Here is a 137,947-nt window from a genome sequence, read left to right as displayed (position 1 = left end):
CTGTAGCACCCCCACTACCAAAACCTTGCCATGCAAACCAAATCTTCGGTGATTTAAAGAAATCCTTCATTCAACATTTCCTTGAAGATCTTTGAAGCCACCCATCTGCTGACCTGCACCAAACAGATATAAGCAAACTTCTCTTAGATGCCCCTTTCCAACAGACACCTCATCACCAAAGACTGTCTTTTGCTTCTGATCTTACTCCTCAGCTTCAGTAACTTACACAAGCATCCTTCCAAGTACAGCAGTGGAAGCAAAGGGCATTTTTATTTATGAAAACACTCACCAATCCCTCTTGTCATTTTTTGTATTCCAGTTGCTCCAGGAGTTTGAATCTGGCTTGAACCATTTTGAGAGTTATGCAACATGGGAATTGCAATCAAAACCGCAAACCAAACACGATGACAATATTTAGTTATTTTAGAGCCATAATATGATGTAAGGAACTACTGGGAAAATTTAAAATGATTACAGTTCCTTTGCTAAACTTTGCCAGAATCTTGGCCATCACTGCTAAAACAAAAAAATACAGGAGGTTGTTTGAGAAGCAAATAGGACCATAAGGAAAATGTATGAATTTCAGCCCAAGACTGATTAATTCCAGTCACCAATTACCAGCTATGGTCAATCTATTTTCCCTCATCAGACTGTCTCTTGTTCTTAGGGAATGTGATCAAAAAATACTTAGAGAAATATATCTTGAAAATGTTTTGCCCACAGCGATCTGCGTAAGTTGCATATTTGCTATATGCAACTGGATTTTCTTGGCATGTATGTTCCTTTAGGTGTGACTGTACATTGTTTGCTCTCCTTATTGCTTTATAAGGGTAGCAGAGCCTTAACTGCATGTCAGCAGGGTTGGTTGATCGGTTGTTTTGTTTTTAACAACACTCAGACTTTTTTTAGACTTCAGAGTTTTTAATCTGTATTTCTTCAGCTAATTGGGATGGCAGGGAGTAGGGTAGCTGACAGAACAATCATTGCAACTATACACAAATTTACTTTAGAAGGTTCATACATGTTGCAGCATAAATGAACTTTATTCCCCAAACAATTGCCCATAAACTCTCATCTGTGGCATTCAAAAGTAATCTATGTTGAGCTTCAGACAGAAAAGTGCTATTTGAAGACTGAGGAAAGCAGACTACTGATCCCTTCTACAATTCTGCATCAAGGCATAAAAAACTGATGCACGAACCTAACTCTAAACAGCAACACCCAAAAAACCCCAAGGAACTGCTAAAAGTTCCCAGGGAAGCAGCATAGACTGTCTGAGCCTCAGAGGAACAGGACTTCAACATGTTCCTCGTTATTTGATAGCTAGTCTTAATATAGTTAGAAGAGTCTGAAATAGATGAAGGCTGAATTTATTAAGACAGGATTGCTAAAACCTAAAACTTTTATGAAGCAGGCACAAAGACATGGAGGGTATGAAAAAGTTCTAGGAAACAATTAAAACAATTCATTTTTCTCTACATTGAACCACAAATATCCTTCCATACAGTGTGAAATTTAGCATAGTTCAGAATAAAACATGGGCTTTGAGGAGAAAAACAAAATAAATCATTTGGTTACACTGAAAGTCTAAAATCACCTCTTACAGAAACTCAAGAACATACTTAAATCTTATTGCAACATAGGATACAAGGTACTTTCCACAAGATCCTTTCCATATGATCTCTTCCAGTTGAAGCAATAGCCATACAGAAGGCTATATTGATTTACAATTCCCAGTACCGAGCAGATGTTTTCTCATTGTGGGTCCAATGATACAACAGACAAGTGAGGCTCCACTCAGGTGGAGCTGTGGCTTCCCAGAGGGTAGCCATGGGAAGCACAGGGTGGTGCACTGCCAAAGCATCCAGAAAGGACATGGACAGCAGGGACTCTGTCCTATACCTACACTGAATAGAACAGGAAAAACTCCACCACACCAGGCTGAATGGAAGACAAGATGCTGTTGAGGGAACATTTCCTTCAGATGCTTTGAGGGACAGAGAGAGCTAGAAATGCTAAAAAGGGATTTGGAGCCAGAACAGCCGATGAAAGCAAGAACGGGACCGTTAAGGAGGTGACCAGACCTGAGGGCAAGGCAGTCATAACATTCTTTCTAGTCTGGAACATGAAATACTCAAAAGTGGTTTGGAGGAGGGGAAGATGATGTCATTGATCCTACTTACCTTTAGTTCTTCAGCTACAGAAGTGAAGAGGGTACCCACAGGGCAGGTGGTGGCAGCATTACACCCTACATCTGTAGGACTCACACACCCCAAACTACATCAGCACATAGACTAACACAAGAAATTTCATATTTCCAGGATGAAGTGTGTCTTATTATATTATATACGTTATATTTATTAAGTTCTCTGCATATTTTTTACTTATTTCATATTTTCCAAGAGCATCACAACACACTCTTGAGTCACAAGACTTTCCACATCACCTTGAAGCCACACGTAAACTGGAATCTCAGGAAGATGCAAGGAACGGGGTGGTATTATCTTTCAAATATACACCTCGACAACAAACCACTCTTGAGTTTCAGGAACAAAACAGAGAGCAAATAAAATACTTCAGCAACTGAGTGATTTACCACATATTTACAACCTATAGCAAAATGGACAACTGGGACATCTGAGAGGAGCAAGTAGAGGATAAATTCCTCTTTATTGATGCCTTAAAAAAAAAAAAGAAGTCAAGGCTACATTTAACTCACTTTAGATCAGTTAAGAAAAAAAGATACTTCAAAGGAGATACAGTGCTAGAATAACTTTTGAACCAGATGATGAAACTGTAGGCTAAGTTTTACTTGGTATCACTAAATTCATGGCAAGTTCTGAGGAGTGTGGCTTCTTTCCAAAACAAAGCAAAGGGTGAGGTTTCTAAGAGAACCAACATAAGTAATTTAATGGTCATTTAGAACATTTTGAGGAAGTCACATATATAGCTCATCATCTTTATACATAATCAAAAGGCAGGAAAAAAAACCCCAAATCTGACAGCACTTAATAGTGTGAAAAGCTAGTAGGAAAAGAGCAGGAGATAATCCTGAATAGTAACACCTCCACATTAGCAATTCTCTTTAGGGAATTTTATCAGTCCAACAGCTCTGCCAAGGCAAACAGGGATGATGGTACAACCTAACACAGCTACAGGTATCTAGTTTTGCTCCTGGGCACACACGAGCCCTGTGGCTGTAGCTTACATCCCTTCACAGGTCATATGCTCCATCTGATGTCACAGACTGACCCCAGGCTGGCCAGGAGGTGGTAAAACCTCCCAAATCGGTGTTCTGTTGTGCATCAGTCAGCACAAGAGCCAGAAGAGCCACAGGGAAGAGAGGGAGGCTGCTGCTCCCACTTCTGCCGCTGAGGGCTTGGCCCGTGGCCGCTGCTTGCCCTCGGTGGAAAGTTAAAACAACAGAGTGGGAAGAAACAGGAAGGTTTTGCATTATGCTGTTATTTGCTGTGCCAGCAACAGCCAAAACAGATTAGTCGGTGTCCAAATTCACGAGCATGTCCTTCAGAGCCAGCTTCCCAGTTGTTCACCATTTATCTACTCCTCATCTACTCCTAAGAGAGCGTTAACTGTTTCAAACCTTAAGTAAGTCACCCTCAAATTATTTCTCTCAGTTTCAGTTCAAGTGAGTATTCCTGGTATGGTCGGTTTCCCAAAGAGCACAACAAAATTTTTGTGTAAATATCCACCTGTCTCCACAACCAAGCTAAACAAACACTTGTAAAGAAATGGAATTTAGAGCAGCCATTAAAGACAATATCCCATAATGACCAATTTTTGGAGAAGGTACAGATACTACTACAGTTTCACTCCAATGAATTGCAATAATAATTTATTATCCTGGAGAGAGTACACAATCTCCTCTATATGAGGAGATGGGGCTCTGAGAAAAGTCGCTTTAATGCTTTTTTTGAAATTTCTGGAGCATGTTTCCCACAATGAACAGGACACTAGTACTGAAAATTATTTTAAAAAAACTTAATGCAAATTCACTGAATTCTGTACATATTATTAGAATATTATCAGACTGTGTCTTTAATTACATACAACCACAGAAGGATATCTTTGAGTTTGGAGTACTAAAAAGACAAGCTGAGGAAGAAAATGGTATCAATGAGGAAAAAAAGAGAAGAAATAGGTAGGAAACTGGTGAAATAGGAAAAAACCTTTTTCTTTCAATCTTACATACAAAAGCTTCTTCTAAATTGAATTTATAGTCCAACAAAAGGCATTTCTAATTAAAGTACATTAAAGTAGAGAGTGCTACAGGGGAAAGAAGCTGTAAATGCAGAGATTAAAAAGAACACTCAAACAGTTGTGAGTAACAAAAAGAAAGAGCAAGAGACAGTGAGAAAGTTATGAATGAGTACAAGAAAAGAACACATTCCTCCTTTTCAGAGGGAGAGGATGCAAGAAGCAGGATGCAAGGAAGGAAAGGAGAGAATTTACTGGAGAAGAATAAAGCGTGATAGCTTTGAGGGGGGAAAGCACAAACAGCGGAGACTATCTGCTGAAAGAAGAGAAAATCAGAAATAAAAATAGTTCAAAATACAGACAAATTTAATACATTGGATTTTGACATTAATTTCTGAAAAATTCAATTTGATACTTAACTAACGGAAAACAGATGCCTAAAAAGTTACATCACTGTGTCAGGCAAGGAGAAAATATGCAGACAAGAAGAGCTAGAAAGATCACAGATGCACAAAATTACGGGGTATGCATCTCTACAATATCTAGCTATTAATCATCTTCCATTTAAATAAAGTCTTTACTGCTTTATTCTATCAGATTACCTATTTACACAGAAACTAATTAAAAGTAACAGGTTTCCTTCTGCAATACAATTACAAATTAAACGTACTTCTAAACTGCATTGGTACTGGTAACTGTAAATGATCATAAGAGAAATGCTTCAGAGCCCAGCTGCATTTTATGCAGATATTTACTATCAAGCATTGCAATTAAAAATGAGCATTCTTAAAGGTTACAGTACTAAAACTATATAAGTGGTTTATTTAAATTCTAAATGGTAAAGCGTTTTTAAGTAAGAATATGTCTGAATTGATCATGGAATGAGAAATTTTCTCTCACCTAAGTTAAAATCCACTAAAGCCACACTAAGCAGAATTATATAGGTATAACTCATATGAACATCTGGCTATGTAGGTGGTGTAGGCTTCTTTATAAGCAATAAACAGTAGAGCACATCGAGTTAAATTTGGTGTCAAATATTTAAATTTATTCCAGCTTCCATCACAGATCAGAGAGAAAGATATCTTATGTTTGTAATAGTGTAGTTTTTCACTGGCACACAATGGAAGACCCTGCAAGGACATTTTAAGCTTCAGGCTTTCAAAATTCCTGTATTAGACATATATTAGGTATTAGACATATATTTTTTCTTTAATGTAAAAAAGTTTTTTTCAGTTTGTTTATCGATTATTTTTACTTTTTTAATTTCGCTCAGAAGCACCAGAAAATGACTGGCTGATACAGGGCTCAGGATGCTTGGAGATCTGCACTGACTCAGAAGGTAACACAAAGAATCCCCTCAAGGAGCTCAGTGCATCACACTCACCTGCACAGGGTCATACATTGATTTTTCCCATCTGGGACTGGAAATACACTTCCTGTGCTAGGGACAAGTCACCTTCAAAATCTTCAACTTCCCCTGCAGCACAACGAACAGCTCACCTTAATTAGTGAGGACATTATGGCACAGATCAACAGTGATCTTTTGTTTCTACCTGTAGCTTCTTTGCTGATGTTCTAGGAGAGAAATATCTGACATAAGCAACTGTTTAGGCTCGACACTAATACCATGTGAAATGCTATGGCCTGTCATACACAACAGACCAGACTAAGTGACCTCATGAAATAAGAGTTTAGCTCATTCAGACTAGTGTCTGTACAAAGATTTCCTACGTAGTACAGTCAGGCTTAGCATGAAACACTCCAAGAGTGAAGAGATTTAATGTTAAATTAAACAGAAAGATGTTCCCCAGCACAGCTTTATCCTGTTTACATTGAAGATACACGACAAGTAGACCCCATATTTAGAGAAGACTGTATTTGAAGTCTCCATATATTTGGCACATTCAGATATTCCCTACTATTTTGTTAAACACTGAGTACTAACTACATGTCTGTCTCCTTATAGGCAACATTTCAATTTATACACAATGACTCTACTTAAAACTAGGATGTAATACCTTAGTAAAAATTACAGTGTCTTTATAATAAAAAGCTTCTCCAGTACAAAAAGGGGTAGAAAAAAAGTAACTTTTAAAACATGAGTTTTTAGATGCTGCTCTTAAGGCTACAACAGAATCCCTAAGCAGAAGGAACGTTATATATTCAATTTGTACTTCAACTGAGGCAAAAATCGCATTAGCCTTATTATATAGCTCATATTCTTCCTACTTTGTAATGAACCCTTTAGAAAACCTTCCTATATTTTTAGCTTGATCTGTTACTCCTTCAGTCTAAAAAAATCCTGGGAAGAACTTCAACAAGGAATGAGAACAGTTGTTGAGACTGTCTCATTCCAGGTCTGTTGCACGCAGTTCACACGCATTCAGGGCTCAGATTAACCCAGTTCATTTTAAACAGCAGATAATTAAAAAAAAAAAAATTAAGCGTCATAAATTACATTTCATCCAAAAGGCTCTTAAAATGCTCTATGGACTCCATCCACTCCATCAGTCACCGAAAGCAAGTACCTCTGGGATGAAATGCAACAACTGTTCCACGGGGCACGGCATAGGAGAGGAAGTGAGGAATACCAGCACATCAAATTGCAATTGCAGGGGGAATTTAGGTAGGAAGAATGTAATTACCCCATTTGGAGCCTGGCCAGACCACGGGGGTTAACATGTTATAAAGAGCCCTCTGAGAATTTTAACAACCCCTGGTGCTCAGGACCTTTAATTTATATTAGCCCTGAGGAGCAAGGCTAACTGCTCCACTCAACTGGCCTGTACGCTGCTGCGGGAAGAGGGGAAAAATCAGCTTCTGGTTGTTCCCTGCTTCCACCCAGCTACTAAGCAGATTAATAATATTTAGTCTGCAACTTCTGATGAAAACGTGGCACAAGGCAACATGATTGAAAGTTGCACAGAGTCAGAGCAATTCTTACTGATCTTTCAAAAGCCACAGAGGAAGAAAATGTTTCCTGCTCCAGTGAGTAGGAAAGTCCTCACACAAAAGCGCTCAAGATCATCTCAGCCAGTCTAACAATAAATACTATAAGGATACACAGACAGGAAGACATCAGAAATACCTATTGCTTCTCCAGCATCAGGCTCGGAGAAAGAGCAGGAAACTACAGCACTTGTTTCATTCATGAAGTGAGCAGTTGTCACCAATTACTCTTACTAATATATCTTATGATAGTATATAAATATATATGCATGTGCATTTTAATTCTTTTGGCTTAAGTAAAACCAAATTGAAGGTAACAATGAATATAAGAAAGATGAGCAGGAAGAAGAAATATAAGCATGCAGCTCATCTTACTTTTTTTTTCCACTGTTAGCTTTAAGCAGCTTAAAAAAAAGAGTAGACTTGGAAACAAGTCTCCTTCCTCCAAAATAAAATACCAAGTGAGGCCATGGTGGAGCACAGCTTTTCACTCCCATTGAACCAAAAGCATTTGGAGCAAATTCCAGGAGGTTGCCAAATACTCTTTGAAATTGTTTACATTATCTATCCATACCCCACAAAATTGTCTTATTTCTTCAATCAGGTTACACACAATTTAGAGTCATTTAGGTTCCTTATTATAGTCTAATGTAATGCACCAGAGATATTGTTACTTCATTGTTTTTAAACTTCTGAATGTCCGAAGGGATGCATTTAATTTGCCTTTGACATGCATTATAGTAAAAGTACCATGGTATTGTACATAAAGCCCCTTGTTTCTTTCATCTTATAATCAGAAACTGAAAGAAGAAACAAGGAAAGGCTTCGCCAATTGAAGCAAAGCATTATCTTTTGGCTGTAAATACTCCTTGGCCACAGCAGAGGTGCTGTATATCACGTGGACAACACTCCTGCTGCAGGAGCTCTGTGATTTATGCTAATGAGAAAAGCCACCTTGACGAACAGAAAACAAAGGACAGAATAGTTCAGTGCTGATGCAGATTTTGAACATTAGGTTTAAGTTTCACAGGAAATACCGAAGACCAGTGGTTACAGGAATCTCACAATGCTGGTACATATCTGGGAGTCCTCGCTGGAGAGACGTCAGTCAGAGGCACAAATCATGAGTGATTTGTATCATGTAGTTTTATTCCAGGACTTATCAGCTCTTCCATGTGCTCTGGGGAAGAGTGGACAGTCTCTGCTTTTTAAAGAGGATTCACAGACCAGGACTTTAACTGCAAAAACACCCTTGAAAAAGCACATAATTCAGTCTTTCATGCAAGACCGTCACACAAGACTGATCCACAGTACTGCAGTTATAGGGGAGAACTTGCTTTGTTAAACGTTCACGTTTAATCAGGTCCCAGTACTGGATTGGCATGTTCCTCACCTCCTCCCCAAACAGTTCTGGCACATTTTTCAAGGCTTAAGCAATGAGTGGTTTTGAGTCTCTAAGAACTAGATTCTTAAAAGCATTTAGGCACATGCAAAGTTTTCACATGTGCTCCTCCCTGACTTCTGAGCATTTAGGAAAACCCCAGCATTGGTTGAGAATATGTGTGCCCTTCCTTTGTTCAAAGATGATCAAATCCAATAGTGCAGGCTTTGAACAGCCACAAAAGGCAGAAATTCATACTTCAAAAACTTAGAATGTGTTACAGAAGACAGACCTGCTCTGAGGCTTGAATTCATTCCATGGACATAGAAACTGATCCCCAGATGTAGGTTACTTTTAGGGATAACCTGTGTCATTTTGACCATATAAAGAATTAGTCTAAGTTAAAAACTAACTCCTTTTCCATATCTACCATGTGGAGATCATGTCAGTTTGTTGGCAAAGTAGAGCCAACACCAGTGACTTGAGACATGTATTTATTCCTCTATAACACTGACACTGTGCAAATTATGTCCATAACTTACTGCCACGTTTTTGCTTTTTACTTGATTAAACAACTGACACAGGCTATGGAGCAAATTTTATCCTCGTGATTACTAGAAATGCTCTCCCACTCCAGCACCTCTAAGGAGGAGACCTGTGTTCATACATATTGCTTTCAAGCTATTCATTCCTCACCTTGAATACAAAAAACACTACACAAGTAAAGAAAGTGCTTCACAGATAAAGACAAAACGCAGAACACTCTATGCTGACAACTCTGCTTTGGTTTTAGGAGGAGTTCCCATGCAGAAGGCAGCTAGTAAGTGTTCCTATGAACATGAAATGGAACATTAAAATAAAATCAATAAGAAAAAGCAGCAAAACTCACTCTGGCCAAAGAGTGAGAACTGCAGAAATATCTATGCTATCGAAACAGAAGTAAAATCTTTTTCAAACAACAACATTAAAAAAAAGAGCAGTTACGTGATTTGCAGGGTCAGCCCTGTTAATTTATAGCCAGGCCATGGTGCACTGAGTATCCTTTTTGTATTTCTCTAAATACATACTATCATACAGATGCAACGTCCTGTGTCACATATGTCCAATAATTAAACAACATGGACAACTTGACGTAGTTGTTTGCTATGACCTATTAAAAAAATAACAAAACCCAGCAGTTTTTATGCTTCATACAAGGTGGGGAAAAACAAGGGCTGTATTTTCCCCTTTGGTTAAGGCGAACAAAAGTGGCCATGTATCTTAACACCTGGGAAAAGTCAGGGCATGCACAGCTGGCCGCGAGCTGGTCACACATTCCTGAGGTTACAATTACGGCCAGTGTTCTCAAACCAGGCTCACTGACAAGCAGTTGCAGATGGCCAAAAAGCTTATGTATGGAAATAGCTTTACTCAGCAAAATCTTAGAAAAATAACGTATCAATAGGAACACTTGTATCTGTAGATGTAGCACTTTCTCAGAGATGTTTTCTTCAGTTAGCCCACAGGTCATGTCATATAAAACGAAAACAGGAAAACTTTTGTGTTGCACATCATATGCATCATTTGGTACCAGCATATCATTTTCTCCACAAGTAGAGTCCCGGTGCAGTTAAAGTGGGGAAACTCTATCAGCATGTTCGGTTCTGCTCCCAGATTTGCCAAAAGCCAGCCACATGGTCAGCCCTCTTTTCAACACTCCAGTTTGATGAGGGGACAAAGGGGCATCACAGGACTCATTTGTGTATAAAACTTCATGCTTCATGCACTTGGATGAACAGGTACCAACACTGTAAAGTATGATTTTATAATCTCTGTAAGTAATGAGGAAAAAAAATGTGCTCATGTTTTCCCTTTTCACTATTGACATTTTAAAAAAACATACCTACATGGAATTTTCTCTTAGGCTCACTGAAACAATCAGAATTCAAACATGGTAAAAACTGAATAATGATCTGGTTAGACATGAAAAGAGAAAACAAAGGTTTTAGTCATTTGCAAAACAATCTTTGCAAGATACTTCTTTAAGGGTAGTGGTGTGATCACATGATTGGGTGACTTTTTTGTGATGCTGAAAGCATGGACACTTAATATAAAAGAAATTACAACAGTTAAATTACAGGAGGAAAAATATATTTAAGTGCAACATCTACTATGGTTTTATTTAGTAGATTTCAAACTCCTGAGTGTTTGGGAAAATCTATACCAGATATCATATAACAAAAACTATTAGACTTCACACCAAACATGGCCAGAGCCAGCGATCAGGGCCACAAAACCAACTGAAACTTGAACTAGGGCACTGATGTCTATTTGTACCACTAAGTAAAACCTTTTTTGTAAGAAAAGAACTTTTATCTTTTCCAAAACAGAATATGCAAAAATTGCACTAAGGTGTGATTACAAACATTTTAATTGCAGATATTTTTCAATAAAAAGACAGAGCAGAAGAACAAATGTACAAGAGTTTGTGCCTGCTATTCCCTGAGCAAGAGCCCTCTTACTGTGATTAGTACAGGTCAACAGATGAACATCTTCATGATGTTACACATGATCAGTAAGACTAAAAGGTTGCTATGGTTTTCATTTACTATTTGCTATAAAACTCATAACTTAAACTGACTTTGTGCATGTTTCTCAGATATCACACATACCTTGAAGTCAACAAATCAGAGATTAGATTACAAATCACTCAATGTAAACTTCTACTGATGTTTTGTCCCAAACCAGCTGAAAGTAGAGAAGACCTCTCCAGAGCTTCTGGTTGTCCATTTCATTGGGCCTCATATTGCACTCCTTGAGTCAGTGAAATCTCCCCCTACGAAGATGACGGAATTTTGCCAGAGTAAAGAGAGCAGGAACAGACCTATTGTACAGCAGTAACCACAGAGTTCTCTTAAACCTATTAACATTTGCACACAACACAAACTCATTATTAAAAAGATTTGTAAATTAAATAATAAATGTGATACCAAATATTGTAGGTTCCTATTTCTGAAAATGCCTAAGTCTCTTAAAAGAGCATTAGTTGTGAGGTAAAACTGAACCTGTATATTCCCTTCTGTATATTGATCTTTTCAAAGATTATTTTATTTAGCTTGCAACTACCAGCACAAATGCTGATTCTAAATATATCTGCTGAACTCTAAATGACTTCTGTTTATAGAAATAGGACATAACAAGCTATTAAATCTTCCTTACAACAAACTGCTATGCCAAAATACTTGCTCCAGATTTTTCAGCGAAAAAGACTCAGACGGGCAACCAGAAGAAGACTGGCAAGACCATTATTGCAACATATTTTATCATTTAAGCCTTTCCTTAGACGGACTTGATTTTGGTCTTGTTAGTTCTGCATCCACACAGGTTTAAAAAAACCACAACAAAAAAATCCAGTTGTGCTTGAAACACTCATTACTTTCTCTGACTAAAGAATTCAACACAACAGTTTGTTGCTACATGGTACCTAAATAAACTCAGAAGAAGCAGGACACAACAATAATGAAAAGTTGCATAACTGCTGATGATTTGGAGTAACACAGTCAGAAACTATATAGGCCTGAGGACTCCACAAGAAGTTCACAATTAGACAAGAATGAACTGCACACGACCATTAACCATTATATTCATGCTCATCACGGTAAAAATACAACAGTGTAAGCTGAATTGCAGAATTGGGGTTTTTCCCCCCTGTAAACTCTGCATCCAGTTTAAGGCTGATTGAGCTGTTTCTTCAGTTTCTATAATCTACAAGTGGCTGGTGCACTTTCAGGTGGTGTGTTTTCAGGTTCTACAGTGAAGCTCACTAAGAGTATAAAATACAATTATTCTAAAAGGTCAGTATCCATTTTATTGCTGTTATAATTGATGCATAATCACATTTACTTATCTGCAGACATAGATCAAAACTGAAGTTTCAAAGCCACACTTCCTAAAGGAGTTGGCAGTATTTTCAGTTGTTCAAAGGTCATTGTAAATAAAGCATAGAGGTATGGCTCTCCTAAATGGCAATGGGATCTGGGACAAGCCACTTTGGAAAAGGGCATTTTGAAGCTGAATGTGAAGATTTATGAAAAGGTTCTGCAACAGAGAAGGCTACCTTGTGGGAGAAGCAACTATATGAATTTCTCTGATGTGGGAACAGTTTTCTGCAGTTTCATTTGTCTTAGTAATTATTAACAGGTTTCTAAATTATGCACACCTAAGGTGTCAGGGAATGCCAGGAATGTTAACCCACTAAATAGTCGAACTCTGCCTGCTTAGGTGAAGAACAGAAATCCATCGGCATATTCCTTTGAAATAATCAATTTACCACTAGTCTGTTTTGCCCAACTCTAACAGGAATCACACCTCAATTCCCTCCTCACAGCTGGAACTATCTGCCTTTCAAAAACCATTTTATATGAAAAATTCAAATTATATCAAAAATTATTCCCCTTCTCTTGAAATGAGATGACGGGACTCTCGTAACGCTACTTAATGAATATGAGCAGGTTTCTCCCTCTCCTCCTTTTTAATAAACTCTCTTACCTTTCATTGTGAACATCTTTCATTTATCTAACATAAGAAGTACCAGGCTAACAAGAACAAAAAAAAGACATAACCTCTTTATTATTTTATATCATCTTAGATGGTTTTACCTGACTAAGCATCTTTAAAATCCTGCACAAACAGGCTGCCTGACATTAGAATTAAGACAGGATCTTAGTTCTACCAGTGCAGTTTTATTACTGCATTGACCTGACAAGTGAACACTCATATATAAATACTTTATAAAGCATTCCTCTGTCAAAATGCTTGCTCCTTGTGAATATTGTAATTTATCAGGCATTTCAAGAGCTGAAGCAAAGAATATCGGTGATCTAAAATATCTAAAAAATGTAATGATTCAATTAATGCTGAGTTACTCCATGCATGAATGACCAATTTAACCTGGGCTTGAATACAGTATTTTAATAATGCAGCTGCCATATTTACTGGTCTCTACATTTCCTGAAAACTAATCTGCCAAACCAGTTATACAGTATTAATCTTCTGCGCTTCCGTTCCTGGAGTGTGAGTCAGTAATGCTCCAGAATCGCACGTCACCTCACTGAAATGCTACATGTTTTATAACATTTACAAATACTCTAACTGTAAAATGAAGGCAGATATATTTTTCAGTTGAAAAACTACCTCCAAGCATCTGAATGGCAGGTATAGGTTTCTAGAAAACTTCATGTCTGTTTAGGCAGTAATTCTTAAATATCTTGAAATACTAGTTTGGGTTTTTTTTCCTAAGTACACATGGTATTGTATCTGCAGTTTTGAGACTTTTTTTCCACAAGGCTGTCAGACTCATAGCTGTTCTTTATTTCAAAGCCTTGGTAGCACAACACATTTCTCATAAGAAAATAAGTGAACTAAAACTACTTTCTCACAAAAAGATTCTGTGCACTAAAGAAGAACCTCTTCTATACCACCTGATTGGCACTATCCCAATTACCATGCTTGACCTAACTGAGCATGTTCTGGCAAAGTTTCACCTGTAATCAACTTCATATGGAGTTCATCTAAAATGCACATTATCCTGGGCCCTCAAGAGCAATTTTTTTCTCCTTTTAAAAACATAGCTTGTTTCATTTCGGGGTGAAATTATAAATACAAGAATGACCTTTGGGCAAAACCAAAGTTGGGGGTTGCTTTGCTGAGTAATTCAGCCCAATGAAATCATCAATAAAATTACTGATGTGCAAAAAGACTTAGCCCGGGTTGATGAAAGATTACAATAACTTGGGACAAACATTTATGACTTCAGATAAAAATGTGATTAAAATAATAAGTAAATAATCTTTAACTGCATATGACAGCAGCATTACAGTTAATCATGATATTGGGAAATGTTAGGTAGTGGAAGACAGGATTAACATATTGCTTTAAAACATTCCATTACTTTCTGCATCTGTTTACTGATAATAAAAGAAACAGCTGTTCTAAATGTAACATTAACAGGTGTAAACCGTTCATTTGAGATTTTAAAACAATAATTCTCCTCCGTTTCCTCCTTAGCTATTCTGAAATGACATTGCAAACACCCCTCCTATTAGCTTACACAATTAACTCATAATTGTTCAACCTCTCTGCATGTCCACAAAACGTATACATGTGGAGTTAGCTTCCTTCTCACTCTGGGCAAAAGGCTCTGTTCTCCTGCACTGCACATCCTGAACTAATGCACCAGATGTGTCCCATAAAACGGTTGGTCACACTATTCAGCAGCTTTCCTTTAGCAACTGTTCTATATCAAATTTACTGTAAAAAAGCATCATAATTACGAAGCAACACTGTATCAAATTCACAGACCTAATATCTCACTATGTTCAGTTAAACTATGAATGATAATTGAGCTTGAAATTGTATATTTACTTTAAATAAGTCCTCCAAATCATCTGCAACAATGTGTGCTTAATTCGAAGCCATTAACAAAAGATTTAACATTTCCACATTTATACTCTCCATAATTTCAGATATGATACTCCATACTTATGGAGGGGGGGGAATAAAAGCAACTTCTGGTAGCTTTCCATTTGCAAAATTAAATGAATCTATCTTAGGTTTTTTGGAATTGCTAACCCAGCCTGTTAAAATGCTGGGTACAAAACAAACAAAACTCAAGAATCCTTCCATATTGCTATTGCAGCCAAATAATTGAATCAGAACTAGAAGTTCATTTAACAAAAGAAACCAAACTCCACTACAAAATAAAAACCTGACCTGCTTTACAGAAGATAAAACAAACGCTGAAGACCAAATATTATAACCCTTTCAAAAACCTAAAAACTTGCTTGTTGATACTTATTTTCACAAAAGTAATACCAGAATGTTTGTAGGAAAAAAAAAAAAAAGCAGTGATCCCTTCAGATCAAGGAACATGTGCTTTTATAACTAAAGAGAGTTTTGCTTATAAGTATTGATGCTATTGCTAGATATTTTATATAGCCCATACCAGAATATAGAAATAGAGAAGAAGAATCTATTTTAACAAATTAAAAATTACATCATATAGATTTTAGTGTTGCCAATGACTGCTAAGTGCTCCTGAAATAAGTTAAGTGTTTCTCTGGTTTTATTATTATTTTCTGAACTGCTACTATTCATACTAAAGGGAAAAAAACAAACAAACAAATACTCCAAATCCCTTTACACACACCACTTCTTAACTGAAACAGAAACTTTATTATTTAGATTCCTACTACACTCAGAAAAGAAACATAAGAGGTGCTACCTCTTACATATTTGTACTTGAAGGAAAATATTTTTTTCAATGAGAATTTCTGGTATTTTTAAACAAAACTGATATTCAATGGTTTCCCATTAAAATAACATGCAGCTTTTCAGACTCTGGGCGAGGCAGACACCAGAGTTGCAAACACACCACCAGAACTGAACCTGCCATACAATCAACCCTCTGAAAAATGCAAAGCTACATACAACCAAAAGGTGTTGTAAGTTTTATTATGAGATCGTGCTTTAGTAGGAAAGCTCCCGATTCTCCCCTAGGGAACACGGCTACCTGCAGTAGGCATAGCTTAGGAAAGCGAACATGCTTCCATGAGAAGCATTGTGAACAATAACACTTTGGCCTGCTGGTGACCCAAAGGGAGGAAAGAAGGATGCTCATCTACGGTCAGACTCAGACCTGTCTACCCTCATTTTAGTCAAAATCGTACAAAACTGAAATGCCAGCAGAGGGCAGCGCAAATACGAGAAGTCCCTGAAATGCCCCGGCCCGGCCCCTCGTGGGGAAGCAGCTGTGTGGGTGCACAGCCTGGGGGACAACGAGGTGGCTGCCGCTCGCTCATCGCTGGGACACGCACCCACCACGTCCTACCCTGCTGCTCCTTCCTCTAAGGAAAAAGGTCAACTATAACAATAATCCAGTCCACTGAGCATTGAACATTTCAGGTTTTCCTCTTCCTTTCAGACAGCCCATGGAGCTGGGGACAGATTGACTCTCTGTCTGCAGGGACAGGCAGCCTCTGTGTGCTCCCCCGGGAGCCTCGTGGGGTTCACCACCTAATGACAATCCCAGTAGCACCCCGTGCTGATTCAGTGGCAGGAAGCTGATGTGCCTTTCTTTTGAGAAATGTTACAGCAGGTGCACCACTTGACTTAAACTTGTAAACCTAGAACTGGGGTACTTCTATTGTTTAAACAAAGAACGTAAAAGGGATGCATCAGTAGAGGGATCAGTGAGAGCACCTCTGGAAACAGAAAGTAACATTTTTTTTTGTCCACACTGGATAAAGTGAGGAGAGACCCATCATCTCTAAAGCCATCTCCCATCAGCAGAGTACCTGTTTAACTCACAATTTCAGCTTGCACTCCCAACCACAGGAACCGTGGTGGGGAAGACACCCCAACCTACCACTCCCAAGCCATGTTACAGCACTCACTGCTGGTACCCAGCCACACAACAATCCAGCAGACCCCACAGAGACAGAAACAAACTGTATGTACACCTACCTAAGGGAGAAATCCACAGCAACTCTCTTGAGGTAAAGGACAGCAAACACACCCAGAAAAGAAGGAAGTTAGGAAAGACCCACCTCCCAATTGCCTAACCTGGCACACCTGTACCTACTGAAAATCCTGATGCTAATTTGATTTCATAGCAACTAAACCCACCGTGGCACCTGTGAATACTCATTTCCCAATCACTTTGTCCTCAATCTATGGCCTGAAAACCTGTTAAAACAACTTGTCCTTTGTGATGCTACTCTTATATGAAGGCACTTGATGTAGACTCGAATGTTATCAAAGATACCAGCATTTGCTTCAGTATAATTAGGATACATCTATCCTACCTATCTTTTGGAAAAGAACCAGCAATTATTATTCTCATTAAAAACCACATGTTATATTCCCAACTGACTAGAATTGGTGCACATATTAATTTAAGTTCCAGCAAAATTAGACTAGAGATAAATTTCACTTCTCCAGCTTGCCTTTGGCTTTTCTCACTGTAATGGCTACTCTCTAAACAGTTTATATTCCAACAAGAATAAAAATAAACAAACTATAACCTTCTGTATCCACTGCACGGCTGGGATCCTGTTTCCCCACCGGAGCCAAGAGTCACGTCCTCCTTCCTCTGTCTCCATCCACCTTCTCACTTCGATTCTAAAAATTCACATCTTCTGCACTGAGTGACATTTACAGCCAACAAGTGTTCAGTTTGTCAGTGACATTCTCATCTTGTGCCTTGCTCACTGTTGAGCTTGGAAAGATATCTTGCTTGTGCCCTTGCTCTTTATGAAAATGATAAACCTACTTTAATGGCATAAAGACATAATCATAGAATCACAGAATAGTTTGAATTGGACCTTTCAAAGGTCACCTAATCCAACCCCCGGCAGTGAGCAGGAACATCTTCAACTAGATCAGGTTGCTCAGAGCCCCATCCAACCTGACCTTGAATATTTCCAGGGATGAGGCATCCACCACCTCTCTGGGCAATCTCTTCCAGTGTTTCACCACCATAATTGAAAAAACTACTTTCTTATATCTATATATCTATATCTAATCTATATCGACTCTCCTTCCGTTTAATACCATTACCCCTTGTCCTATTGCAACAGGCCCTGCTAAAAAGACAATCATTACCTTTCAGATTAGAATTTTTATGTTGTCATGCATTGCTGTGATGTGATTCCTTAGTTCACCAGTTCAGCACTCTTTGATAAAGGGCAATACTTCAGTGACTTACATTTTCAGACTGTACATTTGCTTGTCTGGTCCCATACTCCTGTCCACCAAGCAGCTTGCACTCAGGCCTTTCAGCAACCATCAACCACTTACCCAGCAGCCACAGAAACACCACATTTTCACAGTGCCAAGATATGCTAATGACTGAAAAGCTGGGGATGGACAGGACTTTTCAGGTGAGCTTTCCTGAAACTTTTGAAACCTACTCTTCCAGAGACACTGCATCTGCTATACGCAGAAGGCCTAACAGGGCAGCTTTATGGAAGTAGGCTCCTACTTAAAATAGAGAAGTAAATACTGTGTTCTGAACCAGTTTCCCACAATCAGTCTCTCTCTCTCTAGCAGACTATGCCCTGGTTATGCCACATTCTCCCCAAGTGAGGACAGTTTATGTTTCCCACCCCCAAGCAGTTTGTGTGGTGTATATCACTGAACCAACACACATCCATGGGCATCTGATTTCAGTGCTAACCTGGGCTCCTGTGACTCTGATCCTTTCAGGTCACTGGCCAGTTTTTGTTGATCTAAAGTTTTTAAAGAGTACTATACTGTTAAGAACCATTTTTTATGTGTATAATTTTTGGAGTTTGGACTCTAGGACTTCAATACTTATTTACAAGAGCTAAGAATTTCCAAATAGAAATACAACACCATAGATGTCTAACTATAATAACTGCATATTCCAATGCCATATTTAAATACTTACAGCTATCCGGAATTCCTCTGAAAATTAACATCTGATGCCCTTAGTACAGCAAACTTTGCCATGCTCTGTTGAAAGCAACTTCTAACCACTTCACATCTAAAAAAATTTGACATACTGGTATTTTCTAAACCTGCAGCAATAAGAAAAGGATGAAACCAGTTGAGAACATTTCTTTAATAAATTCTTTTTAAAAACAGTGATAAGTAGTTTCTCTACAGTATTTATTTCCAATTTACAAGTAGCACTTAAATAAAAAAAGTCTCTAGGAGGTGAACATATGACAATGAAAAGTCATTATAACAAAAGCTTTGCACAAAACATACTGAAATCACAGAGTAATGATAAAAATTAAGCAAGAGAAGTATGACCCCAAACAAAATGTTCCATTTACTAAGTAATTTCCATGGAGTTGTGCTTGTCAACTTCTGGAATATCTGTTAAGTGATGAAAAAAAGGACGACCATGAACACAGCCTTTATTTTCCTTTCCAAGCTGTTGCTTCATCCTGTAAATTGTGTTTTGTACATCTTCTTTTGACAAATGTAAGGGCAGCTGCCGAGCTAAACGTACTGCTTCTCCCTGTGGAAAGGAAAAACAAAAACAAAACCCCAAGAGTTTTAAAGTACCACTTTTTAGCACATTAGCCTGGGGCTACCAGAAAGCAGGCATTAAGCACTCACTGTTTAAAGGTCATTCTTTTCTGCTGATAAATACTCTGAATCCCAAAAACCTAAATGTAACTCTAAACATACCTTACTTGTCAGTTCATGACATTTCTACAATGGAGCCATGCACAGTCAGTCTCCTGGTCATATTTGCAATCTTTTGCTTTTGGAGTCCACTTTTGCAAGATGCTTTGTGTTTCTAAAGATTTGATTTCCTGTTGGCATCATTCACTTTCAGCATCAAAGATGTTTACCAGTTCACAAGACATGTCCTACACCACAACTTGAGAACTAACATAAATTCAGTCAGCCAGCTAAACAAATTTTGAAAAATACTACAGTGAAACCTTAGATTAATGTTGTATTTACTATTGCATCCAGTTATCTCACTATACTGTAAAGCAGAAGTGACTGCTAAAGCACACACCCTCGAATAACTAAGCAACTTCAAAAAGAAGTTGTCAGGTTTTTTGTTTCCTCCTTCAAGATGGGCCTTCCTGCCATTGCCTTCTCTTCTGTACTTAAGTCACGTTGCTTAGACAAAATGGATGTGGCATAAAATCTCCCCTCATATTGTACAAGACTGAGCAGCATTCATAGTGATTTAATCTGAATCTTCCCATTTTGTTTGTCTGAAATTTTCCCCTCCTCTTCCAAGTGGGAAAAAGATCACTGTGGAATATTCTGTACCCTGGAAGGCTGATTCTTTAATCATTACCCTGTTCTTTCTTCTGCATTGAACAGTGTGGACGTACAAGACTGTTGGTTGTCAGTATGTGTCTCTGTTAACCACAGAAGTTACTGGTGTTAACTAAATACAAGCATTTGCAGAGGCATATGGGGTTCACTGCATGTGGGACTTCATTTTTTGTTTCAATGTCTTAATTCCAGTGACAGCTTGTTTTTCTGGCAAAAGTAATATCCACTTATGTATCTCTGCCCTTTCTCTGAATGAATCATAGGAATTTTTCTTCTTTAAGTGGAAAAGGTGCACTTTCCAATTTTCACAGTATATGTCCCATTGAGGTTTACATGAAAATTAAGCTTCAATTAACACCTACTTTTCATAAACTATTACCTTAAATCATTTTATAACTACTTCATAGATTTATTTACATAAGAGATAAATTTGGATGACTGTTCTGGATTCAACTGCCTTCTAGACTTTGTAAAGCAATTCTGTGGCAGCTTTGTATTCTAACACAGAGAAATGCATTTCTAGTCTGAAAACTGCCTGTGTAGAAGAATCACTTTGTGAACATCAGCTTTCAGCATGTATTACATCACACTGGATATGTCTAATGGAAGTATTTTGGTAAGCAATGCACAACCCATAAACCTCAGAGAGGATATGACATCCTCCTTTTCAAAAGTAACTTCTGTTTAGAACACAATGACATTAATTAAAACAGAAAGCTGGAGAAAGATTTTCAACCTGTTGAAGAAATTATAAGTATAGCTGGCTAATACTTCAAAGCAAGTTTCTGTCTTACCTCCAAGTAATTTACCACTTTGAGAGGCCTACATTCATATACTTCCTTTGCATTTCCATTAACTACTGCACTCAGAATTTCTTTCAAATCAGAAATACCGTAATATGGCAGACAATTTGCCATCCCTTCTATTTCCAGATGACTTTCTGCACCTGAAACACCTGAAAATACAAAAACAAAGCAGTAATTCATGCACTGCTTAAACTTCTATTCTGGAGCAATTCATAGAAAATTAAACTGATGTAAAACCACTTAGTAAATTAGTCTCACAAATTCAATACAATTAGAAAACTTTGTTTGCTCCTCCCTTGGAATGAAAAGTATTTATTTGTACAGTGTTTCATTATGATGATCTGTGCTTATTCACATCACAAATGTCTCAGCTCACACTAATTCAAATCCTAGCTGGCATTGCTTAATGCTTAAAACATTTTGCAGCATTCCCAGTCTTGAGCACAGCTTTAATTAAAGCTTCTGTGACTTTAATTAAACATACATGAAATTAAAGTAGAAGCCAGCAATAAAACACAATTTAGTTTGAAAAAAATTGAAACAGAATGTTGGCACTATTTCCTATGTAATTGGTTTAAACATCTGTAGAGTTCAAATGTTATCATAACACATTCAGCTTCTACTGAAATGAAAAGCATTTTTTTCTCCTACCACAGCTGAGGAAAAACCTAAAGGCTCTGTGACTGACTTCATATCATTATTTATATCGTATCACTGCTGCAGCAGGTACCACTGTGAGTAGGAATGATGAATAAAACATTTAAACAGCCTTCCTAACAAAGTATCTATTCAAGCTTTGAAGATTAAGTGATTTCACTTCACTTTCTTTTTCACATGACTTGCAAAAAAAATTGAATGAAGTGCTCCTGTACAGCTGAATTTTCTCCCACTCCCAATCAGGAGCAAGTTCTCTGGTGGTTGAGCTCACATATTCTCATGCAGTCCTTCAGACCCCTCCTTTTATTCACACTGGGTGCACAGAAATCTCAACCCTGCACAGCCACCTTCCCTTTCCCACCACTTCAAGTCTAACAAGTAAAGAATTTCACAAGGAGAGCATGGAAAAAGACAATTCGTAATGAAAATAAATCCACCCTTGTGTAACAGCCCCAGGTAGGATAAATTACATTCAGCACAAGTCACAAATGCTTTTTGTAAAGTCAGAAGAGCTGGAGACAAATAGATTGATCCAAGGTGGATTAAACTAACAAACTGTGATAAGGGATAATTCCTGTTCCTAATCCAAACAACAATGTGAAATATTTCAGAAGTGAAAGTATACATGTCACCACGACATGTATACTACCTACTTTATTAGATAGTAGAACAAGGCTGTTATCCATGCCCAGGTACTGTTTTTTTGACAGTCATTAAATAAGAGCAGAGATGAACAGGAAGACTGTGCAGATTGAAACTATTCCTTAATATGGGTGTGTCACCGGTAAATAATGCTGTTGGGCCTTTTTAACCTTCATGGCACGAGATACTTTCACCAGAATGGGAATTCAATATAGTGAACAGCACCCCAACCCTCCAAAAAATCACAGAACTTTCTTACAGCTACATATTTAATACTGCTTTACACCTGAAGCTTTTTTTTTGTTTCTCACCCAGCCTTGTCTTCCTTCTCTTTCCCAAGCTGCCTCTTCCTAACCACGACCAGCAAGCACAGACATATTTTTATGTACTGCTGTAAACTTGTGATCAGATTCAGCTTAAAGCAAAATGTTAAATTATCTGAAAGTTCACCAGTTATTAGAGGTGAGATAAGATGATGTACTACGCCAGTATTTCCCCATGAGAAAGCCTGCCAGCAAGAGACAGGAGGAAAAGATGAAGTCTCTTTAATTTCCTTCAGCTCTTTTCTCTCATTTTTGTCCCATTTTTGCTTTAGTGAAAGTTTAGATTTGAGTTATTGTTCCAGCCTGTTTATGTTACTTTCTCTCTAAAATTAGAACTCAATCTACTTGACAACCTTTCAATAATTACCTCTCTATATGCTACCAAACACAAGACACAAAATTTTGTGTGGTTTCAAGTGTTCAGATTTTCAGTTTAAAACCTTTTATTTCCAGTGCTTCCTTTTAAAATTTTATGACAGTGAAGTTCTGGATTTGCAAAACATTTCCTATACATACTCTTCAGTTTCACCAACAGCCATCGTTCCATCTGCAAATTTTGACAGCCAGATTTGACTTCACCATTCTGCTCATTAATCTGAAAGGCAACGGGGGCTTTAAAGAGTTTAACATAAGAACAAACAGTACAAATCCCAGCTAAGGGAAGTTGTCTTCTTGGGTATTTCTGTTTGTGTGCCATTCTCCTTTTCTGCTTACAGTCTTTAAACTGCAAAGTAGCCCACTGCATGCTGATTAGCAACTATTTATCTGCAAGCCTTTGCAGGAACTCTCATATTGGCAACATCTGATGATATAAGCAGATGTCCAAGCCTCAATGTACTTGTAAATTTTTGACAAAATATACATGAAGATTTTTGAGCATTCAAACAGCAGTCTTCAAGCAGTTTCCATGGCAGTTTCTATTAAATACTTTGCAACTTCCAAAGCACATATTTCCATGAACAAATAAACTAGCTTTCACATGACTAAAAATGTGGATTTCTCATTGCTACAAATTTCCCCTTTCTCTTTTCAAACAAAGCATTTACAATCATCTTTGGATAATTCCTTCTAGATGGCCAGGAAAAACTGTTCCCTTCCAGCTGCCACCTAGATTAGGTGACACTATAACACTGTCTATCTTCCAGTCTATGGTCAAAATCAAAGTACAATTAAGTAGCAGCATGATTTTCCACTGGTGGGTTACAAGAGCTGAGGCAGCTGTTATTACCAAGAATGATTGGTTATTTACCTCTTATTGCTCTTTGAAGGCTCATAAGCACATTCTTTGCATATGGATATGCTGGCTACTCATACTCAGGCAGACAATTCTACCCTAAAAGCCTGCCCCAGAGCATGGCCCAAGGCCCATCATTGTTACAAAAGCAGGTAAGGTGTTCCTTGCTCTCAGTTCCTCTCCAGCCAAGAATTCACAGCTCCAGGACTTTCACAAGGCCAGATGGACAGATATACAGTGAAGGTACATATGACAAACACATCTTAAGAAGAACTGGACAGAAAGTAATCCTTCTTACTTCTTGAAATGCTTCTCTGCACGTCGATGTCACTGTGAGCAAATAAATGCCTGGTAGATCCCAGAACACTGAGTATTAAGTAATTTGCTTCATTAAGTAAAAGCAAACAGATTGCTCTCCCAAAGGTAGCATCACTTGGAGGCTCAGTAAGGCCAGAACATGAGGGGGTGGGAGGGCAGTGGAAGGCAGACTGGAGCTCAGCATCACAGCTTTGCAAATTACAACAACTGGCACATTCCACAAAGAAATCATTGATTTTGCCTAACTGACATACTGACAAGCAAGAAGCATTTTCTGGGCTATTTCACAACATGTTTTTCACTGTCAGCTTTCCAGAGAAAAATCTAGTTGAAAACTCCTTAGACTGCTGAGCAATTAATACAAAGAGAAATGGGGAGACAATACAAAAGATCTTAGTCTACCAAAACCATGAAGAAGATAGGGCACTTCCAAAATCTAGGATACTTGGAACAACTTTGGCTGCAGTCATAGACAGTCTCTCAACAATGTGGAGTAAATGTAAATTACCTTTCTGTCTTATAACAAGAACACATTGAAAGGGCAGACTTATTGTCAAATAAAACAATAGGCAAGGAAGGCCTGGAACGCCACACTCTTGTAAAAATAAATATCCAAAGGTGCATTTGTGAAAAAGGAAAACATTTGTGAAAAAGGAAAACATTGCTGGAAGTGCAAACAGTTTTCCCACCAAAATGACAGCACAAGAACAAAACCCCATGTGCAAATGAGTTCTTGCTAGAAAGAAAACACCTAATTAGACCTTTCAAAAACCCACTAGGAGTAGTGCATCTGGTGCCATGTGGTGCTGTGGGGTTCAGAGCAAGGCATGTCCATGGTAGGCCTTTGAGGAAGGCTCCTGGAAAGTTACTGGAGTAACTAACTAACCTCAGAACAACCCCACTAGCTAAAAGGTCTTGGCCATTAAAGTGTATAGTTGGATTTCTATGAATGAAAAGCCCTGTGAGGGAATAAGATTCAATTTTTGACTATTAATCCCAAGACCTGACAAATTTAGTGCAAGACTAATGAATTACAATTCTTTTATCCTATGACTGATGTTGCCCCTTACAGACAAGTCATCCAAATAAGGAAAAGCCAATATTATGTGGGTGGGGGTTTTTTCAAGCAAGCAACTGTCAGAATCAAAATCCTTATAAAAAGCCCCTCTGTGCTGAGAGTTGCCAAAAAGTAGGAATTTAAACTGCAAAGAATTATCTTTAACAAAGATCAGTGGAGATGCACACCCAATCCATCATGGGAATTACCAAAGTCACCTTCCAAATTAAGGCAGCTGCTCAGATTTTCTTGCTATTAAATAAACAGTTCTGTAAAACACCCCAAAACTGAAAGGAAATAAGGAATGAATAAATGGTCCTATATTTAAGTAATTATTTTAATCTAGGAAACTGTCCTATGAGGTGCACAATACCAAAGCAAGGGGTCCAGCATTCCAAATTAGTATGTTAGTATTATGAATAACTTAATATATGGCAATGGGCAGCAACTGTCTGGGTCCTTCTCTTCTTTGGCAGAATATGTGTGGAAATTTAAACAAATAATCAGGGCAACCTACTAGACTAATAGTCCTCTTCAGAGACCACCAGGGGTCAAGGAAAACCTCTTCTGTGATTAAAACTGCCAAACACCAAACTGGAGGAGCTAAGTTTCTTTTGTTCTTGCTTTGGAAGGTATTTTAGAGCTACCAATGGCATCCAGATTTATTCACATGGAACAACAGAAAGGCTTTTTATTTAGCAAGAGGAAATTATCAGAAGTACCACTTTCCCATTCAGATTCAAAGGTAAAGAACAGATCCTTTGTTTGTGACATAAAAATGATCTCTCTCAGAAAAAGGAAACTTTCCACCACAGAAAATAAAACTCTTTGCCCAGGATGAAAAAGGGAGCCATGCACTAGTGGCTATTAATAAAAAAATTAACCAGCAGTCAGAGAGGAACATTAATGTGACTATGTCAGGGTTAAAGGCCTAAAGGAAAGTACTGACCTTCAAACATACTACAGTGGACCCTGATAGCAAGAAAGAGCTGATAGTTCAGTTGAGAAACAGCAAATACTAGGGCTGATCCAATTAATAAAAAAAGTTGGGGAAAACTGGGGAAAACTGAGTTACAAAGCTATGTGCACAGAGAAAGGGGTTCCAGTGTGCTCCTGTGAATGCTGCCAAGGTGAAACTCTCCAGCTGTCATGGGTTAAGTGCACATTTTTACTCTGGACACCTCTCCACAGCAAGCTGTGACTTAATCATTCACCATGCAAAGCAGAACCTCTAGCCCCAAAAATTAACAATATATCCTGAAGAAAAAAAATCTTTCTGAAGCAACTTCTAGTTCAACAACATTTGAATTCCCTGCTTTCAGGATGTGTCTGAATTTCAAAAAACCCACAAAAATAAACACTGAATTCAGACAGTGAAAAAAATAATGCTTCTATAAGGATAGTGAAGAAGGTTTTGTGAGACAAACTTGTTCTTTCAGAGCTGAGAAATCCTATAGAATACTCAGGTCTAAGTGGGACAAATCACTCCTGGTCTGCACGTCACTTTCTGTAAAGATTATACAACAAGAATCTATGAACTAAAGAACCCAAATGCATAGTGGAATTCCCTGAGAAGGATATATAAGGAATGTTAATAATTAATACCTGTGTTTCTAAAAATCAGCTTTAATAAGTATTTGTAGAAGATAGTGTATTTCAGGGACAAGATTAAATAAAAAAAAGAAAAAGGAGGGACTGATGAAGTATTAATAAAAATCCTTAGGTCAGCTGGAAAAAAAGCTGGGAGAAATTCCATTTGTTTGCTGGTATTTCTACCTTCATCTGCAGTGGTATGCTCTTTTAATATAAGAGGCTGTAACTGCTATAATGTCATCAGCAGGAGCTTATAAACATGACTGACAAGACTCAGATGTTATTAACATTTCACTTGAGTAGTTAAAATAGAAGACTGGGACAAAGAACTGAATTAGATTCCCATTCTTCACTGGGCTATCCGCATGGTACCAATCAAGTCCATGACCATGGTTCATCAACCTGCACAGTGCCCACAAAGCATTTTTACTTTCATTAACTGTAAACCAAACAAGAGCAGTTTCCTCACAAGAGTTTCTTAAATCTACATCTTAGGAACACTGGAGTGGAAGACAGTTACTACTTCCCAGTTACTGTGTTGAGTTCCTTGCTATTATAGTGTACAATTCCGCTTTAAACTAATCAAGCTGTCTTAAAAGTAGTTTCCCATTTGTGCTGGTTTTGGCCAAGATAGTCAATTTTGTTCACAGTAGCCAGTGTGGGGCTGTGCTTTGGATTTGTGCTGGAAACAGTGTTGGTAAAACAGGGATATTTTTGTTATTGCTGAGGACGGCTTGGAGTCAAACCCTTTTTTGCTCCTCACCCCACACCACCAGCAAAAGGGCTGGGTGTGCACAAGGATTTGAGAGAGGACACAGCCAGACTGCTGACCCCAACTGACTACAGGGACATTCCACACCATGTGGCATCGTGCTCAGCACAGAAGGTTGGGGGAAGAAGAAGGACGAGGGGGACATTCAGTGTGATGCTGTTTGTCTTTGCAAATCACTGCTCCCTGTGATGGAGCTCAGCTTCCCCGCTGAGGGCTCAACACCCGCCTGCCCGTGGGAGGCAGGGAATTAATTCCTCGGTTTGTTTCGCTTCTGTACACAACTTTGCTTTGCCTGTTACAGCTCAACCCATGGGTTTTCTCACTTTTACCCTTCCAATTCTCTCCCCCACCCCACTGTGGGGGTAGAGAGTGAGTGGCTGTGTGGGGCTGAGCTGCAGGCTGGGGTTACACCATGACACATCTCCAGTACCACAAGAGCGGTCAACAACCCTCTTCTGCTGTTGCCTACAAACTGTCTTCAAATCTTCACATTCAATTTATTCACATCCAGTTTACATTAATTAGATTTTGAGCAAATTTACAATATCAGGAAGTAGGAAAAAAAAAAAAGTATGTGAGAAGTGCTAAGCCACAATCCCTCTCTCCCATGTGTCTAGGAACATATCACAGACCTCCTCAGCTTTAATTTGCTAGACTGAATAAACCTTGTAAGAGCTGCCTCTTACAGTACACACTTCATTCCCCTAATCATTCACTCTAGGATTATTACCATGAACACCTCTTCCACAAAGGTTTTGCTATTTATGTAGAGATTTAGTCAGTCAGAAAGAAGTTTCCTTGGTTTTGCTGTGCATGATTCAGTAAGGAAAACAGCTTAGGCTCTGTTCTTCCCAAGAGCCAGCCTCTGAGTGAAGAAGTTGGTCTACATCCCTTTTTTGTACCTACCCTTAAAAGATCCCATATGTTACAGTACATCTGTCATCACTGTACATATGTGGGGATCTGTAACACATGAAGCTATAGCATTTCTAACAGCTCTTATGGTGAATCTTTTCTGTGAGCTGTCAGCTAGGTACTACCCCCAAAGACGCTCCCTTTTCTTGGAATTCTGCTGGAGAATTTGTGATCTGCAGAACCAACACTGGGATGGTTGCCCCTGGGTTTCCAACAGCATCCCTATAAATTGTTCTTCAGGAAAATGCATAAATATTTGAGCTCTCTTGCTAAGGTTAAAGGATCTTATATGAAACACATTTATTCTGTGACCAACATAGAGGTATTGAAAAGCATGCTCCCTAAAAAACAAGTCCAGATCAAACTCCATGGAACAGTCTGGTGATCCTGTGACCACCTCTCTTTGCTGGCCCCTTTGGGCTCTGTGTCACAACTGTGATAGGAAAGTACATCATTAACCAGATCCAGCTCCTCACTGGACCTCCTCAACTGCTCAACAGCAGAGGAATGGTCAGCTAAAGCAGAAGCTTCTGCAAGTAACACCATGGAAGAAGATGCCAGCACTAGGGAATTCTCATCACTTTAAATTGTCAGAATGGCAATTAAGGATACGGGCATCAAGCATTTTGAGAAAAGAATTAAAAGTGAGGAAACCATGGATTTAAAAGCATTCTTTGAAATTCTATTAAAGCTTTCAGTTCAGTTATCCACTACTCAATGTTCTGTGTAGAAGATTGCATTCTTTGCCAAGGAATAAAATCTCAATGTTAAGGAAAGCAGGATGCTAGTGCTTTAAAAGACAAAGTGATGTAGAATAACATGATCTAAATTAACAATAACTTAAATCATTATATCATAAGAAACAAGCTCAAATACGACTAAAAGATTTTAAAACCATCATACCTTCTATCACTTTTATCTGGAATCCATTTGCTACAAGCCTTGGATCTGATAAATAACCTGATCCATGGAAACTCTGGTAATTCTTCTGCATTTTATAAAGAGCAGCCATGTACTGAGATCCACCAATAAGACTGCAAAAAAAATCCCCAGTGTTAAAATCAAAATCCTTAATGTGAAAATTAAAATTGTGCAAAAAAACCACAGAAAAATGTAGCAATTGATAAGGAATGATCAAGACTTTTAAAAGTATTTGAAAAAGCAATTTGTTTATAGAAACAAAATCAGAACTATTCACATATCTTAGTGAGTGACCAAGCTTAGGCATATAGTAATAATTATATCAGCCATTCCCTAATCCATGGGTGAAAGTCAGCTACAGTGACATTGTGAAAACGTGGAGCATCTAATTGTCTTCACGGGGAATGACATTTGTCTTTGCTGCACTACCAATGAAACTGTTCAAAAATCATACTTATTTCAACTGGAACAAGACCAAGTGTGCTCATTACTTCAAGGTAAAAGTATAAAACCCAAAAATCTGTTCCTACAGATAAATGAATGCACAAATAATCATAGAATTAGCAAAGAGGGCCTTGCCAGAATTTACTGTGAATAATTATCAAATGATACTTCAAATAACATACCAATTTTTGCTCAATATATATTTGTACAATACCTGTCCGTTAACATAATCGGCTCGTCCAGTTTCTCTACTGGCAGCTTATGGTTCATCAGTAACCTTTTACATAGCAGGGCTTCTTCCAATCTATATGGATTCAGCAACTTCAGCTTTTTTTCAGTAGCAAATATCCAGACATCAGGACAACTCTGGCGACGGATCAGGAAAAGCTCTTGTTCGTCTGAAACATTTTTCTCCTGTCTCTGAAGGTGACGTCTACAGGAACTCAGAGAAAAAGGCACTGTCACAATTTTCACGGGCTGTTCAAGTCTCCCCTTCTTTTCAATCTGATCATGGAATATCTTGTCAAGCTTCTGCTGGTCAGATGCAGAACTCTTTAGCTTGGGTTTCTGTTTTCCTGTCTCCTTTGCTGGCCGGTGCACTGTCTGGGCACTAACTTTCTTGACCTCTCTGTTGTACCGTTCCAGGTCCTTGGCGGCTTTTATTTCATAACTTAAAAGAGAAAACAAACAGTAACAGAATCAGATAAAAAGCCCCAAACCCCAACTAACTCCTAACATCTTGAACCAGAAGGCAAGGTAAGCAGGAACAACGTCCGTGGTTCCTTCAAGCACCCACACCAATATGCTTTCCACCCTGACAGGGATGGTAGGACATCAGGGCCTGTGCCTGTATTACATTACACTTTGAAGACAAGTTGCAAATTTTCCTTCATCATGACAGCCAGCAAAATGTGAATTACTGAAGGGGGAGGTGTTGACTTCATCATATAAAGATCTACATACAGCAAGTTGCTCTTCACCTCAGTCCCCTGTTGCAATCAAATATATAGTTTTGGAAGGAGTTTTGTGTCAAGGCACATCCAGTTCAATTCACAGTCACTTAGTTCCAGAGACTTCCAGGGGACTCCACCTGGCCAGGCAGGAGTTTGGAGCTTGAATAATTTCACAAGCCTCAAGCTTTACTTAATAAAAGTATTGATTGATTACAAATGGCCTAAAATTAACCACATAAAGTGTAAGAATACAGAATATGTACTATTATCACAGAAGCCTGTAACTAATAAACTTACAGATTTTTCAAAAAGCACTCAATAACAAACTACTCCTAAATGCTGTCTAAATGGTTAAAACATCATTACTTACTAAGCCTCTACAACATGAATGGATTCTTAATGAGTTTATAAATGTCAGGGAGATAGCTAAACTTTTATAGATGCCAGGTCTATGCTTGTCTACAGCATATGAATCTTACTTTTTGAAAGGAAAAGATGTGATTTGCTGAACTTCTTTTTGCCCTTATTTGATATTCTGAATTCTAGAAGGCAATTCAAACAGCCTGATCTTAATTAAAAAAAGAAAAAGTAGTACTATCATATATAAGTATTGGAAATAAGTATTTTAGCTGGTCATACTTATTTATTGCTACTTGCTAGAACAGTTTGATTCAATTATGTGTATGCATGCTGGAAAATTAAGGTCAACAAAAGGGTCACCATTTGCAATTAATTATGATGTGCTAGCATTCACATATGGTACCAATATTTAGTTAACTAAAAAAGTCAGCTTAAATAGTTTCTTGCAATAAATCATGTCCTAGAAAATATGGAGCAAACATTAAGATAAAAAACATCTGCTCCTTTTAAAATGAATGGACGAAATCACTTGAACAGAATTTTTTTTAAATCCCAAATTCATTTATAGCTTTGACCAGATCAATACATACTTTGTTTTGAATAGACCCAATTGTAACGCAGGAAAATATTTAACTGTAAGAGCACTGAGCTTTCAGTGATACACTGATAATCCAAAATGAAAGCACTTCCAAACAAACTCCAACTTGCCTGTCATTTCAGGCCACCAGAAAAATTCCAGCCTTACAAACTCTGATTGTGAGGGTCTTGCAGATTCATACACATCACTATCAGTGATTTGCTGAGAATCAAGGAAAAACTGCAGGTTTACAAACTATGAGGGAACACCTTTGCCTTTTTAAAAATCCTTCCATAGAGGCAAGTAAAATCAACAAGTGTTACAAGAATAGCTTCTCCTCTGCTTTGGGAATTAAGACTGTAAATTCAGGATCCTTTTCTGAAACTACAAAACCTAAAGCCAAGGAAATTTGCAAAAATGGGTGTAAGGACATAGTGGAAGACTAGAATGAAGTCTAGTTTAAAAGGCAGCTTTGCTTTAACTAAAAAAATGGAGCCACAATATATTCTTTTCCCCTTGTATCTTAATCCCAAACAAAATATTTAGCATATAACAAAACCCTTTTAATATAAAGTGTCTCAGACCTTATAAGACAAATAATCTGAATTTGAGTATTTGGAGCAAACTCTGACAGCAAAGACCACGCTACCTAAAATAATATTTCTCCCAAGGCACAAATATACTCATGAAGAATTACTGCAGAGTGCTGACAAGGTGATTTGTTAGTCCCATGATAAAGTGTGTGTAGCTTTGAACTTTTCCTACACCTTCAGGGTAACTACTCCTGCCACTGTTATGGCACTTGGAGGGATTTCTCCCACTCCTACCTGAGCCTGATATGCAAGAAACATTAAGGCCAGCTGTATTAAGTAAGAGCAGAGCGAGTGCAAGAAATTAAATCCTGGCTTTGCAAAGCAGGGGGATATGTGATGCTGCCAACATGGACATGCATGGGAGCTTTCCTCTTCTATTATAACCTAAAGACCATAACATTTTACATTCCGGTTGTGTAATAAATGCTGGCTTGTTTTGAAAAGGCCATCCTGTGTCACTACGAGACATCTGTTGCTTGTACTATTCCCAAAAGGGATTTAAATTAATTTAGACCTGCTGGAGGGGCCACAGAGAGAAACAGGGATGCTGAAACCACGCACACCCACTGCAAAAGGCACGGCTTTATCACAGAAGGATGGAGGGCTGGAGTCCAGGAAATGTGGTGTTGTGCCAGCCAGGATGCATGAAGTTGGAGGTACGTGTGCTCAGTAGAGCACTGGCACTTGGGCTGCCCTATGTATAGACATTTGCTGTTACCTCTAGGTGGCCCAATTTATCCAGAGTACCTGGTAGGCAAGACTAATGTTCTCTGCCACAAGTCCTTCTGGAGTGCTGCTTTGCAGAAGTTGTCTGCGTGTCTCTTCCTATTTGATATTCCCTGAGGCAATTTTAAGAGATTAAAAGTGGCAAGAAGCTGAAAGAATCAAAGTTGAAATGTATGGATACAACTAGTGGTAAATTTTTCATTTGCTTCAACAATCATGGTATTCAATCTTATGTATAAGGAAAATATATATAGAGAGAGACTAAACTACATTCAGTCCTACATATAAGGAAAACTTCATTACTAAAGAGGTTTCCTTCCCAAACTAAAGCAGAGTTAATCTGCAGGCACACTCTTTAACATAACAGTTGTACCAGGAAAGCAACCATGAAATCCCAAAAGCTAAAGCAGAGCAAATTAAAATTTTCTGAAACAGCTGGCAGAACCTTTTGTTTCATCTCATTAAAAGTCTGAACATAATTAGAGTAGATTTCTACTATTAAATTAATATTCCTGCTTATGCAGAGATGGACAAAATACATTGTCACATGTATGGTTCTGTGACCATGGTATGTTGCTTGCTTAGTAAGCTTTAAATTAAGTGAATCAGAAGCTAGAAAAAAAGGTTTTACTGAGCTCTGATATAGCTGGTATTCAGAACAAAGCAGATGTTTTGAAAGAAAGTCAAGAAGTCAAGGAAAAAGACATATAATAGTAATTCAACAGGTATGGCTTCTCTTTCTTAACATTCTCCTAATCAAATCTCTCATTGGTGTTAAAATTACACCAAACTGTACAGTTTCCTTTTCAATGGTCTTTAATTCCCTTCTCCTTGCTCCCACAATATGAAGAAAACATATTTTCACACCACTTCCAATGAGTTTGTTCTTCAGAATCAAATTTTCATCTCCCAAACTTTCTGCTACAAATTATGATAGGCATTCAAATCATTACATGCAAAACTACTAGAGAACAACTTCTGTTTTTCCTCATTTGTGCGATGCCCTACAGTGTTTTACAGTTCAAAAAGTTACAAACAAAATGTTGAAGGTTTTGTGTTTCTTTTTTTTTAACTGTCTTAAAATGTCTCAAAATCTGTTATTAATTCATCTTTTACCATAAGGTAAGTTCCATATAGAGGACAACATTACCTAATATTTTAACTAATATTTTAACTAACCCAACCCCAGATTAGCCTAAAATATTCCCCTTTCTGGCAGATGGTTTTCAAAAACTCAGTGACATTTTGTTTTAGAAAAACTATGGAGTTTAACTGTTCACACTGTAATGTAGAAAGCAACTTGGTCTTGTTTGAAACAGATTAAAATGCAAATTGTACTGTATTCTCTGAACCAGCACTAGAATAGCTGTTTAGGGGAAAAGGTAATTCCTTCTGTCATTTGACTGGGTTTTACAAATACAATTCTGAGGTAGCCTGGGTTGGGAGATGTACTAAATTTAGAGGAAAGGACTTTACCAAATGTTCGAGTACTAAAGATCCTAAAAAAGAATTCTCACTTTCTAGCAATAAAGTTGGAAAACCTCTGGAGGAACTATATATCTCCATCACCATGCTGGTTTTCAAGGACAAATCACAAGGAGTGACAAAGCAAAGGCAGCCCTCAGAAAACAGAAGTCTGCAGGATTCACATAGTATGCTTTATTGCCTGTCATCTCTAAATAACCACTCAGCAAAACTGTCCCTACCCAACTGCTGCATGGCACAGGGGCAAGATGAGTAACTCAAATCAGCAGTGAACAACTGCACACAGCAAAAGATGGCAACTCACAAACACTGATGCTGATTTTAACAAGTCAAAAATCTTTTTCTGTTCTGTTTTTTTTTCATAAGTAACTGGAAATTTACAATTTTTTTAACTCATCACAAGGGACTCTTTGGTAGCTACCATATTTAGAAGCAAGTCACAGTCTGAATACTTACTTCTTTTTTTCCTCTTCACTCAAATTCTTCCACTGCTCTTCAACCTTCAGCAGAATGTCTGCCATGCTGGTCTTTGGATTATCACTTATCAATTTTGGACGACATTCGTTAGTGAAAATTTCAAATGCAGACTTTGCTTTCTTTATTATTCTCCTATTAATTAAGTCATAAGCTGTCACATGTCCGAATTTTTCACTTATCACATTTTTTTTCTTTACGCTTTGATTTGAGATTTGTGGATCATTGCTTTGTAGAGCAGTGCATTCTTTTTGCTTACTAATTGTTCCTTCAACTTCAGGCATCAAAATCTTGACAGGTTCCAGTTTGTCTCCTAGACTGTCTTTAAATGCACTTCCCATACTCCAACTATCAGCAGAGATTTCAGGCAAGTCTTTAGGGACTGAGGCTTCCTCATTTTTATTTATTTGATCAGTATTATCAAAACTCAAAAGATGCTCATTGTCGGCCTTTTTAGACTTGGGATCCACAGGAACACTGTCCCTTTGAATATCAGTCATATTTTGTCCATTCTGTTCCTCCTCACACAACAAATTTAAGGAGCTGTCTGGAAAGGCATCACTCTTAGAAACCTCCCTCTCGTCCAGGCGACTCTGTACATTATCAGCACAAGGAGTCTGATGATTTAAGCAGATCTCTGTGTTTTTTACTGCTTGACAGTTTTGCACATCACTGCTGAGTGAAAGGAATGAAGTATGAGCATGTAGCTCATCGTTTCCAGATGGTCCCATTTCATTACCAACCACATCTGTTTGTTCTGTTCTATGAACAAACATGTCTGCTGAGGTAACATCTGTTTTATTACTTTCACCAGGGACTGCAGCAGGTAGTGGCCCATACAGTGATTTCAACACATTTTCAACTGCAAGTAAGACAGATTCCTAGGGAAAAAAAAAGAAACAAAACAGAAAATACACACAAGTGCACCTGAAAATGTAACTGACAGATGCTGAAAATACAGAAAAATATTTTAAAAAGTGATCATGTTCAGATTATTATCTGGACAGATTATTGCATTTCAGTTGTTTACACACACTCAAAAAGACTCAACTGGACATCTCCATGACCAAATATTTTGTGATAGGTGTTCTGCTTCACTAGTTTACTCTGATATCACAAAATCACTTAATTGCTTTCTTTACAACAGGGTATTGACTGATTAAACCACTATCAGGTAAAGATATTCCTACTTCTTATGGAATTAGAAGCTTACACTCAAAACAGGTGCACCAGCAACATCCCATTCCATACAAGTGTGTTTGTGTAGGTGCTTCTATTGTACATGTTTCCAAAACAGCTTTGCAGCAAATGATGGAAATTAAGAAGAAAAAAACCACCCACAACTGTACAAAACAGAAATAAATTTAAAAAAAAAAGGGGAAAAGAAAACCCAACCCTTTTTCTAATGCCAAAGGAAAACTAGATCAAATGTGAGAATGCTGTGTTAATTTTCATATAAGTGGCACTTAACAGGCAGTACATTTACAAGATTGACATAGACAAATACAAAAGGTTTTTTGTGAACACCGTTAATATACTGGTGTGACTACCTACATTAACTTTGAATAAGCACTTTATTACTAATGTAGTCTTCCTAATTTCTATGGCACTTAATTGATGTCATTAATAATCTATACACATAATGGCAAAATAGTGGTTTGACAAGAAATCAGTGCCCCTCTTGTCCTCCCCCCCTTAATGTATGTAGTGTTTAAATAGTGATTACTTAGTGTAGATATGAAGTATGAGATTTATGTAGGGACACGTATCATGATTCTATTTAGCTATCCTCACTATAAAGGCATCTGAAAATAAAGTAATGCACACATATATCTGGCAGCATAAAAATCTGAAATCAACTGGGAAATTAATTTTGAATAATTCTCCACTTAGCCTGTTCAGTACTTTTTGATCAAAACAGTCCTGTGACAAAGATAAGCTATCAAGTAACTAAAAAAAACCAAACCAAAAAGACCCCGGAGGCACTGTTTACCTTCCAACTTTTTTGTAGTCCCCAAAGCCCTTATTATGCTTACATAAGTAAAAGGTTGACAACTCAAAACCAGGGTAAAAACCTTAGTTACCTTATAATGCAGCAAAACTTGAGTTTTATCAGGTGTGACATTCACATCCACAGCAGAGGCAGGTACAGTAATACTCAAAAAGAAAACAGGATATAAACGAGTAGAGTCCTTGTGTGTCATCATACTGTAGTATTGTCGAATTAACTACAGATTGATTTAATAGAGAGATGTCAGTAAAGGCAGTAAAATAGACAAAAAGGCACAGAAACAAAATCTGACATTATAAAAGGATAACTGGTTTGTTGGTTTTGTTGCTTTTTTTAAGTTAAAGGAAAGCTAAAAAGGTTATCATATACATGTAAACCAGAAAAATCACCAAAAGGGCAGTTACTGGTGGTTTCCATGTCTCCACAGATAAACTTAAAAAAAAAAAAAAAGGAACAATTCCAAGATGCTAATGGACATTCTGAATGAATGTATTGATTGCACCAGGAAGAAAAGATATTGGTGTGCCTAATGGATGCAACTGGGATGCAATGCAATGGATGGACTTCAATTTCGATGTTTCTTTCCTCAATCACCACCAATACTACTAGTTGTTTTTTAAAGAAAACTGACTTATACAGCATACAACCACACTGCTCTCTCTTTCAGTCCAAATAAAGTCTGTTTGAGAAAGTAGCACTTGGACTACAGACCTGCTTTTTTCCCAAAACAAGACCAATTAGTTCCTTTTATTAACCCAGTTATAAATTTACAGCTTTTCTCAAACTCTTCTTGTTCTTACTATTTTCTCTATAATACTCCTAAAAACTCCTCCAAAAGAGTACAAAAATATTCAGTTGTTTCAGAATTTTGGTGGTGTTAACTACAAGGACCAAATAAAAGATCCTTGCATTCCCCTCTAGTATCCTGGATCCCTCCTCCCACAGACATACATACTGGAGAAAAGAATATGTTAACAAGATCAAAAAAAAAATTGAAGGTGTAAAAAAATGATTAAAATTTAATTTTTCATTCCTAAATGTTGTTTAAATAACACTGAATTTATTGAAATATTTTCAAGTTATTTTAACCTTAATATTTCCATAGTCTGTCCTTAGCTGGCACTGAACTGTAGTAATAAGAGGTCCACCAGCACTTCTTCCCCATCCATAGCATGGAGCTAAAAGTGATGTATAGCTTGTTTTCCATGTGGGTCACTGTAGTTTTACTTTGTATGGTAGTATGCTGAATTCCACCTTGAATCCAAGCTTCTATGCTCTAGTTAAAAAAACCTTATCTGTCACGGGATTCAAGCTGAGCTTTGAGCTCCCAGAAGAAACAAGCACATCATATTTTGTGTGGAGATGGATTAGCCTTCTTTGGCTCTTAACATACCAACACAGGTTCAGGGTTTACACCTACAAAGCTTTGCTTGCCAACTGAAAATAACTTCATTGTCTCCACCTTAAAAGCTACACGGACACTTTGGCATGAATGTGATTTTCTTTCCTGGCGATGGCAAGGATTAGGACAGCAAGGCTGCTCCAAGTGAAGTGCTGCAAGGTTCAGTAGTGACAGAAACCCAAGAGTATCAAATTCTGCCTACACAATGCTCAGCTGTAGCCAATGCTGCTGCACTATCACTTTCATTTCTACCCAGTGCATACACAAATTTAAAGGGAAAGGATGGGTGTTCGCTTGACAAGCCCACAACAGAAGTGGACAAAACAAAAACTTTATAGAAGAATTCTCTTACAGGAAACTACATAAAGTTCCCTTATGGGAAATTGCACAGGTGATTTCTGCAGGCTAATACAAAGAAAGAATCAACTGTTCTGGTCTCTTGCATAGAGCATCTGAAATAACCTTTCTTTTAAACAGCCAAAAACGTAACCTGTAGTGATGGGGACTGCAGCAAATGGAATAGAATTGAGGCACCAGCAGCATTGGATTTGTGGAAGGGGTTTCTGTTGTAAATGCCAGTATCTTCACCTGTAGCACTTTATTTTATGTGGGAAAAAGGTTGTAGGTTGCCTGTATGTCTCTGTCCTCCAAGAAATCACATTTCTGTTCCTTGAATTAAAAGCTATAAAAGAGATTACCTTAAGTATTTCCTTCTGAAGAACTGGACGATTGTTTATAAAAATGAAACTCCTTTCTGAACTTGAAAGACTTGTCAAAGAACTGTCTGACTCAGCTTTTGGGAGAAATCCAGAAAGATTTATCTGCAATGATAAAACAAATACAGTGCTAAAGTCTTTTGGAGAAACCAAAAAGGCTCTTTGAGAGGTGAGATCTTAAAAGGCAATTGTACAGGAGTCCAAGCCATTCAAATGCATGCACTGCTTCTTGAAAGTTACGATATAAAAAAATAAACACACTCGAAGAAAAAAAAAAAAGAGGTTGAGAAAGATGGGTTCATATCTATTTTCCTCAACCAATTGACTGGGATATTTCCCATTTGGACAGCCAGCTGCAGCAGGATGCTTCCTGCAGCTGAGGGCTGTGGAGAGCCAGGCCAGCAGCTTTAGGTTTGCTGGCTGTGGGGTTGCCCTGCACAAGCTAAAGGCACGCACTGCTGCCCAGCCTGGCCCAGGAAGCAGTGAACAACCCCTACAGGGAAAGCCCAAAACACACAATCCCCCCCTTTCTACACACATGGCACCTTTAAATAGCCTGTCACAGGGCATTTATTCAGGGCACCTAAATTTACCTACGCCACCTGTATCCAAATCATCTGACTCTCAAGAGTGCTGAGCACCCACGATTCACAGGCTGCAGCAGAACCTGTGAGCACACAGCACTGCCAGGGAACCTTGGAAACAACACATGATTTGTGTACCTAACTTGAACTCTGAGTTTTAAGATTTTTCTGTTGAGATTCTTTTAACAGGTTTTTTTAGGTCAAAATACAGCCAACGACTTGTGCTGCCTGTCCCATCACTTCCCCCTCTCCCTTACCACGCAACTCTAAAACTGCTGGATCAATTTCAAATCAATCTGATAAAGAAGCAGAAATCCCAAAGATATCATATTTCCACAATTCCTGTGATAACTTACAGCTGTTTGGAGAGGATAGCCTCAGAAGAATGACCTTTACTAAGGAAAAGGCAATTGCAACTTTTCAAAAGCCAGGACCCATCAGCATGCAAGAAGTGACAATGCTGGCCAGCCCTCACTCTGCCCCACACATCACCCCATCGCCACCTGCCCAAACTGATAGTGAAGGACCACTGAGGCATCATGAAGATGGAGATTTTGGAGATATGGGAAAGTCTGGAGAATGTTCTAGTAGCAGGGTGGATCACTGAACACAGAAATGAGACCTCATTAGCTCTGCTTTTGGCAGAACCCCTTGTATTTACTAAAATCCAAATTATCATGCTTTTGAAATGGAATTTAAAATCCCTGGGATTTGGCCTGTCCTTCCCATTCATCTACGTCACAGCAGCTCTCTGTTCCTGTGCTCCCTTATTCCCTGTTGACCTTGTCACAAGCATTCTGTGCTAAAGCTGGCGTGTTCAGGTCAGCAACGTCGCGCAGAACCAAACACCACTGGTCAAGTTGAAGAGGTCTCAAATATCTGTTGGGTGATTATCAGAAAACAACATGCAGCACTTCTAGATTTTATTCTGCAGCTCTAGCATATCCTCCCTGAATGTTCCCCTTCTATGCTTCAAGTTACTTTTCTAATTCACAAATATTTGTAAAAGCCTTTCACTTCGAACAATATTTTTATATACAGAAAACATTAAAGCAAAACTGAAAATCTCTGAATAACTCATTTAAGAAGGTGCCAGATTTAGAAATGGCTGACTGCTGTTACTATTTAAAGCCATGCAGAGTATCAGCATGAAAAGTTATCCACAATTTATAAAACTCGTCTTATTAGAATTTTCAACTATGAAAGCATATGAAGTATAAAGACAAAATTACGAAGACTGAAAATCTTTGATTACAAATTAGATCAACTGTTTTCAAAATTAATGTTTTAATTAAAAACCCAACTTATATACATATCAAAATATATCTGTGATGAGTGGACAGCAGAATGCTCTTAAGAGTTATTTTTTTCCCTGTGGCACATGTATCTGCTAAACTTAACCTTTACAGAAAAAGAAGATACTAGGAAAATTTCCTGTGTGAAAGTTTTCAGCCCAGATAAATCTATCCATTTACAAGACAGGGGACCTGAAAAGCATAAATGCTGTTTAGCACATGTAAAAAGTTGTGCCAATTTTTTATTTTCTTAGTTTTCTTTTTATTTTACAAGTAGCTCTGGACTTCGCATGCTTTGGAGTCAACTTGAAATGTGTTCTTGTTTCATTCAGTGCTCACAATGGAGATCTTTTGAAGACCAGTCTTTAAAATCCCTGGATCAGCAAAATTAGTTTTGTCTTCAGAGCAGACTTTGCAACAAAGGAATATGAAGCTACACAATGAACAAGTAGGAGTTAAAAGAATGAAAGAGCTGCCCTCTGGTCTGTGTACTGAATGAGGCATGGATCTAAATGGGAAGGAAAACTATGCCTTGTCCTTAAACACCTATTCCAATACCTGCACACAAGGGAGGAAGAAATGGGTTACACAGGCAACTTAATTCTGTCATTTTACAGTGTTTGGCTGCTTAGTCTAGAAATGTCCACGGTTTCTGAACGTCAATTTGTGCGTGAGCATTATGCATGGATCACTTATACACCTATAAATGATGCACGTGGTATTTTACACACTATTTAGAGACAGAGGGAGAGATGGAATGTTCTCCCACTTCTATTCAAGGAATATGGATGCCTCATGATATAGCAGGGAAGTAATGTGAGAACCTGAGTGCCTCCTTCAAGCTAGTCCCTTCTAAATACCCCCATGTCTTCCCTTTGGAGCCCCCTGAACTTGCCCTGTGGGCACATCCAAGATACATTCAGGTAAGAACAGCTCTGGATGTTCTGTTCAGACATAAGCAACTAAAACCTTGTCAACTACAAGAAGTGACTTTGCTTTCTTCTCCCTCATTTCACTGCATTTTTGCTACAAGCATTCTGAAAAACTCAAGTCTGAATAACACTATTAAACTGTAATACAAATATGTAGTCAGACTTTTATTAAAATCTGAATAATGCTGTTAAACACCATGCTGAATGGAGCATTGCTACGTTGTGTTTAACAGCCATTGTGACTTTACACTGATTCATCTCATCTATGTGACTGGTCAAGATTTATTACTATAAGATACAGAAAAATGTAGCTTAGAAGGTTCCATAGTAGCAAGACTCCCCTTTATAAAAGTGTCTTCAACAAAAATGGAAGGTGAGTAAAAAATTTTTGAAAACACTGGACAAAGGAAAGTATCATGGGGAATTCCCTCATTTTCAACAGGAGTAAAGGAAGCCAAGTGCACTGAATTTTCTGGAAACTAGCAAGTTATTTCCTTGAAATACATGTTTGGTGGAAATTTTGCATAACTTGCCTTCTAAGTACGTGTTTCTTTTGCTTCTCAGGTGCCTCTCACTGAAATCGAGGGGACACTCTTTAGAGTGCAAGGCTAAGAGGCCACGAAGATGAGAACGATCTAAATGCTTAGATATTAATCAGAGCACAACCTGCCTGTGGGCCAGGAATCCCAGCCTGGACAGCTCTGAGCAATCAGCAATTCTGCATTTGTCATCACAACTGTTTTTACTGCCATTTGATCAGTGCCACATGAGTCCTGACGAGATGATTCTTGGAGTGGATTTTCAATCACCAAACCAATTAATTTTACGGAGAGGACAGTAACAGAAGCAAATGCATTAATCAGATGTCAGTCTGGGGATACATCCTCTTTTTCAAAGTCTCCTTCTATTTGAATATTGACTTGGCTCTCTTCATTGACAGGCTTTAAGTGAATTTGGGAGAAGGAAGTTTAAACTCACCTCAGGGTATTCACAGCAGTGCTGAAAAGGTACCATACTGCCCATAACGGCTGTTCCCAGAACTGACATACAGGCCATTTTGTGATCTGACACCCTGGTCTTCTGCCAAATAACTGCCTGAAACAAATGGCACAGAGTCAAATTTTTGACATTATATTTGTTGAACTCAAGTCATGTCTATGAACATGCATATGCAACTGCACACACACTGTATATGTAACATTCTGTACTTTGACCCTCTGAAAATCACAACTTTCAGTGTTAACCGTCTCGATATGGTACTTTTTGGCATGTCTTCTCATACTGTATTACTTATTTAGGCTCAAAGCAATTGGAAAACTAAGCAAAGCTTGTATTTATGGATGTTACATGGCTAATCTGGACTTCTGTACCTGAAGCAATTGTTAAACACAAATCAATACAAACAGTACTTCTCCTCTTCGGTACACAGCAGTAGGCTTTGTGTTTTTACCGAGCCTATAAATTGAGGGTTTATGATGTGTCTCTAACATGGTGCTCAACATTTAAAGTTTGGGAACTGCAATGCCTATGTTACTTATACTGAAGAGAAAGGCTGCTTTGGTAGAGATCAGGCTTATTAGCTGTCCACTCATAGTCCTCACCTGGATACTCTAGGTCTGTGACAAGCCTGCTATTTAGAAAGGAAAGCAGTTATTTGTCTAATGAAAACTTTGCAAAAGTTAGAAGGATGAAGAAACAACTGCTCTATTTGCTACACGTCTTGGAATACTATTGCAAAAACTTGATAAGTACAATAAGGCAAAGTGAACTTGAACTTGCAACAGAAGTTACCTGTCAAGTCCACTTATGGATACAAAAAGTATTAGCTACTTTAGAAAGTGAAATTTTGTCTCTTGCTAATGACAAGTGCTATAGCACACAGTCAAAAATTTAGCTGAATATGCTGATTCAACAATAAAAAATAGTTTCCTTTGTTGGTTTTCTGCTTCTATGCAACAGACTGTTACATTCAGGTCCACTTTACTTTTGCCACTGTTAGATGCCTGAGTGCATTTCAATGTGCAACCTTCACACACAGAAGAAAAAAAAATTCAGCACGTTGCATTTTAAATCAGATGTTACAGTGCCGCTAAAATTTATGTTTTCAGTAGGTGCTAGGTGTCCAATGAATTCAAAATGAGTTCACAGTATTCTGATATAGGATGTTAACTGAAAGTGTCGTGGGAGAAAAAAATACACAAGCACCCATCTCAAGAAATGCAATACATAGCCTTAAAATTCCACCTGTCCCGTGGGATATTTGCTGGCCTTCAGGGGTGAATTCCACAGAAGAACACAGTATTCCTGTAAAACGATACTCCCCTCCTACAGGACAGGTGGAATTGTAAAGCTTTGAGACTGCTGAGCCTAAACTATTCCCCAAATCTTTAATTTTCCATTTCCACGCACACTCTGTGGCATTTGTGAAGTGGGGCTCTGCAGTCCTGCCTGAATCTAATTCAGCTCCTAGACACCAGCCTGACAGCCCTTTGCACATGCTGGATCACAGCTCAGTCATCCTGGAGCGAGCCTGAACCCCTTAAAACATAAAGGCCAATTTACGTCAGGGAGGGCAGCGAACAGACAAGGGGGAGAAGGAGAAAGGAGCAGGCAGAGCCACGGGCTGGGTGTCCACAGCTCTGGTAGGGAGTCCCCACCGTGCTCCAGCAGCAGAGAGGGGGAAAGGACAGCCCGGGGCTGCCCAAGGCACGCTGCCTCTCAGCCTCTCTCCTCTACACCTGCTCTAAGTCTCCTCAAAGATATTTTGGAGTGATGAAAGAATCTGTCCTCTTCTTTAGAGCTCCTCTTATAAAACATATCCTGTACTGCTTCTATTTTAAAATTGATTACTTAAAATGGAAACACAAAGTGCCAAGCGATTTTTTTCTTTACTGGATATATTTTAAATTAAATGCATGTGACCAAACTGAGAAAGACACTTGTTATATGACTAATATAAACATCATGCTGTTTATTTTAGGTTATGCTAATGTAAGGCTGCAGGTACAGATATAAATCTTAGCTGCTGATTAATGCAAGGTTATTACACTGCTTGACCCGCTAAACGGCTGATACTCAGAACTGTGAAAAGATCACTTGAGTAAGGTGGAAAATGAGAACTTATTAAATGTAAACTTGCTAAAAGTAGATACTGTAATAAGTTCAGACTAGCTTTTCAACTAGTCATATATTTATCAGATATTAATACTCAGTACTACAGACATACTTTTAGAAAATAGTTACCGCTGTAGATTAAATTAAAGCTTACATACTAAAGAGGTTAGGCAATTTCCAATTTCTGTATTCCTAATTTCTACAGTATATGACCACAGAATACAGTGTGTATTCATTTTTAGCCCTGACGGCACATTATGGAGCAACAACACAGGAAGAGCTAGTAATTTAAAGAAAATTATTTTTCTAGTCTCTCCAGATGTATCAACAGGCATTAAAAAAAGTCACAGAGAAACAATGCCTGTTCCACTTATTTTAGAAAGTGCCTGTTTCCGTGAGGTTCCTGCAATACCCTATTTTTTTAACCTTACTTATACCCTTTAGTTTAGCTAAAAATACACCCCCCACACACCCCCCAAATTTTTTTTCTAGGTCATATAAAGCGGGTGTCGAGGATGAGCCAAGGAAGAATCTGACTCCAGTCAGTATGATGACGCTGCAGAAACAGCCTACTCGAAGATATATTATTACATATGCCCCATCTTGGGTTTCGTAGAGCTAGCCAAATATATCCCACCTCTCTCCTTGTTTCATTGAAGGGGATTGCACGATCGAGATATTACAAAATGTTATAAGGTGTATAAAATCTACTGCACATGTACAGAAGATAAGTAGGTCTGTTTGTACCTATTTCTCTCCACCCCATGCAGCCCTAGGACATGCATACTTCGTGGAGGGTGACAACGTACATTTCAACATACATGATACTATGACTCCATGCACACATGGAGTAGGCATCCATTGTTTCAGGATGCATATACAGAGCCCAGAAGGATTCCTTGAAAAATGTATCATGAGTGGAGAAAGACTCACCCTCTTCCCACTGGGGTCCCTGGTATTACGGACGGCACTAAGGAGAATTAAGAGCTGCTCAATATTTTTCTCCTCAAAGACACCAAGGAATGACAGAGAAGAAAATGCAGCCACTCCACATCCCTAACTATCCTTCATATTTAGAACTTCTATCAGCAGCTACAGTGATTTGCAATCACAGACAGAAGGAAAACCTTAATTAGAGCTGAGGACTGGATGCTGTTTCCAACTGCGCCTACTTCAGTAAAACTATGACACTACAAGTTAAACTGACTCATCCCATTATTACTACTTAATGGCAGTAACTTAACAAAGTAGACTTTTACTAGCCAGAAACCACATATTTTCTTAATTTGTTCTGTGACAGTCATATCCTGTAATAAAGCTTGAGGGTGTAAAAGTCTAGGTGAGCAAGCAGTTGCACATGAACTGCAGGCTGGTAACGTAACTTGGGTTAGCTCTGTAAAAGAGAACTGTATTTCACAATCTCTCTAATTTTGTTTTACATGCTTCCAAAATCCTGTCACCCTGGTATCTCACTGCAGACAGTTAACTCTTCAGGCCAGTACACTCCTTAGCCTTCTTGACTTAAAACCTATTAGGCTTCAAATGAAACCATTGCTGCCTACCTGCTGAGAGTAAACAAACAGGAACAAAGCCAGGCAGCAATATCTCAAGTTTGAATTCAGCCCAAGGGAAACCAAAAGACATCACACAGCAGTCCATGTACAATGTCTAGAGTCATTTCAGCTTAATGATGCACAGACACCTAGCCTTTAGGGCTGGCACATTGTGAAAGAAAACCTATCAGCTAAGATCAAGAATAGATCAAGTCTTAACCACATTCTTTAGAATCCCGGTCTTGAAAGTGTTAATGTTTTTCAACTCCATGCCATAATTGGTGTCCTGTTTTAAAACCAGTGGTAAGTTACCTCACTAAAAGAGAGCCCTTACTTAAACCTCTCTTGAAAACAGAAATCACAACCGTTTTTTTCAATTTAGCTTACAGAACAATTATGCAACCAATCAGAATTATTTTCCCCATATATTTTATACTTGCCCCTAAGGAATGAGTTGTCCCCTCCATTCTCTAAGTGATGGTGGGACAACTATTAGTGATGATATGCAGTAAAGAAACTCAAGACACCACTTTTCCACTCATTGGATGCAGCTGACATACCTGTCTATCCCATGGGCATCAGACATTACAGCTATCAAGGGGATTTGCTGAAAGACAGTCATGTTCCACAGCACTGCTCATCCTACAGATTCCAGTGTATTCGCTACTCAGATTTCCCTTTCGTGACACAAGAGCACCTTCTCAATGAAAAGGCTTTCTTGAGCATGACACAGTGGAGAAATGCTCGGATTTGAGAGCTGGGAGGCAAGTTAGGAGAGGAGCTAATAGATATTACAAGGAGTCAAGGATCTTCATCTGGTAACACCTGTCTTTAAAGCCTTTCAAGAATTAGAGACTACTGAGTGTTGCAAGTTTTTTGACTGCTTTAACCACACATGTTAAGCTGTGAGTGTTCAGAGAACCTTATCTCCTCTTATGATCAGGTGACCCACCTAGTGGATGAGGGAAAGGCTGTGGATTTTGTGCACCCAGACTTCAGTAAAGCTCTGGACACTGTCTCCCACAGCATTCTCCTGGACAAAGTGGCAGTCCATGGCTAGGACAGGTACACTCTGTGGGGTAAAAAACTATCTGAATGGCTGAACCCAGAGAGTGGGGATGAACAGAGTTAAATCCAGTTGGCAGCTGATCACCAGTAGTGTTCCCCAGGGATCAGTATTGGGGCCAGTCCTGTTTAATATCTCTCTCAATGATCTGAATGAGGAGATCAAGTGCACCCTCAGTCAGTTTGCAGGCAAAACCAAGTTGGGTGGGAGTGTTGATCTGCAGAGGATTCTGGACAGGCTGGCTGGCTGGGCCAAGGCCAACTGTGTGACGTTCAACACAGGCAAAATGCCGGGTCCTGCACTTGGGACATGACTCCCTGCAGTGCTGTAGGCTGGGGGAAAAGAGGTTATTAAGGTGTCCTGTGGAAAAGGGCCTGAAGTTGCTGGTTGACAGCAGCTGAACATGTGCCAGCAGCGTGCCCAGGTGGTCAAACAGGCCAATGGCATCTTGGCTTGCAGCAGGAATAATGTGGCCAGCAGGCCCAGGGAAGTGATTGTCCCTCTGTACTCGGCACTGGTGAGGCTCCTTGAGTGCTGTGTCCAGTTCTGGGCCCCTCACCACAAGAAAGACATTGAGGTGCTGGAGCATGTCAAGAGAAGGACAAAGATGATGGTGGAGCATCTGAAGCACAAGTGTGATGAGGAGCAGCTGAAGGAGCTGAAGGTGTTTATCCTGGAGAAAAGGAGGCTCGGGGGTGACCTTATCACTCTCTACAACTTACCACTCTCACGTGGGGGTCGGCCTCTCCTCCCAGGCAACCAGAGACAGGACAAGGGGAAATGGCCTCAAGCTGCACCAGGGGAGGTTCAGGTTGGATATTGGGAAAAATTTCTTCACTTAAAGGGTAGTTGAGCATTGGAACAAGCTCCCCTGGGAAGTGGTGGAATCACCATCCCTGGAAGTGTTCAAAAACTGAGTAGACGTGGCACCTCACAATATGGTTTAGTCGGCATGGTGGTTTTTGGTCAAAGGTTGGACTTCATGATCTTGGAGATCTTTTCCAACCTTAATGATTCTATTAAAAGATTCTTCCCCCAGAGGGTGGTTGGGCACTGGAACAGGCTCCTCAGGAAAGTAGTTACAGCACCAAGCCTGACAGAGTTCAAGAAGCATTTGGACAATGCTCTCAGGCATGTGGAGGGATTCTTGGGGCTCTCCTGTGCAGGACCAGGAGTTGAACACGATGATCCTTGTGGGTCCTATCTAACTCAGGATATTCTAAAATTCTATTAAAATCCATTTCCAGAGCAGGAGGAAAAAAAAAAATAAAACCTCCTAAACAATTAAACTACTGCCAAAAACCGGTTTCCAATCCAAATATGTCATTCAGAGGATGTACAACATCACGGTGAATTCTATTTAAATAAATGGGAGGTTTAAAAGCCTTTTGTAAAATAGTAGTTAACAAAAATAACATACCTAACTGTGACTAAGTACATTGCTAAGGAAGAGGGAAAATTCCCATGCAGCTTTGGAAACATCCTTTTTCCACTAACCTTTTTTTAAGTGTACAAAGTGAGTGCAAAAGCTTTGCAAGAGCTAAAGGCATATCCCAGATTCTGCAACACACACTGCATATGTGAAACAGTAATTGTTTTGAGATTTCAGACATATACTGGGCTGTCATTTGAAAAAAGTGATGGATGAGAAACTGGAAACCTCAAGGAATTAGTAATAGGATATAAAGCATTTCACCTCTAGGTCACCAGTTCAAATTCAACCAGGTTGGTAGTGACCAAAAGTAGTTACCATCTGGCAGCTGTTCTCTGGCTGATGTAAATTGAGTTGAGGGTCTCAGCGCATTTCCTAGTGGACAGGTGTCCTCAGCACAAAAAAACACCATAATTAACTCTCTGTTTGGCTTTCTCAGCAAAGCCACTAAACAACGAATAGAAGTAAAGACTGAGCTGTATTCCAGGTCAGCATAAAAGCATGTTGGCTGCAGAGCACTGCAGATTCTTAATCATAATTCCTCTTTATATTTTCAGACACGCAGATTAGGGAAGGACTTAATTTATCATCATTAAATGGAGTGGCTTTTCCAACTCAAGACAGGGTTCATGTGCTGCTATTTCTGCACAATACAGATTTATTTTCAACATGCAGCTACAGCAGAGTTTGGAATTGCAATGAATGAGTGCAAAGCACACTGACATTATTAAAAATGGTAAATTTACCCTAATGCACTCACTCTGTCTCAAAAATCCACACTTATTACAGAGGACAGAGACACAGACAAAATCCCTTGGGTTTGGATTATTTGATACAAACTATTGGTTAAGATTATGCAACTTTGTAAATAAGAGGAGACTTACTGTAAATTAAAAAATGAAGATGGCATCTGTTAAGTCAACACCACCAACAAAGGGTTTTGGGGAAGAATACCACCCCCAGTTATTTATAAGAGTTTTTAAATGGACCATGTATCACAAAGTTCTGACTCCCGACTCTTTCAAGAAACAAACAATACACAGTTCCAGGCAGAACCGTGTGTGACCAAGGCTACAAAGTGTTACGCATGAAAAACACTGGGGAAAAAATATTCCCTCATGCAGAGTTTTCCTCAACAGGAACTGGAAAATTTACTGAGCCTACTTATGGCCGATCTGTGCTCTGCATAAGACAATGGGACTACTTGGGCATGGTATGACCTGCTGATGGGCACCATCTAAACCACTTGCTGCCATAATTTTTTTGGAATAGCTCTGGAACTACTAAAAGCTGTGTTTTACCACCTTGAGTGAAACAGAGCCAGAGCTCATAGGTGGCTGGAATACGGCATTTCGGGCTGAAGGGTTTGACGCAGTTTAAGCAGTGGCTGACTTTGAAATGTTCTTAGCACGCCTTCAGATAACATTAACTTTAAATAAACTTGCTGGATACTCATGTAAATTATTTCCATTTGGCTGTCTCATTATTCAATATGCTTTCAAGGAACATGGTGATGAAAGAAGAAAAATACCTCTTTCTAACATAACCATACTGGCAAGAGGATCAACATTATCAGTATTCAAAGAATGTCTTGGCAGGATAAACCTTCATAAAAAGAAGGAGCACTAGCTAATCCAAGTTGTCAAAATAGCAATAGTACTTCAAGGGTTGATCTGCAAAGTGATTCATTATTTATTGCTAATGCAAACAAAACATTCTGAGCAGAAAGAGCAACCGATTACTTCCTATCTTGGAAACCCACTGATGGAGAGTACACAATAAATGAACCCTAGGAGGACTGATAAAAGAATACCTATTTTCTTACTTACTAAAAAACAACATAAAGGCTGGAAGAGCACTGTCTGATTTCTTTTCTGTGAAGAACCACACTTAATGGTAATATTTTCCAAACTAAACACAGACATGAAATGCAGCAGAACAAAAAGAAAAATTTCTGGAAATTTCATTCAAAATCATAAGATACACACCTTCTAAAAAAACCCAGCCAAATGTGGTGGAAATAAAACATGCTATGTATCGTGCATCCTAAAATTATATATATATTTGACAGCTCTATAAAGAGGCCTGACTTGTCAAAATGAGTTTCTGCTGGAATCAATTAGGCAACCATTTTCAGATGCCTAACCACAGACATTTCTGTGACAGCTTCAGCCTCATTACACTCTTCCTTGCTGAAGTGAGGGTTATGCCTCCATAGACTCACAGAATGGTTTGGGTTGGAAGGGACCTTAAAGATCATTCAGTTCCAACCACCCTGCCATGGGCAGGGACACCTTCCACTAGACCAGGTTGCTCAAAGCTCCATCCAACCTTCCATGCTCCTTTACCTTCATATAAAACACAAGACTTTAAAAACTGAGGGGATTTGCTTTTGGTTTGGGTTTTTTGGTTGTTTTTTGTTTGTTTGTTTGGCGGGGGTGGTTTTGGTTTTGTTTTCTGGTGTGGCTTTTTTTTTTTTAAGTACTGTTTTTGTAATTTATTGAGAAGATTTCTTTGAGATACACTTTCATTTACACCTTTTTCACTTACTACCCTTTCTAGTCTTTCAACCCATCTTTCCTTGTCTCCTTCTGTTGTAGTTCATCTTGCTCTTTTAAGCCTCAGAACGTGATCTTACTCCCAATGTGTATCTTCTTCCGTTGCAACAGAAAGCATTGGCTCAGCCGTAAGAATTTGGGATTCTAAGAACTCCTCTGAATAACTGCACATACAAATTGTCTTTTAAATGAATATGTAATCTATGAGATAGAAGAAAAATAAAGCCATTCCAAGAAATTGATTCTTTCTACTGGCAGATTTCAAACAAAAATATAATAGACACAAAAAAAAAAAAAAAGTCAGGCAACAACCCTATTCAGCAGAGTATTACTGTAGCACAGATATGCTGTAGAATCAGTATAGAAAAAACACCTTCTGATTGGAATTAATAACTGCAATGACAATAATAGTTAGCATCTAAAGGAATAGGTAAAGAATATTCATGTTCTGTGATAAGCTAAAACAAATGCACATTGATCTACTGCAAGTGGCTATACATTGGAAATTCAGAATTTCAAATTTCCTAAAAGGTATGATACAACAGGTAACAACTTTTTATTTTACAAGGAATGACAACCTCAGTAGCAAGACAGGAATTTGGATTCAAATTTTTTTACATTCAGTTCAGTTTTTAATTTTCAGACTATTTTAAAGCATCTCCACAGAGAGACTTACACCTTCTGTCTGACTTCTTAAGCCTTTAATTTTCCCATCGCAGCAGTAGCTACTGAGCGACCTCTTGTGATGAAACATTTGAGCACTTTTGCACTCGCCTTCTTTTTTTTTCCTAAAGAAATTAAATGAACAAAAGGGCAGCAGTGCAAAATGAAGAGTCAAAAAAATCAGCACCGTCTCTGCCATTACAATGAATGACACTGCCTGAACTGGGTATTGAAGAACATATTTCTGAAGCAAGTAGGACAGGCAGTCAAAAGCAACATGCAATGGCAACTGTCACGCCACTCTTCACACCATTTTTGCAGTAAGTACTGTGAAAAAGACATGTGATCACCTTCTTGCACATCATTGTCACTGCATTAAAATAAGCAGAGAAAAAAACCCCCAACATATGCAATAATCTATTCAAAGGCAATGAAATCAAAATACTATAAAAAAATCGTTTGCAACTTCCAAGAGAGGGCAAAACCAAACCACCAATAAAGACACAATTAGTTTTATTAACTAACATTTAAGACCAATATTGTGAAGCACTGCTAGATATGTCAAGGAGCTCAGCACAATATTAGAAGCAGATACCCCTGGAGATCTCTGGTTTCAAACTCTCAGTGCTCCCAATGAAATAAGACTGCAAGCAGCTACACTTCCTCAGCTCTGAAATACTCATTCTGTAGCCAGCCAAAAGGCTGGCTTTTGTTTTTCACAGTACTTACACAGCGATATTTAGAAATACACACATAAATATAATCAGAGCATGTTAAACAACTCCAGAAAAGGAAGGGCAATATGTTTTCATTTCAGGAAAGCACACAGTGCCATTTATTATTCCCACTGAAAAGGAACTGAAGTGAGAATGTTTGGTTGATAACTGATCAAAACTGCTCAATGTACGGCCGCATTTCAACAAATAACACTATTCTAGAACAGAAACAGAACTGCTGAGGGATCTGGCCACGAGATGTCACTCTCTGCTTTGTGGCAGCTTGGAAATCGATTAGCACAACTTTCTTCTCTGAGGTGTCAAAAGCCAAGGTACGGCCAATGGAATTCACTATGTTAAATTTGGATCAGGTAGAGGCAACTGCTCAACACGTCATTTCTGTGGCTGTGTGTCTAATTTCTGTAGCTGTGCTGTAGAATTACCATTCAGTATGCTGTGAAGTCAAAACAGCCTCCAAGTAGCCTCTGAATTCGTTCCCCCACATCTAAACAAAGAACCACTAGCTTAACTAAAGCTCTTTGTTATAACATATGTTACTGTTCTTACACCTGGGTACCAAATTGTTTGGAATTTTTTAGCTTTTTAAAATAAAATCATGGTTATGTATTGAGCTCTTATGACAAGCTACCTGTATGATCTATAGTGTCTATCCAGGTAAATAGCATAAACAAGTAAGTTTTCTAAGTGTTTTCAGTTGGCTTTGGTTAACCTTTGATTAGGTGATCACCACCACCATCTTTACTAACCGTTAGCATGTAAAATAATTTTTACACTTCATATATGTAACCAGGCATCTGTTAGAAGACATCAAAAATATCTGAGCCTGAGTTTTAGAAGTTTAAGATCAAAATCTGTAACCATTACAAATACACAACTATGAATGGAAAAAATAAGTGGAAGTCCTAAACAAAGCTATGATGCAAAAAAATTCCCAGGAATTAAAGATTTTATGTCAATATAAGATGAACTGCATAAATTCATCAGAAACTCATCCTTAAGACACCTGATAGAGGAAAAATCTCATTATTACCTTATTATGTATTAATGTTACCCTCAGGTCCGGTTTTATGATACCATATGCTGTCAGCAGATCTTGGACTTTTTTTAGCTCTTCCTTACATTTTCTACTTGTTGAGTAAAACTGCTTTCTTACTGGAAGATTCTTGAACAAATCTAGGACTGTTACTGTGGTACCTGCAAGCAGGTGATAAAAAAATAAGTAGAAATTACACTGAAAGCACATCACGGGATATTGAGGAAACTTTATTTTTACTTAAAGAGACCTGTTTGTATGCTGCTGCATACAAAATAAATTCAAGTAATGCTAAATTAGGTTATTAGCATGAGAAGAAATATACCAAATTAGCAGTCACCCTCCCCAAAAAGGCATCTATAGACCTCAAGAGCTCTGAGACTGCAGCATTAAGTTTTTTTCACACACACTGACAATTGCGAGACTCAGCACTAAATAAAGCCGAAGACTCTTTCAGTGCGTATTAAGTTAGCTTTCATTAGTAAAATGATTTCAGACTAGAATCTAATCACACATATCTGGAGACAAAGGAACACAGTGCTTCATTAAGGGCCTTCACAAGCATTTGCTTTAGGGTATTTCCTGAAGAGCCTCTGTTCAAGGTACAGTACAGAGGGAGGAGGAATATTCACCTACCAACACAATCACATGAATTCTGAACCCACAAGGATATTGCAAAGTGTTAAATATATGTCACAGAATGCAGTCAATCATTCAACAATTTTGACAAAAGAGAAGGCAATGCAAAATGTAGTATTTTCCATGGCTGGAATATGCTAGTCTAAATCTTAAAAAGAATCCCTAGTTAAAATTAGCTACACATCCTTACTGCAGGTTATAAAGAACTAATACTTTGCCTGGTCCTACAGCCAGGCTGCTTCCAGCAATTCCTTTGTACAGCAGCAGGGCAAGTCTTCCTCCTGTAAGCAAGGATTTTGCTATGTACAGAAACATAGTTCTGTAGTTTGGTCCTGAACAAACCTTTCATATAGACCTGGAGAACTGAATTTTTATAGTTTTTATTTTCTCTGTCAGCTTGAAGTGAGTCAAAGAAGGAGAAACTAGTTTATAATTACTATTTAGAACAACTTCCAAGCCGTATTATTTCTTGCAATATGACAACACATTCTCAGCTGACAGACATAAGGCAAGAAGTGTTTACAGTTGCAAAGATTTCATACTCAGCCTTCAAGTACAGAACAGGTATTTCAACATCAGACAGAGCCTCAGAGAAACACAAAATACTCCTGTTACAGTGCAACACCAGAATAGTGATATCCTACCTTGTCCTAGATGGGAAGGCTTTTTAGAAGTTACATGCCCGTTGCTATTCAAAGCATACTGAGTGCTGATATCATCAGTAGCTGTCTTGGTTGTGACCAAAACCTGAAGAGAGTAATTTTTAAAAAAACTTAGTTAATCAGGGATAGACAAAGTTCAGAATGAGCTTAGACAAGCTTTGCTACCACTCTCACCACTGCATTACTTTAGTCTCCATGATTACATTTAATTAGTTTATAAAATTTTTCTTCTAGAGGTGTTTCTTACAGGCACAGAAACATTCTGCATTACTTATTATTCATGTTTCCATCCATTTAACTAAAAGCATTTCTATCACACTAATACACAAAGCATAGCAATTCCTTCTTCCTACAACACACACTGCTCTGTCTTCTATTCTAACATAGGTTAAATAAACAACTAAATCAATTGACAATTTGGCATTTTCATCCTCTGTGAGAGAGAAGGCAGCCTATGACATCTTAAATTTATGTGAGATCCAACAAACTTAACAACTACTCTCTGTGTATTATCTCTCCACACCCAAACATATCTGGCAATCACTCACTGCATGTTTTGTAAGCTATTAAGGTAATACACAGATGGCTTTAGCAAGAGCAGTTGTAAACCAGAGTTCAGGCACCAACATTTTGAACAGCAGAGCCACTGCACTTTAACCACCTGAAAGACAAAGTTTATCACACGTACAGTGCTTCGGGATATTTTGGGTTATTTTAGTGTCTCGTATGAATCATTTAGAGTTAAGTCATAGAGAGAAAAATAGCAATTGGTTAATTGGAAATGACAGTATTACAGATCTACTTAAAGGCCTCCTTTAAATATTAAATACCTCCACACTGAAACTTCAGGGGGCAGTTTGGGTAGGCAGAATGCAATGAATGCCAGAAGTGTTTAATTAATATAATTACTGATACGAGGATTGAAGTAATACCTATTAAAGCACTTCATACACTCAGGCCACCTCCCATCTCTTATGAAACGTACCATAGAGCTGATGAGAAGCTCAGAACAGATGGCATGCTGCTCTGACCACTCATTGGAAGGAACCAATGATTGAGGTCTGTCATCATCTATCAAAACACCAACACTTTTGAAAGCATCTTTGGAAATCTCTATCCAAACACACAACCCACTTCTGCTTAGTGCAATGTGAATGTAGCCCAAGGCAGCAAGGAGTCAAGCTCTAACATCATCTCTCCTGACCTCAACAGTTGATGGTTCCAATCAGACACAGAGATCAGTATCTTCTTGCAGGATCTAATCCTTGGCAGATTCAAAGAATCCAAAACTTGACCTTGGTGCAGTATGAATACAGAAAGGCAGGGCACAACAGATCTGCCAAATGCTGTGCCTTTAACAGCCTGAACACTTTTCAGATGGTTTTGAACAAACTAACTTACTTTCAGCCAACAAGTTAAATCATAAGTATCAGTACAGTGCCAATCCTCTTAACATAAACATATGGATCAGACTCAGACATGCCAAAGTAGCAGGTTCCTGTTTACTCATAGGGACAAAGTTTGTGCAATTGCAGTCACATACATGTCAAAGAGCAATAAGGAGCCCAGCAAGATCCCATGACTGCTGATCACCTAGATAAGAAGGCAGAAATGGTTACTGGAATGGTAGCTATGTGGGCTGAAATTATTTCTCCTGGCCACCACCTGCTGCTCCTCACTTTGATCTACCCTAATTCAAGTAGCAAATTCAGCCATACTCTTTGACATTATATTCCCTGATACAAAAGAAAAGAAAATACAACCCAATCTATCTCTGACCTGTTCTGACTGTGGAAAATAAACAGAGCATTGCTGTGACCAGTGTGACAGAAGGGCAGGACTGACACTGGCAAGAAATTCCTATGACATGGCTTCTGGGGCTGGGGGGAAAGGCAGCATACACATGCCAAATGGTTCAGAAAGCATATCCCCGGCAGGCCGCTGGAACATTTCAAGCCTTTGCACTGGTATTTTAATAAAACTTTCACAAACACATACAGACAAAAGAAATCATAACTCAAAGACCAGACACATTTATAGCAACCGCTCACCTCCGATATGCTGCAAATTGACCCCAAAGCTTCCCCACGGAAACCGTACGTTGTCAACCTCTCAAGGTCCTCAGAAGAGCTTATTTTTGAGGTGTAGTGTTTAATGGCCATAACAGGAACATCCTCAACCTTGATTCCACTGCCATTGTCTCTTACTTCTATTTTGTTAAACCCGTAATTGTCCTGAAAAGAGAACAAAACACAGTGGAGCACTAAAGCAATCAAATTAAGACACAGGTTTGAAGCAGCCAAGGTTACACCTTCCAGCCATCCACACAGAAGCAGGAGTTTTGCTTAGTGGGAGGAACTGAGCAAACATTAAATGTCTCTTGTTTAAGAAAAAAAAAAAGAAAAATACAACATGTAGGATAATAGTGATGGTTTCTCTAACTAAATAACGTAATTCATACATTGTGGTTTGGAAACAGCACGTTAACATAATTTCTGTTTTAATTTTGCCGTATTTAAGCAAAGATTTTTTTAAACGACGATGAAAGTTGCAAAACCTAAGCTCAAAAAGAGACCTATATCTGGAAAGCTAAAGACTTCTTCACCTCTTTTCACTTCTCTTACCTACTTGGTATCAATTTTTTTGAAATCACCCAAATGCAGCCCTGCACCCATTAAAGTCAGTGCGCTCTCACTTAGAACCATTTTCAATTTCAGTCTTGATTTATGCAATTTCATTACTTCAGTAGTTTTCCAGGTTCTATGGTCTGTCTCAATATACAGAAGTAAAATTCTAATGGGGGGCAAGGCACGAATGACAACAGTAATAACTTTGTAAAGAGATATAATACTTTACAGAAAGAAGTAAAGGTTCCTAGAGGCTCTTTTAAAACAGCTTTCAAGGAAGCAAAGCTCAATCTTTGTGATCTACCTTTACATATATGCAATACATATTTTACTGAATTCCAATTTAAATATGTCATTTCAGTAAGCACCAGCAAAAACAGGGTAAAACTCTAAAAAGCCAGGTATTTACAACAGCTAAATGCAAGATGGAATTCGGGTTCTGTAACATCTCCAACAGGTGCAGCAAAAAAATGCTTCCTTAGAGCTATATTGTAATGTGCACATGTGAATTGCACCCAAAAGAACCACAAGCCAGGAGGAGAAAGTACTCAGAGCTACAGGATCACCAACTGAACTTCTGCTACAGAAGCACAACTGGTTCTTTGAAAAGATTATGATGCAACACAGGGAAAAATGTGTTGTCATGTGTAATACATCTAGGCAGCCGTAAAACTGGTTTTGCTTAAAAGAATATCTTCAGTAGTGGCTTAATGGACAGAGTATGCAATGGTTGATCACTGAAAGCTGACTGATTAAACAGAACAAACTTTGCTGTCTCATCTGGGCCTATACTGAAAACAGTTATGAAAAAAATATAATGTACTCCCAAGGTTACTTCCTGAAGTAAAAAAAAGATGCAATTAAAAACAAAAGAAAGGTATCTAAAGATATTATCTGTATTCACAACAATCTGCTTTAGGAAACATCAAAAGCCTCTGAGGTATCCACAGAAGCATATATATTTAATTAACTGATACACAACAGAAATGTGGGTACATTTCACTTGCTGTATTAATGAACAGTGCAAAAGCTGTCTTCGGGTGAAAAAACAATGCTTTTGCTTATCTTTGAGTCAACCTCCTACTGGGAAGCAAAACAGAACGTAAGCAGTACACCTCAACTGAACACAAAATCATATAATATATCTCTCATAAGGAGATATAGGCAGGAAGCCTTCTACCCTGCTGCTGTATGTGCTAGGGAAGGATTTGAGAATTTTACAAAATGTTTACTTCCACACCACTTACCTGTTTAGGAAAAGTGAGATTTATCTTGAATCAAAATGTTACACGAACGATTCTCTATTTTTTTTCTAATGTTATTAATTTTCACTTGCACATGTTTTAAGTAAGTATTACAGTGCTCAAACTCTGTATTCTGCAACACCTTCCTCCATGACCTAAATACTACTGAGGTTATGATCCTATGAGATGTTTAAGTTGCTCTGCCAGATTACTGATGTCAAACAGTATGATTCATGTTGATACACAGTGCAAAGATGCTCAATAACATCACCTATGGGAGTTTGGTCAATCAAGAAGGTAACAACAATAAAACACCAGCCAAAGCTTCCCACTACAGCTGACCACTGCCATGGTTTCTACCTGAGAACCATTCCACCTGCGAGGTAACTCCTGCCTGTGAGTCTCAAAAAAAGTCATTCCTATGTTTGTTCAGGCAAATTGTGTAACAAGACCGAAGGAATCAACTAGCCTTCCTAATCCATCTGAAAAGGGTTAAATCAATGAAAATGCTGCAGTTTCGCAAAAGCCATCAAGCTGTAAAATGGAATTTCAAAGTTTCCCTTCTCTATTGTGACTTTGAACTAATCCAGAGTTAGTGTGGTCACTGGACCTCTATTACACGGTCAGAATTATTTAAATTTCACATAAAAGAATACCAGGAAAAAAATTCATTGTTTCACAGTATTACTGTCTTGAGTTGCATAGAGTGCAGGATTTCGCTTCTCCCCTAGTACCCACAGGAGAACAATCAGCAAATCTCTTTCACTCACTGACAACCTGTGTAAAGCCAAGTTTGTTTCTTTAGAACTACACTGATTTGGACTGGGCTCGACTGACAAAGAATGTAACTATGCAGATGACTCATGCACTGAAAATGGTTGAAAACGCTGTCTTTAATTGATTTGGGACTTATCACTATGAAAACAGGTGGTTGCTGTGCCGTGAAAGCCACACCGATTAGAGAGAGGCTTTCTCCTCCAGCTATCTGCACATCTGTAACAGCACACCAGCACAAGAGACAAGGTCTGTTTTTCCCATTCTGGAAGGCTCCAAACCTTCTCTGTTGACTTCTTGCAGTTACTGCTCTGCTCAATATCAGATCAATCAATCAGATCACAGGATCTGATTCCAACACCCTGCCCCCCATAACTGTGCGCACACTACTCACTTCGGGGCCACTCGTGAGCAAGATTCTCTGAAATCTAAATATTGAGAGAAGACAGAGGTCATGACAGACCATAGTGAAGACAGAGTAACTTCAGCTCACTTAAGGCAGCAGCAAACGAGCCTGTTTCTCAGCATCTGCAGGAAACCATTCTCAGATGGAAGACACTCGAGACTCATTCAGAAAAGGCAGCAGACATGGACAAAGAAACAAGCAGAAATTGAATTGCCCTCCTAATGAAAAGCACTTGTCCAACACTTAATTCAGTAATATCTTATACAATTATTTGCACTGAAGGAAACTGGATGCAGCTCTGGATACATCCATTTATACAGGATGTTACAACACTTCTCTCTTACTAAGCAGGAGACGCTGCTACCATACAGCTGTTGACAAAACACTGCAAAACCAGAGATATGACAGCAAGAATAGCTAATCTGTTGGCCATTTTGCCCCATTTGGGAAAAAAAAAATCAAATTCTTTATGTTAAGTAATATTTTCTATTGTCAGAAACTATCCTTCAGTGACATGCCAACTTTTTTTAACAGCTTATAAAAAGGAAGTGTTAGAAGTAGCCAGAGCTAACCATGCTAATTTAGGGACCATGTGGTAATTTATATTACAAAAAACTCTAGCATGGCCATCAACCTTTTCCACTGTTTCCATTTTCACCTTCCTTACAATATTTTGTAATGAGCATTAAATATGTCAGTCTAGCAGTAAATTTAAGTTCAACATCTTTTAAAACTAGCTATTAGTCATAAAAAATTAAATTTTAAGTAGGAAAACGAATATTAAGGAAGTTGACAGTTTTTTCCCTAAGATACACTCAGAAGTAGAAATATGCCCTACTGTTTCAGCAGGGCCTGAAAAACATTAATGGAAACTAATTTTGGATCATTTTTACGTGAGGTAAAAACATATCTGTATAAATACTATTAATACCTTGCCATTCCCCAAATCACAATGGCCTAAAAAATACATTTGCAGTGGAACAACTTTCTTTGCATCTTATTTTACATCCAACTCTTTGTAAGAGAAAGAAAAGGGATTTACCAGCTTAACATCAATACTTGTGGCATTGGCATCCAAGGAATTTTCTATCAGCTCCTTCACCACACTGACAACTGAAGTAATCACCTGAGAACTTGAAAGGAGACGAATAGTCTCTCCTGGCAGCTGCTTCATAGTGGAATAAGATTCAGGGAAGCTGCACAGAAAATAAAAGAAAAAGAGTGTAACAGGAATACTACAAATACACATTTCTAAGTAGCCATTTCACAGCAACTTGTAAATGTTGACAAAGCACAACATTGTGGCTGGAGAGTAAAATTTTCATGTTATAGTAGGTCCCAGCTTTCTCTGCAGTCAGTAAGTGTCGGGAAAGAAGTGGGGAGGCAACACAGTGGGGCTGAGGGGAAAGTCATATCCAATGGCAATGTGATCTACTGGCAAAAGCAAAAACCAAACAAAAAACTTCTTAATTACAACCCTGTCTCTCTGATCTGATGTACCGTGTGTCCTTAGGCAGGTCAGTTTATTTCTGTGTCACTCTATCTCTCACATTATCAACCAGTGGAGATTTCTTTTTTTTAATCACTGGAACCCAAAGAGTTATAAAATTCTTGCTGTATTATAGAGACACTCTAACATGAATAGATTGTAAGTGGATCACTGAATTTTCGTATATATTTCTGTTTAAGCACCCAAATCAACACAATTAACCAAGCCTGAGGACAAACATCTTGTTGATCCTTGTAGCTTGACACAAAGAACTCAGCCACGGTTTTTCACTCATATGAGAAGGGGGGAGGGGAAAGATCATTGCTAGACAGCTCTTTGAACCTCAAGAATGGTCCAAACAGGCTTCTTCTCTCCTCTGGGTTACGTTATGTAATGTTATTGACACTGTTATCCTGGTAGTCCTGGCTTCCCCATCGATTCAGTCCAAGGTATATGCTGAAGAACACAGACTGCACACTCAGCACCCATCCCAAGGATATGAGCACACGTGGAGGAATGGAACATACCCAGATTTCCTCCTGACACAGCCAGGACATGGTGAGGGATTGCAGCCAACACCCCTGGGCACCACTACCCTGCAGGGTATAGGCAGCTGATACAATAATTACAGGACACTTCTCTGCCTCGACATCCTTCTAAAGACTGACACTCTTCAAACATAAAAGACAAGGCAAAAATGTGGTTACTTAGAGAGGAAAAAAAAGCAAATCAGTGTTATGAAGAGGAAGCATCATTAAAACTTTTCTAAGAACAGCTACAAAGAGGTTTTTCTCTTTATATTGCTATTTATATTGCAAAGGAAGTTTTCCTTGCACATGTTGTAAAAAGATCCAACAAATTGGTTTTCCACAAACTGGAAAAGGAGCATGAGAAGACATGTGTTGTTGAAGACAGACCAATATTAATTATGTACATGTGTTCAGAGAGGCAGGTTTTTGAGGCAGGTTCCTTCACACATTCACACATTGTACAGGACTCCTGTGTCAAGTGCTTCATGATTTACTCATGGCAACTGCCAGATGGGAGCTGGATATCTCCATGAAACGACACTGACTAAGACACGGGAGGGTATTAAAACAGAAACGCTGCAGATCCCAATGACAAATTTTCCAGGAGGTTTGCCTGATGCAGGCAGTTTGGGAGAGGAACCTGCTCTCGTGTGCCCTCCCTTTCCTGGGCCCGAACCGAGGGATGCAGCGCTGGGCACATCTCGGGAATAGCTGCTGTGAGGGAGGGACCACTGGGGCCTTCCCACCCATGGAAACGCATCCAACCTCTGATGCCTGAACTAAAAGACACACATTTCAGCTCAAGCCACACTGCTCCTGTACTTCCCACCGACCGACACGTTACCACTGTGATCCGTGGGCAGGCTCCGTATTTTCTGTGTGTGGGCCCCATCACTGATGCAGCCCTTGTACCCCTTCGCACCGAGTGCGACACCCCAGCGACAGCCGCGGTGCTGCACACCCTCAGGAAAACCGGGAACAAAACCTCCATAAACCCCATGGCTCCCGCCCCACAGACGTCTGGAGCTGCACCCAGACCGCCCCCTCACACAGCCGCCTTCCTCAGGGGTCCAGCAACTGAGGCAGCTCTCTGGTGTATGGGGGTGGGAAGGCAACAAGCTGCAGATAAAACCCTGCGGTCTCTCGAGTTTACCCCAAACCACACGAGCCGTCCGCAGTTCCTGGTTCTCGCTGCGAGAGGCGGGGCCGCTCCCACCCGGCGCTCGCTGCTCCCGGGGCCTGGCGCGGCCTCGGCCCAGGCCCGGCTCAGCCTCGGGGGAGGCGGCGGCGCTTCCCCACCGTCCCGGGCGGCCCCGCGGCTGCGCCACCTGCGCGCCCGCCCCGCTCCCGCTGCCGTGGGCGGTGCGGGCGGCCTGGCCCGGCCCCTGCGCTGCCCCCGGCCGGCCCTGCCCAGGGCACCGCGGGCTCTACCTGTGCCCGGCGCCCCGCGCTCCGCTCCGGCTCCGCGGGGCTGCGGAAAGGTGGGACTGCCCGGGGGGCGGAGGGAGGGACGGGCAGCCGGGGCCGCGGAGAAGGCCACGGGCACGGCCGGGCCGGGGCAGCGGCGGGGCCGGGAGGGGAGCGATGGCAGGGAAAACACCCGAGCTGCCCCTCGGGTCGGGCGGGAATGGTGAGGGGAGATGGGAAGGGACGGTGGGTCACGCCAGGATGTCTCTCTAGGTACGAGCTCGGCGGGCGCTGCATCCCCAGGAGGGAGGAAGGGCCTCGCGTCGCCCATCCCAGGTAACGTGTCCCCTGCGCGGTTCGAATGCCCTGCGACAAGGATTGATTAATGTCGGCACCGCCCCGGCTCGCTTTCGGGTTCATCGCGTCTGGTTTTATTCTACCGCGGTTAATGCTGCGAAATACTCGGGTATTTTGTGTTTATTTTATACTCTCTGCAGCACTAAACCGGTGTCAGAAACAAACTTCCTACCAAAATCAAGCTGCTTTTGCTGGTTAAACGGTGCTTTTGTAGTCTGATTCAGATGAATGTTAAAAAATATCTCCTTCCCAGTCCCATAAATGAATATACATAGTCCTACAAATCATGTGAGGATGAAGTAAGCAGTGGTTTGTTTGTTGGGTTTTTTTTAAATTGTCATTACAGATTTTACTACAACAGGATGAGAGTGTCACCATCCCTAAGTTCTGTCAATTTTTTTACTAAATCAGCATATGAAATTGTTCTGTGTGTCTGCATGTGTCTGTTGCTTAGAAACTTTTGAACCCGTGCTCTGGTTTCAGCCACATTTGAAAGATGGAAATGTCTGTCTGAGAAATAACAGATGGGTGAGGGAGGAATATGTGAAATCTGCACTCAACTGCAAGAAAAATAGGCATGAATTAGTCCTTGGTTGTTCTTTCTAGCAGTAGGTGGCTGGGCAACTGGTATATGCAGAATTCTTTACTAACCATTACATGAACAAGAAACAGGAGGAAAATTGATATGGGATGTGGAGAAGAACTCTGGATATTGTCACGGATGGAGATTAATTCAGAAGATGAAAGTTATAAGCTTGGTTTCTTACAGGTTTGCAACTTCAGCCTCTAACAGCACAGCTTACAATTTTTTTTTAAATGTTCCTTCTGTAACAGGCTTGTAAGTTTTATTTGTTTGCTCTTTTTTTGAACAAACAGTTCCTAACTGCCCCTCTGCATTGACTTCTGTATGAACCATAGTTTGAAGATCTTGAGGTACATCTTGGTTTATGCACTGTGTTCTTTCAAAACAACCTATTCCCACATTTGAAAATGGCATGTGTTAAGTACTCCTCTGTAACAGTAGTCTCAGCCTTCAAACAGATCTGTTTTATAGGGTAAAAATGAATGTAGGAGTTGCCCACAGCGAGGTGAATCCAAACACTCGGGTGATGAACAGTCGTGGAATGTGGCTGACATACGCGCTCGGGGTGGGCATGCTGCACATTGTCCTGCTCAGCATTCCCTTCTTTAGCGTCCCCGTTGCCTGGACTTTAACAAATGTGATTCACAACCTGGTGAGTAACCACTCGTGCAACAGAATTTGAAAAGTTGCTCATGTGTATTCATTTTCAGTACCTGGGGAAGAGGACGTTAGCCAGTCTGTGTGGATAATGAAATCCTGCTGGCCAAAACAGCACCTCTGCTTGGCTTAGCCACAGATGATTGGCTGTTTGGGAACGGAGGAGTGATAGTTGATCACTTTTGATTTAGGCATGAAAGACGTGAAATATTTCTTCCATAGTTATGTATTCTTCTAAAAGGCATTTAATTAAGCTAGAAGGTTGCAAACATAAAGTCATCATGCTGACCAACTTTTACAGTGTTCTGTATATTGTTAGAGAGCTGTGCTGAATCAATAAAACATCACATTTTTAATTCTTGGGCATTATCTATTGATTTTTCTACCTAAATCTGATAGTAGTCCAAAATGTTTACTTTCAGCACCTTACCTCTTTTCTTGGACAGAAATATTTGTGTTCTGTTTCTTCTGGCTTTGATTTCTGGCCAAGCTAGGTAAACTGTAGCTCAGAATGACTTCAGCACACAAGGTTGTAACTATATATGAAGTAAGAGAAATCTTGTTTGCCAGCAGTGGGAAAAACTGGGCTACTTTGACCCAAGCCCTGAAACCATTTGTTATTCAGTGGATCATGATTTGCATGATGACTTTTGTATGCAAAAGGTTTTGGAAGCTGATCTTGAGAATCTTTCTGCTCCTCTCTCCATTTTGTTATAATCACTTAAAGTAATGCAACTATGTATATTGGTCCTCAGTGCTTAGAGAAAAGAGGGCCATAATCCAGCAATTTACATCATACTTGAGGTTTGCTAACTCACCTTTCTCAGATTAACAGCAAAGAAGTCTTGACAAAAAGATAGTTCCTTCCTCATTTACAACAGTAATAGTTCACTGTAAAGACTGAGGATGGATAATATCCTCTTGAGTCATGTAAAATTTTATTTTTAGTTGAGCTTTTTGTAGATAGGTTTAAAACTAGTGGTGGAATTGTGTCATTAGAGCATTTTGTATGTTATCTGTGACACCATCAGACATGTCAGACATTTAAGATGTTGGCAGAGAAAAGTATTACTAAATATTTCCCACATACCTTAATGAATTCATTGCAAGTAGCTGTAATGACAACAGGGATGAGAGCATGCACTGACAAGTAGTTTGGTAGTGGAACACTAGAAGATAAGTATAAATTGCACTTTTTGGATATTTCAGCATTTAAGCACTTCTTTTGGAAACAAATCCTTGAATGGTTTGACAAAGGAAAAAGAATCTTGTATTTCCATTAATGGAAAACTCTTCGTTTACCTTGAAAGCATTTTTGGTGGTCCTTTCTGCAAGTACCAGCATGAAATAAAATGTGTAGTAAGCATTTGGATCTGTCCTAAAAGCCTCTTTTTGGTTATTAAAATGGAGACACTGCAAACATCATGAATCCAAAAATTAATTAAACAAATCGGTTGTCTTAGGTTCATAGGCCTCTAGTCTGGAGACTGTTCCAAAAGAAGTGGAATGAGACATGAAGTGACTTGCTGAAATTTCACCTCCATGTGATCTTGTTTCTGTATAAAGCTTTCTGTAAAACTTTTTGTATGTGCATAAGGCAGTCTGTGATATTTTCTGTTAGAGCCTCTTGCTTGGAGTTGGTGTGCTCTCTTTGATAGAAAACAAATGTTTTTTAGAACTGGAAAAGGGCATGCTCCTCCCCTATGTGAAACCAGCAGGCCCAAACTGATCTTTCAGATCAGCCCAGGCATGGCATGATCCCATCAAACAGGAACAGGAACGTAGAAAGTCCAGAGTGGTTAAGGAGAGGCAGCAAAGAGATGGACAGATGGTATTCAACAGATTGCTGTAGTCAGCTTCTAGGGATTTGAAGGTGGTGGGGGGCTGAGAAAGCTTTCTGAAGGTCTTGTAATATTGGCAGTATTTGTAGGTAGATGTTTGCTTTGTGCAGACTCTACCTCATCACTCATTTAACACTGTGGTAAAATAAATCAGCCGCCCCAAACTTGTTACAGTGCTTGTTAAAATTCTATTGATTTCATGGAATTTTTGCCATCTAATGTAGAGGGCAAGGGAGTGGATCAGATGTCACACAGATTTTGGCTTTAGCTCTGACTGTGCCACTCACTGCACAGTCTTGGGCAAATCACTTCTTTGTCTCTTCCTTGCTCCTCAGTCATTTTGTTACAGGCCAGCAGCTCTTCTGGGTGAGAATTCACGTATATTCTTTTTTTTACAATGCATTGAACAATGTAACAATTATAAAAAAAATATAGCTAAAAGTGCCTCTGTATTCACTTTTTATTTTCCCCAGGGAATGTATGTGTTTTTGCATGCAGTAAAGGGAACTCCTTTTGAAACACCTGATCAGGGGAAAGCTAGGCTACTAACACACTGGGAACAACTGGATTATGGAGTACAGTTCACATCTTCAAGAAAGTTCTTCACAATCTCTCCTATAATTCTGTGAGTTCAAAACCGTATTATGGATGAATTGAATCATAAAACCATGATTTCAAAAGCTGCAACATAATGGGTCACAGTTTACATTCTGAAAGCATTTTCTCTCTTTTCTTGCTTGATTGTTTGTTAATTTACTTCTACATCACAGAGGTAGGGAGTACATATTTATAGGCCATGTGATCAACAATCTTTCTTCCTGCTGCTGTTGACACTCCACACATTGAAGTCAAAGTTTGTAAACAGTTATTAATGGGGCAGGTTTTAAAGATTAGAAATGTTGTGAGGAAAACTTACTGGTAACTCTTGAAGTTCTTTAAGAGATTGTGAAGTCATAAATATTGAATATCTTAAGCAATTGTCTTTGTAACAGCATTTATTAACCCTTTTGCAACTTCTGAGTTTGGAGGAGTGTGTCAGTCGTCACTGCATGGGGTCCAGTGTCAGTTTGGCTTTGTACCTACTGTCTTCTGTTTACACTAGTTCTGTAAATGGCTTAGAAATTCTACACACATCTCTGTTGACAAAAGTAGGGTTGAGTAACTAAAGGAAATCAAATATGTATTAAATGTCCAACTCTAAAAGTCTTTCTGTTTTTCCCTAAAGAAAGTTGTCTACTCGCATGGCAGAGTGAGGGGGAGAGGCACGATCCTGTGTAATGTTTAGAGAGTTGGTCCATAAAAGATAAAACCTGAAAAAAATATATGTAATTCCTCAAAGAAAATTTTCAAGGATAGCTCCCCACTTTGCAGCAGGAGTTTTGTATTCCTAACACTAGTGTATGGTTCTCTTTATGCACTACTAATGTATAAGTAGCTGAATAACATCTCTGTTTTGCTGGGGAAAAAAACCGAAACCCCAACAATCTGATTGCCTCATTCTATGATGAGGATGAAATTACAGGCTCAAAGCATAAGCAGTTGGTAGTGAATTGGGTTTTCTGAGGCATATTTCCTTATTCTAGATGAACAGGTTGTGAACTAGCTTTAAAGAAAAATGTGCTGGAAACATCTGTCAGATGGGAAGCACTTTAAAATCACGCCAGTCACAGGTGTGCTCAGCATAAATAATTTTTGCACTGAAAAATGTCGAATGCTTTGTCACTGAGTTTGCTAGGGTAGCAGAACTGCAAATATTTTGGTAGCAGATCTTACACTATTTAAAATCTGAATCATAAATCAGACTTGTAGCTGCAGAAGTCAGACTCAAATGGGCAGGGAGAAGTGGGGAAGGAAAATAGTGGTGGTTAGTTGCTTTTTAACACCTTGAGAAGTATGGGAAGAAGAGACTTAGACCATAATTTTGCTGTAGATATTCTAGAACCTCAGGTGAGATAATTAATACAGGAATAGGTCAGTAAAATCTGACTGATTACTAGAGCACTTTTTTCAACTCTGCTTTGTTTGTTTATTTTTTAGACCAGGGTGCCATCAGCTAAGCTTGCTCCTTTTTCTCCTGCAGGTACTTCCTGACGAGTTTCTACACCAAGTATGATCCAACACACTTTATCCTGAACACAGCCTCTCTCCTGACCGTGCTCATCCCCAAGCTGCCGCAGCTGCATGGCGTTCGGATCTTTGGCATCAATAAATACTAAGGAGAAGGTTCCACACTGGCCGCCCCTGACATGGCTCCTGCTGCTCCCTGGGTGAAGGAAACGAGTGGTCTGCTGTGCCCAGTGTCTCGTCATAGTCAGTGAGAGATGCCTTTACATCTGAGATACAATTCCTGCTTCCTGCAGCATTGTCTGGGATGAAAGTCGAGTTTATAAGAAGCTGCCTTCGAATACTTAAATGTGAATTGGAAACCTGTAGAAGAGAGATTTCCATGAAGAGCTGGGCAGGCCCAGCTCTAAAGCCTAATCCCCACTAAGACTCTACAGTGTGGCTGAGCAAGAGATTTGTAAAGAAAGGTGCACGTAACAGCTGAAATGGAGAGCAGTGTTTCACAAATGCCCATTATCCATAATGCAGATGGTAACTTTACATATGAATCCAGGATCCTCAATGCTAGGGACTGGTGAGGCTGCATTCTTAGGTTAAGTGAAAGTAGCTAGTTCCTGCTGTATGGATTGTAGGTGGTTGTGCTTGTTATTGCATTGTAAAAGTTTGTCTCACAGTAAGTACTGTGACAGTGAGCATAAACTGATGGTGTAATTCCTGCCTTCTCTGTTCTTGTGATTTATTTTTTTTTGTCACAATGACTGAAGAAAGTCCTTAACTGCCAGCTCAGGGGATTTCCACATCAACTTGATTGCTCGGTTCATGTATGCTTTGGAAAATTGCCTCTGTTGTGTTATTTTCATTTTGCTTAGCAGGACACTGACTTTTCTATGTGTAAAAGGGACATCCTGAAAAATTGGAATTTCTTTTTAGGTGTGGACTTTCGACTATTTTCTCTGATATTGGCTGATGGGGTTTTTTTCAGTAGCTGAGAGGCCTGTGATGGGGTTGGGAAAGAGTTGCTGGTGGTGTAGAAGCAGCTCTGTTACAGCTGTGTCAGAGCATATAAAGGAAACTGGGTGGGTTGTAAGTTAGAATAGAAGCTGAACTAGAAGTAGGTGAGTAGGCAAATCACATGGACTAACTGTATGCTTTTGCAGAAAAAGATAACTTGCATGTCTTGGAAATGTGGAGGAATGCTGTGTTTTAGGGGTACTGTGTAGTACGGGGTATTCTTGTATGTAATCAGCTCTGGAATTAGAGTGAAGAAGGTACATCTACAGCTCTGAGCACTTATTTCTCTGTCTTGGAAAAAGGATGAATTTTGAAGTCTGCCGTTTGTCAGCCAAAACTGGCTCAGATTTAACAGAAGACTCCATTTAAGACTTGATTTACATTTTGGTTGCAGTGACAGCCAGTGAGCTGGAAAAAAAAAAATTAAAAATAAAAATAAAAAAAAGACAAGCCCACAGTGGCGTACTTCTTTTCTTGCTAAGGAAATTTTCTGATTATTTACTTTACCGATAAAGGTACTGTGAAGAAATGGCAATGAGTTATGAATTTTCTTTAGTAATTAGTTCTTTGCGTTATTTGGATAGGACGCAGTAACTGATTTTTAAGTAGTGCCCATCACAAGGCTGTGCTGCCTTTGACGGTCACTGCCTTGTACAAGTGGCAGGGACTTTAAGACACGGACCGACCTTAAGGAACGCAGGTCAGGGGGCGGGGACGCCTCCGAGCGGCCGGACAAAACCCTTGGATTAAGGAATTGCAGCTCGGCGGCTGCGCCGTGCCCGGGAAGCGCCGCCCTGTGACCCGGCGGGGCGGAGCCGAGCGCCGGGGAGAGCGGGGGGCGGCAGCGGCGACAGGTCGCGACAGGGGACAGTGCAGGGGCGCCGAGACACGGGCGGAGAGGCCGAGGAGCGGCCCCGGAGGTGCCGCCGGGCGGGAGGAGCATCCTCCGGGGATCGGGGCGAGCCCGTGGCCCTGGAGCGGCGGAGAGCACGGAGCTGCCCGGGCAGCGGCGCGGACACACCGCGGTGCTGCTGCGGGGGCTCGGTCCCGCCCGTAGGGCTGCCAGAAGCACCACACACAACCAGCTTGGTGAGGAACTCTGCCCTCTTTAAGGTAAAACAAGAGGTTAGCTCCCAGCTGGTTTTTTTCTTAGTGCCTTAAATGTGATGTGTGGCCATTCATAACTGTGAAAGTAATGCCACCTCTTCAGAAAATCAGAGCAGCGCACATGCTTGAAAACCCTCCAGTAGTAATGAACTGTACAGTTCTCTTCTAGACATAACTGCCAGGTAGATTTTTAACAATGAACAGTATTGCCAAAAGCCTTTTGAAATCGGTTAAACACGGCCAAGCTGCGTGGCTGAGAAGCAGCTCATCTCGCCCTGGAAAGCAGTGCTCTCGGAGGCTGGTTTTGGGAATAGAGACGAGCTGTGACGACACGGGTGCTGCTGTGGTGGATGATGCCGGCTGTGTCCTGGGAGAAGCCCTGCACTGTCAGAAGGAAGTCCATTTACAGTAAGAATATACTTCTCTGAAGGCTTTTGCCTAAATAACTTTTACTGGTATTATTACTTGCAATATCATCCATAAAAATCTTCCCTGCTCCATAAAAATCAGTAAGAAGTGGGTAAGTGGGAAGCCATATCCCTTGGGTCACAATACTTACTGCTTGAGATAGTACTAAGGGGGAAGAAAGAAATGTTGTGCATTTCAAAAGTTTCTTTTAGTATTTTCAAGTTTCTTTTAGTATTTTCTTTCAGAGGGGGACAGATTAACTCTCTAGCTTGAAGTAAAGATGAAATCGTTGTTACTGTTAAGACCACCAAATGTCTCAGTGTTTTTAAGTGAAAATAAATATAAGCATTGGTGGCTAGGAACCTGAACTAATAAGCGAGGGGACGTGAACATGATATTACATTGTTTTGGAACAGTGTTGAGATGCATTTAAGAAGTATCTGTACCAAAAAGGGCAGGTTACATCATTTTCTGACATCCTAGTGATAATTTTGCTCTCTTCAGTGCCCTTTACACTAAACAAGGCATTTCAGAATCCACTAAGGAGACAGGCAGGATATGGCAAGGTTAAGAGGTGCCTGAAAACTATTTTTACGCCATTCTATCTGTTATGAAACACCAATGGATTGTAATTCTTTGGTTTTACTAGAACAGGTGGAATAATTCCTGTGGTGGCACAGCAGCTTCACAGAGAAAACATCAAGCAAGTGGTAGAAGAGGCGCTTCGTGTCAGTGGCATTTCTGTACCTGAGCTTGCAGCTGTTGCAACTACAGTGAAACCTGGACTTGCTCTAAGCCTTGGGGTGGGGCTGGAGTACAGCCTGGCCTTGGTGAACAGGCACCAGAAGCCGTTCATACCCATCCATCACATGGAGGCTCACGCGCTGACCGTCAGGCTCACACATCACCTGGACTTTCCCTTCTTGGTTCTTTTGGTCTCTGGAGGCCACTGTATCTTGGCAGTAGCACAAGGAGTGTCAGATTTCCTTCTGCTCGGACAGTCCATAGATATTGCACCAGGTGACATGCTGGATAAGGTAATATTTCCTGACATAAGTAAACCTAGTTTTTTCTTTTTTTTATTGCATTTATACTACATAATGGTAGTATTATCATCAGCCCAAGAGTAGTAATCCAGTGTAATATGAGCTTCACTTAACAGGGTTTTTTTCTATTTTGAACAGACACAAGAGTCTGTTAAAAATGTACACATAACATCAATTGTAACATATGTACATTGATTATACTTTTAGTTAACAGGCAGCCTAACAACTGAAACTGGCGTTGGAAGTTTCATTGACACCGATTATACAAACAAGTTGTATGAATTTGAGAAGATTGACAGTGCTATTTTAAAGGATGCTGTCAGGTTTAAAACAATACAAATTAAAACATTTCATACTAGTTTTATTGCTTTACAGTTTGAAAAGCGTGGTTTGGCTTTCAGAATCTTAAGTTTTCTGGGTCACTGAATACAGTCTGTAAAGTTGGTCACTTAGAGTTTTGTTCTCAAACACAGAGTTTTAAACAGTATTTGTGCATACTAAGTAAAAAATGGGAGAGCCAGAAAGGGGACCATCTAAAGTTGAAACCAACTTTATTCCTGTATATGTGGTAGTATAGTATGGCAGTCTGTGTTTCCTGTAGCTTGAAAATGGGAGTAATTAATGTGTCCTGCAAAATTTGTTGATCCTCATGTTTGCCCAAATTGTTCTAGAATTGCATTTCTAAATATTCCAGGGAAAAAAAATCCAGCTGGTGTTACATCTTGTGCTTACTGTGCCCTGTTTGTAATTTCACATTGGATTGGATTTTGTGGTGTCCGGATTTATTCCATGGTCTCCTATACAGTGGTGCAGTTACAGGAAGAACTGATTTCAAGTCTGTTGTTTATTATCTCCTCAGGTGGCAAGAAGACTGTCTTTAAGAAAGCACCCAGAGTGCCACAGCATGGCTGGGGGGCAGGCGATAGAGCACGTGGCTCAGACTGGAAACCAGGAACAGCTCGTGTTCCGACTGCCCATGAACCAGTATCGGAACTGCAACTTCTCTTTTTCTGGACTTCTGAACCTTGTCAATAATGCCATTGCACAAAAAGAAAAAGAAGAAGGTATTTTTAAACAGTCAGGTATAAACCATTTTTTTGATGACCCAGACTTAGGAAAACCCCTTTGACCGTACATTTTTGTAGGTATTGAGGAAGGTGAGATCCTGTCCTGCGTTGGGGATGTTGCTGCTGCCGTCCAGCACGCGGTGGCTGTTCACATCATCCAGCGCACCTACCGGGCCATGCTGTTCTGCACCAAAAATAGCATCTTACCACCAAAAAATGCAGCCTTGGTGGGTATGCTTCTTCTTCCTTTTTTCTATTTGACTATGTAACATCATTTGAAGATGCAGATGCCTTGTTGTACTTCCTGCCTTGACAGGTGAGGAAGATCTCAGTATGCATTACATTGTTAAAATACCAGGATTGAAGTAATAGTGATATAAATATTTACAATGAAGTCCTTCATAGTTGGGTTTTAAGCTAGAAAGGTATTTTCTTAGCATCTAATTTAACCTCCCATAACACCTTAGGCCACATAATTTGACCTTTTGCTCCTCAATACTGATGGCTGTTGTAGCTCCAGTGGAACCATAGACTGGTTTGGGTTGGAAGGGACCTTTAAGATCATCTAGTTCCAACCTTCCTTCCACTAGCCTGACATGCTTTTATTCAGGAATGTCTTTTAGCATAACGAGCTCACTTAGCATACTCTTTTCTGATATGTTTTAATCTTCAAATGCGTTATTTATTGCTGTCTTCAGAACTGATAACCTCTTTTTTAAACAGGATGCTAGCTGAGTGTGACCCATCAGTACTTTTGAGTTAATGCCTTTTTTTGTCACTGCTGTCAGGTTGTATCAGGAGGAGTTGCAAGTAATCAGTATATCCGAAAAGGTTTACAGAATTTGGCAGAAGCAAATGATTTTGCTTTACTGTGTCCTCCTCCAAGACTGTGCACTGATAACGGTGTTATGATTGCATGGTAAGAGTTGTTTCTCTTTGCATGTGCTTCTGTAATGTTCTTTAAAAGCTGACATCAGAGTGAAGAACTTCTGTTCGTGGGGACTGAACCACGTGCCATATTCAGAAAGAGTTATGACAAATATTTTATGTAATTGCTTTCTTGCCCAGGAATGGCATTGAAAGGTTACGTGCAGGACTTGGTGTTCTACACGGGACCGATGGCATCCGCTACGAACCCAAGTAAGTGACTGCTCAGTCACAGTCTGTTCCCTGTGGTCAGTGAAAGGGGAAGGAGGTTACACTAAAAAGTGGCAGAAGCTGCTGAGGAACATCTTTGCAACGCTTATAAAAAGTTACTGTTCAACGTAGTTGTGACATACAAATGATCATTTATGTTTGGTTTGGCTCAGAAACTTAAATTACCGTAGATCATAACAGTTCTGGGTGTTTCCCCACTATCACTGTGGTACAGGAAAACTGGAGCCAGTTAAGCTGCAGTACTCTCCCTTAGCTTCTCAGTCACCCCAGGCATAAGTCAACATGCTCCAAGTCCAACTGTGTATTCATAATGAGCAATCAATTAAAAAAAGAATTTAACATATATCATCTGATAATACTTTTTTTTTTAACTGATAATACTGATTTTTTTTAACAACCAGTTAGGTAATGCTTGCTCTATGGATTTAAATAGATCTTATACTTAAGGCCAAACAAAATTCTAATATTTCAAAAGTACCAGCTGGTCTTAAACTTGGGCTTTTTTTCAGGTTTTTTTTCCCTTTCCATTTTCAGGAAAACAGACTTGGACGGTCTCAGTACAAAAAAAAAATTGTATTATAATTTTCACATGAAAAATTATAAGATACTCTTCTTCAAAAATAACTTGCTGTATACATATCAGTGAATAAAATACTAAGTTTCACTTGCTGTAGAAAATGCATTATTTAAGATTATCATAGAAAGAGATACCTGTAGATTTCTAGTGCATCTTGCATTCATCAGTTGCATGTAAAGCAGTTTAGTTGCAAATCAACTAAAATCAGAATCTAACAACATCCCTAAAAGATGACTTTGAAACCACAACTGTGTTTCCCGAGTTTGGAATCGCTAGAAATGCAAATATTTCTTCAGTGTAAAGATGTTTCTAAGTACAGCTTCAGGCAGACCATTTTAATGGTGCAGGGAACGTGCAGAAATACTGTAATTGTAAAAAGGGTCTGTGAAGCTGTACATCTGTGTGATATGGCAATGATGTTATTTTTAACAGATACATAATTTTATTTTCTAGAGCTCCCCTTGGAATTGATATTTCCAAAAGAGTTGAAGAAGATTCCATCAAGGTGCCAAAATTAAAACAGATACGATGGCTGGCATCTTAAAAAGTAACTTAGTAAATGCAAATATAAATTGTTCAATAAAAACTGTTTCAATGCTGTTATGTTTACTGACAGTACTTCGTTTACCAGTGTTGAAAATCACCTGTCAGAGAAACAAATGCTGTGTCCTATCACCAGAGTGATTCCAGTTACTATTCCACAACTAAACGTTCCTGGTATTAAAACAACTGAAAAAAAAATTAAAAGTGCACTTTCTAATAAATAGGAACTTATGCAAATGAAAATGCCTCCATTGTTTACACTTCATAACTTATAATAAATCCATATATTTATTATATATATAACTTACCAATATATGATTCATATAAAGTTTATAATTGACTCTACATGTTAAAAAAAATCCTGACTTCCATGATTGCAGAGAACAGTTGATTGCACAGATTTTCAAACACATCCAACAGAGGTGTTTGCTGTGCCAGTGCAGCTGAATTTCAGCAGTACCCAGTTTTCTGCTGCTGGTGTAAGAAGCCTGTTCTTCCTTACACAAAATTAAAACTTGGGGTATAGAGACAGTGCCTTTTAGATTTCTCTTTTTTTTATACAGAAGTTCATTAAAGCTAATCACAATGCAATCCTTCCATACACAATTAGAAAGACAAGCTAACTCAAGCTTTTCTTCAGAGGCAGTCCATTCATATTGCTATTTCAACCCCATGGTTGCATCCACATACCCACCCAGAGTGCCTTTTTTTTTTTTTTTTCAAGGGAGACCTTTTTTTGATTTGTTTAAAAGAGATCTTCATTGAAGGACACAATTAAAAGCAAAAGTGGCAGAGCTAAAGCTAAAAAGAGACAGAGCAAGCTAGGGAGTTAACAATGGACTAAGAAGAGCCTGGAGGGAACTTCCCAGTTTCTCTGGGAACATAGGGAGCCCCAGGCTGGGGACTGCCAACCAACCCATCCCTGCAGAACTGGCCACAGTTCTGGGAGGTTGTACAGGATGGCCCCAAAACACCCAGGGGATGTGTGTGATATCTGTTTTCTGATGTCTGATGATGCCTGGAGGGCGGATCTCCCAAGAGCTAACAAGACCCCAGACCCTCAGCTCTTTTTGGCTCTGGCAGCCCAGGCCAGCTCCTCACCATGCCCTCCCTTCCACAACCATAACCCAAACCTTCTTCTAAAGCACAGCTGCAGCACTAGCCCTGTTCTACCACGAAGCAATGTACTGAATTCAATATATGTGACAAATTGGACAGACTCGACATTTTGGCAACACTGATATCAGGAAGGGTGGGAAAGCCAACTTCTGGCTATCTTCTCTTCCCCAAAGCCCAGTATTCCCTTCCCTCCAGGGGTGAATTCATAGTGAGTCTCTAGTAAAAGTACACATCTACATGTATTAGCTTGATGATTAATAATAATAATGTCCAAGTGTGTAAAAAAACCAGACCAAACATCCTAAGAAAACTCCAAAGATTTACTGCATGTGCAAACAGACTAGATATATCTCAAGACGTAGTTCTACAATTCACCTACTGAAAATAACTTCAGCCTGCTGCACGTGTCAGATGCTTTTTCCCTGTGGCTCTCCAGTTTTGCAATCCGAGATCCAAACTGTACAGCCCTTTTTGGCAGAACAGTGGAGGCTGTGAGGCCCAACTCCTGGGCTGCAAGGCGCAGGAGCAGTTTCTCACCAACTCCTCGAGGAAGAGTCAAGTCAGCTTTTTCTGAGACAGGCAGAGAATTGAGGAATGAAACAACATCTTCATCAAGAAAAGGAAACCTGAAAGAAAGATACGCGTGGGGGAAAGACCTTTTAAAAATTTCATACGAGTGGTTTTGGTTTTCCCTTTTACCACATGCAAAGATTTCAGAGTCTGTATCAATTCCTAACTATAGATGTACCTTAAATCTTAGTATAACAGTACTGAGACAGTTCTCCAAAGCAGTTACACTGTCCTGGAGAAAGAAACCCCATAATATATCATGTTTACACTCAGGAGCCTGAAGTTTTCAAAAGTCAACCAAAGAGAACAGTAAAAACAAGGATCAGAAATGGTGTGTTTATACAGAAGAAAAATCACGAAGAACATCAGAAACTACAACAGAAGGGCAAGACAAATCTTTAAGTAACACTTCTCAAGATGACTCCTAAGTATTTAAAACTACTGTGTGAAGCTACACTGTAACTTTGAAACAAAAATATTTACACAACAAATTCTGACACTGTTCTGAATTCCAGGCATTCATACCTAATCCCATGCATGATTAACAGCATTGCCTGTCCACCACTGCAACTGCTCTTGTGCTACACTGAAAATGTGCAACTAAGAACAGATTTGGAAAAACGCTGGCACTAAGATCACAGGAAAAAACCCTTCATGCACCCGAGTGCCCTCTGCTACTGGACAACAACTAGGGAATTTTTTGCAAGTTTGTGGTAGCATGAAGGAAGTAAACACAAATAAAAGGATTTTTTAACTATTCAGACTTAACACCAGGAAATGCAGTGGATATTGTCATGGCATGGACAAGAATACCCAGCTTTTACATTATGTTGTCGTTCTCCAAAGTCAATCCCCAGACGACCACAGAAGAACACCTCAAAGTTGTGCACAAGAGTGTTCCACTTAAAATGATAAACCGTACTTGATTTTTCCTATTTCATCTTTTGCTGCTTCTTAAAACTTCTAGATGGAAGTCAAGTTACTAAATTTCCTTAAGTAACTCTTCCACAGTACTACAGGCTACCTTTTTAAAAACAAAACCAAAAAACTCCACAACACAATACACCACGTTAGCAAAATTGCGACAGAACTAGAGAATAAAACACACAGAAGTTTCAATTAAGCCTTTTGTTGGAGTGTTAGAAACTGCATCTAACCTGCAAAACCAGTTTTGCTTCATGTTAAAACAATAATACCTGGCTTCTTTTCCGTGATCACCGATAATCCTGTCATCTCTACCCAGATTTCTGGAAGCAATGCGACCTAACTCCATTTCAAGTTCTTTATTCAGACCCTCTAAGCCGTATTTCTGGAAGCAAACACGATGTCGAGAATACCCAGCAAGCTGTTCATCTGCTCCAATTCCTGTAAGCACAATCTAAGGAAACAGAATACAACAAATCTTAGTATCTGGGCAAGTTAATATGTAACAATCTTAAATGTTTAACTACGTTTTAAGGATATTCATTTTAATACACATCCTCTAAAGGTATTACTTATCACAATGGGATCTGCCTTACACATTTACAAAGTCTGAAACAACTTCCAATAAAAATCACTGGAAACTTGCAATAGGCTCACAATCAGACCTAAAAGTACACACAAACATTTCTACTGATGCAAGGAAAAAACATCAGAATAACGTCCTATGCACCACAAATACACCAGTAACCTTTGAAGAATGTCTTTGTTAGTTTCTATTACAATAAACAGCATTTGTTAAACACCAGCCTTTATAAAAAAAATTTGTTTCCAAAGACCATGTCGTATTTTCTAAATAGTTATCTGAATGTACACCCAGATTAATTTACCAGATACTGGGTTAGTACATTGCATTACACTAAATGAAAATGGCTCATAATGTTCTGTCTCCTCAGTAAGGACAAAAACAACTACCACATCTGGCCCACTGCTGTGCCTTCAACAGCAATTCACTATAAAAGTGGAAGTCTTTTAACAAACAGTCAAGTGTGTTTTACTAATCTGATACCAGTTAGTGGCCAACTAAATTTTTACCAACACAGCAGTACATAACTGATGGGAAAATGACACTTTTGCTTTATGTTTTATTAACCCATGACCCATTTCAACACATTCTAGACCTAGGATGAATTTGTATGTTTTGCAAATCTGAGATGCACATCCTTAAGTAGATCTGCCAACTGTATCAACTGTGTTCTACAGTAGTAGTTTTTAAGCAAACTACTGTGTTTGTTGGGGTTTCTGTTGTTGGTGGATTTCTTATGGTTTTAGGATCTAGCAATTATTAGAAAAGTAACAGCAGCCTCAAAAAGCAGAGGTGGTGGTTGGCTTGTAAATTCCTGAAATTAAACAGTTCATTCTTCCCTCCGAAAACCATCAGAAATAGGGAAGGGAGAAATCAGAATCAAATTCCCAAGAAAATCACCTAGTTACCAAAAATATTTTACTTCATACTACATACATGAAGATAAGTTACAAAAAGGAAAGAGGTAGTTTCTGTATTTCTGTCATTCAGATTCTAATGACAAAAGATGCCAAGATCTTTTCTGCCTTTGCTATTTGCTATTTTATCACATCAATAGCATGCCTAAATAAGAAGATATTTTGACAAGCGGTGGGATGCTGGTACAAAACAATATTACTTAATAATTCACTAACATTTATCTCTAAATTTGTTAACACAGTTTGGACTGAATAGCTGTTACCCACTATTGGAACTGAAATGCTGAAAATTATAGATGATGGTTATTATTTTTTTCCTAGTCATGTTGTTGCTTATCCAAGTTCACTGGAAAGCCATACACATTACATGACAAAAGAACTGAATGCAGCTTTTAACTCTAGAATTACAAAAAGATTATAATTACAGAACTATTCTACAATCTGTCACTGAATTTCAGAAACCTTATGAATAGCAAAGATACCACCTGATTTCTAAGAATCAACAGAACTGTTTTTACATTCATAAGTCATAACTTATGTTTTACAAACATAAGGCAGAAAATAAACAAACAAAAAAATCAGTACCTTTGCAGGGCTTTTATATGGTTTCAGTTCTCCTTGGCTACTAATAAAACCCTCCCCTCTGGAAGCAAACCAAATTGCACAGCCAATGCTGTCATCCAAGACTGTGTCCAGCGGATAGATTAAGTGATTAATGCGCTGTTTTCTCATCTTTTTCAATTCCTCTAGTGTAACATTAATTTCCACAAAGTTCCAGGTTCTTGAAGGGTTAATGGCTTCTAATTCCTTCAGTCCTGCCCTACCAGTGATTCTGTCAGGAACATCAAAGCAAGATAAATGAGCACCACTTTTAGCATGAAGATCTTGGCAGGTTTCTTGAGGACAAAGCAAATCAAGCTGTACTTCATGGCTGGGATGTCTTTTAGTGGCACCCTTGTGCTTAGCTTGTTCTTTCATCATGAAAGCTACGTTGAGAAGATCAATTGGCTCCTCCAAAGGCACATGTTTATCAGCAAGGGCTGCAATAACCATAGAATCAACGCCACCAGAAAAGAGCACTGCAACATGTGCTTTCTTATGAGACATGCTTGGAAATTCTCTGGTTTCCTGATCTGGATCTCTAAAGAGACATAAAACTCGTCTCTTGACTGCTTCATTTAAAACATCAATAAACTGACACACCAATTTTTTCTTGTGTTCCTCTGTGAGAAATCCTTGGAGGGTTTCTACAGAAACCACATGGATGATGTTGCTACTGTTCGTGCCTGGACATTCACCTGAAGCTTCAGAAATTGCTGTATTTAAGGGGATAACTGGTGCTCTGAGACATAGCTTTGATTCATTCACCACAAGATGTATGTGGCTTGGCAAATCTTTTGACACTTGGTCAAGAACATTAATGAACGTTTCTTCTGCTGCTTTCTCTGTGTACCAGTACTTCCATGGAAACAATGTTAAAGACAAAGATTTAGTTGTTGCACAAGCTTTGAGATCAATTTTGAAAATTCCAGATGCTGGGACTTCTTGCCATTGGTTGCCTAGTTCAGAATAACCACTTACAGATGTGAGACAGAAAGCACTGTCAGCCTCAGGACTGAACTGCCAAAGCAAACTACGACGACCAAAATAATCTCTACCAAACCACAAACTGTGTCTAGATGCCTGGTAATAAATAAAAGACCAGGGACCCTGGAGTGATGAAAAGAGTGACAAAATGTCCTCTTCACTCCTGCATAACGCGAGATGATGGAACATTACTTGAGTGTCATTGTCTAGATCTCCCACATGCACTCCATTGAAAACTTCTCCATTCCAAAGAAAAACATTGTTATTGGCATCTTCTAGAGGCTGAGGAGTCACCAGTCCCCTCAAGTGAAGTACATGGCCAGAAAACAGACATTTGTAAGAGAGATCTGACACGGTTTTTATCAACTGTTGGCTACTGTCTGGTCCTCTTCTTCTCAGACAGTGGAGTGTGTCTTCGCTAAGGAAATCAGGGATAGCACGTTGGCTACACAAAGTAACAACACAACAAATACCACACATTGCGACTCGGAATTCACATGAACTATTTCTTCATTTTAGCTTTTTCTGAATTTTCCATCTCCTGCTGTGCCTTCTTTAATTCATCTAATGTATCTGTGTAAGAGAGTATTATACAAATAATCAGTTTCATAAACAGAAAAGTTTCTATCTAAGAAATAAGTAGCCACTTGTTCAATGAAATTCTAATTAACCAAAGTGCTGTGTTTGTATTCCATCATTACTATAGCTCACTGTAGCTTATTCCTCTTAATTGCACAAAGTTGATAAATTTTGTCTCCCAAAGAAAACCACATTACCACAGGCCAAGTATTGCCTATCCTATCAGTATGACTTATATATTTGTAGTAAGAAAAGGGGATTGTTGAATAAAATGTCAACACTATTAACCCAAATCAAAGGAAAGAAAATGAAAGTAGCAATTGTTCAATACAGAAAATAAAATCTATACTTCTAAGTTTGTAAATTTCTAATGTTTCTTCCACCATCACCTCTATTATCCATTCTCCTATCTTCATAATCCCACAGACCCATTCTTTCAACTAAAGATTTCTAACTTAACCTCCGGTTTAAACTTGTTATTTTCTTTCTCCTCATCCTGTGCAATTTTAAATTTTTTTTAAGGGACACAGTGCTGTACAGCTGCCCAAAGGGCACTGATAATAATGACTCCTCTGTGGAGCAGATGTTCTCCATCTTTATCTTCAGCACTTGCTCTTTCATCACATCCATATCAAGTGAAAACATTTTCACATTTATCCAGTCCAGAAAAACAAGCAGGTGTCTGAAGTTTGTTTCGTATTTGACATACAGCTGTCAGTTTTTCATTTTAATATACAGCTTTTAAATATTCAATCATTTGATTTACTTTTCCACTGCAAACTTACTTTTACATTGAGACAGCGTTTCTGTTCGGTCCACAAGGAAGAATATGTTGCTGTTGGGTTGCTGCTTATAAACTCTCTGCAAAACAAAAACCACGCTTTAAGTGGTTTGTTTCTGCAAAACAAAACCACGTATTAAGTCACAGCAACAGACTGTGAACCACACTGCAGCAGAAGCTGGTGTGGGTCTACCAAGATAAGCCTTCACTTTAATGCCAGAAGTACAAGTTGTGCCCTAACAACACCAATATTCAGAAACATTTAATGATCAACTCATGACTTCTGCATTTCTCTTTTCTAATTTAAACACGTGCACAGAAAAAGTAAGAATACCTCACAAAGTCTTCTGATGGACTCAAACATCTCACTGAAATAACTCAGATACTGCACAAGGGTACAGAACCAAATCATTGGCAGGACAAGTTATTGTGAGGACAGCAGACCACATGTGTATTAAAATCTGCATTAAAACAAATTAAAGACAGCATGCTCTGGTTTTGTTTCCCCTCTTGTCTCTATGCTTATTTCTCCTCTAAAACAAAACAGTGAAAAGCAAATTTGTAAATACTTACCCTGTTCTTCTTCAAATTAGAAAGCTCATCTACTACAACCTTCTGCTCTTTAATCTGAAAGATGAAAGATGCACTTTAATTATTAAAAATAAACCACTGTGTTATAATCCTAGTGGTGAACATTCTTACCGATATTTTAAGACAGCTACATGCTGCTGTTCTCCAAATGAACCACTGAAGACAAAGTAAATATAAAAATGAAATACTTAAAGTAACTGCTCTAGAAACAGGTTATCTTGCATGCACTGGTATTTCTCCTCCCCCCAAAAGCAAATCGTTACTGGGAAGCCAGAGTACCTCTAGCTATTTATTATCAGAGAGCACATTTTTCTCCCCCAGGAGAAAACATGTACACAACTAATACAACATCAAATAACTTCAGAAAACAAATTTAGCATAATATCAAGAATACACTTTATAATCACAGGTATGCTCCAGATTCAAAATGCAATTAATGAAAATCCAAATACACTAAAACTGTATTAAGAGCAATGGGAGCCTTTCTCTTACTCTGGATTTTTGCATTAACTTCCTTAGTGGGATTTTCCACTCAATGCTGCACTGACAGATGTGGCAGGTTTTCCCATTTTCTTTTACGACAGCTCTGAATGGTAAAAAGCAATAAGAAGGACTGTCATAAAAGCCAAAAACTGGAATAAAATCTGGTCAGAGGACACAACGTTTTTTGATAGAAGCAAACAATATGGTTTGAGGGTTTTTTCCTTTGTGTCTCCTGGAATTGGTGGCACAGTGGGAAGCTACTGCAGAGGGACGTTAGCCAAACTGAATATGGCACACTGAAAGTACAACTTCTCCAGCAGCTACATCAACAGGCAAAACAGCACTGCCATCCTTAGCTAAGGACTAAACCATCAACCTGCAGCTCTGTTATGTCCCAGCTTTGTAGCTTCCCAGGCAATCAAAAACACCACTGGCTCTATACATTATGGCCATACAGAAGTTGTTTTTTCACAGAATCATAGAATGTTAAGGGGTTGGAATGGATATTAAAAACCTGCTATGGGCAGGGACACCCCCCACTAAGCCAGGTTGCTCAGAGCCCTATCCAACTTGGTTTTGAACACTACCAGGGTTGTGGCAACCACAGCCTCTGTGGGCAGCCTGTGCCAGTGTCTCACCACCCTCACAGTAAGGAATTTCTTCTTAATATCTAACCTAGAGCTTCCCTCTTTCCAATTGTACCCATTACTTCTTGTCCTATCACTACAGTTCCTGATGGAGAGCCCCTCTCTGGCTTCCCTGTAGGCCCCTTCAGATACTGGAAGGTTGCAATGAGCTTTCTTTTGAGGGAAAGCAGTTCCATGGGGCTTGATAGATTCCATAGTGGGCACCAGGGAAGAGGGAGTGAATTCACAGGAGCACCAAGCTCTGTGGCTGGAATCTCTTGGGACTTTTCGGGCAGACAAGGATGAAGTTGGTACTACAGAGAAGCCATATGGGGAAGTCATATGAGAAGCAGCTGAGGGCACTTGGTCTGTTCAGCCTGGAGGAGACACAGGGGAGACCCCACTGCAGCTACAACTTCCTCGTGAGGGGAAGAGGAGGGGCAGGCACTGAACTCTGTGGTGACCAGCGACAGGACCCGAGGGAATGGCCTGAAGTTGTGTCAGGGGAGGTTTAGATGGATATTAGAAAGAGATTCTTCCCCCAGAGGGTGGTTGGGCACTGAACAGTCTCCCCAGGGCAGTGGGCACAGCCCCAAGCTTGACAGAATTCAAGGAGTGTTTGGATGATACTCTCGGGCACATGGTGTGACTCTTGGGGATGGTCCTGTGCAGGGCCAGGAGTTGGACTCTGATGATCCTTGTGGGGCCCCTCGAACTCACGAGATTCTGTGATTCTATGAGAAAACCCTCACTGCGCCTCACCTGACACTTCAATCTCCGCTCGGAGCAGTAGGACCCAACGTGACAACCCGAGAAGCTTCCAGCGAGGCGACACGGGCTGGCTACACGCGGGGCGCTCCCGAGGCCCGACAGCACAGCCCCAGGCACAGGATGCCCGGCCCCCGGCGGCCCCCGCCCTCCTCCCCCTCAGGCTGCTCGCACCCGGGGCGACCGGCCCGGCCCCCGCAGGACAGGGCTCACCTGCCGGCTCAGCTCCTCCCTGTGGCGCAGCGCCGCGCTCTCCCCGTCCTCCTGCCGCGGCGGGCGGCCCGACATCCCCCCGGCGGGCACGGGGCGCTCACACCCGACAGCGGCGACAGCGGCGACAGCCCCACGCGCTCCGAGCCCCGGCGGCCGCGGCCGGTCCCGACACAGCGCGTGCGCGCAGGCGGGGCCGCGCAGAACACCAATCAGCAGGCGTGCCCGAGCACGCGCGGCGGCGCGCGCCGCTGGCGGGATCCCTGAGGGGTGTCGAGTGTTCGCCCCCCCCCCCCCCCACCACCTGGGGGTCTCCCCGGTCGGGACAGAAATCCACGGGAGTCGTGTCACACCGTTGTCCGTGAGGGCATCGGGACAGGCTGAATGTGGGAAAGACGTGTGGAATGAGGCTTGGAAACTGTGTCCCTTGTGGAGTGCGAGGGAACACCCGGAAAAGGAAAGGAACGGCTCGGTGTGGTGTGACCCCGGGCTGATCCCGCCTCTCGAACACCTTTAGGCGGTTTGCTTAAAGGTATTCCAGGGGAGATATGAATGATATATTATTTACACATATTAGCATCATACGTTTCATTATGTTCATCGTTATTATATGTTCTTACAAGGAAGACGGAGGGGGACTTTTTACATGGGCGGGTAGTGACAGGACAAGGGGAATGGCTTCAAACTGACAGAGGGCAGATTTAAAGTGGATATTAGGAGGAAATCTTCCCTTTGAGGGTGGTGAGACACTGGCACAGGTTGCCCAGAGAAGCTGTGGATGCCCCATCCCTGGCAGTGTTCAAGGCCAGACTGGATGAAATTCTGAGCAACCTGATCTAGTGGGAGGTGTCCCTGCCCATGGCAAGGAGGTTGGAACGAGATGATCTTTAAGCTCCCTTCCAACCCAAACCAGACACATGATTTTATTATTGTATAAGGTGGGTGTTTCAGGCCGTTCACCTTGGATGGCCTTAACATTCTCTGTCTCTTCCACTCTATTGTAGATATATCACAGTGATGCATCTCTCTTCCTGTCTTTATAAAAACATCATGGGACAAGTTTAAGTGACAGGGCAACAATAGCAGGACAAATAATATTATCATGATTCACTATCCTAAATAAATTTAGGTTGAGAAATGGTATCAGAAGCCAATTACTGTGACCAGAAGGTGCGATCTTCCCATCGCACCAATGAGGAGTAAAAAATTAAGTTAAGAAATTGGCTTACTTATGAAAAGAATTACATGTTCTAATCACTAAGTCAACTGGTGAATGAATGCATATCTCAGGAAATCAGAAGTCTGCTGATTTGCACACAAAATAGATTATAGATTTGTTAATGAGCACCAGGGGATATCAGTGGGGAGTTTTGGGTAAGACTTTGTCAAGGTAGCTAATGCAGGAACATTCCAGTTGGGGTTTTTGTCTCATTTTTATCCCTTCTTTTTAAACATTGTTGTATAATTATTCTAAACACTCAATAGTAATTCCAAACTTACAGACTGCTACCGATAGCTCAGAGATATCTATCCCAAGTCCTTGCGCCAAAACTGCAGTGCAAATATAGTTCAAATCTTAATCAATTATTTGAAAATATTTGCTACTTTCATAAGTGATGTAGGAGTGTTGACTTTTGCTGCTTTGTGGCTCGCATAAGCATACATATTATATATTTTGATAATTCTTAGAGCTTGTGGCAAAGCTTGTTTTGGTGGTATCCACGAGCTTGGTTGGAATGTCTGTGATGTTGATTGAAATTTTTGACAGCGGCTTAGGGAGAATAAAGATTTTGGCTCCTAGTAGAAGCATGAAAAAAGACAATTTGGCTATAAGAATATTTGACAATACAGTAACTTGCAAGTGCTATGCTGTTTGCTTATTTGCCTTTAACAGAAAGAGAAACTGAGGTTACATCTTCAGAGGAGGTCAGTCTTGCTCTTCCCTCCACCTGCAACCACACACTTGTGCCTCCAGCCTTGCATGACCATGGCTGTGTGTGAGACTGTGTGGTGGGACAGGTCAGGGAGCTGATCCTTTTTTCTCTGCAGTGCACCAGTGCTTGTGTGATTCTGGCACTCCCAAAAAGCAGAAGAACTGAAGCTGCTGGAAAATTGTTGCCCCGGGGCTGGAGTGGTTCTGAGGCTTGTCCTTCAAATTCTAGAGGAAATACACATATCTGGGTCACACAAAACAGTTCTGGTGATATTGTTCAGTGTGCTTTGTAGTTTGTCACTCTTGTTCTGTTGAGTAACTTGTTTAATCTGAGTAACTCCCAACCCTCTGCTGCCTGAGTGTTTTATTTATTGTTGATATGTTACAAAGGTTGATGATCAAGTAACCCAGTAGTCAAAGTATAATGTCTGTAATGATTATCCTTCTTATGTTCAGTAATAAATGCAGTTAATGTTTATTAATCAAAAATCCATCACTCAGTTTTATTGGTTTCTTCAGAAGAGTGCTGATAATGGTCTTGAGGCATGATAGCAAATGTGGAATGTTTTCAGCTTCTGGTCTTAACCACAAATTCGTGATTCTTCTACTGATATGGAATGGGCTTTTGATAAGTCCTTTTTAAAATGAATGGATTCCTGCAGCAAGATCACTCCTGAAATTACAGTCACACTGGATACATCTCTGGTCAATCTGCTTGTGTTTGTGCTCTTGTGCCAGCTCTGGTGTTCTGAACTGTTTTTCTTTTTACTGCCATAAAACTGCTTTTTTTGAGATTAATGATGCCTGATGCAATGTTAATAAAGGATCAAGGAATATTTCAGTCTTTTAAAGGCCTCACCTTTTCTGCATCTGGCATCTTTAAAAATATATAAAATAGCACAAATTACCCAACGACCAGTGTAAACAGTTACAAAACAGTCACCAATGCCAGAAAGTATTTGAAGGTGCTGTCACCTGTTAGCAAACACGTGGCCAAAATGGTATCCTCAAATGACCAAGCTCAAGCTCTGAAAGGCAGCTGTTAAAAACACACTGAAAATGTGAGGCCATCCTTCTGAAAACACCACGAGTCTTGAAGATCTCTTTTCAGGATGGGGTCCATCCATTTGTGTCAGATGACTTCACAGATGTGAGAGCTCCAGGGTAGGACCGATGTTGCCTTTGAGGCTTAGCAGTGCCACGTTCCCATTCTTTGCTGCGGTTCTGTACCTCAGCTCACGCTCGGTGACATGTTAAACAGCAACAACCTGGTTGTGTGTTCAGATCTGAGTCATGGGCTCGGCTGTAAGTGACTGTAATCTGAGGAAACCTGCCGAGCTTTAGAGGAACCACTCCCAGAGGTCCCTGGAACGGGGCAGTACCAGGACAATTGTAGCTCTAACACTGGCCACAAGAGAGCAAGCCGGAACTGTGCTGGCTGCTCAGAGACACTCCGAGAAACAACGGAGCCAGGGATATAACACAGGTGGATGAGGTCTCTGGAAGGGGAGAGCACAGTTAAAGGTTATTTGAATTTGTGTAGGTTTTTGCCTGTTTTGGAACATTTTCGGTTCTGATCCTGGGTTGTTTTGTATCCAGATGTTGTTACATCAGAATCCACGTGAGTAGATTCTGAGATGTAACATCAATCTCTGTTAATTTCTCAGCTGAACCTATATTTTAATAATTTGCTAACTCATACTGGTCTAAGAAAACTTGAACTGTTGAAATTAGTTGGGTTTAATTTATGGTAATCCTTCTGCTAATTTGTCTGAGACATTAGGATTTGGAGGGAGTTAGGTTAATTTACACAGCCAGGGATTTGTATCTGCGTACTGGAATCTGGGTAAAGCTGTGGTTTGTTTTCTTAGGTTAAGTATGTAGATTTTCAATTGCACAAGAAACCTTGCAAACCCTATAAGCATTCTACTTTAAAAGTCCTTTCACTGCAAGTAAAACAAGAAGTCTGAGCACTTTTAGGAGCTTGAAGTACAATCAATTTTTTTGGCATTTAGTTCTGATACACTATTAAAGCAATCTGAGAACTCCTTTGCACAAAACTTCTGCGTAGGTCACACGCATAAAATTCTTGATTTTCTAATTTAAACCAGAATTTTGTCACTTTCACATGGACGATCTTAAGGCTGTTGTCAATATAGCTGAGGACTATCATGAGTCTCTCATAAGTTTTTACAATCTGATTGCATTCCTTAAAGCTTCTGAAAGTGCTGAGCCAAGCAGCTTGTCTGTAAAATACTCCCATCAGTCTTTCATCTGATGATGAGGAGAGGATTTAAAAATACTTTTCCGAGTCCACTCTGTGTTCTTCACTGTAAATCTGAAGTAACTCTGATGAATACAGGAGCCTTTTTCCAGGTCCTGTGTTGCAGTAGATGAGAAGAGTTTGACCTTTAATATTCATAATTTTTCCTCCCTTAGTGCAGAACAACTTGTGCACTTTGTCAGAGTGTAAAAGAACGTTAAGCTCATATCAGTGGTATTTTCACTTAGAAAAGTAGAACTAAAAGATTTGGGGGGTTGTCTCTTGTTTATGAACTCCCTTTTGCTACAGAGACTTTATAACCTGGCAGGGCAGTCCCTCACAGGCTTTTGAACCCATGCACACATTTACTGTAGTAACAGTCTAGTTTGAATATGGGATCAGATTTCCAGGTACATATTTTGGGCAGTGAATGTTCAGGGATCTTAAAAAATCAAATGCTCTGTCTTACAACAATGAACATTTTGTTTGCAGTATGAAGATGGAAGCCTGGTGCCTGGATGTCAGAAGCTCTTCTGTTGATGCCACCAAAGAGTGAGGGTATGAGAGACTTAGAACTGCTCAGAGACACTGCATGGACTGATGCCTCCTTTGCATTACTTTGGATTGGGCATCTTGATACAAATCAGATCGGTGCTAGGGAGAAAAGGAAAAGAGAATGGCACCAAAAACACTCTGAGTGAAGATCAGCCTGCCCAGTAAGTCTTCTTTTTGGAAGCTGAGCTAGGAAGCCTGGAGAAGACTAGAGATAATTATGTGCTTGCTTCTTCTTTCCTGTTGGGAGTGCCTCCCTGACAGTAAGTATTGTGTTTAATACTGTGTACAACTGATATTTTCTTGAAGATAAAGCACAGAGATTAGATTGCTTTGAAGGAGGAGGCAGGCCTGAGCAGGATGGGCTGAAGGTACAGAAGTAGCAGCCTGTTGTGTTATTAAAGTGTGGGTCTCCTGGAATCAGGGACTTAGTCATTTCAGCTGAGACAGCTACAGTCCCATAAAGCACGTTCCATAGACACCAAATGGACCTGCCTAAGTGTGAGCTTGAGCAGACCAGAACATGTCTGAGTAGGCTGGAGAAAGGGGAAATGCATAATAGATTTGCAAGGCTCTCTAAGGCAAGAGTGAAGGTAAGGCTGTTCATTCTGAGGCACCTAGCTGGGTTAGGACCTTGCCTGGATTGTTTTATTATATGTGCTGCTCTCATGTGCTTTTTGTGCCTTTGTTCTCATTGTCATATACATTTGGACTTGGCTCTTGCTAGTGAGTAAATATAGTACCTTGGACACCAAGGATAGAGATTGTTTTTCCATGTTTGGAGAAGGGACTTATTTGAAAGGCAGCTCTTGGGTTTTCAAATTCTACTGTGCCAGAGGCCATGCTATCAAATGGCTTGTTGGGCTTCACTTATTTTTAAATTTCATTGTTTCTGTCTTAGGCTACTGTGAGGGCTTCCCATTTGCCCCATTACCCATTGTGATTATTCCTCTCTAGCTTTTTTTTTAATTCTTTTTTTTATCTCTGCTTGAAGCTTTGGTACAAATCAACCTGCACACATGGCAAAACAACCTGACACCCAGATAACTGAATACTTACTAGAACTTTCAGTCTTGAGGGTTATACTTGTTGACCATCCTGTTATGGTGAATATAATACTTAGTGCTTTAAGGGTCCACAGAACTCAAAATGCCTGACTGAGATAGATGAATACAGAGAGGAAATCTGGGTGAGCTCTAACAAAAAAGCTCACAGAAAACTTTTCATAAATCATTTCTTTTGGGTCATCACAGAACAAAAACATTTCTGTTTGCCATGTTGACATAAAACCTGAGGAAAGGCAAAATTCGCTGGTTACAAGTTCCTGTGCCTTAAGTTTTACTATGATTGTCATCATATTTGAAGTCTAAACATCACTGGGATTTAATTGCTCTCCCCAGCTATCCTCCTGTGAGCACTATCACTGATCCTATACTCTTTCCTACATTTAACACACTTCTTGGAGTAATTACAGCTGTTGGAATTAAGGAAGAAGGATGTATAGCAGTACAAAAGAGTGGGCTGTAACTGCTGCGAGGTGTAAGAACCTCATGTTTTATGCCCTCAAAAGGTTTCCTTCTCTTCCAAGGCAGAACCACTAGAAACATAGAAACCAGCAATGTAATTGTTGAGAGGGATCATTGCATAAGTCCTGGCATGTATTTTAATTTGTTGAATATCTATCAAAACATTGCCCATGGCTCTGAATTTACCAGTAGCTTAGGTAATAGAATAAAGGTCTTTCTGCCAGTGACATACATTATCATATGTGACAGATAAATCATACAGTTTTGTAACATTGAACATTCTAGTAACATCCTTTTTGTAAATATTCTGACATTTCTCTCAAGAAAGGTACTGGTATTCAGCACTTCTGAAATCAGGACACTGTAGTAGGTGTCTGGAAAACAAAAAAACCCAAAGCTAACATCAGATGCCTGTAAGTTAATGTCTCAGCCTACACACAATGTAGGTTCAGTTAACACTGTTAAAGCAAAATTTTAAAACCTTTTTACAAAGAATGTGAGAGTATCAGGTTAACTTGACAGACCTAAACTCAGAAGTAGTGACCTTGGTTAGCAGTGGAAGTCAGAAATAAGAATACTGAATTTAGAATAAACAACCTTTGCCAAATTTTCCTTACAGTCACAATAGGTTGAAGTGACAGCTCTGTCAGCACCAGTGTACATGGCATAAAGAGAAAAATGTAGAGGGGCCAGTAGTAGCATATGAAACTAAACTATGGAGCCAGTCTTGATAAAATTGCAAGCAACATGAGCAAGATGTGACCACATTTGATTCCCTCCAGACCAGAACAAAAATAGAGGCATGACAATGAATTATAATGAAGGAACATACATTTCTAGAATTATTCCAGTCCAAAAGGATGAAAATTCTCTCTAAAAAAGGGAAAACAGGCAACGGTTTTTCATTTCCTTTGTATCTTCTTAGCCTTCTCTGCTGGTTTCCATCCTCAATGAAATGCTGAAAAATGGTTATCAAGGAGATAATGAATGATCAAAATCCTCTTATGAACAGTGTTCAGAGCTCAAAGACAATTCAAAATTTAAAGCAACCCTTAGACATAGAGAAGGGTTAAGATTTGACTGCAGGGGTTCTTGACCACTCTGTACCAGTAGGAAAAAAACCCTGAGCAGTAGTGTCAGAGGTTGTGTTTAGCTTATTGGTGAGCAGAGTTTAAGTGGTAAATCTGTCACAAGTATTATAGAATTTATACAGTAACCAGCACAATTAAAGCAGAGCAGACAGGTTTGGCCAATGCTTGCTGAAAAAGCCTCATAGCCCTTGCAGCTATCAGATTACTCTATTAGTTATACACCTACTGCAGAAATTGCATTAAGATATCTGATTAAAAATTGTATTAACTAGGAGGAGTTAAAAATCAGAAGAAGGCAATTATTGCTCTTTCTTGTGTTCCATTTTACTTTTTGTCTGACGTATTCAATTGACATTTAATCCTCTATTAAATAAGTCCTCTGTATAGCCTAACATGGACTATCTGCTACTGAAATGGGTGCAACAGTTCCTCAACAGTACATAGAACTATTGAAAATATGTTTGGCTAAGAAATGAAAGCTCTAGCATTCAGTTACTGTGCATGTAACTTACTTGTTTACTGTGTTTATTGAGTGTTACCAGGAGACATTGCCAGGCTTATTTTCCGTAATGCACTAGACTAGACTCCTGCAGACTGTATGATTCCTCCTTTAGTGCTCTAGCTTTATTTTTTTTTAATGAAAGAGTTAACAGCTAACACCTTGGAGAATAAAATATATATTTGAATACTTGGAAAATTTTGTTCATACATGACATTGGGAAATGAAATGCATTTCTCCTTCTGAGTAAGGATTGTAAGAGGATTTATTTTTTTGTTTGTTATCATAGTTGGTATTTTGAACTGTAATTCAAGTCATTATCATCATATTATATAAGAACCTGGACATGCAATCTGCATCTTTCTTGTTTAAATAAACAGTAGCTCACAAAGCCAAGTTCTGCTGCCTTCCTCTTGTAGATAACTTGAATCTAATGACTGTTGATTGCAAAGCAAGAGGAGCAGGTGAAGAACTTTTTGGGTGACTGCATCCTTCTTGTAGGGAATATAAGCAGCACAGTCCTGAAAGTCTTGCTGCTGGAGGATTTTCATTAGCTCTAATGGAACTTAATGTCTCATTTATATAAATTTAAGTGTGTGCAAGTTTGTGTGTGAGTACTGAAATACAAATATATATATATGCACATAAGCATACTGTATTAGATAATAATCCTAGATATTCTCTTTATTGTTGATAGCATTTCTTTATATTGTAGAATTCCACGTTTCTTATGTATGTATCTGTCAAATAAAGACAAATAAGGAAGTTAGGTGATACTAAGCACTTGAAAAAAACCATAAAAACAAAATTAAAAAAGACTTCAGGAGAACAGGAGGAATTATAAATAGTTTTAGCTTAAAAGATGCTGCTCTTACTCCACTTCTGATCTGTGTTGCCTACTGATACACAATTTTCTCTTAAGCTTGATGACCTCTGAGGATACCAGATTCTGCTTTGAAAAGGATTTTTAAATCATCGTGGATACCTCAACTAATGTTTTTTCAAGTTTGCAGAAGTCATTAAAATGCAAACTCAGGTGAAATAAAACACTCATATGAACAGAACAGCAAAGGGGGCAGTTTCCATACAACATGTAGTGAATCCATTCTAAACATGCATCTGGGATCACTGCAGTTTCCTGTTTTCTTTCAGGCACTACTCCATTCCAAAACCATGCAGAATGTCTTAGTATTTACATTGGTAAGCATGTCCAGTGTTCAGTGTATACCTCAATATATTATCTTGATAATACACTCAGTGTTATTCAATCTGCTTTTAGATTTTCAAAACTGAAGGTATTTTTGTTTGACGAGGCTGCATCGTGCACACAGCTGATGAAGAAAGCTGAAGATTTGATTCCAGTTACTGAATAATTCAGTTTTTAGCCACTGCAAAGTTGTGAGTGTCTCATATTCTGATGCTGAGGACAAAGCTGATTACTGATGGTAAGGGTTTTGTGTTCTAACATGCAGATAGGGAAGTGATTTGAGGGAGTGGGGGAAGAGAAGGTTTGTAGTATTCAGCCTCTTCCCAGCAGAGCTTCTAATGACAGGTTACACCATCTCCTCTGCTGACATTGCTAGCCCTATGCAGAACATAAGTGAGGAAATACTTGCTACATGATTGGCAAGATGATTGCTAACAGTGTTGACAGTAATTATCTGTCTGATCTAGCACTTCACTGGTAGTGTTATGTTGGATGTGTGGGAGAATTTATTTACAACTGTATCAGACCTGGAAAAATGGTTGAATGAGACATCCAAATAGCAGGGATTGTTGCCTCTTTTAAATTTAATTTTATAACAGAAAAAGAACTGATGGGTGGAGGGGTCGTAATATTTTTAGAACTGAAAATATTCGTATTGCACACGGTGGGTGAAATGCAATGCCACAGAAATTCCTAGTTTTAAAACTGATTTTTTTTTTTTAACAGACTAATTTTCTGAGCACTAATGATATTTTTTGTCATAGGGCACAGCAGAATAAGGAGAACAAAATTTCATGCTTCATTAGGTGTCAGAAAGGAACTGATTCAAGCCCCTCAGTCTCCTTCTGTACTGGTGTGTGCAAAAGCAACAGTGAGTTGCACACCTGCTAAAATCTGCTCTGTAGTACTGGCTGCTGCAGAGCAAGGACAAAATGTCAGGCACTTAGATAAGTGCAATGGATCAAATGCTGCAGGATCAAATGTTCATTTTAAGAAATCAACAGCAACAACACAATGGCACAGTATCTTGTGCTAGCTGTTAAGTATTAAAAGAATTTCACAAATACCAGTGCAATCAGACTTGTCTTGTATCAGGAGATAGGCAATTGGCAATGCTAAGCTTTGGTTATCATCTTCAATTTTGAGGCTTCCACTATGCTAATTAGCATGATTAATTAAAGATAACTGAGTTCCCTGAAGTTCTCTGCATTTTTATTTCAGCATTAGAACATTTTTGTTTGTTTGTTTTTCCACTGAAGCATTTGCTATAGTTTTGGCTGAGAGATACAACTAAAAGGAATTCTCCTTAGGTATTAATACAATTAATTTTTAACGATTTTCTAACTAGTTGATCTTTAAAAGTAAGACTGTAGCATAGATGTAGACAGTAAATAGGTCTTTTTGCAAGGGTTTGTTTATTAAATATCTGTCAATTTCTGATTAGCAGAATGGATGGCATTTGTTTTCAAATGACCTTATCCATAAGAAAGTGATTTAGCAGCATTTCACTATTTAATTCCTTATAGTTTGCTTCTCATCAGAGTGTCCTGTATGTTTGGATCAAGTAGTTCTCACTGCCTGTGGAGCATCTTCTCTATGATCCAATAGCAGGCAAAATATTTCTGGTGAACTCAGCAGTTGAGATGAACAGGCTGAGGATATTTTTATTTGTTCCATATGTTATTGTCATTTTATCTTAGACTGTACTTTTAGTTCTTCATATTTGAAAGTCATTAAGCAGGCTTCCTGCTTGACTTAAGTGCCGTTGCTTCATGTGTTTATTTGCCTATTGTTTAATTGTAAAATAAAACTTTACCTCTGAGAATTTTCATAAATCCTCACCCACTCTGCAAAAGGTATGAAGTAATCTCCATTTCCTGGCCTAAATTATTGCATAACACCGCAGTGCACAGCGGTGGAACAGCTGCAACATCCTGACTGAAAATTCTGCATTGTGTCTGAGGAGGGAGTGTGGTGTAATCAGGCCAATATTCTGCCCTTGAGCACACTGCAGTGTCCACAGAATTATCTAAAAAAACGCCAGCTTCAGACAAGAAGGATTATTAATTGGAGGAACTTTCCTGGGTTACTCAGCCAGCTTTAGAGTGTACATTATGAAAGGCTCTTACTAGGCAGTAGCTTTATCTAGCAAGGTGTTTTCCTGCAAATAGAGATTTGATGAAAGACCAGAGTGCCACACCTCTGTGCACAGGTGTGGGAAGAACATTTATCATTGCTTTGTGTGGGACCCAAATGACGTTGCTGATTTTTAATTTGCTGAGGTGCTGGGCAGCCTGACCTCTGCCTCAGAAGGCCCATTGGCATACCTCAAAATGAATAAAAATCCATATCATGGAGTATTTTGCTGTCCTTTTCTATCTCCCTGACTACTTAGCTACTTCTTCCATTGCTGTTGCTCTTATGTTGGCTCCCTGCAGTTCTTAGGATGCAAAATATGCATCCAGTTACTCCAGTTACTGTCAATTACTGTTTTGTTGATTATTTTGGCAGGAATGCTTGTACAGCTGCTTCTTGTCCTTCATAAAACATCCCTGGGGACTGAAATCCTTGTTCTGATGACAGTGAGAATGTTTTCAGATTATCCTGAAGTCAGGTGGATGCTCCTAAAATCACTGGACTTCAGCCTTTTAGCGTACAGAATTTAAATATACCAACTGTGAGACTGTTCATAACATGGCAGTTCCATCAGCTTTACGATCCCCTGAACAAAGGTGGGGGGTTAAGTTTATAGCACAGCATCATCTTCCTTGGGTTTTATTTTCATCATAATGCCACAGCAATTCCAAGGTGCCACTATCAATGAGGATGAAGCAGGAATAGATAGAGGAGATATCTGGCAACTGGAAGCATTCATTAATTTCTCAGATGAGATAGAAGAAGATGCAGATGAGAACAGTGGAGCAGGTTGCCCAGGGATGTTTTGCAGTCTCCAGCCTTGGAGGTTTTCAAGACCTAACTGGATAAACCTTTGAGTAACCTGATCTCATTGCTGACCTTGCTTGGAGCAGGATATTAGACAAGAGACCTTCTGACCTCTTCTCCAGCATGAATTGTCCTAGTATTCAAATATTTGAGATCAAAAAAAACTTGAAGGTGTCTAACAACTCACAAGGCCCATAAAACCTGCCACAATGTGGCCTGATGTTCACCTGCAACATCTTCCTTTACTCAGTGTCCCTTCTTTCCAGTGAGCCTGCTCACATCTGCCTCTGTTAGATGACCTGTATCTGTGGGGAATGCTGCCTAAACCCCATTTCCCATATTCACTGCTCTGCCACAGACTCCAATACAAAGATTGTACGTAGCAGTTGTCCCGAAGGCTGCAACAGAACTTCTGTTGAACTTGTGTGAAGTAATACTGCAGAGAGGAGAGAACAAGGACAGTATACACCATCTTCATTGTATTTGAAGGAAGCCTTATTTTCTTGTGCATGTTCAGGTACTGAAGTTAATTTCCTTACTTCTTTCATGCTGACAATAGTACTGTATGTGATCAATTAATCTGTTTTCCATCTTTCATGCTTTTATCACACTGTTTGGGATAGAAAAAACTTTCTGACCTGGCCAGTCAAGCCACTTTACTCCAGTTCTTTAATTTTCCTTTTTTTCTAACACCTAAAATAAATGAATTGCATCTTCCATTTCAGATTTGACTTTTACACATCCTGCTTTCCCTCTTGTCCCCTCTGTTCAGCAGATAAGCCTTTGCTCCTGCAGCTACATGCTTTGCTGTTCTGCTGCACAGCCCCTGCTCTAACAGCTTCACTTTATCTCTCAATTCATGTGCAGATTGCTCACCAAAAAGCTGTTTCACATCAGAAAGAACGTGGCAAGCACAGTGGGAAGGCACGAAGAGGGCTATGAAGGGAAAGTGATGTCTGCCTGAACTTAGCACCTCTTTGTTCACTCCATAAGGATCTTCTTTCCTTGGGAGAACTATGGTATGGTCAGACACACTAGGTATTAACTAGTCGGTAGTTTTCAGTGTGACAAGCTCCAGTGCTGTTAGCCAGTTTTTTATAAACAAACAAATGAATAAATAAATATAAAAATGGTGTTTGAATTACCCAATACTTAGCTTTGTCCAACTGCTTTGTTTCCTGAAGAGCATCCAGTACTGTGGACAGTGTGGAAACATATGTTTTAGATGTTAACAGTGTGACTCCTCCTCACAAAGAACAAATCATGACACATGAATCCTGCAAACTGCATGCTTTCCCCTTGGATTTTAAGAAGTGCTCAGCATCCTGCCACAAAGGAACCTGACTGGTACAGCTGGGAGAGGAGCTCAGCTGAGTTTTAGTCCTTTTGGTTGTCTAATTTTTAGTACACTAGATCTGTAAACTGAACTACACATTTCTTACAAAAACAATTCTCAACAAGTAGCTGAATACAATTAGTCCAGAGAACTGGCCTCCTTCTTGTGAGCTCTCTGATTTATAATGTCACAACTAACAGAGTACTGGGTGCTAGGCCTCTGCCATTGTTCCATTCAGTTGACAAAGCATCATCACCTTATAATGGTCATTGTTTAATACCACCCTGGGCACAGTAACATCACTGTTCCCTGTCTCCTGCTCCCTGGCCTCTCTGTAGAGTTAAACTTTATGCAGGATGCATGTGGGGAAACTAATAAAACGATTTGTTGAATGCTGTCTCCATTTTCAGGTTTTCAGAATAGCTGACTGACATCCAGGAATTTAACCTCTTAGTGACCTGTTAATTGTAACACATAAAATAATCCTCATTCTGTAGATGAGGATATAAAACCAGACATGACTGCATATGACAGTGCTGTGAATTTACTGTGCAGGACACTATTCATCCACAAATTTTAGGAGACTTTAGAAAATATCTCTCTTTTTATAGCATGTAAAACTAAGACAAAATACGCACTTGATTAGAAAGACATAAAAAAACCTGCATGATAGAACAAAAAATAGAGTCTGACCAGTGGATTCTCACTCTACAACCACTGAGCTGCTGATAAGGGAAAATGTGACATACTGTTGGTATGTTTTCCCTGGAGTTAGTAGCATGTTCAGCATTACTGGTAGGTATGGCAGCATGAAGCTCAACATGGGCTGTCTGATCACGTACCCCATTTTCTAGCCAGGTTGTGTAGCTTCTGCTCAACTCACTGCTGCCAGAAGTAGATTGGTGTGAGAGACTGCATTGTAGGTGCCCCCTGCATCAGGAACAGAGCCCCAGGCAGGAGGAATCCAAGATTACTGGTTAGCAAACTGCTGTATCATTTCATTTTGGTATCAGTAGGGAGAAAGCAGTGAATTATCAGTGGTTCCATCCAACTTTCAGTTAAGCCACTCAAGCCACAAAAACATTGTTGTTTTTCTTTCATATTTAGATGTGAATATTTGGATGTAATGACACTTCTTGCAACTTCTCAAGTGATGTTATATGTGGTGTTTTGAAATTGGAGATACAGTCTGTTTGTTTTTAAACTAGCTGTTATTTTGTCTGTTAAATAATTACAACTTAGCTGTCTTTTTTTACTAAACCTGTGTGTGTGCTTGGTTATGTTCCCATTTGAACACCTTGCAGAGATGATAAATTATTTTTCATTGGATTTTCCTAAACTACAAATGTATTAAGCCTTAAAAGCAAATTTTTTCCCAGAATTTAATAATATTTTTATCTTTCAGCAAGTTTTCTAGTTCTCCTTAGAATGAAAATCCAGTTTACTCACTTATTATGTACAGTAGAAGCAGAAGTGGACCAATCACTTCATTGTACATTTCATGTACTAATTCACATTGAACAGCCATCTTTTCTGTTTCTGTAATAGATCATGATAATTCAGTGGCAATGCCTGACCAAACACAGCAAATCTTAATGGGCAACACACTAAAAATATAGTTCAAAATTATTTATAAAATCATTTGTTTGAATATTTTACAAATAAACTTTATTTCAGGATGGCTACTGAGCTTTCTCAATTGAGCTTTCTTCTGTGACACAACATTACCAAATCAGGTCAAGTTGTTGTGATTTGATAGATAGTTGAATCTATAAAGCCTGACACACAAAACTTTAAATAGACTCATATTAAAGACAGACATATTGAGTTGGATAGAAATTGCAGTTTGTTTATGGCACCCATAAAACACTAATGGCCTAACAGCTAAGACTGTTTTGCCAACCTGAAAGACTTCAGCCTAGAGCAAGAGGAATCATTAGGGAAGGTCAGTTTGAGGTGATTTTGATAAGTATATTTTAATAATACAAAATTGTAACAAACACCCACCATCAACATTGATGCTAAGGTAGAAAAATGGACCTTAAAAATGGTCCCAACTTCAGAGAGCTGATGACCAGTGCTAAATGTATTTGTCACTTTTTTATAACTTGCCAGCTGTTATTATTTGTACTTGAAAAAGTGTTTATCAGATGTTTCTGTAGATACACAATAATAGACAGCCCCTCTATACACCATTTAGTCTTGGAATCTAATCTGACAGTCAGTTGGACACATGATTAACTTCAGATGATAAATAGTTGTACACATATTATTTGCTTGAATCAAACATTAGTTAAACACAGAGTGTAATAATAGGTGAAAATAGTTAGAGAAGAGAGTAGGTGGCAATAACAAATGGCAGGTTTTTGTGTGCTTTCTGTAAGTATAGACTGGTTTTGCTGAAAATGAATGAGCAACTCAGTTCCATGCCCTCCTACTGTGAATCTGGCCTTTCATCTTCAAAGCACTTTCTACAGCACTTTATTAATTATCTTTACAACAGTCCGTAAGGCTAATAGATAAATGCCAACCTGCTTATGAGAAACTGAAACATAAAGGTGGAGCCATTGGTCGGCGGCCACATGTTGAGTCAGCACGGAAAGTAAGATCAAAATCCAGAAGGGCCTGGCACCCGGGCTGCTGGTCAGTCGCTGCATTCAGTCTCCTTCTCAGTCCTGTCTTCTTGTGTGCCCAAGCTTTAATTTTTATTTTTTTCCCCTTTGCTTTCTTCCCATTTGCCTTCTACTTCCTGCAGGCCCCACTGGAGATCAGATCATGTGCTCACTGGCAGGTACAGTTTTGAATTTTCTTTCTTCCCTCGTCCTTCCCTACTTAAGTAAATGCCCAGCCTTCTTGTCCCACTATCTTTGGCCTGTGCATTTTAGAGAAAGTAATAAACCTTGAATTGACAGAATCTTCCATTCGTTGATTTGACAGATCAGAGCATAATTATGTAATTTTGCTGATTGAATGGCTGTACCAAACAGATCACAAGAATGAATCTCATGTCTTGAATGAGTTAATGAAATACTTCTTTTGATGTCTTCCTGTAAATCACCAAGTCTAGGCACCCATACAAAATGGTAAGGATCTGAACTATTTTGTTCCAAATAGCAATCCCCACAGCCCATATCCACGTATTTAGTTATCTAAGAATAATGATTGTGAAGACAGGTATGTTCCCTTGGACAATTTGGAATGATTCTCACCTTCCCAGTGAGTAGCTCCTTTGGTTACAACTACAACCTGTTAGTCATTACAACAGCAAAAGCTCATATATTGTAGAGACCTCATTTTCTTCTTTCAGAGTGCCTTCTAAAAATCAGTCAGGACAAGTTCCCCATTGAGACTCCATCCAAGGGTTCTGTCGGCTCCAAGGGATCATGTTGGAGAAAGCTGTGTAAGGTCAAACTCAGGCCGTACAAATTGCAACTAAGTCATAGTGTTTCCATTGGTTAGCTGTAGGGTTTTCCAGTGGAAAATGCTGGACACAAAGACTGAAGTAGATTTGGGAAAACTGAATGTGGCTCTCAATCTTCCTGAACCTCAGCTCTTTTCCAGTGTCGCTGTAAAACCTAGTGCAGAAGTGCTGCTGAGTCTCAACATAGAAATACTGGCAAAGTACTCTGAAAAAAAGCCAAAAACCTGCCATACTAATAAACACATGCCATCCTAAAGATCCAGCAGCCTCAGTAAGGTTTTCAGAGAGTAAGAATTTGCTCTGTTTTTCTACATTTAGACATCTATTGTCATCTGAGATGACAGAGGTATCCTGTTTGCCACCCAGTTACACCTCAGAAGAGCCCAGGTCTCTTTACAGGATCTGTGTTGTATTTACCATTTGGATGTTGTAGTTTCACAGAGGTCTCTTGAAATAGATGCCCATGTTTAAGGAGTTTATTTTGACCCCATGTAACATGTAGTCACTGAGCAGTTTTCCATCTAAAATAATCACTGTCTTGAAACTTGTTATTGGCAAAGCATAAACAAAATACTTGTTTTGCAATGGGAGGTACGAAATCGATTGCTGGCAATAAGAATGTGGTCAAAACAGAAAGACTACAGAAGAAAGGAATTCACAAATGAAAAACCTGTGCTCCTCCAGATGGATGTCAATATTGTGTAAATAGACATTAGTTAGAGGTTTAATTGTGACAAAGTTGTCTTTCATAATTATATGTTACAACAACTCTTCTGTTTGTTCGCAAGGTTAAATACATCACAACAATGCTCCTGACCATGTCTGACACCCAGAATTGCACCTTCACTTAAGAAACATCCTCTGCCTGTTTATCCTATGTAATTTCCCAACCACTTTGGAGCCCTATACTTAATTGACTTTGGCATGGACTCTCATCCTGAAAACACTTGGAAGCACGTGCATAATTAACGTTTGACTATTTCTACTGAATACAGTAATGGACAATTATGTGTTTTATAGGACCGAAGACATAATGAGTGAGCTGCCCGTAGATTTAAAAGACTACTTACTGGAAATTTACCTTGAAAAGCAACTTAAGTCAACCTCTTCTGCAGTGAAGCAAGAGCCCTCCCTCAGCCACAGCTGAGGTCAGAAAAAAAAAATCATTATACTACATTAAGAGGCAATTTAAAATCCATTGATCTTGCCATTGTTTTACTTTTTCTGTGTGTGAACCCATGCAAGGTAGTTTAAGAATATAGCTAATATACAGTGTACTGGCACCGGTATTTGCAGTACCAGTAATATACAAACTTTGTTAGATTTTTTCCTCCTCATAGTTAAGTTATTTGAAAATATTTTCTCTTTTTCCTGACACTGCGATGCCAGGAAAGGATTCTTGCTTCCTCACATTTGACTCACATGCCAGGCTTCATATCACCAGGGCCCCATGATGTTGCTAACTTTCCATATCAGTTCCCTTAATTTATTAATGTTTGATCTCCTGATGTGCAACATCTTAGAGATCTGATTGTGTTTATTATATTAATTTTACCTTGATTTAAATTGAGTTGACTCATGAGCAATTCTTCTGTAACATCTAGGTATATACAACCCTTCCCAAATTCAAATCGACATTGTCTTCTCAAACAAACAGGATGAGTTTTTGACCATTTCTTCTTATATGCACTGACTCTGCTCGGTGGATCTTTAGTGTGATCTGTTTCCTCTTGTCCTATTGCACCTCCAAGGAGAATTTGGCTCCATCTTCTGTGTATCCTCTGACAGTATTAAGATATGTCCTGAGCCTTCTCTAGTATGGACAGGCCCTGCTCTTTCAGCCTTTCCTCTTATATGGTGTGCTCCAGCTCCCTGACTATCTTGGTGACCCTTTGCTAAACTCACTCCAGTGTTTCAATGTTCTTCTTGTCCAGAGGAATGGTCACAGTACTCCAGATGCAGTCTCACAGGTGACAAATGAGGGAAAGAATCAATTCCCTGGACTTCCCAACAATGCTGTTGTTAAAGCAGCTCGGGGGCACTTGGCCTTCTTTGCTGCAAGGACACACTGCTTCATGTTCAACTGATCTATGCTCAACTTGTTGTCCAGCAGGCTTCCCTGATCCACTTCTTCTTGTTTTTAAAATTTTCAAAGGGCATTTGCACTGGGACCTGATTTCCCTAACTATTTAGATGTATCACGATTTAGGCCATTGAGCATGGTTGTTCCATGAAAAATTGTACTTTAGCCAACTATCTGAGTTAGGATAACAGATAATTTCATCCATTTGGGAGTGCTAGCCATAATAATAGGGTGGAGAAGTTTTAGATAACAGCAAGCTATCAGTCATATTTGTGTTTTCTTGTTCGTCGATTTAAGGTACCGAGTAGATCTGTATTTAAGATTTTGGGAAATAAAAAAAAAAAGAGCTCTGTAAAAAAAACCTGTAAGCCATGTTTGCAGCTCTGATAGAGCAGTGCTTGCACAGAGCTGAAAGTGAGGGCTGAGAGCACCACTGTGGCCAAAGGCTTTGAAAAACTTTCAGAGGCAGAGGAGTTTGTATGTTGTCCCTGAGCACACTGCATAAATATACTGGTGCCAATAGATTCCATGAACCATTTTGGACATTGGAGAGGTCTCCTCAGCAGCATCTCTGTAATATGATTCAGGCCAACAGGTGTCATTAATGGAACAGAGAAAATGCTTCCTGTCGTATTACCTTAACTTTCACTTCAGAAAAGTTCGAAAATTAACAAAATATTAATATGAAAGTTCTTATTAGAGCCTTTATACAAGAAATTTCAGAGCAAACTTAAATTTTCAGGTTTGGTTGTTGGTTTGTTTTTTTTTTTTAATTTTTAAATTGCTTATTAATGTTTGCTACCTTTTAAGCAAATGGCCTGAAGATGGACAGAGCTTCCTATGGGAACAGGTTTACCTGGCTGAAATAATAGTTGATGTTTACTATGTTAGTGAAATCATATAGCATTGGTTATAAGAAGGCATCTAACTGAGTCTGATGGCTAAACTACTCTTTGAAAGCTAAGGCCAGAATTTATGAGAATTGAAAGCTAAGTAATTGTACAATGATGGCTAATTACTAGATTATTTTGTTGTTGTTATTATTATGAATAATCAATACAGTGCTAACACTGAAAGATTATATTAATGATATTGCAGAAGTAGAAAAGATGGCTTATTAATTCTTAATAAGATATGACGACCTAGTTAATCACTATCTAACATCAAATACAGTCAGATGGTAGTATGAGGTTTTTCTTGTACTCATAACTGTATGTCAGAATCATCTCTGCAGGTTTTCTAAAGATGTATTTGGGTAAGTGTCCTGCCCCAGCACAGAGCCCTGCTGTCTATGGGCACAAGGTTCCACCTGCAAGACCAGTGACTACAAAACTGATGGCTGTTGAGGTGGATGTTATTTCTATAACTGCAGAACAGTTCAAATTAATGATTTTATTTGCTGACATATACTTACTTCATCATGTAATTCTAAGTACTTCCTATACTTTATGCTTTGCCTTCCAAAAAATTACTTTTAAGTTGTGGCTAATTTGAACATAAGTGTATATTGGTCTCCAAAGACAAACATGTTTTTATGAAGACTGTTCTGGGAGACACCCAGAAACAGAAATTGATAATGCAACTGAAGTTCTTCCTTTTTTCTGCTGTGGGATCACTGATAGTACAGATTGTTCGGTTCAAACTAAGGGCAGGTCAAAAGAAACTTTTATTCCCTGGTCCACTTCTATTCAAAAAAGTTTTTCAACATTATCTTAAATCTAGTAATTTTTTGTTTGTTTTTTATTTCATTGAAATCAATGGAAACTAAACATGTGCCTGAAGTTAAAAATGTGGTTTTAAGTATTTTCTTGGCATAGAATCAGAATAAAACATTGCAGAAAGGTGAACAGGGATGTCAAAATCTGTGTTAGAGAGGTCAACCATAATCTCCTGAAGGAGTTCTTCAAGAGAAGAATGCATACTACTTATAACAGGGTTTCTTCTTTAAGGAATACAAGTACTGTCTGACTTGCTTTCACATTTGATTTTCTTGTATGTACCAAAATTCCTGAACAATGAATTAAGGAGTAAAGGCAAAATTCATAGGTATTAGATGGCTGTGGGGAAAATAACAAATCCCAGTGTTTTCATAATGTTTACTAAAATACACATGGGAAACAAAATTCTGTTCATTAAGCATTGTTGTATTCTTTAGTAGCAGAACAATGACACCCTGTAGAAGTCAAACTGCAGTAAGTTCTAATGAAGAAAACAAACCAAATGAGCTCAAATTGCAGATAGTCTGTTATCTGACCCTCCAGACTCATTTCAGCCTCTTCCTCAACACAGTGTTCCAGTTCAAGTAAATAATTCCCACTCTTGAGAATGAAAGTGCCATATGATAGAGGGAGTTTGCAGAAATGTTACTCCTGACATTTGGGTGCAAAACATCCACTTATCCCTAAGTAGATATGGTGTCTTCTTTTCTTTTAATTACTTTTTTCTCATTTGGTACAGGATGTTTTCCTTATTTGTGTTTAGGGTACAGTGTTTTCTTATGACTGAGGAAGATTGGACAAAAGTATTCTCTTCTTGACTCAAGCTGTCACACAGAACACGTGATTTTAAGCAGTTGCTCACTAGTTAGGCTGTTGCTGTTCAGTTACAAACATCTTAGCTTGAGCATGTGAGCACAGAGCTGGGTCAGCCCCCCTGAGCTGGAGTTTAGTATAAGCTAGGTAATTTTACCCTCTCCAAATAAACCTCTCAATTCTGAATTTGCTGGAGATTCTGGATGGTTTTCTCACAAGAGTTTGTCACAGGAGTCAAGCCCTGGTCCTGAAAAGCTCAGGTTAAAATGACTGTGGTCTAGTCATCTAGCCCTGAGAGACAGGGCCTGTCACTTTGAGCAGAACAAATCCAATAGGAGCATTACACTGTGGATCTTAGAGCAAGTGAGAGAGAGTAGGCATTTGCTTAATGACCATTAGTAGATATAGATATTCAAATTGCTAACATGTAAGTGAAATGAACAGTTTTGGAGTAAAAAGCATCTCTTTTGAAAGGAAGCAGTAATCCTAAAAAACCTGGGAGACCTTTCTCCACCTCATCTCTGCCAGTCTCTTTCTTCAAGAGCATTGCAACCTCTGAGTGTCATCTGATGTGGGGATGGTAGTTCTGAGAGTTGAATGTGTGGGGTTATGAGCAACAGAGGCACAGCTTTCTGTGCCTGAGTCATGGCAGGGGTCAGTGCAGCAAAGGCTTTTGTGCTTCACCCTTCAAAAGGCGCAGATTATATATATCCTTTCCAGTTTTGCTAGGCCTTGTGTGAGCTACATGAGTAAAAAAACCACTTTGCACACCAAGAGGTGCATCTTAATGAAGAGTGGTAACATCATGATAATTAAACTTCATGAAACCTCTCAGCTGAGTGTAAGATCTGAGTGTGCATGAGGTCTCACTATGATTCACACCTCTTTACTTAAACCGTGATGACAAATGTGGGTATTATTCTGTAAAATTGCTATTGCTCTACATTTAGTAGCTCTATTACAAGGACAGTGCTTAAAGAAGCTGCCACTGATGTGGGCAGTTGTTTAAAGCCAAAATATATTCTCTCTTACGTTTTAAGACATTTATTTCCTGGAAGCGTATCTTTGAATATTCTTCATATCGTAGTTATGCATTTAACAATAATTAAAACATTTTCAGTTGATTACATCTTAGAGTTGAATTGTTGCCCTTATTGCCCGACAAATTGAATATACTATAACTTTTTTTGGTTCTAGACAGCTGTCTCATTTTAGAAATATTTTGAAGAATGTATCTGGGTTTTGAATGAAATTATTTTTTATATTTTAATCATAAACTTAACAATTCTCAAACCTAATTCAATAGTTATGTTTCTTCACTCAAATAATAACTAGAGAGATGACATTAACAGTATATTTCTTAGAAAGCTTATGGAATTTATCCACTGAAAAATGTAGGCTAGGAAGACTGCAACATAAATATGTGCCTTTTTAGTTCCAATCCCACTTTTTGGTCTCCATTTCCACTCTGCCAGTGACCATTAGTCAGGCCTGGTCTCAAATCTGTAGCTGTCCCATTATGTATAATATTGTTGCAAGACTGCTGAGTCGGGGCTACACCAAGTAAAACTGGTAACTCCTCTTGTGTAGCTTCCAGCTATTAAACACCTCCCTAAATGCATCAGAAATCTGTAATTGTTGTGGCGAAAAAGACTCCGGTGAGCCAGTCAACTTGAAAAAAGAGCTGCATCTTTAAAAATATTCACAAGGGCTTCACAAAGCAATCTAATAAAACTTGGATTTAGGTGGAGTATTAATAAGAATACTTGGGACTTTTTTAGCGGCAACTTTTTTAGGTGTAAAAATCAAAGTGCTCAAGCTACTGTATTAGGTTTAACATCAGTATTGTAAAGAATGATCTGTTATCCCCTGTTTGACAGGGAAAGAGACCTGAGCTCAGACTTATTTTAATGAGCATGTGGGGAAATATTATCAGCAAGGTGGTGGCAAATTCAGGAGAAAAACTATGGATTTTCCCTACCTGCCAACTCCCCTGCTTTAAGGAGGAGGGAATGCTTCATAAATCCAGAACGGCCTTTTAGCTCTACGTCTAGAACCTCTGGACATTCGGCAGAGAAATTCTTAGAACAGGGTATAATATATATGGCTTTGGATATGAGAAATTCTGGATGATACCTGCAGGTTGTAGGTACCCTACATCATGTGTGCAGTGGCTCTGTGTCAGACGTGTGTGACAAGAAAGCCCAGAGAGATATAGCAACCACTGCTTTTTACATTTCGAAGGATGGTAGCTATGTTTTCATTGCCTTTTCTCATACCTTAAATATCACCAAATAAAAAATCATTACCCAGTAGACAAAATGACAGAGATGATGATTTCATCCAAATAATCCAATGCACACGTATAAAGCTCAGCGAGCATTCAATCAGAAATTATTATTTCAACTCTAATTCATCCACATTGTTCTCTGTTAATAAAAATAGGATCTAACCAGCAGTACTGTCCTGGTAATTGTTCCTAGTGTTCCTGGGTGGACAGTGAATCTCTGTAGGATGCAGTTGTGCTGCTGTATTAGGTATGGTACCTGACAGACCAGATCAGACCCCAGATCCACCTAGTCCAGTAACCAAACCGTAGCAGTGGCCACAAGTGCCACCAGGGACAGGGGGGGAAAAGATGCAAGTCAGATGTGTTGGACCACAGCAGGCATCTATCTCACAGTGCTCCTCGAGCCTGTGTGCTCCCTTGCTGCTGAGATAAGAGTAACAATCAGGTGTTAGACCCGAGTTATTCAAGTGCATCTACTTGCAGATTACACTGCAATTGTCAGTAAAAATGCAGGCACTGACACTTAATAGACTTTAAACCAACTAAGTATCAGTTGATTTTGATACACAGTCGGGTTTTTTATTTAATATGGGCTAATGATATTAAAAATGTTATGGTTTAGGAAAAATAATTTTCTTTTTAGCTGTTAGTAAAGCAGTAAGGCTTTGTAAGACAAGCCATCAAGAAAATTTCCTCTGCTGTTGATGCCAATCTGAGAAAAAAATTTCTGCATTTTTTAAGAAACATACCATAAGAAAAAACACTTAACTCACCTAGGATAAGCAATCCCATCGAAACAGCAATTTTAGGCTTCCCATGTTTATATGAATTTTTATTTCTGATTTTTTTTTCCCAAGGTCTAGTTCCCTTTATGCAAAGGATAATCCATGATGCATGCATAGAAAATCATCTAAATGATGCAAGAAATACTTTGAACAAGATCACAGGAATGGCAACACCAGAACAGATTATTGGTCTGTTATGTCAGGCATTTGCTTCTGGGATGGCCTATATACTTGGGGGGGAAAAAATCCCAAAACAAAACAAAACAAGACCGAAAAAACAACCCAAACCAAAAGCAATTTTACACATATAGGAGGCAACTTTGCAGTATTACGCAATGAAAAAATCATCTGGCAGCCAGGAGCAATCATTATCTTTTCAACTGCACAAGGAGAGATACTTCTTAAATATTTTTGTATATCCGGGGGGGGGGGGGTGTGTGGAAAGAAAGAAAAAATAGCTTATTGTACACTTTGACTGGTTTTTAAGTTCTATAAAAATGCAGTTTTTGCTGGTGGTCAGTACCAAAAGTAGGTCACATAGTGTGCAAAAAAAAGTATTTATGGTGGGCATTTATGATGCCTGAGCCAGCACCGAAGGAGTGAATTCTGCACCATCTTCATCAGAACAGAATGTTATTTCAGTTAAATAGCTTAAATTTTGGTACTTTGCTTAGGTTTTTTTTTTCTTGAAAGCTCTGAATTGGCAGCAAGCACTGTCATTCGCAGGTGTTTCAAGCGCTGGCTTGTGATACTTGGCGCTTCCCCTACAACCCGGCTTCTTGGCGTACCTGCCCATTCACGAATGTCACGTTTCCTGAATCGCTGTAAACAACACCACGGCAGCAGCAGAGAGCCCAGCCAGGGGCAGGGCTGAGGGGCCGAGCACACAGCAAAAATCACCTCGGCGTTGTGCCGCCTTCTGAGGGGCGCTGGTGGCCGCCGGGTCCCGCGGCCGAGGCCGCGCACTCACTCACTCCCGGCCCGGCGGTGCCCGCGAGGCGCCGCTCCCGCTCCCCGGGCTCGGCGGCGGGGCCGGGGCCGCCCCCGGGAGGGGCCGGGCGGGGGCGGTGCCTCCGCCGCCGCTACAAAGGGCGGTGCGCGGCCAGCGCCGAGCCCGCAGCCTCGCAGCCTCCGGCCTCACAGAGCTCCGAGCCGGGCGTCGAGCGGCGCTCGGCCCCTCCGCGGCGGAGCGTCCCCGCCGCCCGCGCCGCATAAGGCCAAGGCTTTCCGACTTCAGCTACAGTGCTGGCTAAGTCGGGGAAGGCAACACGGAGAGAGCCGCGCGTCCCCCCCTCCTGTCGGCAGCGGGCAGCGGCGGATCGGGCCGGCATGGCGCGGGCAGCGGAGCCGCAGGGCCGGCGGCGCGGCGGTCAGTGCGCTCCCTCGGGTCCCGGGCGCGGGGGGGGCTCCGGACCGCGCCGTGTCCCCGGGGCGGCTCCGCTCCGAGCACCCCGTCGGGTCCCCCTCACGGCAGCGAAGTGCACCCGGTGCGTGCCGAAGTGCGGTGGATGTGCCCGCATGTCCTTTAGCATCTGTTTCTTGTTTCTCGTTTAGGATCTGTGGTTGCCTATTTTACGTCTGCAAAGTTTCTTCTTTATCTTGGGCATGCACTGTCCACTTGGGTAAGTAAAATATCGGCCTGGTAGAAGTAGGATTTTATTAATTTGTCCGTGACTTACCTGAGTTTTACTGGTAGTTTCCAAAGAATCTTCACAAACTAGCACATCACACAAGGCAGAGATCTGTTTACAACACCTCGCTGTTAAGTCTTCATAATCTTTACGTGATATGTTGCAGTAGGTTCAGGTGTAGTGCAGAGTAGTGCAGTACTCACTTTCTGGGGGGCCTGGTTCTGTACCTTTTTGTACTTTTTAAATAACTATAGAACCAGTGAGACTCCTTAAAGAGGAGCAGAGAGAGACAGTCCATTACAGTCCATGTGTGTGAAGGACTTGTATATTTACCAATGGGAAATACTCAATGTTTGCAATGAACCCATTGCTTCTTATCAAACCCAAACACCACCTTAAAATATGTACTAAAAAATAGGCAGTCTGGTTCTATTCTATATAATAAAATTAAGAATATTAAGTCTCTGTATAATGACTTGATTAAAAAAGAAGTGAAAAATTCTCCCCTAATATTCCTTGTTTTCCTAATATTTCCTCCTTTTAGTCCTGCATTTGGGTTCTTTTGATGTGTGCATTGAGCAAATGGCTGATCTACAGTTACAACACTGCCTGCCTGATTCTGGCAGCTTCTTGCTTTCACTAACCTAAAGGGTGGTATTCTGTTGGTGGAAGAAGACTTTGAGTGGTATCAAACGCCTGTTTAAACAAGTGCAGTATTTTGGCAGTTGTTAATATTACTGAAGGAGCTGAGTGCTGATGTTTCTGTTTGGTTTGCTGCTTTTTAGAGGTCAGGGTTGTTACCTGCAACAGTTCTTGTCAGTCATGCCCACAAACCCTGCTTGCTGCTCTCTGATGAGTGCTTTGAAGCTTGGCAGTAGGGTTGCTCTCAGAGTACATGAGTAAAGGTGACAAAGCAGAGTTTGAGAATAATGTTGCACACCATAACAAACATTAGACTGCAAAATATCTATTCAGCTGTTTAGTAATATTCATAATGTACTCCTGGTAATGTTCTGGTAGGTTTTGTGCTGAAAATCTTGATTCAAAAACCCCTGACCAAGCCTGCTCAAACAACCTGCTGAAATAACAGAAATACATCTTATTTTGTATCTCCTAAACTTTGCTATTCCTGTACTCTGGAGGTTTTTGGTAATAGGAAAAATAAACAAATACCCAAATCTTCAGAACTCCAAGTAATAGGTCATCTCTGTTCTAGAATGGCTCTGCCCACAATACAAAACCTGATAGAAATGGAGTTTTACTGTAACTGAGGGAGCTAATTAGGTTTCTGTGTTACTATGCCATTCCTAAATAAAAAGAAAAACCTGTAAATGATTAAACATGTCACAGCTCAACAAATGTTCAGACTTGAACAAAGTCTAGGCTCCGTCGGGCTCTGGCTGAGTAAAGCATTTGAACTGTGCTTGGCCTCAGGGATGTGCTCTGCTGTGCTGGAGTCTCAGACCTTATTGTATTTAATCCATGGCTGTCAATCCCTCAGCAGTAAAGAGGGAACAGGATGGAACTGGGTTTACCTTGGTGCTCCCAGGCCCAATGCTTCCCAGAAGGTCAGTTGGTTGCAGCTTCCCAGCTTTATCTGTGTCCCTCAGACATCAGGAGGCCAGTCAGTAGATAGTAGGCAGTAAGCCTGGCTCCTGCTTAACTTGTTGGCTTCAGTTCTGAGGTGGGATTGTGTACGTTCCGTTGGAGATGATTATAAGGATAATTATTAGTAAAGAAGAGGAAGAGCTGTCTTTAAAAGGATAGCGAGGCTAAACATCTGTAGCCATTTAGAAGTTTTGAAATACCCACATTTTGAAGTGGGATTAAGTATATATAATCAAGGATTTGCCTGATTCTGAGGACAATGTTTGCTGTTTAAGTTTCAATAGGGCCTAGTCTGAGGTTAGGTACCTGCTTCAAGCCTCTGTAATTCACTAATATTTTTCTTTTATGGCACTCATTGATCTTTGCTTCTCTTTATGGCTTTTAATTCTTGAAAGAAACTCACGCTTCCAGGCTGGAACAGCTTTGGTTACCCCAAGAATTGTCTCTGTGGATTGGCCTGATCAAAATACTCTGAGTAAATGCTTTGGATAAGGTTGAGCAATGTTTAAATGAACTATATAGAAAAATCCTGGTTTCACTGGAGTCAAAGGAACCTTCCCATGAGTTTCAAGTGAGATTCAGTTTTTAAATCTGACAGTAGTGTCTGGCACTGACTTTCTCATGCTTAGATTTTTTTTTTTAAAATGCCTTTTTCATCTTTTCAGAATTAGGCAGCTGAAACATCTCTACATAAAGAAAAAACCCAAACTTCTGTTGTGAAATGTTCTTGTGAAAGCACATTTTCGGCTCACTTTTCTAGCTTAATAAACAGTTATACAGGCTGATCAAAACTTAGTTCATCCACCTGCATGTATTTTAAGTGAAATACTTTAAAGTACCACCTCAGATTATTTTAAGTGAATGACTGACTTGGAAAATTATATCCCTGTGGATTTATTGCTGGGATATTTTCTATATATTTCTACCAACTAACCATGAAATATAAGTGGAATATATTTACAGATGACTTTAGGTGTATCTCAACTGAAAATTTTAATGTGTGAGGGGACATAAAAGATAATCATGCTTGTAGTAGGATTTTTCATTGGATTTAGTTAAAAAACATACATAATACCCAGAGTTTTTCTTTGAACAGATGAAATTTTTCTTTCCACATGGTTAGAGTATAATTTTTTCTGCCTATGGTTAGGGAAACAAATATGAAGGTTTACACTTTACAATGTTTACAGAAACCTCCTTCAGGGAGCTTGAATAACATTAAAAGGCAAATGCTTTTTGTGTCTGTACTATATTGAAGACTTTATTCAAAGTGCAGTTATTTTGACTCTCCAAATAGCATGCTTTTTATGTATGTCTTGATTGCTGTGGTACCTGCTAAGTTAGATTTGGCAGGCTTTGCTTTTTAAAAGTACTTGTATTTTTACACCTCCCCCAACCCTTAAGAATATTTGAGGTCCTTAGAAATTTGTACTATTTGCTGTATCACCTAGCAATTGTTTATTTAAGATAAGGCAGCAGAAGAAAACAGTTTTGTGTTTGGTTTGTAAAAGGCTAACGTTAAGGGGACCCTTATTAAACAACCTGTGTGCCTTAGAATAGTATGAATGATTTCTATTCATCTGCTCTGTTGCTAATTACATAAAGCATTTTCTGTCGTTCATTTCTTGCTATATATTAAACATAAAGTGAGATATGATTCCCATCGTGTGACAGCAGAAAAACCCCGTGTATTCATTAGCAAACCTGAAAATGTTTTGAATAGTATGGAAATTACTTCACTTGAACGTGTTTAGCAATTTGGGCTCCCTTTTTGTGCCCGTAGCAAGTGGTATCAGAACATGAAGATGTGTTCTAAACACTAGGTTAAACGAGCAATAAGTTAAATAGGCTGAACTAACAATGAGTTTGCAATAGGTTAAATGAGCTCTGATATTCTACCTCTGAGTAATGTGCCAATGCTTAACATGAAAATAGCTGAAGTCCATTGACTTAGGAAACTGTAGTTAACATTTATCCATGTCTTTCCTAAACTGTATGACTTGCTTTCACTCTACTCACTCTTGTGTTTTAAAGCAGCACTTATGCTTTGATCGTCTAAGAGCAAACTGTTGTCTCAAAGTTATTTAAATAGTGTCAATAATCAGTAAATCTGTTGTTAATATTTGATCTGTGCTGGGGAATTTGTGTAAGCTTTTTGAGTATTGTTGGATGTGGCTGGTAATAGATGTGGTCCTGTAATACTATAGGAGAAAATATCTGGGATTTTTGGATGTGGTGTTACAAACTGTAATGATTCGCTTGATTGGGACAGATGATCTTAGTGATAATGGGACAAAATCAATGGTGACAGGATACAGTAATAAAAAAAAACCAAAACAGAAACAACCACCCCCACTCCACCCTTGCATGCATAACAAAAACAACCACCCCCACTCCACCCTTGCGTGCATAACAAACCTTTATTTTCGTACAGACTCTCTGTCAGGGCGTCAGTAAAGCAGTGAACCTGTGTGCTTGCAGGGTGCAAACAGTAACGCTGCATATGTGTGTTCTCTGTTACTCTCGCAGGGAGATCGTATGTGGCATTTTGCTGTGTCCGTATTCCTGGTCGAACTTTACGGGAACAGCTTACTCCTGACTGCCGTCTATGGACTGGTTGTGGCGGGATCTGTTCTTCTCCTGGGGGCCCTTATTGGAGACTGGGTGGACAAGAACTCCAGGCTCAAAGGTTAGATGTCTGGAGCAGGTTATTTACTTAAGGATGGATCAAATTAATGTTAAAGCTGATAGAGTTAATTCCTCAAGTCATATACGAGAACGGGGCTTGCTAATTTCTTTACAAGAAGGGCGGAGTGGAGTTTGAGTGGTGATGGTTACACAAAGATACTGTCTAAGATAGGAGGAAAACAGGTTTAAGTGATGATTATGTGTTACTCAGGCTAAGCCTGTATGGAGAGATGCATGGAAATGCAGAAGATAAAAGCCCACCACTTTTACAGACCAGGCTCTTTACAGTCTAACACTAACCTACACTTGCATTATTTGTTGTCTTCTGTCAGGATACAAACATCTTTCACTTCAGTGTAAACACACACTGCATTTGCATTATATGTATTTTAAAAATGTATGCTCTAGCCTGTTATATAAAGAAAATGGCATCAAGTTCTTCACACGAATTTTTGCTTTCCAAAAGTTCACAAAATAGCATCCCATCCATCCATGGTAGGTTGAAGATAGTTTTAGAGGTTTGAGCTAGGCTTTTACTACTGGAAAGATAGTATCAGCATTTAAACAGTGACTTTGATTGAGAAAAGACCTACTTGGACTGTGAATCAAGAGCTACAAAGTTACATCAGACATTAATTTGTTTCTCTGAGACAATGGAAGATTAAAATGCAATATGAAGTAGACTTTTGCTGCTTATATTTTGGGAAGACTAGGAAAATAAAATTATTTAAGGAAACTGTGCATGTTCCTTAATTATGTCCTCCCTAAGGTTATAGTTAGCTCATTCTTATTTCATAACTATTGTTCTCTGGTTTGATTTAAAACAGTGGCCCAGACATCCTTGATCGTACAGAATGCATCTGTCATCCTGTGTGGTATTATCCTGATGATTATCTTCTTGTTTAAGACACAACTTTTGACATTATACCATGGATGGCTTCTTGTGAGTGCTTGAACTTGTTAATAAAAAATTATTTTACAAAGAATTTTGGGGAGCATGGGAGATGGATGAATTTTTATTTTTTTTCCTCTAGTCTGTTTAGACATTTCTGGGAGCTAAAACTGGCAAATGAAATTGAGCTTGTTGGGTAAACAGACATGATTGTTTTCTGCTAGGAACTGTAAAGTAGACTTGATCTTGTTTTGTGTGAATAATAATGCCAAAATGTGTGAATTCAAATGTAAAATCCTTTTCTGCTTGTATGGGAGGTGGAGATTTTTCTTCATGAATTTTCTCATGTTGTACCTCTTTCCCCCCCTCTCTAGACGGTGTGCTATATCCTGGTTATCACAATAGCAAATATTGCCAATTTGGCCAGCACTGCCACAGCAATCACAATTCAGAGGGACTGGATTGTTGTGGTTGCAGGGGAAGACAGAAGCAAACTGGCAGGTGAAATATGTTGCCTTTTTAATACTTTACATGTCTTACTTTCCAAGCTTGGGGGGGGTTATTTATTTATTTATTTAATTTTTTTAGACTGGAGTTTTACAGATATTAGTGCATCTTTGAGTTCCAGATATTATGATAAAACATCAAGTAAAGGGGCAGCCTTTATTTTGCTCTTCCTTGCTCTGACTGAGATCAGAAATTACTGTTGTGATTACAATTCACTTAGGCATCCCTAAACTTGTTTTGTCCTCTTTTTAGACCTGCTGCAGATCTGTCAGGAAAACTAGTCTTGCTGAACAAGCCAAGTGTTGCAATACTTTATTTTTAGGTCCCTGGAATGAAACAGAAAACTCTTGCATAACTGGGCTCCTCTCATAGGGATCCAAGAGGTACATGAGAATGAAGTCCAGAACAGTTAAGTAGGTGGATCAGGATATTGCCAGTAGGTAACACTGTGCATGCAGACACATTGGAAATCTTGTATTTCTCTAGAATTAGATGTCTAACTCAGAGCTGTGAACACCCTTCTTCAGTTGTCAAAGGAAAGTAGAGCTTCCAGTTCCATCTGATACTATTAATCTTTGACCACAGACTTAATCATCTTTTTTTGCCTAGAAAATATTTTTACTTCCCCCCACCCTTTCTTGCATTGTAGCACTGGTACTATTAGAAGAGAGAACGAGTTCTCATTCAAATTCTACTGCAGCTTGGTAGTCATGACACTACTTGGATGTTGGAGTTTGGGAACCTCCCCAAGGATGCACTGAACCTGTCTCTGCTGGGGGTACTCTTGGCCCCAAGGCAAATCACACCAAGGGGTGTATGATGAATCTTAGGCTCTGCTGCTCCTCTGACTGTAACAGTGTGGGAAGCAGCACTTTTGCAGTAAATTGGATCAGATTATATGGACTTGGAATCAACCCCATAAAGGGACTTAAGCTTTCTCAGATAGAGGAACCGATACTGAACTGCAAACACAGAACAGAGCAGCTTAACATTACCAAGACATTTATAGCTTACTAACTCTGCAACTAAAGTTGGTCTGACACAGTTGAAATACCTCCAGGCCTAGATAGCATTTAAGCTTCTGGACTCTGATTTTGTATGAAGCTGCTAAATTGCCCATAAAGTTTGGAGTTCTTTTAGGGATTTGAATCCTGTATTCCAGATTTTTACTTGATGTTTATCTTCAGTGAAGGAATATTACTTACCCATCTTATCCAGGAAAGGCTAATTCTTAGATGCACTGGAAATGCCATACTTTAATTTTTCAGTATACAAATTTTCCCCTGTAGTCTTTTATTCTGACCTTGCTGTCCCTTTCTAGGTCATGCCTTTTGTAGAGCAGCAGTACAGGTGAACTTTCTTCATGCATGTGAATCACAGGTAGAAAAATAGCAGCTGTTTGTAAGAGTCTTAGTTTTAATAGTTCTCATTAACCTTTCTTCCTGTGTCAGATCTTACTCAGCAAATCATCTCCCCAGTGCCTGTCCTGCATACCACAGCTGAGATAAGGCACAGACCACACCCGCAGAGAACTGCCTGGGAGGCAGTCCTGCCTCTTCACTGCTTCGTGGTCTTGGGCACAATTGTATGACCCCATATATTTTGTACTGAAAAATCAGGCAAGAGGTTACTCTAAATTCTCATTCAAAAACAACTGCTGAATGAAGCACCTTAGTTCAACAGATTTATCTAAAAGATCCCTTCCAGGCTGAATAGGGTTGTTTTGCGTTTAATCGTGATTTAACTTTGAGACTTGAAGTTCCCTAACTTAAAATAATGAAATGCCAGCATTGACTTTGCAGCAAATACTGTTGTCCATGTCTGCTCTGCTACCTTTTCTCAAAGAGGAGCCTAAGTTATGCAAGTTAGTGGAGTAGGGAAGTCAAAAATTCCCTTGGCTTCCCCTTCTTCATTACCATTGATTAGTTTTCCTATTCACTCTTACTCTGTACCTTTCCTGAGTGGAAATATTAGCTTTCCTCAAATACTCAAAAAACAAAGCTCAGTTCTTGGAATTTCTAAAGCAAAGTATTGTGCAAGCATCTAAATTATTTGACTGAGGGTTAACTAGATTAACACTGAATTGACTTAGAATTCTAAATAGAATAACATAAATGGTTCTTTGAATGGCAAGGAATAATTCTCTATAGGTTCGGTAAAGCAGCTTCATACTAATGTACGGTTTCACTTGTCCTTCAAAAGCTCTAATTTCATAGTAGGACTCTAAAATGGGCTTGAGATGTACTTCTAAGCAGCCTGAAGCCCTGATATGTGAAACCATTGAGTGTCAAGCAACCTGTAGGAGTGGAACAGTGGCACTACTAATTGGGAACTCAGAGGAGCCTGGAGGGTTTAATGTCACTGAAGTGGCTAAGATTGAGGAGATGAGACATCCCCTCCCAGCAAATGGAAGATGCATTTATTCTAAGAATGGACTGTGTGTTTTGACTGTAAACATCAAAGTGTGGAACAGAAAGGAGTGAGGACTTTGCTCAGTAAGATCTGAGAATGCCTACAACTGCCATCAACCAGTGTGACTCAACAAGGAAAGGTAAAGCCATTTCAAAGGTCTGCTGCTATCATGGTGGTACTGTTGTCACCAGTTGTTAGCAGTAAGTGAAGGAGGCTAAGAAATATGTGTTGCAGTATTGGGAGATAGTTTCAGCAACTACTGTCTTTACAGGAAAGAATTCCACCTGATGAGATTGCTGGAATTGTGCATGCTGGGTTTGTGTGTTACAGAGATAGACTTAGGAGTCCACAAGATCATTGTCATGATATGTGAAGGTGATCTGATTTCAGGATCAGCAGTTTTACCTGCAGAATTACACTTTCAGTGTAAACCCAGCATGCTTAACCTAGAAGACCTCATGCAGGCAAAACTGGCAGGAGTAGGGATTTGGCTTAGAAACACCTTGGTTGATGGCAGTAAACCTAAACACTAGAACACTCTGAAGGTGCCTCTGGTTACTCCTGTTGGAACCGCTTACAGTCAGAGCAAGACTACTTAGCTTGATGTTTGTGTGTGTGTAATCTACTCTTATGCTAGTGAATATTTAACTGTAAGTGTTCTGCGGTTATTTTATATCATCACATAATTTCTGACAGATATGAATGCCACAATAAGAAGAATTGATCAGTTGACCAATATCTTGGCCCCAATGGCGGTTGGTCAGATAATGACATTTGGCTCCCCGATGATTGGCTGTGGATTCATTTCTGGCTGGAACCTGATGTCCATGTGTGTGGAATATCTGCTGCTCTGGAAGGTTTATCAGAAAACCCCTACTCTGGCTCTCAAATCTGCCAAAGTTGAAGAATCAGAACTGAAACAGCTGAATGTAACAAAAGGTACTGAAAACACAGAAGTAACTGTTCAAATTTACAGTATTATTAATTGTATCAGTCAAATGAAGTGTTGACTTCTCTACAGACACTGTTTTGAGGCTATATAGCTTTCTACTCAGAGCTTGGAGGTTTCAGGTTTTGGACATAAATACCAGAGACTCTAATCTAAGTAACAATACTTAGTGCAGCTGTTAGAGGAATTCCATAAAATACAGCCGAAGAATGATTTCTCTCCTCTTATTTAACCCTTTAGAGTAGGTCTGCCCTCTAACTTAGGGCTGATTGTAAGGAATGCTCCTATCCATCTGCACCATAGCTAATAATCTGGACAAAGCCCTTGGCTCTGTAGTTTCTAAGGGAAAAACAGCTTCTGTAAGACTATTTCTTGCTAACTCCTTTCTACTTACACATAGTACTAACAGGCTTTCAGGAGGTTGTAGAATAGATGGTCATATTTCTAGCCTGGCAGGCTTGAATGCTATGCTGCATGAAATGGTGGAGGAATAAAAAAATCTACTTTGACATTTTGCTTTCTTGGCCAAGCAGAACTACTGAGACTTACAGTGTAGACAGCTGTGAGTATGGCTATTTCTATAAACAGCCTTAAAATTGGTATTAACATTACTTCAGGTAGACTGAATATCAGAAATAAAAATTGTTTCAGATATTTCTATGGATTATTTGAAATGTTAGATACTGGACTACCAAACGTGTTTTCTCATTTTTAAGGTAGCCGTATGTGAATGCTACTGAAAGCTCATCTTGTGGGCTCCAAAAAACCGAATAAGTTGCAATTTTTGGGTTTCTTAAAGAAATATGAAGAATTCCTGCTTTTTGTTTAAATGCTAGCTAGCAATTTTTGCTCAATATAAGGTGAGATAGGAAGCTGGTATTAAAAGTACTGAAGAGACATATCTGGCCAGCCATCAGATCCATTGTGGTAACAGCTGGTCCAGTAAGCTGTTGGACTAGGCTGATGGCAGTCCAGGGTAGGGGAACAAGATAGAGTGTAGGAGGCTCCGTGGCTTTGGAACTGGCTCTTAATGACTTCTGAAAAATGAAGCATTTAGCAAATGTCAATATGTAGGAAACACCTCTTAATCTTTGCTATTGCAGTATCTGATTTTAGTAGGAGACTTGTATTTTTAAAAATTTCAAGAATACTTCATTTCTCACTATTAGTTTTAAGCTTCACAGTGTAAAAACACTGCACAGGCATCCAGACATTTGTAGAGTTTCTATCCATATTACTAAATGTAAATACTGCTATGAGGTTTTTTTGGATTTTTTTTTTGTGCCTTTTTCCTATATTACAGTGAAAATAAAATTGTAGAAAAGCCTGGTTTGAAGGGTTTTTTTAAGTCAAGCTTTGAAAACTTTTGCCTCTGGATAGGCTTCAGCCTTAGTTCTTCCACCATGACATGAGAGATTGATAAGTGTTTAAGTATTCCCTTCTTTCTGCAATTAGTGTATTTAAGCATACAAAGCTATGTTAAAATGTCAACTAACATTGGCATTTGATAAAAAAAAAATTTCTTTATGAAAATGGAGCATTCAGTCGCAGGTCTAGAAGCAGGCAGTGCTTTCTCCTATCACAGTTCAATTAAATAAGCAGGAGTTAAAACTGATAGGGATAAATTTTACTTGATCTTGCCCTACGGGTGGGATTTTTAGGACACTTTTCAAATTATTTAGGTAATTAAGAGAGAGCTTGGTCGTGGTGTTTAACTGATGCACTTCTGCAGAAGCGAACTTACTGTCTGTCGGTTTACACTGTGCACTTTCCAGGCAGGAGTGTACCTGACAGCTGCCTTTCTGTTCACAGAGAGTGACGTGAAACCTGCTGAAGGAGTGCAGTTAATTGTTGAGAAAGATGTAACTGGGGTTGAGCCCCAACAGGAGAAGGAAGTCGGCTGCGCCGCCCGCATTGCTGAACCCTTCGTAACGTTCCGTGACGGATGGGTCGCGTACTACAACCAGCCGGTGTTCCTTGCAGGCATGGGTCTTGCATTTCTGTACATGACTGTTCTGGGCTTTGATTGTATCACTACAGGCTATGCATACACTCAGGGTCTGAGTGGCTCCGTGCTAAGCCTCCTCATGGGTGCCTCGGCAGTCACTGGAATCATGGGAACAGTAGCTTTCACTTGGCTTCGTCGCAAGTGTGGCCTCATCCGCACAGGCCTCATTTCTGGAGTTGCTCAGTTTGCTTGTCTGATCTTATGTGTCATCTCTGTATTTATGCCTGGAAGTCCTATGGATTTGACTGTTTCCCCATTTGCTGACATCAGTGCCAGGCTGTTTGAAAATGAGCCATTACCTACTATAGCATCTCCAGAACCTGAAATGATTTTGGCAACTGGAATGCCCAACTTGTTAAACGGGTCTACTGCTCCTGCTAACAGCGACCCAGAGATGAGTCCTGAGCCCGTGCCTTTGATCTCTGTTAGTCTCCTGTTTGCAGGAGTCATTGCTGCTAGAGTTGGTGAGTATTATGTCTCTATTAAAATTTTGTTTATTAACTGCTTTTCATTTTAAAGATTGCAGTGCCTGTCAACTAAATACAAATTTTAATTTAGAATTTAGGCTATAGTTGAAGTGTTGTATCACATTTCTAAGGCTAATTGATTATACTTCACTTAAAAATGATCACTGGGGCAAAGAATGAAATACTAATTTCTTGTACATTGTATGTCACTAATGGGAAGAAGTTACCACATTTGGAGATGAATGTAACTGGTTTTTTGGAATGCTCATCTCAATGATATTCCATAACAACCAAATGACACTGTTACTAGGAAACAGAACTAAACACACCTGCTGTCAAAACCTTCAAACTTTGCAGTTTACTAAATTAATCAGTTTACTAATTTGTCTAATCTCAGAGTTTAGAATAGAAACTTGATTCAGACAGCTTAATTTTTGGAGGAATTGCTGTTTAGCATAGTATTAGTATTTGTCAACAGCAGAGGCAATCAAATGCATGAATGTAATGAACAGTAACTGTCATTTATAGAATCTTTGTACTTAATTTCTGCAGGTTTTGCTGAATTGAGCTTGATTCACATGTCTTAGATTTGTTTGCAAGATAAACTTTTAAAGCTGAATCATTAATGGACTAAAACAGTATGGAAGTTAGTGTCAACTGAGACCATTTTAAATTATGTATTCTGCATAGTTTAAACATGTTTAATTCTGTTGCAGACATCTTTTGCAAAACTCAGTGGTTGTAGCTAGCATGAATACACAGTAAATAGCTGTAAACCAGCTATTTAAAGAAGGAAAAGATGAGCAAAACACTAACTTCATAGACATGTTGAAGCAAGATATGACAGGCAAGTTAGTGTGTCAAGCTGTATGTGTTATTTCAGGAAATATTAGTAAAAGGAAAGTAAATTGCTCTTGACTGTGAGTGTGAAATCAATTCTAGTCATACAGGAGGATATCTTATCCTGTGCATTTTTGGCAGAAATTAGTGTTTGGAAGGAGGAATTGTATTGTGCCGGTGATGAAAGCTTACCGTGAGAATCCCTGTTGCATGGATAACTTTTTTTTTTTTCTCTCCATAGGCCTTTGGTCCTTTGATTTGACTGTCACACAGTTACTCCAGGAAAATGTGGTAGAATCTGAAAGAGGCATCATAAACGGTGTCCAAAACTCCATGAATTATCTTCTTGATTTGCTGCACTTCATCATGGTCATCTTGGCCCCAAACCCTGAAGCTTTTGGCTTATTGGTGCTTATTTCTGTGTCTTTTGTTGCAATGGGCCACATAATGTACTTCAGATTTGCCCAAAAAACCTTGGGAAAACAACTGTTTGTTTGTCGCACTCCTGATCCCAAAACAGCCCCTGACAGTTCACCACCTGGTAATACATCTACTGTCTGAAAGGATCCACTTCACTTACTAACTTTGCTGCACAAATATCATGGTTAAGCATGTATACTCCCTTTTTATGACCCTGTCTGAGGTGTTTCTCTAGAGTTGAATGCATAACTTAGCTGTCTGGGGAAGCTGTCCCAAGAGAGAAAATTCGTATTACAGCGACTCTGTAAAAAGGCTTCACTTTTGGCAGAGGACAGCCCAGTTGGATCTTGACAGCTGTTGTATCCAAGGATCCCCAGCAGTCATATGTCTAGTGTTTGATCTCAAAAATAATGTTCAGGTTGTGTTGCTGACCCCCCACAGTGATACTGTTCAGTGGTTATAACTACTCAGTCTGCTTGTGAATTCTGAACAGTTCCTGTGTTCTCTGAGTAAAATGAGGAGTTTTTTTAGTTGCTTCATAATAACTCGTTATACAGTATTTGGGGGGTTTTTTGGAGTTTTTCCTCTAATATTCCCATACCATGAACGGTTCTGCTCCCCTGCCTTCTTTAAATTGGTATAAACGTCCTTTATAAATGTTGGGCTTTGATGGTCCTTGTGGGTCCCTTCCAATTCAGAATATTCTGTGATCTTTTGTAGATTCCTGAAGTGGACTCTTAAGTTTTTGATGTTTTCCCAAAACCATTATAGTATTTTATCTGTTTTGGTTTAACTTTATGGAAACACCTTTGCAGGCTTTTTTGCATGTTTCCTTACAAATTAGACGAGTGTTAGGTACAAGATATTGTATTACACTTTTGTTGCACTTCATAGAGTGAAACAGCCTCATTTAGCAGAAGCTATTGATGTAACATTACAGAGCATGGCTTTTTAATTGCAAATTGCAGGTTTGCTCAGGCTTGTAGCAGAAGGTGCTAAGGTCAGGAGTACTGGTACAGAAAGATAAATTCTAGTGCTAACTTAGTTTTTTGCCTTAGAGTACAAGCAGCTTTAATAAATGTTCCAATATATCAGGCTTTAATAGAGTTTCTGAAAACAGTTGTATTTGAAAACACTTAATATTCCAGGCAAAAGAAGGTGGATTACTTGCATTTATGTAATGTGTATATGAGTTTTGGCTTTGTTCTAAAATATCGCTAAACCAATGAGATGGTGGACTGTGTGACCCTCTAAAGCTGACACATCCCTCTGTTCAAGAAGTTCTTGCATTTTTGCTTTTGTTTCTTTACCCTGCATGTGTGCTAACACAGTATTTCCATAGCCATTAGCCCTATGTGCACTCTTGTGGAAGCTGTGCACTTTGCTTTCTCAGTAGAGTTGAACCAGGTGGTGTTTGGAGTTTTCCTATGGCATGGCAGTCTGACTTCTAAACTTCAATATTGGTAAAATGTTTGTTTGCAAAATAAGTAGTATGCAAAAAAATATCAGCAACTTGTGAAAAGTATCCTGTAACTTTTAAGGGGTTTTCTTTTTTACTTTAGGTACTGTCCTTCACAGTCATATGTGTTGCCAGATTTCAACCCTGGAATGTGTGTGAACTCCATTGAAATTAAAGGCGTTACACCAGGGCTGAATCTAGGCCATTCATCACAATTTTTTTTAACAATTACATTCTCTATCAAACTAAATAGAATGTGAAGAACCTCTAGTGGTCTTTGTCTCGGATACAATGTTTTGTAAGGGGAGTGAAAGTGAATTAATGGGAATCCAGTGTACAACCAATGGACTTGTAGCCCACATTTTTCAATACCTGGATGTAACAATTTTCTCTAGTGGACCAAAACCAATAATTACTCTATGTTGCTGAAAGTTTCTCAGGGATGTTTTCACTAGGTTTGTAAGTGTTTATACTTTGACCAAGCATTGGCAGTTTTTTTTGATATAATGAAGTAAAATGTGTAATTTAGAGTAGGTTTAAAATTTGCGACTCAATCCTGAGTGTAACTTAAGGAAAAGGGAATTTTGCCATCAGGAGAATTTGTCAGAAGACAAAACAAGCTTATCTAGATTTGTAGAACAAATATACCCAAAGGATAGCCTATATGGTATAAGTACACTAGTAAATAAAACACCTTTGATGTGCCAAATATGTTTTCTCATCTGTATCGAATTTAAATTGGGACCAGATTTTAATATTACTAAATATAAATCAAAGCAGTCCAGATGTCAGTGAATGCCTCTATACTGCACTTTGAACATCTGAATGCCACTGTGTATAACTGGACTCCCTGACTATCAGGGAAACAAAGCTGAAAATGCAGCCTTTTCTGGACTGTCTGCAGCCCACAGAACTCAGCGTGCCTAAAACTTAATGCCATAGCACTAAGCATCAAACATCCCAGAGAGGATGTATTCCTGAAGTTTAGAGAGCTCCAAAAGCATAACAAAGAAAGCTGGGAGCATGTAATGTACCTACCTGTTCCCAAAATGTTTTAGTTTGTTGGTTTTTTTCCAAGGGCAATTTAGGTGTACTTGAATTGAGTAGCAATTTGTTTCATAAATAGTTCCACTAGAGAGTACAGTCAGGATCTCGAGCCAAAAGCATAATATTAAGAGGGGAGTGGACCTTTGTATTTTGTGCATATGTTAGGATTCATATATGCAGATCACAGCTGGAAGACAAGACAATCCTACAGTAAAAAAGTGGATGCTAGCTTTAAGAGGAATAAGGAGGTCTGCATTGGAAATCTGGTATGTAATGGTCTGAGTTGGATGTCAAAAAATGTTTGCTGCTTGAGTACAGCCCATTTGTGTGCGAGTCTAAGATGTACACAGACACCTGTACTTGTTAGTGCTTTGAAGCAATGTGGAGCCTGAAGTCTTACTTAGCAGGACTTTCATAAAGTAAGCATTTTTGGCCTTATATTTATTTATTTTTTTTTTTTAAAAATGTGTCCAAATTGGATGAAAACTGCCCTTAAAAATGTTCGCACTAGAAATTAATCTTACCAGAATATTTTATTATACAACCTTATGCTGGACATAGTATTGATTTATGTATTGTTAAACCTAATGAATAAATTTGCATAAAACCTTATTTGTCCTGTATTATTTAGTTTGGGGGATGCTGGTGTGCTACGTTTAGCATCGGTCCTGTGGATGAAGGTTTTCAGTATCATGGGATGGAACAGCCATGAAGCACAAACAAAAAGCACTGAGGAAGCAGCAAATGTCAAGTGTAGTCAAAACCTTTCAATGGCCCTATAACTCTTCAGTTCATTGCTTTTTATTTTTATCACAGTGGTAATGTAAGGCACAGTATTTGAAGATGTGGTATTGAAACCACAGCTCAGGTCCTGCATTGGTCACAGAGCAGTTTTGTGTCTTGGCCTGCAGAGCAACAGAAAGCAAATGATTTTGCCTTCCCACTCATCTTTTTCCCATACTGAATTTGAGGTTATGGCCTTCTGTAGCAGCAACCTGTAGGGGAGAACCCTAGGCGTAGGAGTGCTCACAAATAAATGTAATACTTTTAACACTCAAATAGTTTTCAAAATTAAATACAGGACATTAAAACCAGGATATGTTTGCATGATGAATTGATCTTTAGAAGGATACTGTGTTAATTCACTAGGATTTCTTGGAGTTGATTCATCCTTGAGCTAGAGGTTTGCCTAAAAAAACACCTTTATGGTTTATCCCTGGTTGTATTACTACTTTGTTATTTTCCTATGGGTATTAGAGTTAGTAGTAGTAATTGTTTGTTCCCATGTGCAAATTAGAATGTGGTGAGTTAGAATTACAGGCTTCATTGCATGTATCAGACTTGTGGCATTAGGGTAAGTGATGTTTCTCTAAGAGTTACCCTAAATGTCAAAGTCAGATTACCAAGTTTCATTTTTAGCAATGTTTACCCCCATTACTGCCACTTGCAAACTAAGACAAGTGTTAGAGTATTGACTTGGAAATATAGTTACACGTATCCACTTCTGTAGGTACAAAAGTACAAAGAAAAAGAATTGTGACTACTGTGAAGTATGCTAAGTGGATAAACCCCAATTTTTTAACCCTTCACAATTTACCCTTTGGTGGTTTCACTGTTTTCCTTCACTCAGTTCACATTTTGGAAAGTTCAGAGATTTTTTTAAGCCCCTGTGGAATTCAGTGGCTCAGCAGCCAAAGGTAGAATGATTGGAGGTATCTACCACTGTTTGCTTGTTGCACTGCTTTGCTTTCTAGTTAGTTATCAGCCCTACCTGTGGAAGGCAAGGTATTTTATTATTTTACTCTTGAATATTTAATTGATTTTTGTTTTCAAAAGCATTTTCATAAACTGAGCACTGATAATGAGGCTTGAAAGTTGAATCTTGTTAAAGAAAATCAGAAAGAGTGAACTCAGACCTTTCAATTTAAACTATTTTCTGTTTCTTTATTGAGAAAACTGTCTCTTAGAAAAGGAGTTAGTAGTTTCATATGTAGTAGTTTTAAAATACTGCAGTCACTGCTGTATTTGCTTCTATGCAGTGTATGATGTGTATGTCCCAGGTCAGCAAACGTGAAGTGGTTTAGAGTAAAGACTTTCTGTTAGAGAAAAGAGAGCAACTTAATAGCTTTTCTAAATCTAGCACTGTGGAGGGGCTAACGCCTTTCCAACCACCTCAGGACTGAGCTATTTTCAGATTCTCCAGGAATATATTGTGCTGTACTCTGCATTCATGTCTTTCTCAACTACTTAGTACTAGAGAAGCTAGTAGTATTAGAGTAGCAGTCCTTTTTGTTTTGCCCTCTGTACTCACACATTCTTTTTCCTGCTTGTGGGTGCTCTTAACTGCATGGTGTAATAAGAATTATTTTATTCCTGGAATAAGACTATACCTTTAACTTCTGCTTTAAAAAAGACACTATATTTTTGCAACACTGAAGGGCAGAAAAAAACTGAACAAGGATGTTTGCTTAAAGCCTTGCAAAGAGCATGGACAAAGTGCACGCTGTTCAATAATGCTTTTTCAAATACTTCAGCTTGTCCTTGTATGGGTCAATATGTCTTTCTAGTTAAAATTTATTGTATTTGGTCACAAGAGAAGCATGCAGCTATGTGCTTTCCACTCTTAGTCTACGTATAGAGTGATGGAGCAATCTGTTTTCACACATGCAGAGTTAAGAGTTCTTAATTTTTGTAAATGCATGGGAAGTTACTTATGTTTAGAAAATCTGATTCTCCTCCTTTGGCAGATAAGGGTAAGGGAATGTACAGTAGATGCTGCTATTACAATTTCAGTAGATACCTAAGCATAACACATTAGGATCAAAAAACCTACAAGAGCAAAATGTGTTAAAGCTGTAAGTTTGGCTCAGAAACAACACCCCCACTTTGTGCATGGTAAGCTGTTGTCTGCTTCAGCCAGGGGAGAGTCAATACACAGGAAATCTGCACCCCAGTGACCCCCGTGCCAGAGGCTGAAAATAAGCTCCTCCTTGAGCAGCAGAACTGCCGAAGTGCGGTGGTCTCTATCTACATGTCCTTGGTCTGTACACACCACCAGCTGCAATTACTGCAGCTCCCTCCCCTGTCTTGTGTAATCCTGCCTCTCCCAGGAGGTGGTCCTGCAGTGCTCCCCCCTCACCTGTTGTGTTAGCAGAGCAAAGTAGAGCACGTGCTCTGCCTGGTCCTCAGGGGCGACACGTGTGCTCTGGGCCCGTGAGTGCTCAGGGATGGGTGGGCCACCTGACAGGACAAACAGCACATGGGAGCTGTGCTCATGCCAAAGGCACTTACCTTGGGGAAGGAAAGCAGTTTTGGGCTTCTCCTTTACCCACTTGCTGAGGTCAAATTTCGAGACCTTTCTCTTCCATCATATTTCGATGGAATTAAGCAAGTGGTTCAAAAGCAGTTTGTCAGGAAGTGGTGGAGCTGACAGAGAACAGTGTGATTGTGTAAGTCCTGTGTCCTTAGGAAAAAAAAGGTAAAAATGTGTCATGTCTGTAATGTGATGTGTGATATGGCTGTATGTCTATCATAACTAACAGATAAAATGGTCCAGAAAAAAATAAGATGAAATCCGGTGCAGGTAAGTGCAAAGCACTTACATACAACCAACTGAATCCTCAAAGAGTAGGTCAGGAATGCTTATCCATTTTGGCAGAAAGTAATTGTGAGCATAAAGTACAACAAAAGTGAAATTTAGGTAACATATAAATAAATGGGAACAGGTCTATACCATGTATGATTCATGAATTGAATCATACAGACTGCAGTTCTCTTAGGAATTGAAAAAAAATTGAGTCCTGCATCCCGTCTTTCCTTTGTATTTGTCTCGAATGGCAGTCCTAACTGGAGAGAAACCAGAACAGTACAACAGTTGTAATCAGAGCTCTAGGAAATACTGAAACGTGCTCTAGGGAACCCTGCTTGACCAGGGAGGTGGGATTAGATGATCTCCAGTGGTCCCTTCCAACCCCATTCCGTAATCCTGTGAAATGAGAAGAGTGAAAGATTTTGGGTCTTTTAGAGACAGAGCTGATATGCTAATGGTACCTGAGTATGTAAAAAGGGATGGGAATAATGTCTAATCTTGCTTGAGAAGACAAGTACCAGTGAAGTCAGATTACAGCATACTTCGAACTCTGCAAATTGTGGAGTTTCTAATCCTGAATTTTCAAGGGCTAATACAATTTTTTCCATTGCTGTTTTTCTCCAATTGCATGTAAGGTATTTCTGCAGTTCTTTCACTTCACTATTTCCCCTAGAACCACTGCTGAGAGAGTGGAGGAGTTCACACTGACTTCACACCAGCCAACTACCCTTAGTTGCCCTCCTGAGATCTGTCCAACAGTTGGCTTGTCCATCAATAAATATACCTTTTCATTTAATGTCTTAATGTTTGATTTCAGTTTATGAGCAACCTCCGAATTTGCTATTAAAAGTGGTTCTGCAGGATTAGTAAAATGTTCAGGCATCTTTTATAAGAATTAAAGGGTTTTTTCTTGAGTACTGTCAAAACCTCACAATTACCACAGATTTCATAGAGCACTGATACAGCAGGTCTTCAAAGGGGCACTGCTGAAGATGGAACTGAAACATGCTGTTGAAAGAACAAAATGGTTAGTGAGAGAATATTTATGCTTAAAAAGTACAAGTAAAGCAGCTTCAGCACCTTTTTATGGAAGGATTCTTTTTAGGTAGGATGCTGAAAGTGAAGAAAACACATTACTCACCTTAACATTGTCAATACAGTTCAAACCATTTCAGATGTTTTATCTTGAACTGAAGGACTTGATGCCTCTCGATTATTGTTCATATAATTTCAGAGAGAATCTTCTTTAACTAAACAAGGTCTTCCAAATTATTTAATATGACAGGGGAATTTAGATTTTTCCTTCAACTGCCCAACAGTACAAATACTCCTGTTTTCATTAAGCAGAATTGCCAAAACTGTTTTCCAAAATGTGCAGAGCCTGCCTGCATTCTGTGTGTACATATCCTATCCAGTCTTCTTCTTTGAGCTCCTTTAGCTGTCAGTAACCTGCTGATTCAAGTAAGAGCCCTAGACCTCAAGTAGCAGAATTTGGATAGAATATTTTCTGGGGCTGTTCATAATTTGATCCTGAGACTGTTGAAAAAGTAAATGCAATGTCTGAATTCCTTTATTTCTGGGAGCTTCCTTACCCTGGCTGACCACATCAGACCTGACAGGGAGTTACACAAATATGTGATCTGTCCAGCTGAGAAGGAGAGAGGAGGAGTTGTCCATGTCAGAAATATTTGTTCAGGTGCTACTGGAGTAAGGCCAGTCAAAGTTACCGTTTACAGCATGAAGTGTGCTGCAGTCTATTTATTTTCTAAAGATAACCAATCAAGATAAAGAATCCATTCTTTGGCACAGTTTTGATTTCATTTGCTTGACTGCAATATACTATTCCCTGTCATCCTGTACTGACCTTGGCATTGTTCAGCCATGCCTGAAAGGAGCAAACTGTGACACAGCTGGGGACCAAAGAAACACCAAACAACCCATCCAAGCTGGGAGCTTCCTTGGGGGATGTCTAAGCACAGGCACAGCTCCTTTGCAGAAACCCCCTGCAAGTTTCAGTGGCATAATCTCAAGGTATCGATGGACTGAATGGATGGCATCAGGAACTAACTCTCCCACAACCCCTGCACACAGTGGGGCAATTGGAACACAAACAGTTTCTGGAGAGAAACACACAAAACACCACTGGAAGTGCTATATGCCCATGGAATAAATGTAAAAAAATTAAATGTTTCTCCTGGGAGAAAAATTTTGTACAAGAACACATCCTGAATGTCTTTTGAGAAGCTTTTTTCCCCTTTGGACTATCAAGAAACTTTGTATGTGTCAGGAAGCCTTTATTTACTTATTTTTAAGACAGAATGTTTCTCTTATTGTATGTCTTCTTATAAAGCAACAGCCATTTTTGCCTTGCACACTTCAAGGACCTTTAACTATACTTTTACTGCCTTTACTGTCCCAGAGTAGCCTTTGCAAGGATTTTCAGTTGTCAAAGAAGTAGACTCATGCTTTGGCTCTTTTGTTTTCATCTATCTTGCTTGCTCTAATTAGTTGCTAAAGCTGGCAGATATCACAAGCTTCTGTGCAAAATCCACAGCAGCTACAAAATAACAAAATACATCTCATCACCTTTAATTCCTTCCCCTGAATCTGTGTCATTAGGCTCATCTTAGCCAAAAGAGGGAAAAGAAACTCTTCTCCCACTGTTTGTTTCCTCTATTTCTTTAATTTTGTGTGACTGTGTGGACACAAGGAGGAACAGACCTTCTGAATAGAGGAATCAAACCTGAGGATCTCTAGTCTTTGGACTCAGAGCAAAAGCAGCTTGATTAGACAATGTGATTTATTTTTTTTTCTTAAGACAAATGCTTAGGTATATCCTCCTATCCAGTTCTGCATTGCTAACTAAGATTAGATTTTCAGTGACAAAATTGTAACTTGACTTATTTACTTCGATTACCAGCATGGGTTACCAGTTCAAGTTTGGGGCTGTAGAGGTACATATGGTTTCATTTTATGAGCTTAGCTGTGATAAAATGTACATGTTGTCTTATCTAAATGGAACAGAGCAAACAGAGGAGAACAAGGCTGGTAGCTGGCTGTTCAGAAAGCTGTAACTTCAGGCTGATTTTGTACTTCTTTCCCATGTTGCACCTGCTGTCCAGTTGGCATTCCCCACTTGGCCACAGAGGGCATAGGTTAGATGAGTATCAGAGCATGGAAACAGAAGTGCTAGAAAATATGAGTAACTTCAGAACTTTCTGGCAATTGCAGGTCCTCTTCAATGTGACAAAGGAACTGAAGCACAAGTCAGCATTCCCCTCCACCCTAGCCACATATCCCTACAACCACAGAGCTCCAAATCATGGGATTGGCACCTGTGTGTTCGGGATAAAAGCTGATTTCTGGGTCTATACATTTCCCATGCGTCCCTTATTTGGTGAAGATAATTTTGTACACATTGACAAATTTGACAGCAGAAAAGAGGGATCAAGAGGGTACCCAGCTGGTGGCACTCAGCAGGGTCCTCAGTGGTTTTTGTGGACTATCCTTGTGGCCTAGTGCCCAACACGATGGTCGAGGCAACAGCAACTTTCAGTTTTGTAGTTCACTGAATGTGTGCAGCATTTCTTGGGATCATACTTAGGCATTACTTGAGGTCATTCTGTGCAGATCTCCATACACTATTAGAAATTCCAGGAACCTTCGCCTTTGGAGAGAACACTGAATTAACGAAGATATGTATTCAGAGAATGATTTCTCTAGGACCATTTTAGTTTTCTAATTCTCTTCATTAAAAGACAGAGTCAGTAACAAAAAATTACAGTTCTAATCGTCCTTGTTAACACTTCTAAAAGGGGGGATATCACTATTTTATCCTGCTTCTTGTTAGATACATTAAAACCAATTTAGCCATTACATATTGCTACCTGTGAAGACTGTTACTGAGGAAGAGTTTAAGCAGTAAAATAGTGAGAAATATTTCACCTCGGTGGTATTGACTGCAATTCCTACAATGCATTTTTATTCAGCTAACTTTGCTTACATCTACGAATGACACTGTTGCTAAAAAGGGAAAGACCAGTTTCTCAAGACCAGCCTGAGGAAGTGATACAAGGCATTAGTAGATGTGCTTGAGGATGACTCAGCATTTCTGCTCTTACATCATGCTAAACAAATTATACGAGAAGTTTGGCTATGATCACAAAAGAACAGGATGGAGAAAATAAACCACTTCTCGAGGCCTTAAGTACAAACGCTGGTTGGAAGTGAAAAAGCCAATTCTGACCTGGGTTTCACAGAGCAGAAAAGTAAGGCTGACAGCAAGAGAGGCAGTTTCTCAAGAGAGGCATGACAGAAAGCAGTTTCTGTAAAGGACTGTTTGTCTAGAGCTTGCTGAGGAGCATATTGGAGAGCTCAGACCAGGATGATAAAAGTGTATCCAGTGTCAAGGAATTGGGAAGTACAGCAGCCCACCAGGAGTGTGTGACAGAGAACACACTGCAGAATAAGGATCAGGTGCTACTGATCCTTTCATGGGATTACCTCTCTTCTACTCATTTAAGTCCCTGCACTCTTCAGGCCTTCAGTTTATTCCATGGACATTCCCATCTTTCTATGGTCCCTTACTCCGAAGCATCACTTGTCCCACGACAGTAAACTGCCTCTAGATCCTGCTGCTTCCTCTGAAGTCACCTGGAATGAGACAATTCTGTGCCATCCTGCTAATACTGACTGAAGGTTAATTACTGCAGGTTGTGTGTCAGGCTCTTTGTCTGCAGGGAACCATTTCTGGGTTCTGATCATCTGCACTGTTTGCTGTTGAAATCTAAAAAATTGGGATCATGATGCAAAACGTATTTGTGGATTTCAGGGAAAAGAGCAGCCTATCAGGCAGAGAACAAGAGGAATTACCTCACTAGAGCTGTGCGGAGGAGTTCACTGAATTACTCATGAACTCATGAGAAATGCATAGCACAAAGGTAACTGCGATTATCGTCTGCCTAGGGTTCATTCTTTATAGCAGAAATATATAGCACAAAGTACCTATAACCCCTATGCAGTGTGGATGCAGCAACTTTGCTAAAGCAGCAAATTAACTCAGCATGTCTTTCCAACAGACCCCATGTGTCTGGCCTACCACAGGTTAAAGTTCTGTAAAGGATACTCTGGAAATACCACCCTCTGCGTTCTGAGTGAGCTGCCCTCCAGAGGGGTTGCAGAGCTGGGCTGCCCACGCTTCCTGCCTAGAGACTAGTTTGCTTTTCAAAAGTGGATTTTATTAAAAAAAATAATAAAAAATTACATTATGATATGTAAGTTACAGACAAAATGCAAAGACCTGCAACTTGAAGTGGCTGTGCCACCACAAACATTTTTCTCACCTCTTCTGTAGTACAAAGGGTGTGAGAATGTTTCTTTATGTGATACCCAAATGCATGTAAAGGTTACAGAGCAGATGGTTAGCACTTTCTGTTCTTAAGAACACCAACGTGTTTTAAATGGTCAGGTACTACATGGATGGCAGGCAGCCACTGTGGAGAGGTGAAGTCAGAGAGAGGGGTGGGAAGTAACAAGCCCAAACTGAGCAGAGAAAATTGCAGTAATATTTCTTCCTTCTTAGGCTTCTCTCTGCGGTTTTGCATTGCCTGTCCCCTGGCATCCCTAGCGAGGGGCTGCTCTGCCTGACCTCTCCCTGTCCCTATCAACACTCCCAAGGTGAGGTCAGCGGCAGCTGTAGTGCACTGGGGCCAAAGCAAGAGGCCCTGCACACTGGTACAGGGGCCAGAAAGGGGGTGGAACTTGTGCTGTTGGAAGAGGGGTGCCCAGCCACCTCAGGAATTTGTGTCCAAGTTCATCCCAGAAGCCTGCATGGCACCCTTTCCACTGATAATTCCAGGACTTCAGCCTAGGGTTCTGGCACACCAGGGCAGAAGGAATGAGGAAGAAGGTAACAAGGTACCCAGAGAAACTCAGAGGGCAACTGTTGTCTCTCTTTCCACCTGTGGGATGCCAAAGGCCAGGAAACACAGTCATTACAAAGCCTCTTAGACAACATAATTAACTCCAGCTGGACCTTTTGTAATCAGCTGTTTAAAATCTCTCCCTCCTCATTAAGGGCATTAAGAAATCACCTTTTCCTAGACCTCAGAGAACTACTTTCCTCACATTAATCCAATCTTCTTTAAACCATCTTTTCTCTCCTTATGTTTAAGAAATTACTTACAGATCATCTATTGAGAGCATCAGTCTTACCAGGGAGGACTAAAACTGAGAGATGAGTGATACCTGCTATCCATCAGTGTATAAAAAGGCAAGTAAAGTTTCTTCTAAGGTGTGTCAAATGCAGAGAGATGACAGAATGCTTTGAAAATATTTTGTGAACTTCCTTGTTCTGTTGAAAGCTGATGTGGTCAAAGGGAGAACTACTGTAGGAGAAAACATATTTGCTGTTTCTCTCCGGGAGACAGAAAAAGTAGGAGAACGCTTTTTCATGCTTTGTGACCAGCAGTTAATCAGCAGGTTTGAACAATAGGGAACATTAATAGCTTGTATGTGCTTTGCCAGATGGAATGCTATTTTTGGTGTGAGTCTCAGGGCATGATTCAGCAGTTTCTTAGCCAGCAAGTAGTTCAAACCTATCCCAGAGTATTTTAAGACTCACTATGTCACACGTTGCTTAGTAATAGTTTTCCTCTCTTATTTTATCTGTGCTTACATGGTATTTCCATTAATGTATCACTCATTAATAATTATGGGAGCACATTAG

The 137,947-nt window shown here is 39.5% G+C and overlaps 6 protein-coding genes and 1 long non-coding RNA gene across 16 annotated transcripts; 4 read left to right on the top strand and 3 right to left on the bottom strand.

The window, feature by feature from the left end:
• Positions 1-19,152: 19,152 nt before the first annotated feature.
• On the bottom strand, positions 19,153-64,128 carry PMS1 (PMS1 homolog 1, mismatch repair system component). Of its 5 annotated transcripts, XM_032693944.1 has the most exons (14): positions 63,833-63,953; positions 62,677-62,820; positions 61,703-61,856; positions 57,661-57,843; positions 55,592-55,694; positions 54,306-54,469; positions 43,131-43,247; positions 39,324-39,446; positions 37,297-37,440; positions 35,195-36,093; positions 30,259-30,714; positions 29,583-29,713; positions 21,157-21,317; positions 19,153-19,577 (listed from the first exon to the last, which is right to left on the bottom strand). In XM_032693944.1, the coding sequence occupies exons 3-14, from the start codon at positions 61,832-61,834 to the stop codon at positions 19,389-19,391; spliced, it is 2,802 nt and encodes a 933-aa protein (XP_032549835.1). In that variant the 5' UTR covers positions 61,835-61,856; positions 62,677-62,820; positions 63,833-63,953; the 3' UTR covers positions 19,153-19,388. The 5 variants fall into 5 exon arrangements, with proteins under 5 accessions (XP_032549835.1, XP_032549838.1, XP_032549836.1 ...); XM_032693947.1 differs by lacking the exons at positions 62,677-62,820; positions 63,833-63,953 and adding an exon at positions 64,111-64,128 and having other exon boundaries at positions 19,158-19,577; XM_032693945.1 differs by lacking the exon at positions 62,677-62,820 and having other exon boundaries at positions 19,158-19,577; positions 63,833-63,962.
• ORMDL1 (ORMDL sphingolipid biosynthesis regulator 1) lies at positions 64,061-71,056 on the top strand. 5 transcript variants are annotated; one of them, XM_032693958.1, is made up of 5 exons: positions 64,061-64,160; positions 64,360-64,422; positions 65,485-65,678; positions 67,998-68,149; positions 69,605-71,056. In XM_032693958.1, the coding sequence occupies exons 3-5, from the start codon at positions 65,505-65,507 to the stop codon at positions 69,738-69,740; spliced, it is 462 nt and encodes a 153-aa protein (XP_032549849.1). In that variant the 5' UTR covers positions 64,061-64,160; positions 64,360-64,422; positions 65,485-65,504; the 3' UTR covers positions 69,741-71,056. The 5 variants fall into 5 exon arrangements, with proteins under 5 accessions (XP_032549849.1, XP_032549848.1, XP_032549845.1 ...); XM_032693957.1 differs by having other exon boundaries at positions 64,062-64,160; positions 65,498-65,678; XM_032693954.1 differs by lacking the exon at positions 64,061-64,160 and having other exon boundaries at positions 64,275-64,422.
• A 464-nt stretch (positions 71,057-71,520) lies between these two features.
• Positions 71,521-76,562, top strand: OSGEPL1 (O-sialoglycoprotein endopeptidase like 1). Of its 2 annotated transcripts, XM_032693950.1 has the most exons (8): positions 71,521-71,712; positions 71,865-72,114; positions 72,764-73,151; positions 74,020-74,224; positions 74,306-74,454; positions 75,016-75,146; positions 75,296-75,367; positions 76,416-76,562. In XM_032693950.1, exons 2-8 carry the CDS (start codon positions 71,903-71,905, stop codon positions 76,504-76,506), a joined length of 1,248 nt encoding a protein of 415 aa, XP_032549841.1. In that variant the 5' UTR covers positions 71,521-71,712; positions 71,865-71,902; the 3' UTR covers positions 76,507-76,562. The 2 variants fall into 2 exon arrangements, with proteins under 2 accessions (XP_032549841.1, XP_032549842.1); XM_032693951.1 differs by having other exon boundaries at positions 71,521-72,114; positions 72,769-73,151.
• A 1,368-nt stretch (positions 76,563-77,930) lies between these two features.
• Positions 77,931-82,710, bottom strand: ASNSD1 (asparagine synthetase domain containing 1). Its single transcript, XM_032693949.1, has 3 exons — positions 81,204-82,710; positions 79,391-79,572; positions 77,931-78,250 (listed from the first exon to the last, which is right to left on the bottom strand). The coding sequence occupies exons 1-3, from the start codon at positions 82,683-82,685 to the stop codon at positions 77,989-77,991; spliced, it is 1,926 nt and encodes a 641-aa protein (XP_032549840.1). The 5' UTR covers positions 82,686-82,710; the 3' UTR covers positions 77,931-77,988.
• Positions 77,931-86,412, bottom strand: ASDURF (ASNSD1 upstream reading frame). The gene is made up of 6 exons (XM_032693959.1): positions 86,247-86,412; positions 84,139-84,192; positions 83,570-83,645; positions 81,204-82,778; positions 79,391-79,572; positions 77,931-78,250 (listed from the first exon to the last, which is right to left on the bottom strand). Exons 1-4 carry the CDS (start codon positions 86,319-86,321, stop codon positions 82,708-82,710), a joined length of 276 nt encoding a protein of 91 aa, XP_032549850.1. The 5' UTR covers positions 86,322-86,412; the 3' UTR covers positions 77,931-78,250; positions 79,391-79,572; positions 81,204-82,707.
• Positions 86,413-86,511: 99 nt separating this feature from the next.
• Positions 86,512-95,355, top strand: LOC116789769. The gene is made up of 3 exons (XR_004358149.1): positions 86,512-86,775; positions 90,932-91,254; positions 94,527-95,355. It is a non-coding gene; the product is annotated as an uncharacterized LOC116789769 (long non-coding RNA).
• A 16,499-nt stretch (positions 95,356-111,854) lies between these two features.
• On the top strand, positions 111,855-128,086 carry SLC40A1 (solute carrier family 40 member 1). The gene is made up of 8 exons (XM_032693163.1): positions 111,855-112,072; positions 112,258-112,325; positions 116,472-116,631; positions 117,458-117,573; positions 117,897-118,023; positions 121,138-121,380; positions 123,203-123,862; positions 124,947-128,086. The coding sequence occupies exons 1-8, from the start codon at positions 112,033-112,035 to the stop codon at positions 125,264-125,266; spliced, it is 1,734 nt and encodes a 577-aa protein (XP_032549054.1). The 5' UTR covers positions 111,855-112,032; the 3' UTR covers positions 125,267-128,086.
• Positions 128,087-137,947: the final 9,861 nt, after the last annotated feature.

This window comes from Chiroxiphia lanceolata, chromosome 7 (genome assembly GCF_009829145.1).
Source record: "Chiroxiphia lanceolata isolate bChiLan1 chromosome 7, bChiLan1.pri, whole genome shotgun sequence".
NCBI lineage: Eukaryota > Metazoa > Chordata > Aves > Passeriformes > Pipridae > Chiroxiphia > Chiroxiphia lanceolata.
Note: the sequence above shows the minus strand (reverse complement) of the source record. Positions and strands in the feature narration are given on the sequence as shown.

Coding starts and splice junctions, on each gene's coding strand:
- PMS1 (XM_032693947.1), bottom strand. CDS start 61,834: ATGAAGCAGCTGCCAGGAGAGACTATTCGTCTCCTTTCAAGTTCTCAG. Junction 43,248..54,305: donor TAACATTAATACATAATAAG/GTAATAATGAGA, acceptor CATTTGTTTCAG/GCAGTTATTTGGCAGAAGAC. Junction 30,715..35,194: donor AGTGAAGAGGAAAAAAAGAA/GTAAGTATTCAG, acceptor TTCTCTTTTAAG/TTATGAAATAAAAGCCGCCA.
- ORMDL1 (XM_032693954.1), top strand. CDS start 64,320: ATGGGAAGGGACGGTGGGTCACGCCAGGATGTCTCTCTAGGTACGAGC. Junction 65,679..67,997: donor CAAATGTGATTCACAACCTG/GTGAGTAACCAC, acceptor TATTTTCCCCAG/GGAATGTATGTGTTTTTGCA. Junction 68,150..69,604: donor ACAATCTCTCCTATAATTCT/GTGAGTTCAAAA, acceptor TTTCTCCTGCAG/GTACTTCCTGACGAGTTTCT.
- OSGEPL1 (XM_032693950.1), top strand. CDS start 71,903: ATGAACAGTATTGCCAAAAGCCTTTTGAAATCGGTTAAACACGGCCAA. Junction 72,115..72,763: donor CAGAAGGAAGTCCATTTACA/GTAAGAATATAC, acceptor TGGTTTTACTAG/AACAGGTGGAATAATTCCTG. Junction 73,152..74,019: donor CAGGTGACATGCTGGATAAG/GTAATATTTCCT, acceptor TTATCTCCTCAG/GTGGCAAGAAGACTGTCTTT.
- ASNSD1 (XM_032693949.1), bottom strand. CDS start 82,685: ATGTGTGGTATTTGTTGTGTTGTTACTTTGTGTAGCCAACGTGCTATC. Junction 79,573..81,203: donor CATATAAAAGCCCTGCAAAG/GTACTGATTTTT, acceptor CTGTTTCCTTAG/ATTGTGCTTACAGGAATTGG. Junction 78,251..79,390: donor GATCACGGAAAAGAAGCCAG/GTATTATTGTTT, acceptor TCTTTCTTTCAG/GTTTCCTTTTCTTGATGAAG.
- ASDURF (XM_032693959.1), bottom strand. CDS start 86,321: ATGTCGGGCCGCCCGCCGCGGCAGGAGGACGGGGAGAGCGCGGCGCTG. Junction 84,193..86,246: donor GGGAGGAGCTGAGCCGGCAG/GTGAGCCCTGTC, acceptor TTCATCTTTCAG/ATTAAAGAGCAGAAGGTTGT. Junction 82,779..83,569: donor AACGCTGTCTCAATGTAAAA/GTAAGTTTGCAG, acceptor TCTCTTACACAG/ATACATTAGATGAATTAAAG.
- SLC40A1 (XM_032693163.1), top strand. CDS start 112,033: ATGGCGCGGGCAGCGGAGCCGCAGGGCCGGCGGCGCGGCG. Junction 117,574..117,896: donor TATACCATGGATGGCTTCTT/GTGAGTGCTTGA, acceptor CCCCCTCTCTAG/ACGGTGTGCTATATCCTGGT. Junction 121,381..123,202: donor ACAGCTGAATGTAACAAAAG/GTACTGAAAACA, acceptor TTCTGTTCACAG/AGAGTGACGTGAAACCTGCT.